We start from the raw sequence: 144,179 nt of genomic DNA, 5'->3' as shown, positions 1-144,179 counted from the left end.
CAACACCACCACCAACAACATCTACAACGACAACAAAAACAACAGCATCACCGCGCCCTCCAACAACAGTAAAACCAACAACCACACTTAAAAGAGTTAACACGACTGGTACTGTTACTACAACTGCTGTTACAAAGACATCGTTGCCATCATCAGCTCCCACACCACAGCCACATGCCCCAAGCACTGGGATACCACCAGTACGGCCTGCTACCATAACTGTTGCTGCCACCAGTACCAGCACTCCTGACACAAACCTCAACAAGCCGGTTGTAGAAGTAGCCGGGGCTGCTCTGACCAGGCAGCTGGTGGATACTGCATCTTTACTGGCAGTCCTGCTCTTCGGCCTGCTCTTCTTCCTGGTCACAGTCGCTGTGTTTGCCACACAGGCCTATGAGAGCTACAGGAGGAAGGACTACACTCAGGTGGACTACCTGATCAACGGCATGTACACAGACTCAGGGGTCTGATGGAGGAAGGGGCTAAGCACAACACACAAAGAGTGTTTTGGCCCTTGGAGTCAGAGATTGTAGAATGGAAGATGGACTGGATGTTAACACGGCAGTTCTGTGATGTCACAAGGTGATACCAGTGCTGCTGTTAGATGGTTTAGGGGGAAGCAGGAATGAGCGGACTAAACTGACCAACAGTTCACTGAAATGACTCTAAAATAGACACTGATCTGCTTCTGTCATTACTTAACATTTGGTTCTTTCCTGCTTCTCTTTCTCTGACGGTTTGAATATGAGGAGGTCAGCTTGTCCCAATTTTTTCCCCAAATGTTAAACAACATAAATAGAAGTTACTCGGATGTAACTCCAGTTCTTCAAATACGTGTGTTGCCTTCTGATGGGCAGATTCTCCACTGTATTGCTGGTCAGTCCAGCTGTCGTTGGTTCCAGGGTGGATGGAACAATCAGGATTCTCCCAAGGTGATATAAGCAGGCGTGGTCAACTGAGGCTTTATTTCCCGAAGAGCCTTTTTTTTTCTTATGACTTTTTTTGGTTGAAAAGTTTAAAAATCTGTTTTTCCTGTGTTATAGTCCCTTTGCAGATGAATGTAGTCACACAGAAGTCCAGTGCTTATTAAGGACCAAAGTATATTTCTGAATAGTATATCCAAGATGTGACTTCAATAGACTATAAAATGACTGATTCACAAAAAAATTAAGAACATAAAAAAACAACTAATTCAGTGGCAATTTCTTAGTCAAGCAGCACCCTAACAACTGATTAGTTGACTTTTAAGTAATAGCTCTAACTATCACATTGGACACACATTAGAAAATGAACTTAAGATGACCACATTTGTGTAAAACAGCACACTGTCCTTTTTAGACATGTCTCCATTTCAAGCAGAGTCAAATATTTCAGATATTTTCAGTCCCAGCGCACATCATCGATCGTAATGAATGATTGATTCAGTTGTTGATGTCGTTCAAATTAGGCTAGTTCATTTTGTTGTAGTGCACAATAACCAACCCAGACTCCAAACTGTCCAACTGTCTTGATATTCACTCACTGCGCAGAAAGGATAGTCAAAAGTAAAAAAATAAGACGTAAGTTGTAATAAATGCATTACAGTGGAATTATCCTTCAAACATAGCTGTCGGATAACATGCCAGTCCAATCAGTAGCAGTAGTGCGGTATGAAAAATATCTGACTCAAGTAACTTTACAGCAGAGGGAGCTGGACTTGAACCAGCCGCTTTCATACTTTAATCAAAAGTAAATAACCACGCGGAAAAACTTCACATGGTTCCACAGAAGTACAAGAGTTTTCTCAGAAAGACATTTGAGCTTTACACAGGTACTCTTACCAGCTGAATACAGTGGATATGTCTTTCCATCTCTCTGCATTAAGCTTCCCCAGATGTGGCCTGGTGTGTTGAAGCCTGATGCCGGTGTGTCAGGGCCAAAGTATATACAGTCTGGTGTCTGGTTTAGTTAGTAGGCCAGAGAAAGAGAAAGAGAGAGAGAGAGACCACTGTGTCATCTCAGTCAAGTCATCAAATTGATGATTTTTTTCATCGTCTGTCTGTTAATGTTGGCTCTAAGTGCTTTTGTGCCTCGTGCACGTCATGGGCAGTAGAGGCTCTGTTCACTCAGTCTGTTTGTTTGGATGGCAACTGCTTAGCTTGGTGATGACGTTAAAGAAGAAGGTCCAACAGACATATAAAAACAAACTGCCTCAGTCAATTCAGTGAGAATTAATCAAATCCAGCCCGGTGACATTGATTACACTGCTTTCAGGGACATGATCAACGATTTCAAAGATTTCACATTAGGTAGAATAGCAGTAAGGTCTGATTCCTGCACATTACAAAAGCAGCTGTGCATCCCCACCCTTATTCTGCTGTTGCGCACACATAACATATTTCAGCTTGGATTGGGACCGATGGAAATAAATATACGTCACTTTTTCACTGGAGCTTTCTACAAAAAATCTTGCAGGATGTTCCAAATGGAGAGGAAAGGTCCAACCTCTGATCTGGAGATATCCTAGGAGAGGACTGTTCTAGACTATAGGCTGTTGTTTAATTAACCTTTGTGTACCCACAGTGGGTTTGCTGAGTTGTCAGAGTTGCTAAAACACTGCATGAAATATGACTGAAGGTGATGGTATGTGCAGACCTTTTTTGTGTGGGGAAAAAACAACCTTTTATGTGGTGTTAACTGTGTTTTCTTTTTTTTCCCCTTTTCATTTCCTTTTCATTACTTTAAACACACAGTCAGACATTTTGGGAAGTGGTTTTGTTTGCCTTAACACTCACAATTACATGAGAAAGTTGCTACTAAGTTCATTGTTTACATGGTCCAGGGCATAGCCCTGGCACAAAACGGGGAAAAAGAGACAGCAGTACACTCAAATACTCAATTCCAAAGCTGTCTTACTGTGTTGTCTTGCTAATGTATCTTGCGTGCAGTCAATAGATAACTTAACGTCGCCTGAGTTTTGTTGAAAATTACGATTATTTAAAACCAGGCAACCCTGACTATGAACAGGATGTTTGACATGCAGCATTCCAGCTGGTGTTGGTCAACAAATGCTATTGATTCAAAGCTAAGTACGAAAACCACAGGGGCTGTTGCCATGCCACTTAGCATCTGACTAGCTTAGCTTCAATTTAGAGTGGATTCAACTAAAACGGAACTTGTAGGCTTAGGTTAAACCTCATATACGTGACTTCTGGTGGTATTTAGGGGATTTCTACAGAACATAGCTAATGAGTTTACGGCAATCTCTGAGGACATACAAACATAAAACCACACCTAAGCTAGTTACAGAGCTATAGCAACAAAATGTCTTAACATTTAAACAATTTTTACATGTGTCAAACAAGATGCAAAAAGGTGTGCATGTGATTATAACCTAGCTTAGCACAAATACAAGAAGCAGGGGAAATAGGTAGCTCACTCTATCAATTTCAATGTTTTTTGTTGTTGTTGTTTTTTACATTTGATAGAGCTCAGCTAACAGTTTCCCCAGCCCACTGTCTTTTGCTAAGCTTAACACATCCTGGGCCTATCTCTGTACCAGAGTTATCTGTACAATTTCAGATGAAACTGATTTTCTCATCTTATTGTGGTTAACAGCAAAAAACCATTTCCTAATGCAACAGTGTTTCTTAAAAGGTTCAATTCATTTCAAAGTCTTACGATTTCACTTTAATAACATTCCATTAGCTTTCATTGATGCAGATAACATTTCAGCTGTTTTTCAGTGTTTAATGTTTCTATGCACATATGTTCTGTGGTGCATCTTGGGAATAAGGCCATACTAGATTGTTTATTTGAATATAACTGAACATATTTTTATATTTTTGCTCACAGTGAATGTAATTGAATTTGAATGCTATTAAGCTATTTTGGATACATTGGGTCATATGTCTTCTGTATTAATCCACTGTCTATACCTGTTCATGACCAACTTATAGTTTACATGTATTTTGCTTGTTTAGGTGTGTGAACATGAAAACCATTCTACTTATTTCATAATACATTTTGGGGACACCTTATCATTCCTGGACACATGCTCATTGCATTCAACAAAAAGTTTTCTTAAAATCATGATTTCCATATAATATGTTGGAACTTGGTTCTGATAATTATTACATTTCTTAAAATGAGATGAAGTTCTCATTATAAATGTGAATGTAGAGATGTGAGTAAGTCTTGTGCGTGTCAGATGTTGCAGTAACATTGAAGATGAGGGGTGTTCCCAAAGCTCTTAATATATTAATGAGGATGTCTGCAGTCTAAAGACTATCTAAAGGTTTGATTTACATAACATGACAAAGCAGTGAACACATACAGTACATACACAGTATGTGTTACATTTATGAACAATATATGACATTGGGGATTATGGACAAATGGCCTTCTAGCCTATGACAGATTTTTCTCTAGTTCTGGTGCAAAATTGTTCTCAAAGCTTTTTCAGTGTGTTAAGAAGAACAAATATGAGACAAATCCCAGAAATCAGTATCCATGCTACAAACTGAATTACTGTTGCCTTTTCTTTTCTTTACCAGCTCGTATCACTTTACTTTGTCCATGGGTTTCATGGTTGATAAAAAATTGCCAAATAATAACTGAAGCACATTATTGTATGATAAAGCCAAGGGAAATGTAAAGCCATTATCAATATGAAAGTAAAAGAAAGGTTGATATGAACTGTGTTCCACCACATGAGAGGAAAGTATACGTGTGGATCTGAAAGCTCACACTGCAGGTGACCTCTATGTAGGTTGACCCTGATCTTTTTTGTATTGGATGTGCCAATTTTGTATTAATTTGATGCCATGCCATAATCGGTTTATTTTCTCTGGGGTTTTTTTTTTTATTTATTTGTGAGTAAAAGATTCTCTAAAACATTATGTGAAATAACATGAACATTAAAATTTGTTTGGAAGAATGTAGAGGTCATAGGTACGGAGCCCGAGAAAAAAAGATAAACTTGCAATCTTGAGATAATTTAATTCGAAAAAAAAATTGAGTTATGGCTGCTCTCGGCTTCCGTACATGGGTGTAAATATTTTTATGTTTTGTTTTTCTTATGATCATTGACTAGTTTTGATAATCTAAGCATAACAGTGTTTGGTTTCCTTATCATCACAAAATAATTATTTCATTATTACAGCATAACCCAAACAATCTTCTGATCATTAGGAAAAAAGATGCTAAAATCAGACGTTAAGTAAGCTGCTGTAGCTGTTGTCACTGTCTGGTGATTTAAGAGGATTACAGTTGTAGACTCTGATGCATTGTTAGCTGATGATCATGAGAAAATCATTTGGGTTTCGTTGTGACTACAAAATAATGTCATGATCATGGGGAAACCTCTAAAGCTACTTCCACCCATGGCCTCTAATGTTTTCTGTAAGATTGATATGATATCTACGGTGAAATAGCTCCTCTGACAGCTGTAATGTAGAAAAAATACTGTATGTCCTGGATGATGTCACTGTGTCTATACAGTCAGTGGAGCATTTTCAAGATTTGATGATTTTCTATAATTCGATGTTTTCTGATGTCAGTCATTGTAAACTGAGCTGTTCAAGATCCTTGAACAACAGCAATGGATTGTGTTCAGGGTGGATTTGTGTTTGTGACTTTTGTGCAGAATGTGAGGAAATGACAAAGGGAGGACACCTGTCGTGTGCCAATTCAACATTGTACTAATGCACTTTGAAAAGATATTTTTACTTGCAGAGAATAAATAATAAAAAAGAACCAAATTGATCTTGTTGGTGTCTGAGTCAGTCAATGTAGTATAATCCTCTGTTTAATTCATAGCTGCCAGGTGTAGTGCAGTTACAGTATAATACCATCATTCCACATGAAGAGAGCACTCATTGATCAAAGCTGCTGTGCAGAGCAGTGCCAGAGGTTCAGTTTGTGTGGATGGGTCCCTCAGAGAGCCAGGTGTTCAGCACATCGATCTGCATCAGATTTCTCACAGCTCCACCTTGGTTTTGGGGATACGTAAAAGAACAAGTTTGACTTGGCTTGGGCAATGTGTATTTGTAGAAGGTGAAATATTTTTATTGATGTGGTTTTCTAAGCCGGTCTTGTTAATCAGATTGCAAAATGCAGGCTAATAAAGTTCACATGCATGTTTAACAGTGGTTACTGCAGGAGGTTTGGCAGGAGACAGAGTTTTGTTTCTGGGATCTTTTTTTCCCAAACATATAATAGTTTCATTATCTGTTGTGGATTAAAATTGCTCTGAAAATGCTCCTAGCTTGATTCTTAAAGGGTGATTCCTGTATTGTTTTGTGTAGATTTAAGCTTAATTACATATTAACTGCTTCCCTTTTTTCCCACAACATGCTGCAGTATTTTAACCATCGGTTTCAGAACACTTTAGCTTTGTCCCACATTCACAGTACACACTTGTGAGCAGGTTTTTCTGTTGATAGACACTGTTCTCCCACAGTGCAATGCACAAAAGAAATAGAGGAGCTACTACAGCTGGACAAAACTAAAGCTTTACTACAGTTCCAGGAACACCAGGAGAAAAAAGTTTATATATAATAATAAAACATTTTGTTGTCTTTTTTTTTAGCTTTAACTGACGGCAGCATTGCAATTTAATTGCCTTTGCAAAGCACACATATTGCGTCATTTATAGAATAAATTTGCTAGTATAAGACCATGCAGTATATTGACTTCTTGTATGCTAACTGCAAAAAACAGCAAACTATGAAGATCAGTTTGTCGTGTACTATGTATCATCCATCACAGTTGGACCTCATGTCTACATTTTACATTATTCAGAGACCATATGACCAGTGTGTTTTTCTGTTTCTGTTCAGTATTATTTCTATCACAGCACAGTCTCAGTCAAGACTACAGTAAGGAAATGGTAACGCTGCAGCACGCTTTGTGGCAACAGTTTGCTGAAGGGCCTTTCTTGTTTCAACATGATGCCCCATCCCCAGCACCTGATAGAACATTGATATATTCTTCAAAACTTTGGATCACATTCAATGACAGTGTTTATGTAATTATTTTTATCTACAATAATGCACGGCCAATAAAGTATGGTTAATGTTAGGCAACTACATCACTTCAGGTTCAGGTTAGGGACAGAACTTTTTTCCCACATCAGGTGTATTATGACATACAATACATCAGTGCATGCTGGTGGGTAATGAGAATCCACGACAAAAACCCTGATCATAGCAGACAATATTTTTCATGTTATCACACTGGTCAACAACCGATATCCCCTGAAATATTTTCGGTTCAGGTCAGTTGGTGAAATTCAAAGACAAAAGTGCTTTAACCACTAGGGGGCACAGCTAAGCGCCAATGAGAAAGGTTTCCAGCTGGAGCAGGGAGCCTGAGCATGTGTCCAAAACCTTGTGTCTGTGAACCAGACAAATCAGTCCACAGGGTGTGGCATCACACTCCCAGCCATACATCTGAATTTCACAAAATGAATCAGTTTTCATAGTCCCTGAGTCAGGTTTATACAGTAGTTATCTAGATGATAGTAACTGTAACTGCAATAATAACCTTTCTTTACTGGGACACATTAAAACATTGATGCAAAGTGCCTAAACTATTATGAGGCAAAAGTACATAATAATTAAAATTAAAGACATTTTTACCTCATGTCAATTTTATAAATCCAAAGTGGCATGTTCAAGGATGTCCACACATGCCACACATTAGACTTTACCTTAGCTTAGCATAAGTCCAGATATGATCTTGTACAGAGAGCAAATATGAAATTAAAATATCCAGAAATGTATTTAAAAAGAAAATCAAAAAATGATGACATCAGAAAGATGTTTAACAACATGCATATACAATAATGCACATGTAGTATATGTATGTTTTTATATACAAAAATATTGTTTGACATAATGGATGGCGTATGCTAGTGTACAGACACACACATATATACATAAATACAGTAATGAGCAACTGACATACAGCATGCAAATGACATGGAAGAAAGGTTATTGCTCACAAACTGAGGAGCTTGGTCAGCCCGCACTTTAATAGGGTGCTTGAAGGGTTTCAGAGAACAATGGTGGTGCAGTGCAGAGCTGGCTCAGTCATACAGGCAAATGTTAGGGATGCCAAGGTATAACAGGAGTGGGAACCATTAAAAAAATGCAGTGAGACATGCCGATAACAAAAGAAAGCATGGAAACATGCACCCAAAACAGACAAAAACAATGTAAGAGTAAAGAAATGATTGGCCAGATGTGACCTACTCTACACACTGGCTTTTACATTACTGAAGCACTGAATGAATGAGTGAAATATTAATTTGGTGCAAAGCCAACAGCAGCAAAACACATTATTGTTTTCATTATGCATAAAAACCTTTTCTGCACTTGCAAAATTATTTTTCTAGATATGTTTCTCTTTAAATCAAACTTATATTTTTCTGTACATAATAACAAGAGTGAGTGTTTGTAGCCATGTCAGCAGCTCTGTCAGGCTGTACTTAGCATGTTAACATGCTAATATTTGTGTACTAAAACAAAGAACAGCTGCCTGAGGTTGGTCATTAATTTTGTAGGTCATGATTTTCTGCTTTTAGAACACACACGCAGCAAGGTGCAGACGTAAATCACACATAAAATCTTTGAAATGGCATCTCCCTCATTAAAAATTACAGAATATATAAATAGGCAAATATATTTCATCGCAAAAGTTTAATTGCAGGACACAAGATGTTTCCTGCTTCACTGTAAAGTCCATTCTCAGTGTATGAGTACTGGGGGCTTCAAGTTTTCACATCACAAATGATGTTTTCTTTCCTGTAAACTGGAATATTAGGAAAAGCTTACAGTTAACACAATTCAAACTACTTCTAACAGCATTTGCTGTTGTGGCATGATTGTGCAAATGTAAACATACCCAGACATGCTAGGCTGGATTATTGACAATAATAGCCAAGCAAACAACTGCCCTGGGGCCCCTGAACCTATTAGCCCTGAAAGCCCAAAGTGACACCAAGTGTGTCACTTTTGTGGTAAGTTGATTCATTTTGTTTTGGAATGCAGATCTGAAGTACAATAATAACTGAAAGGACAGGGGGCTCAAGGTGACACCTGCATTTTTACCCGATCTTGTGGCCTGTTGTTGAGGAGCCCTGTCTCAAATTGGAAAGTTTTAAAACCTTTATCCCAGTTGATATAATGATCCCAGAGAGCATATTCCTCAATCCATGTATGTTTAATAAAATTACCACAAACTAACTGACACTCAATAAACCTGGGACCAGAGAGTGTTCCAGGACAGGTGTGCCATGTCCAGTTTGTTTTGTAGCTTGCTTTAATGAGCACTTAAAGTACATGGTGAGTGTACCAGAATATTGGGTACACTGGATAGTTACAACTGTCACCTCACAGCATGACTCTTGAATTTGAACCTTCCGGCTGGCTCTGTGTGAAGTTTGCATATTCTTGTGCCTCCCGTCGCGACCCTCCAGTCCATAGACCAAGGGTCATGCAAGTCAGGTTAACTGGTGACCCTAAATTGTCCGTAGATTATCCGAGAATGTGAGCATGAATGTTTGTCTCTATGTGTCAGCCCTATGATGGACTGGTGACTTGTCCACCTGCCTCTCATCTAATGTCACCTGGGATTGGCCCTATGACCCTCTGAAGTTAAAGGATAGTTTCACAAATTTCAAGTGTGTCTTAATCACTTCCATTGTAAGTGCATTATGAAGGGATCTTCTAATGGTCAGTATGAACAGGAGGAATGATTACAGCAAGAAAAACATGTTTTAGTGTTCATTTGGGCTCCTGACTGTTGTTTTAAGACAGACTTGAAAAATTTTGAACCCTTTAAGAATGTACTAGAATATGCATATGTGCCTCTGGTTACTAGAAAATAGCCACATGTTCTGAGCCCCGAGATTGTGACCAGCAGTGTAGAGCTAACACTGTTACAGCAGCATGGCGTCTTTCCTTTGGAGTGTAAACAATAAACTGTAGTAGCAGGGCTTTCACATTGACATTATAAGGGCAGGTGAACCAAACAGATGCTTGAGTCATTTCACTCTTCTCAGTTTCATCTAAATGTGATTAAATGTGAATGTGTTTTAAACCAACATTAACACTATCAGCTCTGAAAATGCATCATTGAATGTAACCCCTTGACACAATTTAAAGATCAAAGTGTCACCTGTTAATAAAACCCAGCCTGTTATTTTCCAATATTCTTCATTAATCAGAGTAAAATCTGAATCATTTGACTCCCTGCACTGGTGCTATTAACTGTGTTTGGGATGGATTTTCACTGTGTTAGAAAGTGTTGTTTCCCAGAGTTTTAGGGGTGTTTTATTGGGTAGTTTATATGAGTCATGTCTAGCAATAATCAAGGAGGTTGAGACACAAACAAAGAGCCATCTGCAGAGGGCTGATTACTTCCTGAAAGCACCGTGCTCGCTCTGCGTGTCCTGTTTGCTGGGAATCAGGCTGGTTTGAAGATCTGAGGGAGTTAATTGGCTGGAGACAATACAAAGGAGGTGTGTGTGTGTGTGTGTGTGTGTGTGTGTGTGTGTGTGTGTGTGTGTGTGTGTGTGTCGTGTGTATTCAGCGTGGAGTCCAAAACCTTTATGATTTACGCATATTAAAATTGAATTATCTTTAATGTTTTAAAAGTGCATTTTGGATTTCTTATGCCTTAGAAATGTTGATGAAATGTCTTGAATGTTCTTGTTATTTGGAATAGGACAGGATGCCTGCTGCCTATGTGACGCACAGCAATGTGTGTTATTTAAAATTATTTATGTAAATTATGTGATTTAATTTTGTATATTATGTATAGTTTTGTATATATTATATATAACATACTTCCTCAAATAAAAGATGGTAGACAATTAAAAGCCGGGCCCTCAGATAATGGCCGGCGGCATGGTCGACACAAACAAATAAAGGCCGGCCCCAAAACAAGCTGGGGATAAAACAAGGGTGGATAAGCCCCTGGTGCCTATTATATAATGTGCATGCCAGTTAAGAATAAATAGTAGTTACCTGGATGTAACTCCAGTTCTATGAGTATATGCATAGCCCTCTAGCTGACTGACACAGAGAGGGGAGGCGGATGGAGGAGGCGCAATACCATTTAAATATGGGGATAACGGTGCATATCTTAATAATAATGATGGCAGCAACACTACATTAGCATGGTAACCAGGGTAACCAAGGTAACCAGGGTAACTTGGCTAAGCCGGCAGGAGTGTGCTGGAAAAACAAGACTGATCCATGGAGGCCCCACTTCACAATTCACAGGACCGAAAGGATCTGCTGCTAACGTCTTGCTGCCAGATACCAGAGGACATCTTCAGAGGTCTTTTGGAGTCCATGCATCAATGGCTGTATATTATGTGTAGTTCCTTGGCACATGGCATCCCTTGCTGTGTGCTGAGAACCTGCATGGAACAGTTAGCTGGAGTGTTCACTCACATCTTCAACCTGTCACTGGCCCAGTCAGCTGTTCTCAAGAGCCCGAAAACTGTTTGAGCTGTAGGCAAACTGAAAGCGGTCCACTGATGGGGGTACAAAGGCTTTTAGATGAGCCAGGACAAAGCACTTGACAATGCGGTTGTGACAATGGGGGTAAGTGCAACAGGCCTGATGTCATTCAGACATGGTGCCACAGAAAGCCTTGGCACAGAAACGAGGTGGTACTGCATCTCCACAGCACTGCACTCTGCTCTGACTCACCTGGACACCTATAACACTCACGTCCATCCACGCTGGTCATCAAACTTCCCAATCTTGGTTTTAACTTCTCCATATGGTGCGACCATGACATGTTAGCAAGTATCTGTATGAATATGGTATCATTCTTATCACCATTTACTTACTGCTGGCTGGCTAACCAAGCTGACCAAGCGGGTAGCTCTGGCCTGAAAAGTGAAGCCAATGTGCAAGTGCCTTAAACCTGCATTTTCTCTAATGACCAGCAGGGGGGCGACTCCACTGGCAGTATAAAGAAGTCTGATTGTATGGAAGTCTATGAGAAAATGACCCTACTTCTCACTTGATTTATTACCTCAGTAAACACTTTCCTAATGAGTTTATGGTCTCAATTGCTAGTTTCAAGTCTTCAATACAGCATGATGTTCATTTCTTAAATTATGGTCCCATTTAGAGTAAAATGGACGATAAAGCAGCGTATGCTTTAGGGAATGGCTATGTTGTGATTGACACGTCACTACCACAGCGACAACGTTGATTATGTAACGTAACCATGGCGTAACCTCAGAATACAGGTATAGCTGCTGCTATTTCAGTGTGTTCATGAAGTTAATTGTAACATTTTTGTCACCTAAAAGTCTTGTTCAGTGTTTGGTTGTGATACAAGATCTTCTAAAGAGTCGGATGATCAGTTTTTCCGGTGAGTACATTTTGTTTTAATGGTTTTACGCCTGTTTTTCGCTAGCGGAAATTAGCATTAGCATCAGCATTATTACTGCTAACCATAGGTTGCAAATGCACTGTGCTAACCAAGCTAGCAGCTAGCGCTATGGTCAACTCGACCCTCTCGTCCAAATATGATCACTTCTGGCTCCAAAAATCAAACACAGCAATGGTCAAATCCAAGATGGCGATGATCAAATCGTTAAATTCCAGGCTGCAAAACAGCAGCTCACAAATCAATGGGTGATGTCACGGTGACGACGTCCATATTTTTTACAGTCTATGGCTAATACTCTTAACAATAGAACACATTTTATTATGTTACAGAACGCTAATGTCAGTTACTTACACTCACAAAACTACTGTATAAAACCAAAGTTCATGGAAAGAACTACTCAGAATGACGTTGCGCGTTAGGGCAATTATCTACAAAACAAAGTTTACTAAACATGACACACATCTAAAAGTCATTTAAAAACTTATTTCTGAGCTGCACATGAGCTGAGCTTGTAGCTACAGTTTTCCTAGTGAATCCACAGCAGCACCACAGCACCATCTACTGACATGAAAGTATATTAAAGACTAAAGAATGTCAGAATAGTTCAATTATTAAGAAAGGGGGTGTCTGTTTAAATAAAAACTAAACAATAGCATTTCCAACCTACTACAGATACATCTTTCTCATTCCCAGTTTAATATGCCCATGTGTTGCTACCTTTGTGGGCTGAAAACAGCATTTCCCTTGTTTGTTCTGATATCAAAATGCAATGGGTAGACTCTAATGGTTTGGAAACAAGTTTGCTTGTCTTAGTTCCTGAAAAGCTGCCATTTGGACAATAGTGCTGATATGTACACATGATTTACTCGTTGCACGCACACACACGACCAGCACACCCACACTGACAGCTAAACCACACACAAACAATCGCACTGTCGCTCCCAGCAGGAGGGCTTTTCAGGTTCAGGGAAAACAAAAGTTTTAAGAGAGAAACATGGGAGCCATTAAGAGTGAAAACTGTGAGAACACAACTTTCTGGCATCAAAGGCCTGTTTCAGGTTGCCTTGTCTCCAGGCCTGGCTTGTGAAACAGATGACATTCAGTAATGTGATTACTGCACTTCACTGAGGCCAATGCTTTTCCAAAGCACCACAGGGCATTTTTTTCACTTGTTTTCAATAGTTGGGTCACAGCAGGTGTGTGTCTCCAATCAATGATTCTGGCACCTCAGCGGGTGCCAAGTTGAACCTGTCTCAACTTTCCACATGCAGAACATTATGTCAATCTGGAAATATCTCTTCAAACAGGCACCGCTCCTCTTGCTCTCTTCTGCACACACCCACAACACACTGTTTGTCACCTGAGCTGCACCGTTACAACTCTGTACCATTTTTTGTGTAAGGGGAAGTGGGGGTGCTAACGGTGCTTCAGCTCCCTCGCTCCCAGGTGGCTGCAGTAGACTATACTTATATTGTTGCAAGATTGAACTGGTCCTCCCTTTTTTTTAAACTCACACCAGAGTGATTGTGTGTGGTTCATTGGCATCAAAGTGGAGTTCAAGGGTGTTGAACTTTTTGTAGACATTTCATTTCGTTTCATTCAACTTTATTCAGCTTCATTAAACATTTGCGCCGTCACTCATCAAACATTTTAAACAAAATTGTCCCTTTAGATTAGGTGGTTTTTTGCCATGCTACCAGCATGACTCCTGGGAAGGCGATGTCGGTCAGTCGATCCACCACTTTGGCCCAGACTGAAATGTCTAACTGTTGGATGGATCGCCATGAACTTCTGTACAGACAGTCCTGGTCCTCTGAGGATTAATCCTACTGACTGGTGATCCTCTGACTTTTACTTCAGTGGCACCATGAGGTTGACGTTTGTGTTTTTAGTGAATGGCCTAACTATTGGATAAATTGACATGAATTTTGATCCATGTCCAATTTGGTGCTCCCCTGACTTTTCATTTAGCATCATCATCAGGTCAAATTTTTAATCTGGTCAATACTTTTGTTTATGACCATCAGCTGCACTTTGTGTTAAGTGCTAATTAGCAAATGTTAGCATGTCACAACGCTAAACTAAGATGGTGAACATGGTAAACTTTATACCAGCAATATCAGAATGTTATGATGCAATTCACAAAGGAAGAGATAATCACAGATGGACAAATTGAAAGTAACAGAGGATGGTGGTGAATAGCTTCAGGAACACCTCAGCAGACAAACTAATAACTATGGAATTTTTGAAAAAAACATTTTCAGTTTTTTTTGTTAGATTTAACTGACGTTGGCAATCACAAGTCACAGTTTAATTGCTTTTGCACAGCACATGTATTGCATTATTTCCTGCTAGTGCAAAACAATGCATTATGTTCATTTCTTGTATACTAACTGCAAAAACCAGTATACTATGAAGATTATTATATAATATACACTGTATACAGTTAGTTTGTAGTATGGTATTGTTGGGACACAATGCCATACTACATTGTGCAAGAAACTAATGTACTTTACCATTTTAGAATATTATGCAAAATGTACACTGCAGTCAGTCTGCATTGCATATACATGCTGTATAAATTCTGCTGCTAGAATAGCCATGTAACAGCTGGACTTTATAAGCAGGAGGCGTCAGGCAGAGGTTAGGTGCAGACTAACCAGGTGTTTATTTTACCTACAATGAACACATACAACAAAGACAGTCAGTCTCCGCCTACCACAGTATAAGGAAATCTGCCCCTCACCTGACATCAAAACTACACAAAAACAACAAATTACATTAAAATACATTTATACTGCACTACTGTCAAATATCCTGCATTATCTTTATTTATGTTACACATACCACAGAACCATAGAAAATCTGAAATGGCCTTCAATTAGTTCCAGCTGAGACATAGCTATGATGTCTAAAAACATATATTGTTAATGCATAAACAATTTCAATAAAATACATTCATCCCCACAAGTTTGTGCCTTATTTCATGTACCAATAATGTATACAAATTGATACAACACATTATTTAGTGCTAATCTGTGCAATGTGCTGCAAAGTATCATCTACCTAGCAGTGAATATAGTAAATGTAGAAGACACAGACCCAGGTCGATTTTAAACCTGGCAGTGGTTTTTCAAAGTTGAACTGACATCCATCAGTGTACACATTGCACAGTTCCCTAAAATTGTAAAGTACATTAATTTCTTGTACATAAAGACAGCCAAAATAATGAATAGTACCTTGTGTACACACTCATGGCTGAAGCCTGTCTGACCTCTGTACAGAGAACAGTGCTGATTTGAGACCAGCTGACAGATGACATGTTGACCCAGTGCTCAGAAAGACTGTCCTAGAACTAGAAAAACACAAGCTCCATCCAGGTTCTCATTAGTAGGTTTCCTTCAAGGTTGACTAGCCCAGATGGTTCAGGCTGATTGATTATTGTTTCTAAATTTAGATTAGAAAACAACATGTAACCCTGCCAGCACCCTGTGAGAATGGCCCAGTACCAGATATGCTTGTTTTATCCCCAGTCCAATCATAGCTGTAATCCAACCAAGCTGTTGACAAAAAAACACAAATGGATGAGAACACAAGACGAAAGAGTGTCACCCTGGAGGCTGCATCATTCATCTCACCCCACAAGACGGAAGTGTTAGACAGAAAGAACAATGTTCTAATATCAAAACTTCAGAATGTTGGCAGTAAAAAGCTGGCCCAGAGAGTGACACACAACAGCAGGCAATTAAAGGCCTCCTGAAATGTTGACTTTCCCGAATCATTTGGGAAAATGGGAAATTACCGCTCTCTTTAAAGCTAACTTTCTTCAATTGATTACTAAATTGCAGAGAAATATTAAACTTTGCAAAACTCTTCCCATCTCACTAATCGGTAGAATAAATGCCATTAAAATGATTTTTCTTCCTCAACTATTATATCTTTTCCAAAGTCTGCCAGTATTTTTGCCAAAATCTTTTTTTAATCATCTCGATTCTATCATCCTCCATTTCTTATGGAACTATAAAGGCCACGGAATTAAAAAAAAAAAACTCCACTTCTGCAAATCTAAACAGGAGGGCAGGTTGGCCTGACCTAACCACTGGTGGTTCAGACCAATCAGTGCTGCGAATTCAGATATCTCACAAGGTAAGACGGTGATCAACAGTGATAGATGGTTCATCCAATCAACCTGCCATGTATTTTTTTGTATTTTTTAGTTTCCATGGACGACTTCTCAGATGGTTCTGTGCAACAAACCATCTGGCATGTCTGGATAGGGTTGGCTGTCCCTGATTTTGGCTTATATTATTGGGTTAGTCATATGAAAATTATTACACGGTGGCTTGATAATATAACAGCTCCCCTGTCTGGCTACAGTCAGAACGAGAACTATGCCATCCTTATAAACTTCTCTCCTATACAGTTAGATAAGTCCATATATAGTAAGATCATTATACATAGCATTGTCAGAATTTGGAGAATTAAGAAATATTGTTCTCTACCAGCTCTGGCACTCTTACTTCTTATAATTGTAAATCCATCCTTTTTACCATCTCGAATGGATAAAGCACAGGAAAATGCAGGAATATATACAATTAGAGATTTATATTCAGATACAGCTACAACAAAAAATTTGGGCTTCCATACAGTCACCTTTTTTTTTATTTTACAACTTTACATATATATATAAACTATATACACTCTCATAATTCTAATTTTGAAAAAGCCTCAGATGCTATTTTAGGAAGGTGTCTGAATCCACTTGCAAACTCCAGCAAGACATTGACTCAATTCTTACATGTTTACAATGTTTTATGTACCCTTCTATGTCTGCATTAAAAAACAAATGGCAAAAAGAGTTAGGAGTCAAAATATCAGAGGAACTTTGGCAACCAAGTATAAAAAAGATAAACTTAGATTTAATTAACTCTAGACATCGCCTGGTTCAGTTTAAATCATGCACAGACTGTACTAATACAATACAAAACTACATGAAATATTTTCTGATGCACCACCTAGCTGTGATAAGTGTACAATAGAACAGGCAGATCTTGCACATAGTTTTGTCAATTGTTCAAAATTACATAATTATTGGACTAATATCTTCAATGTTTCATCTAAATTATTTAAAAGACATATGACAGAGACCCACTCCTAATAGTTCTGGGGACATCTGAATCAATATCAACATTGAATAAATCAACTTCTTTCTTATTGTTTAAGCAGAGCAAAGAAACTGCTTCTTTTGAACTGGAATAAAGAAGTTGTTCTAACAGTTAAGTGGATGAATGAATTTACTGACATACTACACATTTAAAGAATAAGGCATGTTATAAAAGATTAACTTACCATATATCATCAAATTTGTGGGCCTTTCCTTGTTTTTTGGGAGGTAGTTTATCTAAATTTATCTATTTACTCTTATACTTATTTATTGATTTTATGTGGGTATACACACAAGACTGTGTTTGTATATCCACACTAGTTTTACACTTACTCTTACCCTATTGTTTGTAATTGTTTATGATTTAATTATGTAAAAGATTTTCATTATGTTACTCGTCATCCCTAATTCCACTTAACTTATGAAACTTCCACCATAACTTATGAATTATGTAATTGCAAGAGCTGGACCTCCTCTTTGTGTGTTTTGCTCTGGGAAGGGGGCTTGGAGGTGCATGGGTAATTGCACCATTTTGGTGATTTTATGTTGATTGTATATTGCATAAAAACTTATGTAATAAAACATATTTGAAAGAAATGTGGACATTTTGGAAATCTTGAACATCCTGGAAAACTTTGTTTCCACAGTTTTCTACTATGTTGTTTTGCTGGAAATGTATACTTTATAAAATACTTCCATTAAGGATTCAATTGCCAATGTAGATAAAAAGTGCCTCTTTGTGTCCTTGACAGCCTGACCATATTTAACTCATCTGTGCCTTGCCTTGACTACAGACTCAAATGTCAAGGGTTTTGTTCACTCCTTTTTTTTTTACTAGTGGAGGAATATGGCTAAACTCACATGTATTTCTCTCAAACTAAGAGGAGGTGGTCTCACATGCTTTTTATTTATCTTTTTACGTACAAGGTTGTCTCTGGTCATTTACAAATGGTCCACAGAGCTGCTCTGCAAATTATGCAGTTATGTCTTAGTTGAACTTAAAGCTGCACTAACTTCTATTTATATTTTAATGGATCAAATGTCAATAATATGTGAAATAATAATAATGTGAAAAGGTGTTGGTCACAGTAATGAATCCACAGAGAATTATCACCGACTCTGCAGTTCCTCTCAGCCCTTCTGAGCTTTTTATTGTCTTTCAGTTCATTGTTTTGATTTTCTGGCCTGCATTGACTATTTTGGTTCAGTCTCAGACAGTGACCTGGTTTCCAGCAGCAGCACGCAGAAGTTTCCAGTAAAAATCTCAGATAAACCCACTGTACACACTAATCAGAACCTAAAAGCAGATAGACAAATATAGCAACTAGTGATAGTGAAGCATTTAGCAGCTAAAGAGACAGATATTTTTCTCCGGAGTTGCTGGAGACCAAAAAAAAAAGCTAAAATATTGAATTGTGAATATAAGACCTACGTTCATCAGGTGGACACACATGATTCCAAAGGAGTGCTAATGCTGTTCTGTGTCTGCTAAATGGAGAATAGACAGCTCTGTGTTAGCCAGCTCTAAAGGTGATAATATGTCAGTGTTGTGTTTTCAGTTTGTTCTGCTGTCCCCATGCTGCCAAAAGTGAGTCAAAGTAGCTTTAAGACTGCAAGTAAGATGAACTATTCCCACAAAAGTAACCAGGCTGCCTTAAAATATTACAATGGTTCAAAAAGAAGCTTATTTGAACTGTTAGATTACATTTTTGTAACCCTGAGGTATTATTTAAGATTGCTCAAACTGATAAAAATTGTAAAGAACCTGAGATTTGAAGTCAGCCAGGTTACATTCAAATTATACAAGGCTCTGAACTGGTGGATATACTGATGGATCAATTGAGACGGCCACTTCCACACATACATATACACATATAGAGAAACATGTTGTGACCAGAACAATGAAAAACACCTTCTGCACTGTGAGTACTGCTGACAAAGAGAGTTAGATTTGACTCTAAAGCTGTGGTCTTATATCCAATAAAGCAGATGCTGTTAATCAAACTGAGGTCTATATACTTAAACACCTTATCCAATGTCATATTCTATCTTAGCTCCATATTCTACTGTTTTGCAGCAGTAATGCAGGTGTTTCTGAAAGTGATGTGATTATATGACTGACATGGAGCTTTGCAGTGAGTGAAGTATGAGACTGATTACAAACCCCCACATGTAACACAGTTCTGTTTTGAAAAGAGCTCTCCCTACTGAGGCCTCAGACAGTTGGGAGCCTCACCTGTTCCTTGTTACCCACGGAGAAAGAGAAAGGTATTTGTTTCACTCAGCTATATTACTCGTAAGCTTCGGTCTTTATAGAGTGAAGAACGCAGACCAATGCAGAGATCATTTTGATATTTGTGGAGAGCGGTGAGCGGATCAAAGCAAGGCCGGCGGCTGTGGGTTGCAGGTGACTGGGGAAAGAAAATATGTTTCATTACAACATTCCAGGGCCAGACTGGGAGCATAGAAACAGAATGAATAGACAGGAGAGCCTGGTAGAAAGAAATAACCTGACTGAAATATTACTTTAATGTTGATATTACCTCTATGAGAAGGGGTAGCAAACAGCATAATACTGTGAAACAGAATAGAAGAATAATGACATCAAATGAGCAATAATCCAATATGTTTGAACATATTCAAAACAAACCACTTCAGACTTGAACAAACCTTTGTCAAAATGAATGAAAATATGTAGGGTTGCAACTAACAATTATTTTCATTATTAATTAATCTGTTGGTTGTTTTCTCATTCAATTGATGAATCATTTTGTCTATAAAATGTCACAAAATAGTGAAAATGACCGTTATAATTTCCAGAGTTAAAGTTAAAATGTCTAGTTTTGTCCAACTAAACACCACAAAATCAAAAAATATTCAGCTTAATATCATGTATGAAAAGCCTCAAAACATCATATTTGAGAAGCTAAAACCAGCAATTTTATTGGCATATTTGCTTAAAAATGACTAAGATGATTTGATTATCAAAATACTTCATTTTTTGTTGATCCATTGATGGACTAATTATTGCAGCTCTAAAAATATGCAGAGCATGAAAATATAGCCCCACTCCCACAGTACAGTGTAGTTTACAGTATACAGCACATGAAAGAGAATATAAGAACCTGTCAGGAACATGCCTGGCAATTCATTGTTATTTATGATGAAGCCCCAACATTTCATCATGACAAGTACAACAAAATTGTGATGATGTTGATATTGAAGTAAATTAATTTAAATCTTAATCTAACCCAAACCACAAAATAATTTATCCTGAGCAAAAAACTCTGAAACTGAATTGGTTTGAGAAGTTATTATTTGAAGAAAATATAAAGTCATGATACTGTTATGAAAAACATGTTAGACAATATCATAGAAAAAGTAAAATATACTGTATATAACCCAGAAACAATGGCTTTGAGTAAATTACACGATTAAATGATGAGATTGCCATACCTGTAAGATGTCTGATTGGTTCATGTGGTTATAGTCACTGTTCTGCTCTATTATCTGTTCCGTGGGTCAAATGGCATTTTGCACATCAGGCATTCTAAAGGCAGTACGGCTGGATATTGGTACTCAATACCTTTAAGGTATCGACTGAAATAGCCCAGTACCAAGTACTATCAAAACTTCTCCAGTCAAATAATACTTACTATTTGTATCACCTCAAGCGTTCTTTGGTTTAATGCAACATGTGATTGGCCAACTACCACAGCAGCTACAACCCACACAGTCTGTAGTGGTCATATATGGTGTATTTGATGGAGTTGGCAGTTCAGCGTGCCGAGATGCCACAATATTAAATATTTTAATAATCTGAACACTTTCAAAATGTATTTGTGTAAAAATCATTTAAATGGGGAGGAGTGGTGGCATTTTATGCAACTGAATGCTTCCATTCACATGATGGGAAGTAGTAGAAGTAATCCTGTGAACAAAAAGCACCGGCTTCAGACTATTCTGAACGCTAAGTTTCCAGCGGTTCGATGTTGGCTCGTTACAGATTTCTTTATTCACCAGTTCACTGCTCCACTCCGCTAACATTATGGTGTTTTTCCATTGTTTTGGGGGCAGTCACACTGAGTCATGACTCCATTACACAGCACGGCAAAGTAAAATAAGTAGTTTACCTGTTGGAGGTGTGCTGGTCATCTGCAGCTCTTCATCAAACATCATCATCACAGTGGCTGTTTCCGCTTGTACTTTTCCTCCCTGCATTATTTCTTACTGATCCGCTGAATAAACAGCTCCAAATATGTTCATATGTTGTTGTTTTGACCGGTTTTTAGCACTGCTAATAAAGCTCTGCTAAATCAGTGAGGAACATGTTTCACTTCCTGTAAGTTCTTCACAATAAAAGTCTCCCATTATTTAGTCATTTAAAAGTTTTTAATTTGAAGCAGTAAAGCAGGAGTTGTTGGGTTTACATTGGCGGTAACATGACACAACTCTGATATGTAAAGCTGGCTAATCAGAACAGAGTGGGCTCATCAGGAGGGCGGCTTAAAGAGACAGGAGCTAAGGCTGCCTGTTAGAGACTGAGGCTGAACTGAGGGGCTGCATAAAGGGCCAGTATGAGATAAATAAGGAGTTTTTTTTAACTGTGAATCATGCAAAGCTACTTTAGTGGATTCCAAAAATAAAAATTTAGAGCTGGAAATGACCATAATAGATCCTCTTTAATGGTACTGGTATTGGTACTGGTATTGTAATTTTTTTAAATGATACCCAGCCCTAAAAGGAAGTATCATAATTGTGTTAAGAGATGTGAAACACTAGATGATTCCACCATCACTGAATGTGTATCCAGAAGCATTAGTTCATATAACTGCTTAGAAGACGGGTTCAGTTTTTAGAGTCTGTCTTAAAACAACAGTCAGGAGCACAACAGAACATTGAAACATGTTTTTCTTGCTGTAATCATTCCTCCCGTTCATACTGACCATTAGAAGATCACAAGATCATAATGCACTTATGATGTAAGTGATGGTCCTCCTGTGCAAAAATGTATTTAAAATTTTATCTGAAGCTAATATGAAGCTTCAGCATCCAAATGAGTTAAATCAAGTAAATATCTTTCAACGTTACAGTCTTTTTAGTGCCAAAGTCCCTCTTTTTGTTACTATACTTCCACCACAGCTCAACAGGGAAACACTGTCTGAGGAAACACAAAGAGGGAATTTGATGCTAAAAAGACTAAATGTGGCAGATATCCACTTAATATGACTAACTCAGACTGATGAAGCTTGATATAAGGTACAGAAACTTCAAACTTCAAACTGACACACTGTGGATTTTGGCCTCCATCACTTACATTGAAAGCACATTTGAAGAGGATCTTTTAATAGCCAGTATGAACAGGAGGAATGATTACAGCGAGGAAAACCTGTTTCACTGCTCATATGGACACCTGACTGTTGTTTTAAAACACATTTGAAAAATTGTGAACCTATATTTTAATGACAAACACAGAATGATGATCTGTATTTTTCATTTGTATGCAGTTCAATTTAACTAATGACTAATGTTATTACACATGTCCTATTAATATTATTACTATATGTTTACAGTACTGCTATCACTTATTATTACCTCTTTATGACATAAAAGCCACTATTACCATCCATTCACCCATCCATCCATTATCTACACCTACTTATCATGTGCAGGGTCACAGTGGGCACAGTGGAGAGACAACCAGTTACCAAATTCACACCTACAACCACTTTAGAGTTTCACCTAACCTGTATAACTGTCAGAGGAAAGAAGTCAGCTGGCCAAAGTGGAACTGAACCTCGGACCTTGTTGTGAGGCCACAGAGAGAACCACTGGACAGTCTCTTACCTCCCTTTAGCTGGATTTATAGTTGCAGGCTCTGAAGCTACATTTTGCTTCTTGTTCCTTCAATGCGATGTTGTTCTCTTCTCTGTGTAGAATAATGTATGTGCAGAGTTTGTTTTCAGATTAATCTGCTGAGAGTGGAAAGTTTCTCTGTGCTCACCTTAAATCTGAGTTCAACACATGGACATACCAGCATGATTTGTGACATAATTACTCATTTGGAAGCCAGTTGTGGTCCAGTATGCAACTTACACAAGTGTAATGTGGAAACTTGAAGTCCCCAGTGCACATACACTGAGAATGGACTTTACAGTGAAGTAGGAGAAATCTTGTGGCCAGCAGTTCAACTTTTGAAATGAACACTGACCAGCTGATACTACCACCAATCCTCATAAAACTACTACTACTACTACTACTACTACTACTGATACTTCTCTTACCATTGTCATTACTACTACATCTGCTGCTGTTGCTACCACAGTTACTTTTATTGGTACTTTTATTCATACTATTACATTTAAATTAATTTTACAACAAAGTGGAAAAAAAAGAAAATGTCAGTTAACTTCACACATTCACAAATGATACCTTATACATAATAGATAAATCAATTAAATATGAAATGAAGCCTATATATAGTTGTAAGATAAATATTATTTATGTATAGAGTAATTAGCAGGGGGCCTAATATTGATCCTTGAGGGACACCTTTATCAATAATTGGTGGGCTTGATTTGAAACCATCGGCAGCTACAGTTGTTTAACAGCTGTAAGCAGAAGCATCAAAACCCACAGAAAGCAGCTTAAGAAAATGTTTTGATCAACAGCATCCCAAGCCTTGGACAGATCTACGAAGAGTGCAGCACAGTGTCACTTTTGAGTCAATGATGTCATCCATAACAGCAGTTGCAACTATACATATACAGGTATCTTGCAGTTATGTATGGTGGCACCTAAGGACAAAACACATACATGCAAAAGCAAAAGCAAACGCAAAGTGCAAACATTTAGGAAATGAGCTACAAACTGTAAAACACAAAAAAGTGAAAAGACTAAACATTAAAATCAAAAAAATGCTGCAAATGGTAAAACACATACAAAAGTGAGCACACAAACACCGGGGTTGAAGCTCATTTCTCTTAATGTTTGTGCTTTTGCTCTTGTGTGTGTTTTGTTCATAGGGACCACCATACATATGGGCATCTGACAATTGTTTTAAGACATACTTAAAAAACTGTGAGTCTATCCTTTAGTGTATTAATAATTGATAACACAGTAAAAGGGGCATTTCTTCCCAATGAGTACTTTTACTTTTAATAACCTATAGCACATTCTACTGATGATACTTATCTAAGTCTACTTCAGTCAGACGTTAAATGCAGGACTTCACAGTACTTTTGCACTGTGGCTTTGCTACTTTTATTAAGTAAGGAATCTGAATGCTTCTTCCAACTATGAATAGTACTTTTGCTATTGGAGTAATGCTAGTAGTGCTTCTACAGCTGCAGCCACTACTACCACTGCTCCAAATAAAATGGCTTCTACCAAAACAACCATACCTGGTCTGTAGTCTATATTCTATGGTGTGGAATAGCGGCCTGCCTCTCTCACATGTACATGGAGAGTCAGAGGAGAACATGTGCTTTTAGTTTACAGGCCCTTTAGAGTTGAGGCCAGTTGGAGCTGAAAAGCAAGGCATCCAGAGAGGAGGGGAGAAATGCCAGGGTTGGCTTGGCTTTAGGTGTATGTGAAGGCAGAGATCTGAGACTTTTCATCTCTGTTTCCACCAGTGTGTGAGCAGAGGTGTGTATCCATCTTTTGTTTTTAAGACAATAAGTCCCTCCAATCAGGTTCTCTTAAGCCTTGTCTTACTGCCATTGAGTCCAGTAAGAAAGATTGACCAAATAATTCATTGTCTTTATTCAGGATGTTGTATTATGTATTCTTGGAAGATGTTATGGAAGATCTATTGTTATGTACTGCAGTGAAGAATGTTGCAGCCCAGATGCGCAGTCGAGCAATCAAATTTTTTTTTTGGGACAATGTGTGATTGGATGACAAGTTGATACATTAAAGAGCACAGCCCCCAGTCTTCATGCTACAAGGATTCATTTTAAACTGCTTACGTCACAAACAGACACACACACACACACACACACACACACACACACACACACACACACACACATAGTTTGTACAAGTTTTGAATATACACTAAATGGCCAAGAGGTATATTTTGGGATACCAAAACCATGGGCATTAATGTGCTGCTGTAACAGCCTCCACTCTCCTGGTTTCAGGCTTTTCACCAGATGTTGGAGCCTGGCTCCAGGGATTCACTCCCATTCAGCCTCAAGAACATTAGTGAGGTCCAACACTAATGCTGAGTGATAAGGTGTGGCTCACAGTTGACGTTCTGGTTCATCCCATAGGTGTTGCATGGAGCTAAGGTCACGGAACTGTGCAGGTCTTGCAAATTCAGGAAACAGTTCTCCCCAAACTCTGTGGTAAGTACAGAGCTGGGTGGGCTTTCACAAAGATAGATGTTGACCATGGTTTGCATCAAACTGAACTGAGTCAGATTTCAGCTAGACATCTAAATTCATTTGATGCACAAAGCTCCCAGGTTCTCAACTACCTTAAAGCTGGAGTGTGGGACTTTTGTCTCTCCCTTTTGGCAGTGAGAGTAATAACAAAAACACTGAAGATGTACTTATGTCATAGGCTCCGCCATAGCCTATCCCGTTGCTACTGTTGCGACTTTAAAATGGTGAATAAATTGTTGCGTCACACAACCCCCACGAAATGACTCGTTTCACTCTCAGAATTTGATCCATTCAGTCTAACATTTGGAAAGTCTAGAGGAGCCACACGATTAAATTATTTATCCCCATTCAAGTCAGTAGAAAGCTAACTGGAAGTTAGCTGGCTCAGCTGGCAGAAGTCTCTGGGTGTGCATTCAAACAGCAACCATGTAAAACCACTCAGTTCAATCAATCAATCAATTTTTATTTATATATAGCGCCAAATCACAACAAAAGTCATCTCAGGGGCAGGTCAAGACCGTACTCTTTAATTTACAGAGACCCAACAATTCCCCCATGAGCAAGCACTTGGTGACAGCGGTAAGGAAAAACTCCCCTTTAAGGGGTAGAAACCTCAAGCAGAACCCGGCTCTTGGTGGGCGGCCATCTGCTTTGACCAGTTGGGTTGAGAGAGAGAAAGAAGGGGGGGCAGAATAACAACAATCATAACAACGACAACAACAGCAGCAGCAGCAACAGCAAGGGAAGGATGCCAACAGGACTGTGAAGGACCATGAAGGCTTGGCCTTGAACCTAGGAGAGAGGAGCTCAGTGCATCATGGGAAGTCCCCCAGCTGTCTAGGCCTATAGCAGCATAACTAAGGGCTGATCCAAGGTGAGCCTGGTTGGCCCTAACTATAAGCTTTATCAAAAAGGAAAGCTTTAAGCCTACTCTTAAACATAGAGAGGGTGTCTGCCCCCTGGACCGAATCTGGAAGATGGTTCCACAGGAGAGGAGCCTGATAGCTGAAGGCTCTGCCTCCCATTCTACTTTTAAAGACTGTAGGAACCACCAGTAAGCCTGCATTCTGGGAGCACAGTGTTCTAGTGGGATAATACGGTACTATGAGCTCTTCAAAATATGATGGTGCCTGACCAATAAGGGCTTTGTAAGTTAGGAGAAGGATTTTAAATTCTATTCTAGATTTTACAGGAAGCCAATGTAGCGAAGCTAAAATGGGAGAAATGTGATCTCTTTTTCTAGTTTTAGTCAGTACACATACAGCTGCATTCTGGACCAGCTGGAGAGTCTTTAGAGACTTGTTAGGGTGCCTGATAATAAGGAATTGCATTAATCCAGCCTAGAAGTAACAAATGTGTGGACTAGTTTTTCTGCAATTTTTTGGGACAGGATGTGCCTGATTTTTGCGATATTACATAAGTGAAAAAAGGCAGTCTTTGAAATTTGATTTATGTGGGAGTTAAAGGACATATCCTGATCAAAGATAACTCCCAGATTCCTTACAGTGGTGCTGGAGGCCAGGGTAATGCCATGTAGAGTAGCTATATCATTAGATAATGTGTTTCTAAGGTGTTTAGGGCCAAGCACAATAACTTCAGTTCTGTTCATTCCATCAGAAAATGTTTGCCTTTTGGAAGAATTCAGCTGGTAATTTTACTGGGAAAATTCATGATTCAGTAAAGAGTGTAGCGATGCAAAAAACCTCCAGTAGCAGAAAATCTCAATGCAGCGCAAACCTTTAGTAGAGCTCAGAAGCTGTGGGTTCTCAATGTGGTAGGGTGTAGTGCTTCTTTTAACTTGTTGGCTAGTTTCCTTGGGTAAACAAAAATGTCCTCACCACAGTGTATTCCCAACAGGTTACTGCAGACTCTAAAAACTCTTTCTTCTGAACATAGCAAACAATAAATTATGAGCCATGTTTTCCTCTTGTTTGTAATTCAGTGTCATTGCGGTCTTTGGTCTGAGTTAGCATGGGGGTCGGGTGGCTAACTTTTTAGGCTTAAAATAAGTCAGTCTTTATTTTTGTGAAACTGTCCGACTTGCATTAGACCTAAGAGCAAAATTAAGTTAACTTAAGTTAAGTTAATTAAGCTTAACACCACAAACCAGTCTAAAAGCTGTAACTAACTACATTTCTTCAGAAGGTATTTGGCAAAACACATTTCTGACAGAGTTGCCAGGTAACAACAAAGGTACAGATTAGCAAATTACACTACATAGTGTGTTAAACTGTCTTTTAATAGCAAATTTAATCTGTCATATGAAATTAATTTTTGTACTGGTAGAAGCAACATCTAACATGTTGTGATGTTGCTCAGCCAATCCATCCAGAACAATATATGAACAATAACTGGAAATATACAGTATATTGTATCTTTTTGATAAACACTGACAGTACAAGCCACTTGCAGCAAGGATGATTAAATTTAAGGCTGATTGAAGTTTATCACTACATAAAAAGAAAGGCATAACCATAACGGTGTGAGCTGATTGCTGTGTTTTAATACTCAACACATACAAAATAAAACAACCTTCCAATATCTACAAGTGGTTCAAATAAACATGAGTTAGATCATCAAAGCCTTGATCTCCTCTCTGGCATCATCTAACAGGTTGATATTACACTGTTTGGGACTGTATGTTCTGACATCTGAATTCTCTCAGCTAAATATGACCAAAACAGTGAAATACAATGCAAAAATGTGTAGTGAGGATGACTATTCCCACTAAGTAGCATCAAATCTTTTAGCACCAGCTATGCCAGCTAAATCAATGTGATGATTAGAAATAAGAATGTCTGGATCTGTGTCATTCTGTGTCATTCTGTGTCATTCGTTGCCAGTGGGATAAGCAATTTTGATTTTAATGACCTCATTATCTTTCCCGCGGGCCTACCCTCAAAGACAAAGTTGTTAGAGCTGTAACAATTAGTCGAGTAATTGATTAGTTGTCAACACTGAAATTAATCGACAACTATTCTAATATTCAATTAAGTGTTTACAATAATTCCTAAAGACAAAGATGTCCAAATTCTCTGATTCCGGCCTCTCAAATGTGAATATTTTCTGGTTTCTTTAGTCTTCTATGACTATAAACGAAATATCTTTGGGTTGTGGACTGTTGGTCACTACAAAAAAAGACATTTGAGGACGTCATCTTGGGCTTTGGGAAACAGTGATCAATTGGTTTAGGTTCATTCTGTGTCAAGACACACTGAGTAAAAGCAAATGTGCTGATACATGTTAGTGGCAAATATTTATGAAATACTTTTTATTCTTAACCATTCACTTGGAATAGGATTTGGTATGCCATGCCCTAGCATGCATGTAGGCACATTTTACCTCTTAAAATGATTCGCTTCCTCTTATACATCCTCCTTCTCATCCTCTTTCTGTAATACTTAATACTAAGTGTGTCAAGAAAAATGTCTGTAAAGAACATGTTTTAACAACTGGAAGTAAAATACAGTGCATTCATTCAATGCAATTAATGGAAAGGTGAATATGACTTTGGAACAAATTAGGCAAAAGGCCATTCCTTATTACAGCCTAGTTCTATAAATCTATTTGAACAATTTAAACAAATTGTTTCTGGCAGCTTTTAGGCGTATAGAAAATATGACTTTCCTTTGATTGAGACTGTATTCTGACTGTGTTGGAAGTTGTTGCTTACTGATTCCCTTGACAGGACCAGAATAACCCCATCGTAAAACATCTCATATACTGTTATATATAGTTTTAATATGTACTATTAAAATCATAACTCAGGGTCTCTCTACAAGATGGGGCTTTAAGATTAGATAATGCAGGTGTTGCCTTAAGGCCCCTATCATTTCAGTTGATAATGTGCTTTAGTGGTGCACCACCATATTAATAAACAAAATTTCACTTAATTAGATCACTACAGACAAATTGCCACACAGTGAATCAGTCCCAGACAGTTGCTCACTTTGCCCTGTTGGTAATCCAATCTTGTCCTTCTAAAAGGAATAACTAGCCTGTCTACATAAATTATATTAAAAAAATATATATATAAAACTTTGTATTTTAGTTTGTTATTTATTTGTACTTTTTGAAGTCACTATCCTTACTTCTGTCTTAGTTGTGTTTTTGAGAGCAATAAGGAATTATACTGTATTTTAAATTAAACTCCAGAGAGCACAAATTCCACACACCTTTCAGCAACGGAAACTAAATGCACTGAAACTTTAAATATTCATGATTACAGGGTTAATTCTGGGGTTTTTAATTCCCTTACTCCAGTTTTTTTTTTTTTCAAATTTTCAGTTGCAAAACTCTCTTCTCTTTGTGTTTAAGTCAGTCATTACTACACACTCATCAAGTTCATAAAATTGCAGAAACACTGCTTCTTAGCAAAATGACTGAAAATGAAGCCTAATTAATATCTCTTGTTGACTAACAGTGATGGGTGACTTTTGTTTCCTGTGTGTTTATGTACAGTATTTTATTATGTTCAATTGATTTGACATATGTGATTTACTTTTGTGAGATTACTCACGAGTTTTAGAAATATGTAATTTAATATGTGCCTCTTAAACTTCCGAGTTTTGTAAAAGAAGACAAGTAAGATTTCTGAACAAAATATGAATAATTGGCATATACATTTTTTGAAAAACAAGCAATTGTTTAAAACTTACGTTCTTTCTTAAGTTTTGGACTCAAAAAAAGAAGAAGAAAAATTTGGCATACTGAAGTAGGTTGCAGTGTTTATATATATATTTTTGAACTTTTGTTTGTTTTTACAGCATAGTGATATTTTATCTGTAGGTATGCATACTCTATATACCAAGTTATAAACAATTGATAACCAAGTGATTAACGATGTCCTAAATTTTACATATTACTATGTTATGATTATATTAATCTCTCTATATTTTTTTATTTCTAGACCCTTACACACATTTTTGAAAAATGAAAAAAATTGTAAATCAACAGGTGTGTAATTTTCCATATTGTTGTTTTATATAATTCAACTTTTTATAGAAGGCTGTTAAGACCCAATTTCTGTAGAAGAATTTGAAGTTTCTTCTTTTTTTTTTTATAACTTACCACAATATGTTTTTGAATGCAGGTGATGTAGATTCTGATATATGGGATGATGAATCTGATATGTTTATATATAAGATGTATGTTCGATATTTGTGATGTTTTTGGTGTATTGTTTTTGGATGTGTGGCCTTTTTGTATTCCTGCTCTTTTCTATGTACTTTGTTGAATTAATAATTGCTTTAAGATGTTGATCACCATATCATAACATTATATCATTAACCCTATCTGTCATCACAGAGCCTATCGGTGTGCATGATGTATAAATATGGGTGTGTTTTCCATCTTTACAAACATTCTGACCTGTTTTCAGATCCGAGTAGGATCGAAACGTTGTCATCATTAAAATGTTGTTGCTTGGAGTAAGTGTGCAGGTGTTGCCTTTTTTTCAATGATTATATTCATAGCAAATCTCATGAAGCAAATCTTGTAATTGTGCTTCAACTCATTAACAGCAGCTACTTCCACCTGCAGAAAATGCTGCTCTCCAGCTCTGTCCCTTGCGTAACTGCATTGGAAATGTCTTTGTTACAAAACATCAAGCACACATACAACATTAACAGCACAGTCAAATCAGTGAAATAAAAAAAACCTTGCTGCCTCGTGTCGGATGACGTCACACCACGTCCGCCTGCCCTTTCTCTCCGTGCGCGAGCTCGACAGTCCAAAGTATAAAGTAGCGCGAGCGCAGTAACTGGGGGGAAAAAAAGTATAGGACACACATAGGAGGAGCGCACACACACGCATGCAGCCACATATCTAGCTGTACCACGGAATACAGGCCTATATGTGTACATGTACACACGGAAAGTGGACGTCTTTACAACTTAATTAAGGAGTAAATATCCGAAAATGGAGTGGGAGTTATGTATTTAAAGCGCAGAGGACTTGAAATGGGCGGTCTGCTGGTGGTGTTGCTGCTGTGGAGTTGCCTGCTGTCGGCGGTTGACGGTACGTTGACTTTTTGTTCACAACATGGATCCTTAGGGAACAAGGACTGTGGAGCTACCGGGATGGATAATGATAAGAACACTGTAGTTAACATGCGATGCTCCGGTTGTTATCTGTAAGCTTCTGAGCAAAGCTCCCCACAGTGGGAACTGGAACACTAGCTGTGATCCCGTGTCTGAAAGTTGAGGTTTTTATGTCCCAAGGGTACAACAACACAGTAGTTGCAATGAAAGTCTCGAAACTTTGCACTGATGGCCGCGACACACTGCAGGATAAACCCACTGTATCTCCATGGTCCCTCACGCTTTGTGCTGCCGGTTTACTTTATGATTTCATGTGTCGGAGCAGAAAGTAAGTTTGAAGCCAGCCTGGGCTATTTTCTCGGGCCTCGGCAGCTCCAGCCATTCCTGCTCGGTGTCGGGTGTCAGGTAGACTTTCTTCTTTAATAGTGAAAAAGAAGCCGGAGTGTTTATTTGGGAAAGAAAGTGCTACTGGACACGTTATAGATTTTCTGCCTCTGGATCAATCTCTTTGTGAGCCTTACTTTCTCCACTGCCTGATTTGCGGTCTTACTATTTAAGTTAATCGCTGAAACTGCCCAGTCAGAGGCGGAGCTTAGCCTTCTCTCATATGGATGCAAGGCATTATGTTGGGTCTTCAGGCCAGCCTTTATGTGTGTGCTCGCATCTTAAACCTAAAGCTTCATATTCGATGTTCTGCCAGCCCTTGTATTGCTCACCGCAGGCTTCCTCTGCAAGTCCCTGTAAGCTTACTCAACGGTCCATTCAAAGATGCAGGTATTAACCACAAATCTACTGATCAGAATCTATTATTTTCATTAAAGATATAATATGTTTTCCCCTTGAAACTGTATCTCTGCACACAACTATCAATATCAGTTGGATATCAGCTACTATATCGGTGCATACCACTAGTTTGCATAGAAAAAGCACGGGTTACGTTGAGACTGTAGTATCCTTTGTGAATGGAGGTTGATTCGAGCTTGGCATTTCAGTTTGACTGGCTTGCCCTGTCCACTCACATGTATTTTTATCTAGAAGATTTGTCTGTGTCTGCTTCCTCATTACATCTTTTGGTATTGCCAAACCACATAAACATGACTGTTCATAGTCTCAAAGGTCAGAACTCAAATCAGACTTAAGTGCCTTTGTGTCACTTATTAAGAGATAAAACTGTTTTATGATCTCAAAAGGACTCAATGGTAGAAATTGTTGTCGGATAGAATTCCGGTATAGATTGAATGACACAATTAAAGTTAAAAAAAGAGGGAAAAAAAACTCCCATCAATTCAGATATGATGTTATAAAAAATAAATGCATTGTTTACTCTCTGTAGCCCTCAAATACACCACACACAAAAACACGTACAAACAATACACATCACATTTCCAGTCAGGTGTGTAGTAACGTTCATATACCAGGGTGACTGGCCCAGGTTTGAAACAGAAAATATTGGACAGCTGAGTTTTTGTTTGTTCTAAAGCGTCTTGAGTATTATTTTGAGCAGCAACAGATTTATGTCCATACCACTGTATGAGTATGAAAGCTGCTTCATACTGAAAATTAGCACAGAAATCTCAACCAGCATTTACTTGTTCTTTGATCATATATTATCTCATCGTTTTGATCATTGTATAAATTGAATAAGTTATATTAAGTGTGGCCAAACAGTTTGCATAATGTCCTACAAAAAATGACTGTTCCTGTTCTCCTAAGATTATGAGGAATTTGTATTTTTTTTAGTAACAACAAAATTGGTATTGAACTTCCTTTTGTTAACTATTTCTGCTTTTGAGGCTCAGTTAAAATATTTTGGTTAATATCAAGTTCAAAAGTTCAACTTCAGGATTTCAGTGAATTTAAAGTGAAAAAGTGAAGTGAAAAAGAGCCAGATCACACAGACCATTCATCTGCCCCTCAAAGTCTTGTAATTGCTTTAAATTACAATGAAGAAACATTAAATGTGAATGATTTCAGTCCAGATTTATGAGGTATTGTATACAATACATGTAGAATGTAGGTTCACAATGGACAAACTCACTTACAACATTCATTTATTAGAACTCTGTAGGTGTCAAATATGACAGTTCAGTGTCCAACTCATCAGGCTTTTAGTAGAGCTGATGTCATCTATGGGCTCACAACAGTATCATAACTGATAAATAATGCAGTTGAAGTAACTTGAAGTAACTGTTACTTAACTTTTACTCCAGTCAAACTTTGTCACTAATCTTTCTTCTTCAACACCTAGAATGTGAACTATTTACAGTGTACAAAAGCAAATAACACTGGCAACTATTTACAGTCACAGACAGTAGTGAACTCTTTCCAGCCTGTACCTTCGCTTCAGAACAACCGAAAGGCATACACACATTGAACTCACATTGTCATGACAACAGGCAAAGAGAGGTTTCAACAGAAACAGAACTACTGATATGTTGATTGGCAGTAAACTGGTTCATGCTTCAGCCTGACTTCCAGTGCATCAACATACTGCATACTGATTGGTTCTCAGTGGTTCTGAAAGACGAAGAAGAAGAAGAATGATGTGCTAAGTTTGGCATTGAGGTGACCACATGTACACACACTTCACACCTACTGGCCAAAAACACCAAAGTAGTGTGAGTACACTGCGGGGCAAACATCACAGCTGTGTGTGTGTGTGTGTGTGTGTGTGTATGTTGACAGACTGTAAATAGTGGATGTTTTTTTCAGACATCTCTGGTATGAGTTTGATGTAAGCGTTCTGTAAACTCCGATTGGTCTGATAGAGGTGGTAAACTGAAAAAGATCAACATTTGAAGCTTGAAAGAGCTGGTCCAGTTATTTAAAGTTGAAACTTGGATGGAATTATGCATGTCATTGATCATCTAAAGAAAGCCTGTGTCGTTCATGGGGCAGGAATGCTTTATTGAACTCAATGCTAATATTATCTGCACATTTCCCCACTGTAACAGGACCTGGATCAGCTCTCAGGGATACTTCATACACTTGAGCACAGAGATAGAACTGTCGCAGTTACTGAACTTTTGACACACGTGAGGGCCCAGGTTACGCTAGAGAAGCACAAGACGGTACAACGTGTTGCCTGATCACATCGGAAATGAAGGATTTATAACTGTTCAAGGAATGAAAAGCCGTCATAAGAGGGTGGAGACATGATGACTGTTAAATGTGGGGGATAACAGCACACTCCTCTCTCTCCTCTCCTAGTCTCTCCTGGATGACATTCATGGTGTTGCAAGACATGAAAAGTGATAGTTGTGTAAAAAGAATGAAAGTTATGTCAAATTAAAAAAACAGAGCTAGAGAGAGAAGTCACAGAAAGTGATGCCACAAGCTGTTGCTGACACACAAGCCTGTCTACTGTTGTGTGTGTGTGTGTGTGTGTGTGTGTGTAGGAGTGTGTGGTGTAAGGGCATTTCTTCACTGTTCACTGGAAAATGGAAGAAAATGCGAATATTGATATTTTTTATCATAATTATGTACTTGAGTATGATTTGTTCGCTGCTTGAGGAAAAAGCCGACATCTTCGCTGGATGTGACGCAAAACTTTTTGAAAATTTTTCGACTTTCGACATCATCCGATGATCGAAAGTCAAGAGGAAAAGCCCTCAAGCTATGTGCTACCACACATGTTTTGACAGTCGTTGCACAAGATCCATTTACTAGGTGATTCCTGGGCTTTCAACACAATGGGGAAGTCTTTATCAGCAGATAGAGTTTGTGAAATTCTGCAATGTGGTCAACCGGTGAAGGTGGACAAGGGATCCAAGTGGAGATGGTGAAGTGTTTTAGATGATGTGTTCTGAGCTGCGTGACATTTTCGCTATGAGTACTGTGTTAAAAGATCTTCAGCCTGCCCGGTCAATGTATTAAAGGATACAGCTGGTCTTGGTTTATCTTTCTGTTATTATAAACCAGCATAGTTTATTCTGAAACAGCCCCCATTCACAGTCAGAGAGGAGCTGCACGTACTCACTGATGTTCCATCTTCAGCTTTTCATCTGGTTTGGTGAACTGAAGGAGTTGGATATGAGACTTGACAAAGAATTGAAGTATGTTGAAGACAGTCGTTTGGGGGGTTCTACTAGTGCAGGTCAGCTCAGGTCTTAGTAGTGCTGTATTCACAGATACTTTGGCTTCATTTGATCGTGAGATGTTTCTCTCTCTGATCGTAGCCTATATTGTAACTCTCTAGCTGTGCATAGTATGTACCTGAGTCAAACGCTGATTGGTTGAATGGGGATGAATCATCAGTATCAATGCCCAACACAGAATGCTAGACATCAATTCTGTCATAATCACACATCTTGTTCACCCAATCAGACACTGCTAACCACAGGTACAGTATATTATCATTTCATTTAAATCTGCTCATCACGCCTGATTGTAGAAGCGCAGATGAAAAATATACTTGAGGTTTAATGTGTGCACATGGAGATTTACTATATATATATATAACGTGCAAAAAGATGCAACTGTCTTTACATTGTTTATGCTGTGTCAAAATGCCAGTTTGAACCTGCTGCCTCTCCAATCATTTGCTCTTCAAAATCCAAATATTTCAAACAAGGCATTTATGAATCTCAGTGTAAAACTGTATATTCAAACATAGCTGGTCTTTCTTACTTACTGTGCTCACTACTTTACACCTCATCTACTTAGACTACTGACTGTACGTCTGCCTGGTCTCGCTACAAGACAAAAGGCAAAATAATAAAGAGCTAAGTATTGTTTGAGTTTTGGTACTGACACCAAAAAAAACAATAAGATGTAAAATGTAATATTAGCTTAAATAGAATAGTATAAAATGGGCAACATTTTGATTTAAATGAAGAACTATGTGTTCAGATAATAACCAGCGGTCAGTACTTGACAGTTTTTGACACTTAATGACATATTTCAGTCGGTGCCAAAAAGTGTTGAGGTTGAAAATCAAGCTCTACTGACTTATGAATAGAAAAATTCATCTTTTTGGGTGTGGGGTAGTCTATTTGGGTGGGCCATCTAAAAAAAAACAACAAAAAAAAAACCCCTTTGCTTTTACCCTGGGAACCCTGGGTATTTTCTTTTTCGACTGCTCGGAACAGCCAATAGGTGATTTCCACACTCGTCTCCATTAGCCTGCACTATATGGGCCATTGCATTCACTGCATTCAGGCTTCATACACAGTCTGTTCTTTTGTTTGGACGGAGGCACACTCGACACTCAACAAAACAGGGCAAGACCTGACGTAGGCTGACTGAGAACACAGCAGCTCCTAATAGAACAGTGTTAGGAAATGTAATATTTTTTATGAAATGGAAGAAACAAAATACTTATACTAATTTTTATTTCTCTGAATCTTCCCCCTAATAGTCACTACTTTTACTAGCAGTGTTCAATCACTAATACAGTCTCAAAACGACAACATTCTGATTGAACTATCGACACCAAAAAAGCCTTGCAGACGGCGGGTGAATGAAGTGCATCAGAGTATGAGTTGGTAAGCTCTTGGAGGCAGGAAAAGGAAAAGAGTTGGGGGGCTAGAAGAGAAGTCTGAGGGGCTGTGAAGGTAAGGAGAAGAGATTTGGTGACAGTACTGAGGAGGAATGTAAGGAAGAGATTGATATCTTTTCCTGTTTGTGTTGCTCTGGTGTGAAACTCGAGGAGGTTCGGTGCTGTTTGGATTTCATACAAGCCCGGTAGAGGGAGGAGGGAGGGAGAGAAAGAGGAAAAAACGGGGGGAAGACGGGGAGGAAAAAAAAAAAACAGAAAAGAGAAAACTGTAGGGAGAAAGGGAGGAAAGGAGAAAAGAGGAGAGGGGAGAAACGGGGAGGAGACGGACAAGACAAAGAAAGGAGAAGAGGAGGGAGGGAGGGAGGAGAGGGAGAAAGAGGAAAGAAGGAGCAGAGGTGGAGAGAGAAAGAGGAAGTCTGTGGCAGTCTACCTTGATTTCTCTGGGGTCCCCGCACACACACACACACTTACACACACACACATACACACACACACACACACACACACACACACACACACACACACACACACACACACACACACACACACTCACACACACACACACACACACACACACACAAAGGCTGCATAAATATGCTCCCTGCGCTCGTCACACACATTTTTCTTGTCCCAACTGGGAAGGTGTGAAGAAAATCTCTTCCTTCCTTGCAACCCTTCACACACACACGCACACACACACGCACACACACACACACACACATACACGAAGGGTTCTGTTAAGATGGGCTCTGATAAGATGTGAAGCAAGGGAGCCTGTTAGCTTTCCCCAAGCAGAACAAAACAGGAGAACTGAGAGGTAGTGTGTGTGTGTGTGTGTGTGTGTGTGTGTGTGTGTGTGTGTGTGTGTGCAGCAGTGCATTGCCTACGCTTTAGAAACTTCTTTCGGGACACTTCTTTCTTTTCAAGCTGCCACCTCAGTACGACCTCCTCCCCCCAAACACCCACCCACACACACACACACACACACACACACACACACACACACACTCTCAAGCTGCGTCTCCCTCCTCGTACTTTGATTGTTAATCCCATTGACAAACTCAAATGCTGTTTTTTTTGGTCTGTGCACACACACACACACACACACACACACACACACACACACACACACACACTCTCCACTCAGGTATTGCAGTGCCAGGACTGTGATGTTGTGTATGCTGGCTCACTGGTATGAGTTGGGTCTAATGAATGTGTATTTAACCTGCGTTGGACTAAAAATGATGATTACACTGTGCATGTGTGTTGCTATTTTACATAGATCATGATGAATTGTTCCTGTCTTGCAACATCAGCAGACTCATCAGCTAAGGATAAAGGAAGTTCAGCATTTTATTTGTAAAGAGGAAGATGTATGATGAATTAAAATTCGTTGGAAACAGGGCGAGACATCAACAGGAGAAGTCTACTTGACAGATTAGGAGAAGAACTGACACACCCACCTACACTGTATAAAAACTGGTTGTAGGTGCTCCTTGAGGAGCCTTTTTCTTTATAATCTCATCCTGTGTGTTGCACTGTGAAACGCTCCTTCTTGTACAAGAATATAAATCATGTTAAATTTTGATACTTCGGCTCCGGTCTCTATTGTTTAACGGTCATTACGAAGAAATTCTTTTAACAGGACTCATTGATGAGCCTCCAGTCTGCAGCTGTATTTGTGTTAATGATGAATAATATGGAAGGGAGGGTCTAAATGAAAAGCCTTTTTCAGACAGCTGGCTGCTAAAGTAATGACTTTTGGTCATAGTGATTTTATTCAATGTTGAGCAGGAAAATAAAAATAAGGGAAGAAGAGTTCCTGTTTTAAAATGTATTTTGCTGTTGATGTTTAGCCCATCTTCCCAGCCAACAGTACCCAATGACAAGACATTAAGTTGGGACTCCTGTTTGCTCACATACTCTGTTTTCATTACATATCATTCCAGCCAGGCAGTTGACATGGATGAAAATTAGAAATATAGAGATGGAGTGCTGCTCTGATTATCATTGTGATTGAATGTGTTTGGTTTTTTAGCCTTTGCTAGCATCATGGCTTTATGGATGGCAATGTCTGTTGTGTGGGCCATCACTTTGGTCCAGACTGAATTATCTTAACAACTATTGGATGGATTGCCATGAAATTTGGTACACACATTTATGATCCCTTGAGGATGAATCCTACTGACTTTGGTGACCCTCTGACTTTTCTTCTAGCACCATCAGGTCAAAATTTCAATCTTTGGTGTATTGTCAAATACCTGCAAAACTGACATTCCCATCAGCCTCAGCTGTAGTTTGTGTTGAGTGATAATTAGCAAATGCTAGCATGCTAACACTAAGGTGGTGAACACGATAAACATTATACCTCCTAATTACCAGCATGTTAGCATTGTCGTTGTGAGCATGTTAGTATCCTGACAAGCATTTAGCTCAAAACATCACAGAGCTGCTTCTCACTGTCTCCTGGTTCCTTGTTGAACTAGTTTAATTTTCTTTGTGCAAAGGAGATAATTAAGTGATAAACGACATAATACAGTGCTCTAAGAAGGAGGGACAAGACATGCATTTTAATGATTCTCTTGTCTATTTCACCTTATGCTGCTGCTGTCTTTACTATATTGTGACAGCATTCAGTCCAGACTTGTGCTTGTGCTGTGTAAGATTTCTGTCACTTTAATGAAAATGTGACCTGGGTGATGAGACCAGCATCAACCAACACATAAAATGTGTAAAATGTTCCCATTGGCACCTATAAACCAGTGCTGTGTCTGGCTGGTCCAGTCTGTCTGGGGTGCAGTTACTGTTTATGTGTGTGTTCACTATGAAACTTAATGTTTTTAACAATGTTATGCGCTCCATGCGAGGACGTAATGTTCGGTTGCAGTAGTCTGGGCTTGTCCTCTCAGTCACAAGGAAACCCCAGCTGGCCTGGGGAGGTTAGCCAGCGCTAATCCTCACTGGAGCGTCTCTTTTGGGCTAGAGGTGACCTGAAGAGGCTCTCAGTGTGTGGTCTCCCCTTCGCTATGTTTATGTCTCTTTTGATTTTCTGATTTTGATCCGTGTCAGTTCCTATGGACTGTAGTTCTGTTGATAGATGAGGCTGGTGATCAGTGTTTTATGACTGCAGGCCTGTGCGGTTATATTGCTGCTTTTGTGTTATCATTCAGCTTAGGTGCAAGCTTACTTCTGTGTTTATTGTGTGGTAAAATACTTCATCACACTTCATTTATGATGCCAACAAACAGTTTGCTTTTTTTTCCCGCTGGCCATGTAAGGCTGGGTTTTCTGCTATTCATATATAGTATCATATATCCTTCATTGTACCTTTTTAATTAATTCTTAATTAATTCGTTAAATCCAGCTAAACATATTAAAGGCACAATGAAATCATTTTCCATTACATGAAGGCGAGATGTGTCAAGTTTGTTAGGTACAAATAGTATCTCATGTACAGATGGTTTACAAATCAAAGGACAAACACACTTTCTACATGTGTTTTTCAGACTTGCACGCAGACAGCTGTGGACTTCTATATATATTACATACTAGTCTGTTGTTTGCGTACTCAGACATGTTCCACACATGCACACTAGAACATAAGATGGCAACCTCATGACAGAAAGAAGAGTTCTTCTCTTTGTTTTATTTGGCTGAACAACAAGAAAAAGAAAAATGGTGTGTGCGACTGCTTACAAAGAATAGGACCAAGGATGGGGAATACTTTGCATATTGTACACTACACAAGCATCCAGTTTATTTTTCTAGTGTAAGCACAAGTCACATTTTGCTTCTGAAAGACCAAGAAAAGTCACGTCTGTTGTTTCCCCAACTGCTGGAAAAGTGAAGGGGGCTCCAACGTTAGCAACAACGGGTTAGCATAACCTAACGATGCTAAACAGAGAAATAAAGAACAGGAAAATTTGTGACGCTGAGTCTCCCGAGTTTTGCCCAGCGCATCCCACAACCCCCCCGCACCAGCCCAAAGCAGTCAACATGTGGGAAACACTGTGGAGTGTCCAAAAGATATGAGAATATTTAGTTTTAGGTCATATTGCAAGAACTTTCATGAGTTTGCTGCACTAACACTAAAAGCAGTCTTTCCAAGTTCAGTCCTGGCACGAGGTGCCTGAAGAGCCAGACAGTGGGTTAGTGGGTCAGAGTTTGAAGTGGACCAGAGTTCCAGTGCAACAGAGATGTGACATATGCTGATAATTTTCCGGTCAGGGTTTTATAGATACAGATACCAGTGATTTTTGTGTCTCTGAGTCAGAAAAGCCCAAGCAACCTCATAGAAGATAAGGTGGTGAGTATTGGAGTCATCACCAGTAATAAATCTCAGGGCTGAGTGGTAAATTGAGTCTAAAGACCTAAGTGTGAAGGTAGCAGCATTTCTTTAAATTACATCCCATAATCTAAGACTGATAAGATAGGTTATTCAGCAATCCTGTTCCTACAGATTGGGGGGAAGTTGGATTTATTCCTGTATAGAGCAACAAGGTTCTTGACATGGTGATTGTATGTGAATTTGTCGTTGAGCCGGATGCAAAGGTATCTGTATTCTATAACCCATTCAAATTTTATACCACAAATAAAGCTTGTGATAAATGATCCACTGTGTTATTATTAATGTCACGTCTCCAGCAGTGGAGAGCAGCCTCTCTGCTGCTCTGTGTTATTATTAATGTCACGTCTTCAGCAGTGGAGAGCAGCCTCTCTGCTGCTCTGTGTTATTATTAATGTCACGTCTCCAGCAGTGGAGAGCAGCCTCTCTGCTGCTCTGTGTTATTATTAATGTCACGTCTTCAGCAGTGGAGAGCAGCCTCTCTGCTCCTCTGTGTTATTATTAATGTCATGTCTCCAGCAGTGGAGAGCAGCCTCTCTGCTCCACTGTGTTATTATTAATGTCATGTCTCCAGCAGTGGAGAGCAGCCTCTCTGCTCCTCTGTGTTATTATTAATGTCACGTCTCCAGCAGTGAAGAGCAGCCTCTCTGCTGCTCTGTGTTATTATTAATGTCATGTCTCCAGCAGTGAAGAGTAGCCTCTCTGCTGCTCTGTGTTATTATTAATGTCATGTCTCCAGCAGTGAAGGGTAGCCTCTCTGCTGCTCTGTGTTATTATTAATGTCATGTCTCCAGCAGTGAAGAGCAGCCTCTCTGCTGCTCTGTGTTATTATTAATGTCATGTCTCCAGCAGTGAAGGGTAGCCTCTCTGCTGCTCTGTGTTATTATTAATGTCATGTCTCCAGCAGTGGAGAGCAGCCTCTCTGCTGCTCTGTTAGCGTCGGGGAAAACCATCGTTGTCCAACATGCTGAGCAGGCGCAGGGTTTTTGAGGTGAAACAGACTGAGTTATTTTCATCACCTCAGAGTTGGTTGAAGTTGTTTAATGCTGCAGTGTGTGTTGGTCAGCTGGTCTCATTTGTTACTGCTGATTGCTGCTCCGCTAATGTTAGTCTCTGAGTGACGGCGTAGAAAGTTCACAATATACTTCATGTTTGTCTCGCAAAGGTAATTATTTAGTCATTAAATCAAAATATCCTTGCAACAGCTGCCTTTTTTGAAGATGAATTATAAAGTGTGTGCGTGCTGTCTGGGTACTGCACAGTTCTGCTTTTTTCGTTCCGTCAACATTACATGCCGGAATTTTCAATATAGGTGGTGGCCAGTAATACAAAGGTAGCCTGCCTTTGAGTTAGATAGGCAGGGGAAACCATGAATACATTTTCATTTACACATTTGTCAGATCACAAATCTGATTACACTGAGTCTCGGTTTTCCTGGGCTACATGCAAATCAGGAATGACTACTCCAGTGCAGAGTGTGGTGGTTATACACCTGTAAAAAACACCAGAAGAAGAATAACTTTTGCAATTTGCAGTTTAGTTACAACAATAACAGTTTAGCTAGCAAGCTAACAACTATCCATTAATTTCTTCTTCATGGGCTCTCACTCACCATCCTCCCTCATCCATACAGATCATTCAATGGTTGAATTGATCAGGGCTACAGCAGCTCAGTACGCCTTCTGTATGGTCATATGTGTGGAAATCACCAGAGCTGCTTTCCTCCTGTGACTTTAATGAGGCAGGAGAACAAAAGCGAATTTCAGTGTAACTTTAGCTGCCATTGTCACAAAAGACCCCGTGAGTGACTGTTTCAGTTACGATTATGTATGGGTCTTGGTGAGATGGAGGCGTTAACACCTTTTCAACATCTGGCTAGAATGCATCTCATTTACACTTGGCTTATTTGATATCTGATAGCTATCTGATCCGCCCCAGACGCATGAATGACAAATTGTAAATAGAATCTTTGTGTCATCTGTTAGGTTTTATTATCCAGACCAGAAACAAAAGTACTATGAAAAAATAAAAGAATACACTGATAGAAAACAGATCAAGATTCTATAAGTTCTTCAACTTGTCACCAAGAATGGGTCATGGTACTGAATGTACTGAAAAGAGCGAGAAGCTTACTTGTAGTCATAGAAGTATGCTTGTGTAGTCTGATGACTTCTCCGTGACAGCAGTGAAAGCACATTCACTTTGATGTCAGTCACAAAATAGCTTTTTTTATAATTGAATTAGTGATTCATTAATTGAAGTAATTGTCTTTTGAGGACTGGGTGTTGGTATGGGACAGTGTCCATACTGACAGAGTCGGTGTGTCTTAATGCTGAGGGGATTACAGTAGGCAAGGTTGTGCCAAACCACAGCGTAGCAGCTCTGCCACCCTGCCAGGCCAAAACCACAAGTTTCCCCAGAGGCACTGTGGCAGCTGCTGTGACAGCTACTGCCTCCAACAGTGGGAGGACCACATCTCTGAGTTACTGAGCTGCACACACACACACATGCAGTCTGGACTCTGGCATACACATGCAGGCAAAGCGTTGTTAACGTTGTTAAAATCATTTTTTTCTCCTTGCGGTGGTGATTAGTGTATGTGTTTCCTATAAATGTCATCCAACTTGTGTTTTTGTAGATAGTGTATGAAACATTTGAGGACAGAACGATTGATGTAAAACTTATTTGTGGATACAAAAGATCTTTTTTTTCTTTTCGATGGCCTCTGCAGATTGTTGCCAGATGGCAGTAATGTTAGGGGTTTTATGTTTTTGACAGTGCATGGTAGGGCTTTGTGCCAGTGAGTAGCAGTTTTGTCTGGTACAAACAGGTTTTAATTTTGCCAAAGCCTGTTTGGTTTTTTGGTGACTTGCAGTGAACTTGACTGGGGCATGTGCCCCTGGGGAGGGTGTAGAAGTAATGATGATCTGGCAGGATACACCAGGACTTTAGATCTTTTTACCAACAGCATAAGTGATTAATGAAATTAAACTTGGCTTAGACTGGTGCTAGATGACATTCACTGGACAGTGATCTTTCTAAAGGTCAAGCTCAGCTTGATGTATTTCACTCTGATCTTAGAACACATTATGGTTGAGAAGTTCATGATGTTGGTGATTCCAGTCCAAGAGTGGTTCTTGTTTTTTGTTTTATTTGATTCAGTTGTGTGAATTATGATTAAAGAGATACCTCTGATTTTTTTTTGTATTGTGCTTGCATAAAGGTTGGGGATGCTTTGAGGGTCTAGGAATCAAGGGTCATATGCTGTACAGATTGTAAAGCCCCTTGAGACAAATTCGTGATTTATGACATCAGGCTATATAAATAAAATTAACTTGACTTGATTTGACTTATAAGACAAAGATCATAAAAATAATGGTCAGACTCGATACAGCAGAGTCTGAAATATCCTGACTTTTAGTTCCCAGTATGAGTCAAACTCCAAAGATGCTGGCTCCTACATTTCCCATGATGCAACTTGATTATATCTTTTATGAGAGCCTCCCTGATAAATAAATGCCCATGCTTTTGGCTGGAATGGCCATGGACCAGTCCTATAACCCTGAATGTCTGTTACACCATTGGTCGGCCGGCCCAGTGTTGGAGTTTTCCCATTGGCTGTTGCTCTTTCAAAATTAATCAGTGTAAACAGTTTCTATTACGTTTGCAGTGGAGCCCTGAGCACAGCTCACTCTCAGCAGGACTGAGAGTGAGTGCAGTTCGGAAATACATTTTAAAAGCACACATTTACTGACCGAAGTGTCTCACATGGAGGCTCCAACACTGACGGGAGCACCAACCCGCAGATACAAAGAGACATGACGGGTCCATTTTACCAGCCTGCACAGCGGCTAGCAGCTAGTTAGCATGGCTAGAATTGTTAGCAGTGGAGTGCCCCTTTAAATTAATTAATTAGAGCTGCAGCACTGAACTTAGCTACTAGATACTGACTTAAACAGCCCCTCCTGTCAACCAGCAGCAGAGGGGGGAGGACAGGATGAAGATACTGACTGATGTCTGTGTTCTTCATTCTTTCTGAACTTCACTCAGTATTTTAATGTCAGGAATATTATTTATTTTATTGACATTTTTTATTTCTTTCAATTGAGATATTATTGAATTTATATAGTGATGTTGCTGATGGAAACATTACTGTTGCTGCCGTAAGAAACAATATTTTGTCATATATAAATAATATAAATCTATTGTAATCTTGTTCTGAATTTATTGTTTTTTAAAACAATAATTCAAACCTCCCCAATTCTTTAGTAATGAAAAAGAACTGATAAGAGTATTAATAAATACTCTTATTTCTTTCTTCTGGAGTTTTGTTTATTCCACCAGTGCAGTCAACAAAGCAACATAACACATCAGTATAACCACCATCTCTACTGTTCAGATCATTTTAACACCTGCTGACACTAACATGGTGAAAACTGGTTAGATTTTGAAAATAATCTGAATCAAGCTGATGAGCGATGGTGAAATTAATCAGCAGCTTTAACCAGGAAACCAACCAGAAGAAGAACAAACATGTAACTGACAGCAGGAGGTTTTAAGGTCTGTTGGTTCACAGACAGTCTCAACTCTCTGTTTTCATCTTTAACCTGAAGTGTTCTTGAAGGAAATCTGATCACAGAACAGCAGCTCTGAACTTTGGAATGAATAATCTGGAACAAAAGTCAAATATTAACAGACAATATAAATCTTTATCAGTTGGATCAAAAAGGAAATAAAAAGTGAGTAGATGGTATTATTGCTGTCTGCATCTCTGTGATATGTGCGAAGCAGACACATAAATTGCTTGTGAGTAAGATAAAGATAAACTTTGAACCATAGCCACCCCACAGCTGGAAAAGTTCAAACAGTTCAAATCCATTCACTACATGCCAGTTTTACCAATATTTTGTTCACAGTGTGTTTTTTTAATAAAAGTTGTAATGATAACAGTCCAAAATTATGTGAAAATACATAGTTTTTAATCTTGGGGGTGGACCCCCAAACCCATTGACCTGGTTATTTTATTTGCGGCTGTCTGCCAGACTGCTGCAGGTATGACTATTTAAACAAACAGAACCAGATAAAAATGCCACCAGTATTTTATTGAACACCTTAGCTATGGATACATATCCTTCTGCCTTTTTCAAGTAGCCTCAGACTTTTTCCTTGGTAGACTGCTCTTGTTTTCCATTGGAACAATTAATAAGAATGCTGCCAAATTACTGCTTTCTGATTGGCTGCTGTTTGTGATCAAACACGAGACCTAATTAAAGTTTGAATGTAAAGTTTCTAACCGCTGCATTTGTTTAACACTCATTAATAGAATTTCTATTCACATGGATTTTTTGCTCCCTGCATAGGAAACTAATGATAATGATATTCCAACTGTTATTTGGCATCCAATGACATGCTTTTTTAATGATATAACACAAAATAATAATCAACATTAATAATCAGGGGAGACAATTAGCCTACATTTGAATTGATAGATGGTGGTAAGGGACCTGGATAATGGATGGGGGGGTGCTGGCCCAAAAAAGGTTGAGAACCACTGCTCTAGTACTAGTAAGTTTCCAGTATGGTGATCCCCGAAAGAAACTGACATGATAAGCTGTCTTCCAAATGATCAAGGCATCATCAAGTTCTATGTGAAATATTAGATACCCTATATAAATTAGGAACACCACAGTTGCCCAGAAAATAGCAGAAGGTGTGCCAAATTTTCCCGTGTCATTCCTCTCAGCCACTGAGAAATTCCACAGTTTTTTTCCATGAATGAGCTAAAATGCAACGTGACTAGAGTAATATACTGTTTGCTTATCTAATAATACTTTCAAAAGAGTATTCATTATGAGTTTAAGCCAATATATTATGTCTTCACGAAGAGAATCTTGATGACTTCAATTTAAAGCTTTTTTATATCAAATATTGCTGAAGCCAGAGCTGTTTGATTGAATAATTTCTTTTAGTAGGTTGATACAGTTGAATTGGCATAATTTATACTTCACTTCAGATGCTCTCAAACAATCACAGCATTTAAAAATGAGATAGGTGAATTTCTTTAGGAGCCATAGCCATCTGTTCTTATGTGGTACATACTTGTTTGTCTTTTGCTGTTTCTGAAAGAAAGTTTGAAATGTAAGGTATTTATATGATCCTCTCCCGTCCAGGCTCTCCGCTCCTCCTGTTTGCCAACCGGCGTGACGTAAGACTGGTGGATGCAGAAGGCGTGCGGGGTGAGTCGCCCATCGTTGTTAGTGACCTGGAGGATGCGGCAGCGGTGGACTTCCTGTACTCTGAGGGCCTGATATTTTGGACAGATGTCAGCGAGGAGGCCATCAAACAGACACACTGGAATCAGTCATCCAACTGTAAGTCTGCCAACTGTTTGCTGCGTGTTTATTCTCCCATTTAGTGAATTAGTTTTCCCATAAAGAGCAACAGTATCTGTGTTACTGTTTATTACTGGTTTACTGTAACAACAGTATAAACAGTGGGCTGGTGATTACTAGAACACAACACAGCAGTTTAGAAATATTCGGGCAGTGGTTCAGCAGTAGCTTTGTGAGCTGAAAATGTTTGAATGAAGAATATATCCTCTTTCTTGTCATCATCTCACTGTGTGTTTTCTGGTTGCAGCCCTTAAAGAGGCACTGGGAACCGGGCAGACTGTGGTCGTATCAGGGCTAGACAGTCCTGATGGGCTGGCCTGTGACTGGTTGGGCAGGAAACTCTATTGGACCGACTCTGAGACCAATCGGATTGAAGTGGCCAACCTGGACGGCACCTCCAGGAAGGTCCTGTTTTGGATGGACTTGGACCAGCCCAGGGCTATAGCACTCAACCCTGCTCAACGGTAACAAAACAGACAATAGGCACCATACACGAACACACAGGCACTGCAGAGTACTGTTTTTAAGGCTGTTCTCAGTGTTAATGGAAATATCAAATGGAAAAGAGGCAATAGATCAATTGTAAAGGCGTGTTAAGATAGTTGACACAAATAATAATAATATTTTTATTTATCCAGGTTTATCTGTCTCTGCCTCCACCATTACTCAAACTTTGGAAAAATAGAGAAAAAACAAAACTACCTACATGGCTAGGATACCTTAGAAATCTTTGTAATTTGGGTGAACAGACCCTTTAACAGTGTCCCTTGTACTTCCTTTTAAGACTTTTAGAGGACATGTCCGACCAAGTCTTCTCGAAGTGTTGAAATTAAACAATGCACTATAGTGGCAACAAAATAAAATACAAGGAAACACAAGAGAGTTTAAAAAACATGCTGAAGAAGCCTACATATCCTAGCTAGCATAAAATACTCTGGATGTAATGACAATGAGATATTAAAATGAAGTGAATAGAGAAGATGAGATGGAAGAGAAGGCCTGCTCTGCAGTTTCCTCTGTGTGGTTTGAACTTCAGGTTGACCTCCCTCCTTTCTTACACACAACATGTTGGATCAGCAAAGCCTGAGCTCTTCAGATGATAGATTTACTGTTGTGGGTAGATTTAGTTAGAATAGGGTGTAGCAGGAAAGAGCATTTCTGCTAATTACCTTAAATGGTATTTGACCTTGTGATGTGAATTGGCCTATTGTTTTTCAATAGCATGAGCTTTTTGTTTTACTCAAATGATTTATGATTGCATTTTTACTGTTTTTATGATGGTTTGGAGTGCAGAGGTGGGTGTCCCATTTCTTTCTTTACTTTGCCTCTAACCATGACCTCTACAGCATTTTTTAAAACGTGTATAAAGACACTACACTGCAATCAGAGGTTCAATGTGGTCTCCTTAGTTTAGGCTAAATGCATTCAATCCGTTCCTTCAACTGCAATTTTCTTGTATTGCTCAAACATTATGTATCTGTCATACTGTAAACTGTTGTCTTGAACAGCCTCAACACCATGTCAGCTCCAGGAAAAGCCAGATTGCAAATATGTACAGCTAACATTTATATAGATTACAATAAGGACAGGGTGTGTCTGTGTTTGGAGTTGTTGGCATATCTGTTGGTCATACTGTAACTGAACCATGGTGGGTGCAGGGCAGGCAGGAGACAAGAGGAAACACTCACGAAAATACTCTGGCAGTGGGAGAAGATAAGATAGCTGGTGTAGGGGAGATACTGACAAAGTTGACAGACACACAAGAAACTAGGTTATTAAGAGAAATCAGTTGAAAGCAGGAAATTACAGCTGTATATGAAAAGATTTGTCAGATTTGAAATGACAGTGCAGTCATAGAACACAGTTTTCCTTACTGTACAAATTTGTACGATTTTGCAAATAGCCTACTGTTCGGCTGTGAAAACCACAAATACTTTAGATTAAGATATTTTGCAATCTGAGTGTCTCATTTTCATCATAGAGTCCAACATTCCTGTTGTTTCTGATAACATGTTACTCACCACACCTTTAAAAAGGAGTGTGCAAGTCAACAACACAAGCTCTCAGACAGGTTGTAGACACTGCACAGACACTCACTGGGAAGTTAAAACAAAAGTGAACATTTATATTATGACCCAAACTGTTCTTCCATAATATTCGGTTCAAGTTTGGCCTATTACTGTATACTTCCTGTAGTTGTACAATTTGAAGCACATTTTTGGGTGCCTTCAGCAGTAAAACAAAAAATGTTTTAGATAATCTGGTTTTCTGATGTTGCTGTCTTTGTGTGGGGCACTGTTGTAAAGCTGTGTTCAGTGACCACCATGTTACCAATTCTTAGCAAAGTAGCAGGTGAGAAAAATGTGACAACCAATAAATATGAAGGTAAAACATACATAAATAAGATCCAAGTTGTTCTTGTCCTTTAAATCACTATAAAGTATCTGAATTCAAGTCAGTTCAACTCAGGTTGGTCCAGGTCAGATCAAACATGGTCAGTTTAGTTTATTTTGTAAGAAGACAATCACAAATGACTTTCAAAACGCTCGGCTATAATGTTTTAAAATTGAGTCAAGAGGCTTTAAGGTGGAGGGAGAGGCATGCATATATACAATATCACCATAATCAAGTGCAGATGTAATTGTAGATAGTACAAATGTCTTCTGACTAGCAGAAGATAAAAATGATTTGTTTCTGTACAGAAATTCCATTTTAACCTTCAGGTTGTGGGTCAGGTGTTCCACATGGGTCTTTAGTAACATTTGACAATTTAAATTTGAGAGCCCTTAAGGGTTGAGTGACATCAAAAATAGTATACAATTAATTTTGTCAACATTTATTTAAGCTTGTATTTGATAATATATCTGAAATGCATCAAAGGCAGACTAGATTTACTATGGACAGTGGTATAGAAAATGGTATCATCTGCATAGAAAAGTTCATTTTCATGTAGAGTGGCAGAGATTCATTATGTATGTATACAGAAAGGATTTAATCTAACTTAATCTAACTAACAGGTCAAGCCATCACATACTGTATCATCTCAGGTCCATTCAAGTCATTTACCTAAAGTGATTAACTTTCATGACTAAGTCCTTCTGAAACCATTTTAGTCAGACTCTCCTGATTTAGCTCAAGGCCATCCAGTTCAAATCAATTCAGGACAGGGAAGTTGATGTTTAATCACCTTCAGTCAGTTCTATTTAACTCAAATCAGTTTAAGTCAAATGTGGTGTATTCAGGTGAAGTCAAAAAAGTTAATTTCAGTTTAGGCCAAGTCTTTTAGCTATAACATGCATTTCTGGCAAATGCCAGTTGCATTATAAATATTGCCAGTGTGTGTAGATAAACATGAATTAATCACACAAATAAAATCACACCAATGAATTAGAAAGAAAAAGCTCTGCTTCCACTTCATATCCCTTCTTTTTCCATCTCTCCTGTCTCTCTCTTTGGTTTCCTGCTCTGTAATTGTCGTTTCTACATTACCGGCCAAAGGAATGCAGATCTGTCTGTCATTCTTAAACTGTAGGTAGACAACACACACATAACATTGTGTGTGTCTCTATCTCTCACATACACACACTGCCACAGCATTTAATAAGCAGCATTCAAACCAATAACTATTGCTTGTGAGACAGGCTGATTTATTGTGCTTTACTTTATTATACTGTGAACTCAACCAGAGCAGAGTCAGAGTGTTAGTAATTTTATTGTGCATATGATTTATGGTATAGAGAAAACATATTTCTAGTACTATGTACATTTACAGGTATATCCAGTTACAGTTTTTTGTCTTTTTTTCATTAAATGCATAATATCTCATTTTATAAACAAGCAAAAGAAATGACCTCTGAAAGTAAAATTTTAAGTATTGCTTTGTTTTGAGAAGGTACAGGGACGTGTTTAGAATTTTTATTATAGTGATAACACAATGTATTTATACAGGTTTGAATAAATACTGTATATACTCCTCAAACAAAGCCTGGAAATTGAGGCATAATAAAACTGAAAGAAGAGTGACCAAAAAATAGGAAGAATAGAAATATACATGAAAATAGAGAGAGAAAAAGAAATCTCAAACATTTGAGATGGACTGAGTTACAGACATTACAAAAAAGAAGCACAGAATAAGAAAACGCTAAAAATGAAAAACAATTGTGAAATTTCAGCATCACTCAAGCCTGGTGGACTGTTATTGGCATTGAAGTGACACTGACATTAAACAGGTAGAAGATAGCTATGAGGAGCAGAAGAGGAGTGTGTTGGAATGTTAGCAGATGGGGAGTTTTTGTTCTAAAAGAGTATGAGCAGGAGATTGAGCAGCTGTCCAAGTAATCACTGACTCATCATTGAGTCATCAGTACCAACCGACAACCTATGGTGTGCTTGTGGAGCAGTATTTACCTTTAAATTGCAAAATGACCTATTTGTATTATTGACATAGTTCTTTCTTTTTTTTTCAGCTACATGTACTGGACAGACTGGGGAGAGGAGCCTAGGATAGAGCGTGCTGGTATGGACGGCAGCAACAGGTACTGTCACTACATAAGCCTTATACAAAGCACCTCTCTGTATTTAAAGTTTCTGTAGTATCCACAGTGCAACCAGACCTACAGGTGCAGTGACAGTTGTACAAGACTAACAAAACCAAAATCGAATACACATCAATACTGTTTCCATCTCTTCATTTTGTGTGCCTCTGTCCCCAACAGGAAAGTGATTGTGAATGTGGACATATACTGGCCCAATGGTCTGACCATTGACCTGGTGGAGCAGAAGTTGTACTGGGCAGATGCCAAGCTCAGCTTTATTCACAGAGCTAACCTGGACGGATCTGCACGGTAAGGACCTTTGTGTATGTGTGTGTATTAGGGGTGTAACAGTACGTGTATCCATCCTGAATCATTTGGTACAGGATGTTCGGTTCAGTACGCTCCGTGACCCAAACAATTACCCTTAAAGTAGTTTAATAATCCACTTGCTCTGATGTGCGGAACAATAATTCTAGCACTTGAGTTCCACCTGGAACGTTTTGGCAGTGCACCACTTGACTATAGCGTGCTCATGGATGTATTCTAGCCCACTTAGCCAATTTACCCCAGTTACCTTGGTTACCAATGCTCATGTAGTGTCGCTGCTTTCATTATTTTTAAAATATGTGCCATTATACCCTTATTTAAACAATGTCTGGTCTCCACATCGCCCTCCCCTCTCTGTAACGGTTGCCTTTGAGTGAAGCTGTTTGGAACAACTATAAACACATTTGATTTCTGACGTGATCAGACAGCACATTGTAAGAAGCACTTCTGAGCGATCATTAATCAGCATAAAACAGCTGGTAGCAGGTGTCCTGACTGCCTGCAGAAACAGAAAGCTTGTTTTCCTTTTACACTGCAGCACTACTAAACTGTGTCAGTAACAGTTTTGTCCAATGAGCCATTGTTGGATGTTAACATTTGTCAAAATAAAAGGACCAAAATATTATTTTCTTTTTTTTCTGCTGTACTGAAAACATACAGAACCATGACCCCAAAACCGTACCATGAATTTTGTGTACTGTTACACCCCTAGTTTGTATGGGAGTGAATGTAGCTGGATTAGTATGCTATCGAACTCTGCTAAGTACCTGAAATGTATGACTCTCAAATGAACTGACATTTGGAGAGTATCTTCACAATTCAGTCAGCCACCTATTGGCTCTGGCCTCATCACTCCCTGCAGCATACGGACAGAGTTTGTGGTGTGCTGAGCCACAACTTTAGAACTCAGGTGGATGCCGAGGTAGAGGTGGAGCTGACTGAAAGGTGGTCGTTGTGTAGGCCATTGAAGCAGTGGCAGCATTGACAGAACAGAAGGAGGGTTCTGTCAGAAGTGCTTGTCAGATTGCTGAACAGCATCGGAAATCCCCCCCCCACACCTTTCTGGCGTTGGATTAGGGGGGGTTGTAACTTTATGAAACAGACGGTCTGACATTCACACCCAATTCACACCTTTATTGTCCAGCTGTGTGGAGGTGAGAAAGGAGCTAGAGTTGTAACCTCTCACTTAAGCTCTCTTGTTTCATTCTTGACACAACTATTTCTGTCACTCTTAATGTGAACAACAGAGTGCAACACCATGAATGTCTTCCAAGAGAGACTTTCTCTATGAGGGCTGACTTTCACTCCGCCTTTGAGTGTGGCTGAATGAACTAGTTCTGATTGACCACAAACCAGCCCTTAGCATTTTTTTTACAGCTTAATCAGGACACAAAATTGTAATGGCTCTTGGATTCATATTTCAGTGAGTGGTGTATGTCACATAGAATCACTCTTCCCATTCATACTGACCATTAAGAGATCCCTTCTTAACGTGCCTCCCATGGAAGAGACGGGGGACAAAATCCATAGTCCTCATTCCGTGCAAAAATATATTCCAAAGCTTTGTCTGAAGGTAATATGAGCTTTCAGCAGTCTGAGTTCATCAAATTAATTTTTCTTCCAAAGTTACAGTCTTTTTAGTACTTTTTGTTTTGTTTTTCTCTCAGTGTTTCTGTGCTGAGCTGTGGTGGAGGGATAGTAGCATAGAGGGGGGATTTTCGGACTGAAAAGACTAACTTTGCAAGATACCCGCTTGATTTGTCTAACTCAGACTGCTGAAGCCTCATCTGTACTAACGTCAGATTAAATTTGGAAAGTATTTTTGCACAGAATGAGGACTGTGGATTTTGTAACTCATCGCTTACATGGAAAGCATGTAGGGGTGGAATATCTTAATGGCCAGTGTGAAAAGAAGAAATGTGATTATAGCAAGCAAAAAAAACAACAAAAAACATTTGAGTGCCTGAGTATTGTTTTAAGACAGACTTGAAAAATTTTTGAGCTATCCTTTAATTCCCCCGTAAACCCGTGAGTGACCTGTCTATTTACTGATTTATCTATAGACTGATAGAGGTACTACGTATGTAGATAAATAGATTTATCAGTATCTTTGCCCCTGTTTTCTTTCAGTCTCAAACTCCTATCGTTCTTATCATTGCTAAGTCTACTGGTGGTCTGGAGATGCAGCCATTGTTAACAGGGGCTTTAACCCCACAGTTTACAGTCAACTCCACCTCTATGCTCTGATGTTCAAATGTGATAGCTGTCTATGGGATTGATTGTGTTTCTTGTGATAATACTATTTATTTGACAGGCTATGTGTAATAGTTGTTATGGAAATGTCAGTCCTCAATTGTTAAATGGTCTCTTTATATTTTGAGAAACACAAAGAGAGGAAGAACTGAAAGTGCAGGGCTGATCTCCTCACACACACACACACACACACACACACACGCACACACACACACACACACACACACACACACACACACACACACACAGCAGACTGGATGAAACAGACTTTTCTTACTTGAGTTGAATACAACTACTCACTTCCGTAAGCGCAACGAAATCTGGCAGTGGAGGAGATGGTACGAGCAATTTATCAAACAAGCATTACATAAACTTAAATATGATGTTTTTGACGTCCAGCAGTCAACTCCCACTCCCATCAGCCAATATATCCATATATATCGTTATGCTAATAGTGAACTGTTATGAACAAGCTCAAAATGGACGTTCACTGTATGTAACGATTGAGTCTAATTAGACTTGAGCCTTATAAGTAGACTTACCAGCTGTACCTACAGCAGCAGCAGCAGAGGGAGGAGGACAGAGGAAAGCAGAAGGCTGTTAACCAGTTCATTGTGAAAGACATGCAGCTTTTCTAAACGAGGGAGTCTGAGGGCTTCAACCATTAATCAGTTGAGCAGGATGAAAGGTTATTGTGAGGGTATGGTCAAGAAGGAGATATGGTCTGATTTTAATTAGTCTACATATTAAAAAGATCATCTGGTTGTTACAAACAAGTTTTCAATAAATAGATAGATTCTTTATTGTAGGGATCGTGAATACTGTAAACCTTTGTGCTATATAAAAAAAAAAACTTGTCAGTCTAAATATATACTGTACATCAATTGCAATCTTCACATTTTTACATTTGTAATACTAAAATTGTCAGTTATTGTATTGTATCAGCCACAAAAAACATCTTGCTTTGAACCATAGGAGCTTAGCCCATCTCTAGAAAATAGTACACATTTTCTTCATTCTTTGGCATTTATTACAATTACAGCCATCTGGGCCTCCAGAGCCCTTCTGGTGTCAAAAGCCCTTGGTAAATTAACATGCACATGACTCTATGTATGTAAGGAACAATTCTATGGTAGTTTTAAGTCATTCCACTGCCAGTGTGCACAAATATGGGTCTCAATGTCGCTGAAAAAAGTCGGAGGCCTAATTTTAAGGATGGTAGTGAGCAGGGTTTTGAGAACAGGGGTGTTTGAGAGTTAAAAGACAAAGTTTGTACTCATTATGTCCTGTATGTTGGGTTCAGTTTATGCTCCTGTGTTCATATTTCTGTAAAGTGGCATTGGAAAAGTATGAGTTAAAGTGCAACAAAGTAAGTGATTTTTTTAATTGAAAAAGCTCAGAATAAAAGTTGTAAATCCAGTGTTATCTATTCATAGTTGTCTCTTTGGAGTGATGCTAAAGATGAGCTTGCATACTAAAAACTTGAGGTAACATAATGCAATTTTATGGCCTGTAAAAAATATTTTTGGCTGGTAAATTTCCTCTGTTTACCTTCATTGGTCAAAGAGTTAATTTTGGACCTTTGTTGTCCAAATGATCAGCTGTAATTACATACAAAGTTATATTGACTGTTTGGTTAAGGTGGGAATACAATACAATCCCAGTACCTGTAAGTGTTACTAAACAAGACACACTATTGCAGGATCTCCTATCGAATCTGTAAAGATCAGCAAAAAAAATTCTTTGAGTTTTCACCATGTTCAACTTCTTTCCAACAAAGAAAAGGAGGAGGGGAAAAGAAAAATAGCTGTTCAGACAGAATGAAAGAAAAATAGAGAGAGAGAGAGAGAGAGTATGAGAGAGTTGTCCAACACAAACAGAGCTGTGGTATGGAGGCCCCAGTCAAAACACACACACGGCTCCACACACACTCCCAGTGCATCTCTCTCACAGCTCAATCTTTCCTTCTTTCCTTTAGTGTAACATCCCTCCAGTCTTATCATACTCCCTCTCTTTAGTCATCCAGCCTTCCTCCATAACTCTTTCAGTGTGTCTCCTACCATGGATGTTTCTAGATAGACAAAAAAATTACATTTCTAAATTAGTCTCATCACTGTACATCAAGATGAATGTGCATAAGGGGTTGTAACACACTAAAGCACACATAACTGACATTAGTCCTTGAAAATCCTTTGGAAAAACATCTGTAAAATAATGTAAATCTGCATTGTGGCATGTGAGAATTAGCTACATTTTCTCTTTGAGACACAAAGTTCTTTTGGATCTCAAGAAAAAAAATGTACATATATACTTGTTTTTACACTAAAGGAACTAAAGAACTCAGATCTTAGAGTCATCAGTGTCATCAGAATCACCTTGAAAGTGACAGCTTACTAGTGCGAAGGAAGAATAAAAAACAGGAACAAAAAGGGGACCAAGAACGGAGCCTTGGGGAACACCATAAATAGATGGATGATAGGAAGAAGAGACGTCACCAGTTAGAAAGAGAGGGTTTGGCTCCAATCATAACCCAGTGTAAGAAAGGATCCCTGAAGCTCTTTCTACTAAGTCCATTATTAGTGTTTTTTGGTACTACCATAAAAGAAGTCTCAAAGTCAGACATTTCAAATCATGTGCACAGTGAATAGATAGACACATCACACAATGTAATTATACAACCTTCAAGACAGAGCACCAGAAAACAACTGCTGCTAGTCTAGCATAATGTTACCTGCAGCTGAGTCCTACAATTGTTACAATATGTTGGATTGAATCCAAACCAAAATTTTGTGGAAATGTTTGATGCTGTTGGAAGAATGGCACAACCTCAGGCAGTGTCTTCGTTCCCTACGACAGCAGCATAATACTTCTGTACACTAGCTCTCCCCTTTTCTTTGTTATTGCTTGAAGCTGAACAAGGCAGAATTTTCATATTACCACATTACTCATTGTGTAGCCAATTAGGAGTATGTTTAAAGGTGTGTGTGAGCGACAGATACTGTTGGATATCCTGTAATAGAGTTATGGGGGGAGGTTTTAATCTGAATGTACCTGACAGCTTGAGTAATTAAATAATTTGCCTGTTTGCCCCCACCCACCCACATACACACACACACACACACACACACACACACACACACACACACATATACAAACAGAACGGCTTTGAAATCTGGAGTTGGTTAAATTTGTTCCTTCTTTTTTTCCTTAACCACTGCTGGCAGGCACCTCTGCTTTAACAGCACACACACACACACACACACACACACACACACACACACACACACACACACACACACACACACACACAGAGGACTAAAAATTCTGATTGATGAAAGCCAGTTTCTGGTGTGTTGATATTCTAAATACAAGCCTTCTTTGATCCTGTGCCTAAGTGTGTTTGTGTGAGTGCATTTTCCTGTAAGTGATTCTAAAGTGTGTTTTAGAAAAGAACCACTTCTCTCCCGATCAAATCTAACACTTGCTCACACACACACACACACACACTTCTCTAGCTTCCATTGCTTTTTGTAATTGTTTGGCCCTAAGGAAAGAGAGAGTGCATACCTTCACCAGGGCTGCACAATCCTCCAGATGTGTTGTTTTAATAATAAAGTGTTAAGAAACTTGAGTCTGTGTTATTGAGATATAAATACCGATCACATCGCCTTGTGTTTACTGCCTGCCCAGTAAATTCAAGCAGGGCTCAAATAATGAATATTTGTTACTATTGGTTAATTTGCAGATTATTTTCTCGTTTAATTGATCCATCGTTTGCTCTTTAAGATGAGAGAAAATTGTCAAAAATGTCCATCACATTTTCTAAAGCCTGGGTTGACATCTTTAAGCTGCCTACAGTCCAAAACCTGAGGATTCTCACTTTCTTATCACTTTTCCTCTCCTCATTAATCAACAAATTGTTACAAGTTGCAAAAATCATTTGCTCACACCCATGTGTTTAAATCACAAGCATGCCTTGCAATAAAAATCATGCTTGTTAATACAGTAAGAATGATTATTTAATTATAGTGTGTGTGTATTTACTTTCTTTTTACAATCTTACTCATTCTGTCTTGCAGTGAAACAGTGGTGGAAGGCACCCTGACCCATCCGTTTGCACTAACATTGTCTGAGGAGACTTTATACTGGACTGACTGGCAGACCCGCTCCATCCACGCCTGTAACAAACACAGCGGAGACAAAACCCGAGAGATCCTCAATGGGATTTACTCTCCTATGGACATTCAGGTCCTGGAGCCATATCGACAACCTTACAGTAAGTGCACTGTGTTTCATTTATATATACATACAGTATATATACCCTATTTCCTCAGATCAGACATGGTAGTCAGTTAAAATGATAGAAAACAGTATCAACATAAGTATTTGAAAATCTCACTGAATATGATTCTGCAACTCAGTTTAACAGCACAAAGTTATTGTTTTCTATAGCCATGTCATTTTCTATTAGGTAAAATCTTATTCATATCTTACTTGTTAATCATTTTTTTCTTCTTCTTTGCCTCTCTTCAGTCCAGACTCCGTGTAGTGAGAATAATGGAGGCTGTAGTCATCTCTGCCTACTCTCTCCAGTCCAGCCTTTCTACAGCTGTGCCTGCCCCACTGGAGTCCAGCTTAAACCAGATCAAAAGACATGCAAACCAGGTATGGATCCTATTTACACAAGTATGACCACAAACTAAACAGCCACTACACTAATGGATCACCACACTACAGACCCATTTCTAATACAAATGAGAATGTCATACATTGATAGTAGAAGAAAGGGTTAGATTCTGTTAGTCAGCTCCTTTTGGATGCAGTTCTAGGTTGAAATACCTGGATTGGCCAACAGATGCCGACGGGTCTTTTATCTCTCCTCACTTATTTTCTCAAGTAAGGAGCAAAAATTCATTCAAGTATGAGGTTTCTACTTTTGAACAAACATCAAAAGTATCTAACTAACCTTGATTTTTGAAGTAACCTGCTCTAAGGCCAAGTTGAAACCTTCATATCATCAATAATTGAATAGCTTAATGATTCTGAACCAGTACCTCTGGTATTTAGAGCAACAAAAACTGATTACAAATGTAAATTGAATCTTTGAGTTTACTTATATCTTCAACCTGTGACCTAAGAAACATAAATAAATTGACTTTTTCAAAGCTTTCAACCAATACAATCTCAAATATCAAGATCCATACTTCAGTCAAATGATAACAACTCTTCATGACAACTGAGCACATTTCATCCGCTATAGACACACACAAGGCGGGGTTGAAAGCTCCGGAGAAAGCCAGTAAGTGGACCGTGAATTAGATTTTTTTTTTTTGTCAAACTAGTGCCAAGTTACAAATGTCGAAAACCTCGAATGGATTTGATGAAGGATTTGAAGGGATTTGATAAGTACTGATTGAGTTTGGATGCGTTCTACTGAAGCCCGACTCTTGCGGTGGATACACAGAGTGATTCGCCGTCGCTGACCTCCATTACCATTGTTGGTGTTGGTAATGTAGTGATGCAGCATGGAGTATCAGCCTGAAAACAAGTTAAATGACCTCTCTCTGCTAGCGGAGCGGGACACCAACTGACCAGCCGCCATGTTGATTCCCACGATACTAAAACAATAGAGCCTTATTCTGCTAAAACACAACACTGTGTTAGAGCGCGTCTGCGTCTGTGTCTGTTAGGCTGTTATGTGAATGTATTAAATTTGAATGAAGCATGCCAACCAATCACTTAGCCACTGTTGACAATAAAAACAACAATGCTCTATTGTGTCAGCCCACAGTTTGTGTGTGTGTGTATGTGTGTGTGTGTGTGTGTGTCTTTGTGTCTGTGCTTCTAATTTGTTTTGCTTGGCTGGTTAAATTGAAGGCGTTTGTTATTACGCTGGCAGCAGAGCGTGCGTGTCAGTGTGTGTGTGTGTGTGTGTGTGTGTGTGTGTGTGAGTGTGTGACTGTTTGTCAGGGGTCTTTAAGTGTCTCAGAATGAAGTCAAGCGAAAAGAAGAGTGGAATCACAGATGCTTTCCCTCCTTCCTTTTCATTCTTTCCCTTCATTTATCCCCCCCTCGCTTCAGTCATTTAGGTAAGATGGAACAACTCTAAATGTCAGATCTGATTGGTGCCAAGGCTGCGAGATGCCAGATTCTGATTGGTTGTGAAAGTGCAGCTGGAAAGAGAGAGGGAGAAAGATTTACATGATTTGCAGAGCTATGTGCTTTTGATTGTTGAACTATTTGGCATTATTTTAGATATTGGGAGTATGTAAATAAGTGACAATTTCTCATCTTTGTTTGGTTTATAAAATGTAGATTTCCCGTAGACTTACTGAAATGATCAATATCATTCCTGCTAGTCAGCCTGCCTTGTCTTAATTTCAAGTGAAGTGATTTGAAATGTGGGACAAAGACTAAGAAAGAAAGGCTGGGGATATAGAAAGAAATACACATTGAACTGCTTTAAATTTGAGCTCCTCAGAGTCAGAGGTGTGAGAGACAAAGGAAAACAGTTAATTGTCTCCCATGAGGTGAGTTTGGCTCCTGTTAAATCTGAACCAACAGCTTAACACAGTGGAGGATCCCTCAGGACAACAGAGCCCTTTGTTTTCCAGACTGGTTGGAGCAAGAAAGTGATAATAGTAGAGCTTGGCTCTGGCTTGAAATCTTTTTTCACCACAGATAGATTGATATTGGACTGTGGGGTTTGGCTCTAATCCAGATACCAAGTACTTATATTTGGATCTGCTGGATGGTGCCTTGATATCTATACTTAATTGACACAAGCTTTGGAGAAATGTACAATTTTCCCAATGAGAGGAAAGATGTCTGCTTTTTGTCAAATTTAGAAGAGTGCTGACTGAACAGCGGAGAAAATGTACAGGGTGTATGCCACTTAGTTTCAAGCCCAGACTACTTCATCTGTTATGATTGTCTGAGTAACTGTATCTGTACGTTCATCTTCAATTCTCTTATTGGCTAGCAGGGCTTTCTTTAAAGAACAATAGTGTTACACCTCACTATATCACCATCATTGAAAATATGATGTTACATGCATGACTTTTGACGAATAAAAACGGAACAAATAGGAAGTAAATGTGTCTTGATTTTGTCTTACTGTACATGATATTATTTCATCATCCTGTTGTTAAGCTTCATTAGATTGAGTGTCATGTTCATAGATGTTTGTGCTGGATCATCTGTATACAGTATGTGGTATTTATGTTGGTTGTGAAAGATCGATTCTCCTCAAATTTTCCTACAGACTGACCCAAAACCCAAACCGCTTTTCTCAACCGCAGTGTACACCCAAGGGGTTTTGTAGCTTATCTGATTCCAGACCTAACTATTATTTAACTTTTCAAACTGTAAGACATTTTATCAGGTTGGATTTACAAATGTCTTGCCCTGGATAATCAATTGTTCGTTGTAAGTGCAGCCAAATACTCTTACAGAATGGTGCAGTTGTACCTTTGTGAGGCTTATGTTTGGTTGTTGCTGAAACGGTGTCAGATAGGTATTGATTCAACTCCATGGTATGGGCTGTAGTTTGTGGTGGTGTTGTATCGTTTCTCAATTGAAGGTCTGCGGACCCCTAGTGTAATTGCAAGCGGTCCATGAAATAATAAAATATATATTTGAAAAAGATCCTATAGCCTATTATCTGTGTGGTTTTTTAGGAGCAGAGCAGGTTTTGCTGCTGGCTCGACGAACTGACCTGAGGAGAATCTCTCTGGACCTGCCAGACTTCACCGACATCGTACTGCAGGTAACACACATGCAAACACACTCATCTGTCCTGACCTGACTTTTCGTCCTCTCGTATATTCATCATTTTAATGTTTGCAAATGCAGGTCGACGACATCCGCCATGCCATAGCCATAGACTATGACCCGGTGGAAGGTTACGTCTACTGGACAGATGATGAAGTCCGGGCCATTCGACGATCCCACATCGATGGCAGCAATGCCATGGTGCTGGTTACCACGGAGATCAACCACCCAGATGGCATTGCTGTAGACTGGGTGGCCAGAAACCTGTACTGGACTGACACTGGAACTGATCGGATTGAGGTACATCTGACTCTTACATTACAAGTTGATTTTTTTGTAGAATGATTGTATAAAGCTTGTTGCCATGGTAATCAATGCTCAAGTCATGATTCAGAAGCTGTGCGGTGGAAATCTTGTAGCCATGAGTGATTTGTGTGGTAATTGGATGAGTGTAAACAATGTTGTACTGTAAGTTTTCAGTATTTTAACAGTGAATTGTGTTTGCAGGTTACCAGGCTGAATGGAACCTCTCGGAAAATTTTGATTTCTGAGAACCTGGATGAACCCAGAGCCATCGTCCTAGACCCTGTTAATGGGTAGGTGTTAGTGTGTGTGTATGTCAAATGATGCAGCTATCATAGGAGGGTTTTTATCATTTAAAAACCAATAGTTAGTGGATATTTTATTGGCTGTTTGGAATTTTTTAGACTTGATATATTTGGTTTTGAATAAATATACCAACCAAAGTTTTGACTACTTTTTGGCCCCGAAAAAAGGTAGTGTGAAGAAGACTTTTCTGTAGCATTGAGATGATCATCTTGGGAAATAAAAGACCAATAAATATTAACATTTACAGTGTTGAATAGATTTTAGAGACTAGCTATGACCCTGCATCCCAGCACTAGATAGAATCTATGCTACTCATCAGTTAGGAAATGTATGAAATGGTGATTTGCCCTCTGACTGGGATAAAGCTCCAACCTGTATCTTTGCCTCCGTCTTTGTCAGCTACATGTACTGGACAGACTGGGGTGAGCATCCGAAGATTGAGCGGGCCAACCTGGATGGAACGGAGCGGCTGGTCCTGCTCAACAGCTCTCTGGGCTGGCCCAACGGACTGGCCATCGATTACGCTGCGGGAAAACTATACTGGGGAGACGCCAAAACTGACAAGATAGAGGTACGTCCAACAGCAGTCTGTACAACATCAATGTATGGTTTCAGCAGCTCCTCAGCAGGGAGGGAGAGACAGACAGAGGGGGAAAAGGCAGAAATCAGAAAAAGATGAGATGGAATGAGGCGGAGTTGGATGTGCATGTGCGTTTTAATAGTGATCCAAGCAGGGGAATGTGGAGTTATGCAATAGCTGGATAGACTTACGCACCATTGTGTTAGATTGTTGTCATCTGGTCTAGTCTGGTCATTCTGGGCTGTACTAGTCTGATGGGATCTGGTCTGTCTCATTCTTGTCTGGTCTGGTTGTGTATGGTTTGACCTCTTGTGCTCATTTGTATTTTTTCTACAGACACAAGATTTTTTTTAACCTCTGCACACACTGCCAAGTGGCCAATTGCTAAACATTGAACTTTTTGTGTTTTTGTTCAATCTGACATGATGAATATGTTACTTGATGAAAGAAGTCTTTTTCAAAATTAACACTTCAGTGTGATTCAGTGCTTTCAGTCCCATGCAGATAAGCATACATATGTCAACTGGAGCAATATCTGGATGGAACCTGTCATTCAAATCCATATGACAATAACATCCACTGTAGGACCAGCAGAAGAGTCTTTGTCTGTATTCTGATTGTTTTTGAACAGGAGGAGCTGCACCGTGCTCACACACATCCTCGTGTCACCTGTTTTCACTTTGCTGCATCTGACCAAATCAATTGTCTCAAAACTAGTTGAAAGGCTCCAAATGCTTTAGATTTTTTTATGATCTATTGTTAAGAGTCTGTTTCATTTCTTCTCTGGTTGAAGGTGTGCTAATCACTGACACTTATGTATTATGTGGTATGTAGTGTGTTATGTTATTGGTGTGGTGCAAAAGAGAAAGCTATGGGCAAATATATTGTATGTGTATGTGAGAAACATTGGTTGATAAAATGACTTGCTTTGTCTGGCCAATGTATTATGACGTAAGACAAAGAAAAGCAGCAATTCCTCACATTCACAAAGCTGGAGTCAGGGAATGAACGATGGATCAATGATGGAAACAGTTTCTCTTTATTGACTAATTGCTTTCCTGTTGTTCTCTCGTTGGATTCTCCTCATCTCACACTTGTCTTTGAGGTGCTCTCACTACAAGTGCATCTGGTTTTTGGCTATGATGAAATGAAAGATGTTGCTTTGGTGTTTATGACAACTCACAACAAGATGAAAACATGAACTGGACGACAGTTATTACAAGCACAAGCGCGTGTGTGTGTGACAGGCAAATTGTAAACATCACAGGGCATGGTGGGCTGGCTGTTGGTGATGTAGGTCAATTGGTCACACTATGTGACAGTAGAGGCCACAGTAGAGTAGAGTTTCTGGCCTCAGAAGTCAGGTTATGCCGGAATCAGACTAGACAAATACAGCCAGATTTTGACATGATTTTGTTGTCACCGACAAATTTCCAGCATCGGGCCCGAATATGAACATAGGGAGTGACAAACGGGCGTCTTTACCCTTTGTAGTATGACATAATCAAAGAGCAGTGATGTGGTGTCTGGGACGCCCCACAACACCCCAACAAACAGTCCAGTATGTCAAAAATGTTTGTATTTTCCTGCCTGGTTTGACAATTCCCATGACGTGTTCCTTGATGTTGACCAATAGGATGACAGAGTGATCTCTGGTGCACATATGTAAACATGGTGAAGAGAAAGAGGGATGCTGCATACTGACAAGCTGATTGCCATAACATACACAATGTCTGCACAGTAGTGAAGTAGCTCTGTAGCAGCAGCTTCAGTCTTCCATCTGCATCTAAACAGATTCATGGACATGTCTACACTGGGAACACAAGACCGTCAGCATCACACGTAGAGCCTCTGTAGCCGTGCTTGACAAGTTCTTGACCCTCCTCCCCAACGACCTCACACAAGGTTGTGAAAGGCAGCATATGATGATTGGTCAGGGTCATACTTGTAGTGTTGCCAGTCTTCCGACCAAGACATGGCAAGATCATATGGCACTATGATTGCCTAATCTGACACGGTGACCGTTGTGAAAGACAAAAATATTGTGTAGTCTCAGTTTTTTGCCAAAAACTGAGAATGTTCAGTTTACTGAAGTGTCACTGGATGACAAGATCAAGATTTTCCCTTTTTCCAACCTAAAAAGCAGTCCAATTTGTACTGAAGGTAGGCTGTGTACTAGCATTACAACTCTTTATCGTGACAATTCCTCCATGTTATACACTCTCTGTACATATTTTCTACATTTTGCTCATGTATTGCCCTGTTGAGAATAAAGAAATAGTCACATTCACTTATGTGATTTGGAGTCCACACCCCAGTCTGAGAAGCTGAGAGAGGTGAGGCAGGGCTGGGGGGGGGGGGGGGTTGTTGTTCTTGCTGCCCTTCCCCCCTCTCTCACCAAGACATCTACAGCTCTTTATAAAGCCTTCTCCCTCATTCTGTTAATATCATGTGCTATGTCTCTCTTTTTTTTTAAGTTAATAAGCACATTTCCCTCCTCTACTCTTTTCTTTTCCTTGTTTTTATTTTCTCCTCTTTTTGTTTTGTCGCCTCTCTTCGATTGGTTGTGTTTTTCTTTTTGTTTCATTTCCCTTGCTCCTCAACATTAAGTCTCTGATTCTGCCTGGTTGTTGTCCTCAGAGTAATGTTGTGGTTGTTGTGGTGTCAGCAGAGTTGGACCAGTTTACTAGTGTTAACATATTTTCATAGCAGCAGAGAGAGGAAGAGAAGGAGAGAGAAGACTAGAACAAAACAGTGAATGCCTGAGCTTTCTGGCTGAATGCTTACCAATTGAAAAGGGGTGGCTGCTCTCTCTCTCTCTCTCTCTCTCTCTCTCTCTCTCTGTCTCTCTCTCTCTCTCTCTCTCTCTCTCTGTTAGGGTGAAAGGACCCACCTCAAAGGGCTTTTTTTTCACGTTTCAGCCTTGTTTTCTCCTGTTGAAAAGAAAAAGCTGCTGGGTGTGAAGACATTTCCATTGTACATCTGCCTGTGTGTCTCTCTCCTATGTATGTGTGTGTTGTCTGATTTTGCTCATTGTTTGTTATTACACACATGCTCACAGGCTAAGGCTGAACACCTGATGTCGGAATCTGAAGCCACATTTCCACCTTTTCCACAAGAGCAGTAGATTTACTGGAAGTAGAGTTAAAGGATAAATCTGGTATATTACAACTTGAGTCTAGTTTTTGTAGTTTTTTCCATCCTTTCTATCAGTAATAATGACATTGGACTCACCAAAATATTTGTAGAGATCAGGGAACAGAGTGACATCACTACAATGGATGTCTGAAGGGGCAAGAAACACAAGCACTCAGACAATCAGAGTTAATTTGGTGCAGGTGATGTTAAATATCAGGTCAACAAGGTGTCTGATGTATGTTGTTTGATGGGACTCACTTCAGTTGCAGTCGCAACACTCACGCCTGGATCCCTCGGGGCGTGTCCGCGTCATGTTGCATCTCTGACGCGGGGTTGTTCCGTCCTCCACATTCCACGTCCTCCACATTTCAGAAGTGGAGCATTTTGACTGCGGTCAAGCCATCCGCCTTTTAAATTCAGTTGCACTGCTACTACAGTAATTAGAGCAGCCTAGTCAAAGCGGAATGAGCACCTTTAAGCTACTGTAATTACTGCAGTAGCAGCACAACTGAACTGCCCAAATTTTCTTGACTTGCTCAGATATTGTTGATTTGGTGGCAATAGGTTATGTAGTTAAATGGTTTCTTATTGTTGATATATGATCGGGAGTCTGCACAGGGTGATTTCATTTGAAAATTGACCAGATGGTCTATGCTGTTTGACTTCTTTCCCAGCTCGACCTGCTCTGTGCAGCTTCATGTGGCTTTGACATAGACTAGGCGTGTATGTTTAGTGGAGCGGAGCTGAGAGCTGCTTCTGGGAAGCTTCTGAAATGTGCTGTGGTGTGTCTGGTTGGATCACTAGCATTGACTAGAGAGGCAGCGATCAGCTCTGGAAGGTGACGCAGACTCGCCTGGTGGAATGAACCCTTTAGAAACAGCAGGGGCCCACCTGAACCTGAGTTTAGTAAATCCTCGGGTTGTACCAGAATCAAAATTTTTCAACTTGACTACTGAGTCACCAGGTTAAGCTAGGTCACAATATGTATAATATATTTTTCACTCCTCTGCCCAGTTATGGAACAGTCTAGTGCTCGTGCAGAGTGGCCGCCCCACGCTGAACTTAGCCTACAGATGATCATTTCCATACAGTCAGAGAAATAAAAAGTGTTCATCCTGGTCATAGTTCAGCTATAGAATGCTAACGCAGCAAGGAGCATCTCTCCTGCTGGCTGCTGACAGCTGAAGAGTCATCACACTGGATGGTAGAGATGCTGGTACATGACTGTGACTCAACAGTAGATTAGCTGATTTTGCTGCATTTAACCCCTGAAAAGTCAGTCACACTGGACAGCAGTAGAGGAGGTTGTACCAGAGGCAGGTTCAAAAGTAGTTAAGCAGACTTTACTAATATTCAGCACCCAACCGAAGAGCGTTGAGGCAGTGAACAGAAACAAGTTACACTGCTGTCAATGGAAAAAATAAATCACTCTACAGATGAAGAAATGACGCTCTCAGTGGATAAAAGAGTAAAAAGTATTTTAGATAGTAAATCAAGTCCTAATCCCCCACAGCAGGATTAAGAAAGAGGAAACAAACAAACAAACAAACAAAAAAACCTGTTAACATAACTAAACTATTTAGGAATATGAGACTAAAAAACAAACAAGAGTATATACAGTGATTGACAATAAAGATAATGAATGGAGACTAAGGGACATTAAACATCATGGTATATCTAAAAAGCTTATATAGAGTACAGTAAAGTATGATGAATTCATAACCAAATATAAAGCAAATATGTTGTAAAATCATGGGGTAAGAGTGTCAATTCTTGATTAAAAGCTCTGTTTTCGCTGTCTACTTTTCTCTTTGAGCACTTTTCTCTGACTCGTGTCACGCTTCATGCTGGAGTCAGAGCCCTGAAGCTCCGCCCTGCCCCTGCACAGAGCAGAGCGGCTCACTGATCGCTGGTTTATTCAAAGTTTATTAATATTACATGTATCGTGTCTCCAAATTGCACCAAATTTGACACCGCACTCCCTTTGTTTCCCAGACATACACCCGCCAAGTGTGGAGTCAATCAGATGAATGGTTGAAGAGATACACAAAGGACATACATACATACATGTAATATGTATGTATGTATGTTTATATGTCTATATTATAGACATACATACATACGTACATACATACATATAATATGTATGTATGTATGTCTTTATTATAGACATGTAGACATACATACATACAGACAGAGATTCCTTCCTCTAGTAGACAGATGAGTGGATATTTGGACTGTATAGAATAACCAATGTCAATGATCAAACTCTACTTCAAACAATGTTGTGTGTGTATGAGTGTGTGTGTGTGTGTGTGTGTGTGTGTGAGTGAGTGAGAAGTGAGCCTGCCAAACAGCTGAAAACTGAACAGCACCCAGCATTTCACCTTCGGAAAGAGAGAAGACAGAGAATGATAAATGACTGAGCCAGACTGAAGACTTTCTCCAAAAAACACTGGAGGAATGCTCTCTCTCTCTCTTTCTCTCTCTCTCTCTGTCTTTCTCTCTCTCTCTCTCTGTCTTTCTCTCTCTCTCTCTCTGTCTTTCTCTCTCTGTCTCTCTCTCTCTCTCTCTCCATCTCTCGCTCTCTCTCTCTCGCTCTCTCTGTGTTTTCAAGTCTTTTTTTAAAGAAATCTGACTCCCCCTCTGCAACCTCCCACCCTACCCCCTTGTCTGTGGAAAAAAAAACCCTCTGAAGTTACCGCACAGGCCCCCTCCTTTTGAAAAGGAGTGTGTGTGTGTGTGTGTGTGTGTGTGTGTGTGTGTGTGTGTGTGTGTGTGAGAGTGTGTGTGTGTGTGAGAGTGTTGGCTGCTTTGACTGATGTGTTGCTTTCTCTGCACACACACACAAAACGGCTGCTTTGTTGTGATTATGCAGATTGACTATGTGCAATGCCATTCAATCACACTGTGGAGCCATATGGTAACTCTGCTTGTGTGTGTGTGTGTGTGTTTTAATGTGTGTGTGTGTGTGTGTGTATGTGTGTGTGTGTGTGTGAGGTGGAATTCACAGAGCAGGGAGGTGTATATGGTGGAATTTCCCCTGCTTAAGGCCCTGCACCTTGTTTCAATAGCCAGTCTCCTTGCCTGTCTTGTTTCTATAACCATCCAGCTAAACAGGCTCAAGTCTCTACAACACCAACTGGGACATAAGTGTTAATGTCAGTGCTGGAATGTTAGTACATTTACTTCACTGCTGCACTCATTTTACACTATATTCTATGATATATTTTACTGCACTACACTTATTGGATAGCTGTACTCACTGTTTTTTTTTGAACAATGAGATTTTACTTATAAAATATATGATCCTTTTCTACAAATGTGATGCTTTGTTATAGATTAAACTACCCAGAATACAGTATAAAGTAGTTCAACCATTCATATGTATAATTCTATATTAATAAGTCAAGTCTATTTTTCTGTTAATACTTCAGTAAGAATTTGAACGCAGGATTTTTTTATTTGGAGGATCTGTGAGCTTGATGCACTGCAAGTAAAGAAAACATACTAATAGACAAAAAAAAACTATCAAATGAAGAAATCATCACCAATGTAGTAAGATATATGCATAACACAAAGCCAAATACAGCTAAAGCCTAAACACAGGCTTTGTCTCAATAAGCAGATAATTAAAAAGTTATTGGGCTGGATTTGGATAGCCAGTCCAGTGCTAAGCTCCGATGCTAACTACTCTCTTATCAAACCTTTTATCTCTCCTCACTCTTTTTCATTAGCAAAGAAACGCTCATTCATATCATGGCATTCATACAATTTTAATCTAATCTTCAGTATTTGGGTTAAGTCAGATAGAAGAATATAGATATGGGTCAGATACATGTAATGAATATTTCACATATTATGCAGCTCTTCTCGGTTGTAGCTATAAGTAGTGAACATGAATTAGGCTGCCAACAGAAGGTGATTAGATACTGGCATCACTCCTTACTTTTTACTCATCACAGGTAAACATAATATTTGATAAGTGACTTTAAAAAGATTTGGGTTTCGATCCGTCAATACTTGTTTTGGATTGAATGAAATGCGATTGAACAACTGTGAAGAGCGGTGTTTTGGCTCAGGTCTTGCTCTGCCTTCTGATAACTGCCTGGCAAATGGTGCATAGCTGAATGGATCAATTAGATAAAAGATTGAAATGAAGTTTTGTGTGGATGTTGGCCTCTGAGTGGCTCTATGCTGCCCTGATGCTTTGTCCCCTGAGAGGCCCGTGAAAGACGATTTGAGATGGTTTTGTGAAACGGTGGAGCCTCCCTTTAAAACACTGTCAATGGTAATAATGGAGCAGGCAGCCAAGGACAGGCAAACACACACACACACACATAGAAGCTCCGCTTCCCTGACAGGCAGCAAGTAAACTAAGTTGTTCAGTGGTTTGACCGACTAGCTGGAGGTAGACACATACGTTTTCACATCACTAACGATGAACAGCAGCGTTAAAACACGAGTGTTGCAGGTAAAACACGCGACTCATGTTGCTGTTATATCAGGTCAGTGTGGGGCGGCTGCTCTGCAGGTGCGCTTGATTTGACTGTAACCGGGCGGAGATAAGCCTCCTGAATTTGCACCCAAAATGCTGTCAAAACTTTCATTTACCATTTCCACCGAAGCCTCCATGATCATCGATCAGGAAAGAGGCAGGAAAAAGGTGCGTGGAGGCATGAGAGAGAGCATCCCAAATAACTCATCACACAGATGAAAGAGCAGGAGGAGTTAACACATCAAACATCCCAAGATAGGAGGATAACAATAACTGTAATAATAACAACAATAGTCAAAATAAAAGCAGCAACAAGAACAAATTGAGGATAATATTTGGTCCTCATCATTATATGGTTTTACTACTCTTATTGAGGCGGGAAAAATAAGAATCAATCAAAAGCAAAGACAGATATTACTACCAGTAACATGTGGACTGTGAAAACAAAATAGATCTGAACAAAATAAACAAACAAACATAAATAATAATTACAGTAATAACAATCAAATCAAAAGCTGGGCAAGGTAATATGACTACTATCATTGCTATTACTAGCTATAATAGTAACAGTAGTAATAGTGATAATAATGTTAATGGTAATGATAATGATAACAGATGATTGTGTGTGTGCATATGTAATTACTGTGACATGATTTATGTTAATAGAATAGAAAGGCAGACAGGAGAAATATTATATAAACAAATGGTAAAGCAAAAGCAAAGTAAGGTGACACTACTAATAAATAAATACTGATGTGTTGTACCTACATGAAGAAAGAAAATCAATCAATAAATAAGATAGATATGCATGTAGGCATGGTTGGGTGTATTGTGATGGTTTTTGGGTGAGTTTCAGACTTCTTTAAAGACTGATAGATTGTTGTTTTGTGTAAACTGTTATTCTCTCTATTGAAATGTGTTCATGCAGTGAGTCATATGACGAAAGATGAAAGATTATTTGCGATAGAGTGTATGAGTAATGGGTGCAGGGTAACTTAATAAATATCTCCCAGCAGGCAGAGTGATGGGAACAATGGGATTATGCAGCTCATGATAGTGGAGAGCTTCTCAGTTACTGCTGGTCAAAGAGACTGTAACTGGTTGGCAGGCCCAAGTGGCATGAAAATAATCATCTGTGCTACCTATAGTAACCTATTGTATCAGTGTTAGTGGTCATAGAGAAGATGAAGTCAGGGTGTTATGGAGGGATCTGAAATGGATATAAGTGTTGAGATTTTTTTTTTTTTCTTGCCATTTTCATGATCTCATAACTTAACTTGTTGTATTGTGTTGTTAGTTTTGTTCATTTGGATTCAATGATGGATTTTAGTTGTGGGTAGTGGAGGAACTGGTCTTTCTCAATCCTGTACTTCTGGATGAATGTATTGAATAATATGAATTGTTTGTTTTGGAATGATGATAGAGATGACTTATTCCCTTTTGTAACCATGATGGAAAATGGACAGGGGTGTTGCTGGGGTGTATCTACATGCTGCTGGTGATAACTTAGTGATTTGATTGTTTTTTTTCAGTTTCTTGATTGATTTTGAACAGAAGGTCTGCAGCTGAGGTGGTTTTACATTGATTTTGTTCTAATTCTGCTTTTGGGTTCATTTGGATAACGATTGTAGTTGATTGGACAAGAAGTAGTGGAGAAAGTTTTGTGCTTCTAGGCCACATTATGATTTTTAATTTTGTGATAGTGAAAGTGAGATTCTTAGATTTTTGTTTTTCCAGTAAAGTTGATTAGTTAATGAGTGGAGTGTTTTCAACCATTTGTCAGGGGGGGTGGAAACAAATAATTAATCTGAGGTACGATTTTCATTTTAATTGTAGCAATTTGGGGGTGTAATTGTAGGGATGAGTTTAAAAAATCAATTTTCTGATTCAAGTCAATCTTCATTTAAAGTTTCTGATATTGATTGATAAAATCCTACATGGATTTGATGCCTTTTCCTGTGGATTTGAAATGTGAAATGAATCCAGACATTTGTCTTTAGGCTTGGCGATGCCTTCAGTAGAGCAGCTCCCGCCGTGTTCAACCAGATTTGGCCACGAGATCTCACTGTGCACGAGATCTTACATGATATTTCGTTGTGTGAGATCTTGTGGCCAAATCTTGTGCATTTTTGCACTAAATGACTGTGTGGACACACTGTGGATTTTGGCCTCCATCACTTACATTGAAAGCACATTTGTAGGAGATCTTTTAATATCCAGTATGAACAGGAGGAATGATTACAGTGAGGAAAACCTCTTTCACTGTTCATATGGACACCTGACTGTTGTTTTAAGACACTTGAAAAATTGTGAAGCTATCCTTTAATATACTAAAGGTTCTTCCTACTTGTTGGAATAAAGATCATGTTAATTCTGAGGTTGAACCTGATAAGGTTTTTCTAGGCTCTAAGCCAGATCCAAGACCTTTTCATTGTGAGTATCTGCCAGCACTGAATCCTGTACTTCATAATACAGGTTCACAGTGTTCACACTCTAAAACATCACAACTAGTAGCTGCAGTACAGCTTTCCTGGTGTTGAGTATTATTTTTGATATTGTCCTGTAGTCACTCATCTCATCTTCAGATCAATCCTGTTAATAAATGACATCCTGAACAATCGATTGACTAACTGTAATGTCTTTACTGTGTGAAATAACACATCCGCTCCTGTTTTTTTTTATTGGATATTGTTTTTTTATGATGTTAGCTGAGAAGCTCTTTGTTTCAGGCAAGGTGGCCCACTTCCACTGTAAAACACTGAGTGGAAAACTCTGGTGTTAACCTTTCCTGTGGTGTGGAGGTCTGGGAAGGATTTTGGACAGTTTGTCTTTATTTGTTGCACAAAACAAAAACAAACAGAGCTGAAATAGAGTTTTGAACCAAAAGCAACACTTGTGTGAGGTGTGAGTACGACTCAGAATGTTTCAAATCCAAAGCAGCTCTGCTCACACACACACTGTCAGTGTTTCCACTGCTGAACCGTGCTTCGCTTGGCTGCTGTGCTTGTGGTTGCAGTGTTTTTATATGGCACAATAAACAATCAGGAATGGGTTGACAAAACCAAAACCAATCCATAAAAAAGGTCAGGTCTGATAGCAGATTGTAGAGCTGGACATCCTTCATAACTTCTCTGCTTTGCTACCAGCAGCAGACCTTTGTCGCATGTTCCCATCTCTCTCTCTCTCTCTCTCTCCTTTCTTGTCATCTCTTTACTATTGCTGTCAATTAAAGGCTCAAAATTCATGAAAACAAAACAAAGCTTTCCTATGAAGAGCACATTGTCCCAAAATATCAATCTGTGACCTCAACACTCTGTACGTTAGTCCATCATGCTGTCATACAAGCTTCCATACCTCCATGGGCTTCTCCTACTGCTGTCACAGCTAACACAGGACAGGAAGAGCAGAGTGGATTAGTGTAGTTTGTGGAAATGTTGGATTTAACCCCCAGCCAGACAGTTTATTATGCCAGACAGACAGTAGCTAGTAGAGATGCAACCTGCTGCTGGATAACAAAGTTGTGTTTTGGATAAAAAGATGAAAAAACATTTGCACAGGGAACGCCATGTGACCGAATCCACCGAACGTCACAGACGGGACCAGGACGTGACAAGACTCTGTATTGTACATTATACTAACATAAGCTTCATGTTCTACATATGATCCAGTATGCAGTATGACATGCATAGAACATGTTACAGCACTGACATAGAAAGTATCCTGACAGGTGAAATGTTGCTGCATGTCACATCAAGTCCAGTCAGGTTTGTCCATTGTTACAAGCAGTCTCAGAGATTTAGAGGGGTGGGGGTGCAGGTGCAGGCTAACATAATCAACACAGAATAGAGTCAACACCTTTCTGATGCACTGTCAAAAATAAAAGCCTCACAGACGTAATAATATCTCCCAGGTATGGCATCGAAGCGTGCAGTATGATAGAAGTTTCACTGATGGTGTAACATATCAAATCATCAGCCTGAAAGTTCAGACATTTGGGAGCCCTGGCTGGCCCCCCGATATGATGACCGATTGCACCTCTGACACCACTTTGCCATATTCCCATAAATCCTCACTGTGTGTGTAACTCTCAGGTTAGAGAAATAACAGAAACACCTGCTGTTGCTCAGAGTTTCCACAGCGTCCTGCCAGCTCTCGTCTCCTCCCTGCTTCTTCCATCCTGTTTGCCTCTCTCTCTCTCTCGTCTCACTGCCGCATGTGTGCTCGTCCATCCCCTGTTACCACAAAGTGACAGTAGCTACATGTCTCATTTCCTCTGGGAGCTCAGCCTCTGGCCCACATCTGTGTGTGTGCGAGTGTCTGTTGTGGCTGATCTTATGTATCCTATTAGAATGGTGATATTGTGGTCTGATGTAAGCAGTGTTGTGGTGAGCGAGCAGTAGCCCACAGCTGTGTGTGTTTGTATCCACTGTATCCCATGTGGATGAGACACACAATACAAGTAGCTGCTCCACTCAACTTATTATCCAAACAGGCCCCCTTTACTACACTTTGATTCACACTTTTTTCACTTACATTTTCAGTGTTTATCAATAGCTCGGACACATTACCATATGTGCAAGCATTAAAAAAAATGGATGTAAAAATGATCAAACAAAAATAAGTCATTCCATCCTCATCTTTAAGTACAGCAGGCCAGCGAAACTTCATCAAAGTCCGCAAAAAAGATTTATAAATACCTTCTGTTTTTGGTGACCACAATAATGTTGTTGAATCAATGGAATTATTCGGGGGGATTTCTCTGCTCCACATACGCACAATCATGTAAGCAGCCAGACTTTTGCTTTTCTGGCCTCATTTGCAGAAGTAACATTATCGAGCATGTGTAAACAAGCCCGGATTTAGCTGAATAAAAAAAACTGTGATCACTTAATAAACACAAGGCAACACACAGTGACACAGTGGAAACGCACTTCATCGTCCTGTGATGAAGTTGTTGGTAGTGCTATTCAGTGAATTGAGTTTTATTCATTTGGGTATTTCAATGGTTTTCAAAGGAAAATGTTGCGGACAAGCTCGCTTACTGCAGAGGCCAAAATATATCATTTCAAAATTCCAGTTTTTAGGGTAATTGACAGCTGTGAAATATGTTTTAAAGTTTCAAGAAAGTAGGTCAAATGTGCTTTGGGTAGGGGCGTCCAGACAAAAGAAGAAAAAGAAGCCAAATGTCTGGATCAATTGTATAAAGCTTTATATAAATGTCTCATTTAGAAGTCAAACATAGGTCTTGTGTGCCTGTCTGTGCAGAAAGTAATTGAGTTTTCAAGTAGAATTTGTGCTGTAGCATAAGTTGTTGTAAAACCCTGGTTGTATCATTGTACTTGTGACTTTTGTCATTGTCTTTAAAAGTGAAAATGCTCCAGATATTGTAGACACTTGTTTTGGTATCAACCAGGTGTTTTGATTACAGAGGTGGCTTTAGTTGTTTCCACATATCATGGTTAACTCACATCTTCATCATTCTGTTGATTCACCTTCCACTGACTATTTTCTCCATTCATTGATTAGTTTATTTGGTTTTTGTTTCTCAAAGCTCAAGGTGACTGAAATGTCTTGATTTGTCCACAACAGTCCACGACCCAAAGATGTAAAGTTTACTGTCATAGAAGACTACATTTGAGAAATCACAATCAGAGAATTTTCTTCTTAAAAAATGACTCAAAAAATGATGATCAAAATCAGGGCAGCAGCCACCAGACACATGCTGGTGAAATATGCAGGTTGTAGATGTGCTTCACTCACCAGGCAAAATAACAATAGTAATCTATTGAGTGGCTGGTAACATTTGAACATTCATTAATCATTTGGCTGGTGGACAAAAAAGTGAATGCTGCACCCTGATTAAAATAGTTGGCAATTGATTTAATAGTTGGTCATTTAATCACGTAACGGTTGCAGCTCTAGTCTGCTTGTTGCTTCATGTTGCATGTTTATATTTGTATCACTGTTTCAGGAAGCTCCTTTGGTTTTTAATCCAAGGGACGGATAGTTGAAATCTGTTTGAGAAATGAGTTGAGGTTGATAAACTGTGCGGTATTACTTGTACACAGCTAAAAGCTCAGTTTGATCAGTTAGACTTGTGTTGTGTTTTTGCTGTTATGGCATAATTTCCCTTTCTCATTTATAAGAATACTTCACATAACAAGGACTAGCTGTTGTTTCACCTGTGCACAACAGCAGTTTAAACAGCCGTCAAACAACATGACATGACATACCTAATCAGTGTGGGAATATAAAATAAATATTCAGTTTGATAAGCAAGTTGAACACGCCCCGTTCACATATTCAAAAACTGCATTCAAATCCAGAGAGTGTAAACCAACTACTGTCAATCACTCTGATCTCTATTCAAAAGATACAATAGTCAGGCAGGTACAGCAACTACATTGCTATTTTAGGATGACCTACAGAAACCAGCTAGTAGTTAGTAGCTGGTTTCTGAGAGTGAAAATTACATCACATTTTTTTTTGTTCTAGAAGACAGAAATACTTGATTTAATCTCTAAAAGAAGAAATGTCATTGCAACCAACACTGCAGACTGGAACCAGAATCAATTGATAGGTTAATAAAGTGACTGAACATATACTGTCATAACTTGAAGAGGTAAATCACTCTTAAACTAGTGTATAAATAGTATTTGTATAGAAATAGAAATATGTAGGAACCTGTATGATAAGTGGCTGAGAGATTCCAGCTATCAGTGTTTAAAGGTGACTGCTGGAGTTACCTTCCACAGCCAAAAGCAACTGGAATTCAGTGGTGGCTGCTATTATTATCAGCCAGCTTTCTTCTTGGATGGCTTGAGTGTAATTCCTGTCACACATTAGTTAGTCTCAGGCTGCACATTCCGGAGAAATGCTCCCATTATGAAACACCCACACACACACACACACACACACACACAAGTAAACACTCCCAGGATGTCTTTATGTTCTCTGTTTGCTTATGTATGAAACAGATAGCACTGTGTGTTTATGAATGTGTGTGTTCTGACCACAGACTAGTTCAACTAGTTCAGGATGAAGGGTCAGATCTTAATATGTTAACAATAGAGTGGCCAAATATGTTTGGATCTCTGTGGAGTAATGTTTTAATATGCCTTGTTGATGATATAGCAAATAGGCAAGTTCATTCACAAAAGTCACTTTGAAATGATCAAATGGATTAAAAATGAGTTTAAGATGTAGTTTATACTGTATGTAATACAGGCTGCACATTTTCAGGCAGTGGCGACAGAGTTGAAAAGTCATGTTGGAGAATCCCCAGAAGTTCACAGCAAAGTAAAAACATGAGCGTTATGTCAGCAGGTACAATATGGTGTTACTGTGTCCACTCACTGTTCAACAGCGTGTTCCATGTCTACTCAAACTCATGTCAGACATGGAATATGTAACATCGCTGGCGTCATGACGCTGTTAAGTGTGTTAAAAATGTTACAATAGTGAGGATGCATCCACTGATCTATTCTCACATCAGTTTCATCATTGAACACAATTAGAGAGTTAATTCTACTTCCTGTTTTATTAATCCAACATGACAGGATGTTAAGTTGCTACTCTCATTCAACATTAATCTTATGAACTCAATTGATATATATAAATATATATATAAATATATTCTCATAACAGTCATAATATCATACACACTCTGGATTGATAAATAAAATACACTGGAAAGATAAATACACTTCCTATGACTTGAGAGTTTGCCTTATAATCATCAGGTTCAGACATTTCCTTCAGTATCAAATTGATCCGGTGTTAGTTCTGTTTCCATGGTTACAGTGCAAACAGGAATCACTAGCAGCTAATGTAGCATTCCTTTTCATGGTGCATATTGGCCAAAATGTCAAGAAATAAAAGACAGCTTGAGAAACAGCCAGTAGGTGGACTTTGAGTTTAGATTGTTTTGTCAAACAAAAGAAAATCAGGCTGAAAAAACAGCAGAAATCCAACTGTGATTGTCTAAAATACATTCATTCCATGAGAAAAAAATCCATGTGAAAAATGTCAGAGGAGGAAATGCATTACTTAACTGCCTTTAGGTGAAAGTCATCTGTGCATTGTGATTGAAGCAGAATCTGCGTTCATGTTCTACAAATAGCAGTGATGAAATATTTAGGCAATATTAAATGATTAGTTCATATTAATTGATTAGTAGATTGTTAGGAAATAAAATAACAGCAACTTTTAAGTAATCAATTAATCATGTGCTTGATTTATTGAGCAAAAATGCAAAACACTTTAAAGTTCCAGCTTCTTAAATGTGATGATTTCCTATCTTTCCCTTTGTGATGTCATTGCAGACTGAATATCTTTGGGTTTCTCACACAACAAGACATTTGAAGACCTTGTATCGGGCTCTGGCTAACTGTTATGGCCATATTTGACTATTTTCTTACATTTTATAGACTAAACAATGAATCAGTGAATCTAAAAAGAAGTCCACAGATCAGCGGATAATGAAAATGATCTTAGATTGCAGCCCTACATAAGGCTCCCTGCAGCTTTGGCCTGATTGTTGGGTTCAGCTGAACTAAGGGAACCTCTCCAGAGCTTGAAGTGAAGTCGTTTATCACCGCTGCAGTCAGTCAGGTGACTCTGTACTTTTAGAATGGAAACAATGCAGATGGGAGTTGTGCATATGGACAAGGAGTAAGCAGTAAGTGAATGCCTGGTAGGTACTGGGTTTTAGTGTGCTGGGTGAAACACCGTGTGACCCTCCTGTGTTTTCCACAGGATCCCATTCATCCTCTGTGTGTGTGTGTGTGTGTCATTATGTTTATCAGAGTATGCCTGTGTGCGCAAACGTATGTGAACTGTCCTGCGATGCTCTGACTTCTCCCTGCGTGTCCGATGAGACCTTTGTTACTTTTCTGTTTGCTCTCTTTCTGTCTTTTTTGTCCTTTATTTCTCCACCGTGTCCATCAAGAAATGAGACGTTCTCACACCCAAAATGAAAAAAGACTTGGGGGCGGAAGGGAGGGGGAAAAAAATCACATCCCAGTGCATAATTCTTCCTGAAAAAGCTAGCGGAGAGAAAGAGCAAGCAAGAGGAGGAGAGGGCAGAGAAAGGGAGTCTCTCTGCCATCTTTTCACTGGGATGGCCATGTCTAATTGTGTCACAGTGATAAATGAATGGGTTTTTTGTGGAGGGGTCAGGAACCTCCCTTGGATCAGAGGCCCATCAAAGTGAATGGTTTATTTTTTTTTTCTGTTTGCTCACCCCCACCCTCTGAATGGAAATTTAAATGAGTATTCACTAAACAGATAGCTGGGTACACGGCTGCTCATCACAGCAACCCAAAATCTCATTCAGCATTTAGTGTTTTTGAGATTTTTATATGGTCAGTTTATCCATGCATTCTCATGAGATTATGCTCACTAAAATGATTCATGCATTCAAGCATCTCTCTTTACTTTGCCCTGTTTTTTCTTACCAAACGCATTCTTCTTTACATGGGAGAGTATTTTCAGTTGTGTTTGGCTCAGGTTTGATGATTTAAATGGGTTGTGTAGTAGTTCCCTCAAAGTGGAGACTCTTGGAGTTTCAACCCCCGATTGACCATTTCCTCTGTGTGTGTGTGTGTGTGTGTGTGTGTGTGTGTGTCAGTGTGTGTTGGCGACCCTGTTACTGTGACTTTCTCTCTTTGTTTTTGTCCTTCTAGTTCCCTGTTCTCCTTTTAAACTCCTGGATTTGGTATTTAGTGTGAATGCTGACAAGAATTCACACTTTTGTTCTTCTAAACTTTATGTATTCTTAGCGTGAATGCTCGTTTTCAAAGCTTTATTTATTTTTCTTCCATACATTTTTCAGTCGCTAACTACTTCTCCATACTTTCAGCTACAGGAACCAGGAATATCAAAGCTCAGCATGCTATTAATTTTCTTCTTTCTAGCATTCTTCATTTCCTCTTTCTGTTCCAGTGATTTTATATCATTTTTAAAAGATTCAAATTTATAATGGAAAGTCAATGGGAGGAATGTTTGAAAGTTGATATCTCAAAAACTAAAAGTGCTGAAGTATTCATACTTTATGGTCTGGTGTCCTGAGTGGAAACGCTTAACACATAAAAACATGGTATGATTAGCGCCACCATGTGGTCAGTTATTACATGCTTTACATTTTCTTCTAATAACTCATGAACTATGAGGCCTATCAAAACAATATTTGCACAGTGTGTTCCTTGGATGAAGCTGATTTGACTGATATAGGCCACGCCCATTTGCGCTTGGAAAAATTTTCCATCATTTTTGGATTTTTGGTAAACACCTTTTTGCTTCTGTTGGCACATATTTCATCCAATCTGCACCAAACTTGGTACATACCATATTTAAATGCCCCTGAAAAAAATGTGTTCATTTTTGGGTATCACTCACTGTTTGTCTGTAATTATGATTATGATTACAAGTCTGTAGCATTTCATAAAATTTCACCAGTGGGTGGCGCTACAAGATTTCTGCAGCAGCAGTAGCAGCTAACAGCTTGCAGCTCTCATACGCATTTTCTTCAGAAAATACAAATATTCTTTTTTCAATAAATGTTCAAATGATCCAATATTTCACCAAAAATCAAAGATTGGAGAAAAGTCCAAAAACTGAAAACAGATTTGTGTATCAGAACTTTGTTTTTTCTTCTTTCCTCTCCCATTAATCATCTCACCACCCCTCAGATTTATCTGCTGACCCTTTAGAGGGGCCCGACCCCTAGGTTGGGAACCACTGGACTAAACTAGCTAACTGTATATAAAGTAGTGTAAACTAGCTCCACCTCCAGCAGCTACAACAGTAACATGCTGCTCTAACACTGATGCTTCACTATTAATAATCTAATGATGTCATATATAATAATATATCAGCCACTACTTTTACTGCAATACTTGAACTACATCAAGCTCATAATACTTTTTACTTTAACTTTATTTACTATACGTTGTATTTATTTTTCATACAGGACTTCAACTTGTAATGGAGTATTTTTATATTGCTGTATAGGTACTTCTACTTAAGTAAAGGATCTGAATACTTCTTCCACCATTGTGCAGGGTGAAGTTCTCATGCACTGCAGAAAAGATACATGGTTTGTTTCCCAGCAGTGGAACCTCCAGCTATTTGCAGACAGAAGGAATGCCTGCTAATTGAAGTCTAGCCTTGGTATTTAGGAGAGACAGCTTGGAATCCTCAATACATTTTACCTTCCTGATAGATGAACTGTGATGGATGAAGTTTCCCTATGACTTCATAAGGATAGGTAGGTAGATGAAATCAATAGAAATTTGGAAAACATCAGCACAGCGGAGCCTACAGCAATGTACCGACAGATCATCACAATGTCACAGTCTGGGGATTGCTCTAACATAGTGATGTTATCTCCACTGTTCCCAAAACAAAAGTAAAAAAGAATCACAAACTTTAAGCCTGCTCAGTCACCTACTCTGTCCAGTTCTACAACTTTTCTGTCAGTTTTCAAGGTCACCGCTACCTTACAGGACATCCACTAGAGTCACATAGACATGAAGACACTATCCTGACATCAAAACACACTGTTGGTGGCTGCAAAAGAAGAAGACACTCATAGCTGATAGACACAGGCCTCGATGTTGCATTGTACTGTGGCAAATGTTGAGCCAGAACTTTTTTTTTTGCCAGCCTTATACCCTCCAGCACTCACACTGCATGACCCAGACCACAGTAACAAAAACACAGAACTGCACAGTTACATTTCAAAAGTTGGCCTGCAATTTCACCATGTGTGGGAATCAGTGCTTCAAAAATGGAAAATAGCCTGTTAGCATCTTTATCTTTCTTTATTCCACTGAAAGCATTTCCAACGACTCACCTTTAATGTGTCTTGTTTGTTGTGAACATACTGTAGTATAGTGCAGCAATCTGCTCAACAGAATTCCTCCCATTTGAGGCAGCGTGTGTCTCACATTCTGACAGACACACACACACACACACACACACACACAAAAACACACCATCACACACAGGCTGCAGATAGATGACTGTAGTGTGTCTAAAATAAAAGCGTGTGTCTATTTCAGTCGACTCCAGTCCAGTAATAGCACAGGCGGTGAGGAGAAGGGTTGGACACAAGTTCTAATTGCAGCCTTGTCAATTGTAGCTCTCACTTTCCGCTGGTAGAAACATGCGCACAGACACACACACACACAACCACACACACACAACCACACACACACACACACACACAACCACACACACACACAGCAGGGGGTTTGTTGGCAGGGGTGTCTGTATCAGTTTTCAGCAGCTTAGTAATAGATGCCTTGTGACTGATATGTTACACACGCTTACACACACACACACATTGTGTATTACTGTTATGTGATTCTGTGTCTTGTGTGTGATTTTATAATGTGTGTGTGTCAGTGTGGAAATTCCTGGCTGACTGTCCATCTGTTGCAGACACTCTTCATTGCCATTTAATCAGAATATCCATAAACAACATTTTTATGAGTTCCTCAATGAAATTACACAAGAAGCAGAAAACCGAGGCAACATACAGACGAGTGACAAACTAAAGGACAAACTGGTCCAGGTCTGTATGTTTGACCCCTACAGTGAGGGGATGTGCTGGATCGATTATGCTTTGGGGGGCATTTTGCTGGCATGGTTTGGGTCCACTTGTCCCCTTAGAGGGAGGAGTCACTGCAAATCAATACAAAGTTGTTGTGAGTCATCAGCTTTATCCTATGATGAATCATTTCTATCCTGATAGGAGTGGTCTCTTCCAGGATGACAATGCCCCAATTCACAGGATACGATGTGAATCATATGCTATGACTCTCACAGTCACCAGATCTCAACCTAATTGAACACCTATGGGAGATTTTGGACTGACATGTTAGACAGCGCTCTCCAACACCATCATCAAAACACCAAATGAGGGAATATCTTTATGAAGAATGGTGTTCCTCAGCCTTGACATTGATTCTTATTTAACTTTCTTATGTTTTATTTATTTGCACCATTTTTTTTCTAAATGTGATGTCAAATCGGTGAAGGAGTTTTATGCGTTCTCTTGTTTTTGGTCCATTTCTTGTGTTTTTTCGTAAGTTGCAGCACTTTGAGCTCTACTCAGTCGGAGACACTAAACCTAGCTCTCGCTTTGCTTTCACAGAAGAAGGCTCTGGTCTGAGATTCCAATTTTTGAAATGGGTGGAAAACCCCTTTCCATTACTTTGTCCTCCTCTGTAGATGTCAGTTATTTTTGGACACATTTGGACACATAACATCCTTTGGACATCCCCGTTTTCTGGCTTCTGCCTCCATCAGTCAGTACATCCCTCCATCCTGTTTCCTCCAGCTCTCCTCTTCCCTTTCTAACACTTTCCCAGCCTCTTTACACACAGCCTCTGTATCATGTGTGCTCTTTTTCTATTGCTCACTGGATGGAAACGGACCCCTCCTCTGGGAGGTCAAAGGTCAGGGTCAGCTACAGAATAGCAAACATGGAGCTGGTAGTTTCAATATTATGCTCAAGGACATTCCAGTAAAGACATTACCTCGTGATTTGGGACAATAGAAGAGGCCTTGTACCTTGTTCATTTTTATGCTCCATTCAGCTGTAAAATATGACTATCAAGTATTACATTCTGCCACAGCAAGCAGTTTTTCTGACTATGAAGAGACTGTAAAGCTGTAAGAATGAGTTTTTAATGTGCATCGTAGCCTTGGAAAAGCTCTAAAAGTTTCCTTGTCTCGTCTTTCTTTTCTCGTCTCAGGTGATCAACGTGGATGGCAGTAACAGACAGACTCTGCTGGAAGACAAGCTGCCTCATATCTTTGGTTTTACTCTACTGGGTGATTACATCTACTGGACCGACTGGCAGAGACGCAGCATCGAGAGGGTCCACAAATCCACGGCTGTACGAGAGATCATCATCGATCAGCTGCCGGATTTAATGGGGCTGAAGGCCACTAAAGTGACGGAGACTAATGGTAAGGAACATGCTCAGCAAAAATGAAAATAAGCACAAAAAAAAAAACTGAAACGTGGAATGAAATACATATTAATATTACCCCGTCTGTGTGTCCAGGTACAAACGGCTGTGCGGTGGATAATGGTGGATGCAGCCATCTGTGTTTCTGGCGTCGGCAGGCTGTCAGCTGTGCCTGTCCAATGGGGATGGAGCTCCTGTCAGACCTGCAGACCTGCGTGGTGCCTGAGGCCTTCTTGCTCTTCACCAACAGGTATGCCTACCTGTCAACATGCAATAGACCTGAAAAAAAAAACTGCTCATTTTATACTTTCAGGACATATTTCTTTCTTGAGGACAGTTAGCCACATCTCCATAAGACTGAGTGTTAATAAAAGGCTTGTTCACTGAGAAATAGAAAGTGTTTGGATGTGTATATATTTGTATTTGTGTGCATATACACCTGACACATAGATGGTCAAAACAATCATTTCCATATTATGTGTTGGAACAGGCAGGAAGAAATGATGGTGAACTATCAGGCATCTGCTTGTCCCATAGAAAAGTTTGAAGAAAGATCACTGTGTGTAAATAAGATTCTCTCATGTTATTTTCCTGCCAGGGACAACATCAGGAGCATCTCTCTGGGAACCAACAGCAATGACGTGCCCATTCCTCTGACAGGAGTCAAAGAGGCCTCGGCTCTGGACTTTGATGTGTCTGAAAGGATGATATACTGGACAGATATACAGGCCAAGGTCAGCTGGGCTTTACAGTTTTACTGGAGGTTGAGTTTGATTTGAAGTTGCATCAGAGTTGTCATTTTAAGACAACTCTGATGCAACTCTGCAAGTTAGTTAGCCAGTATTTATTCTTGACTTAGGTTTTTGATCATTTGATTACTTTAAATCGAACCACAGTGGGGAAAGCTGGGATTTGTGATAAGTGATTATTGGTTGTATTCATTTGTAGTTTTAGCCTGTTTCCTGTTTTCCATCTGTCTTTTTTCCCCTCACTCACACACTCCTTTCTCTTTCTAGACAATCAGCAGAGCCTATATGAATGGTAGCTCTGTAGAGCATGTGATTGAGTTTGGACTGGACTACCCAGAAGGCATGGCGGTTGACTGGATGGGTCGTAACATATACTGGGCCGACACAGGCACCAACCGTATTGAGGTGGCCCGGCTGGACGGCCAGTACAGACAGGTCCTGGTCTGTAAGGATTTGGACAACCCACGCTCCCTGGACAACCCAAGATCACTAGCACTGGACCCAGCCAATGGGTATGTATTCTATTATCCTTATTCCCAGCCAGTCTGAACACTTGATGTGTTTCCAAACTGAAGCCCTTTCATGTGATAGCTGTGCTTTCATACAGCCACTAACAGAACAAGGTAAGTAATGAAATATCTCCCATTGGGACTGAGCAGTAGTTTGGTTCTCCTAACTAATGATCCATACACTGAGTTTTCTGTCAACACCAAAATGTACCAGCACTGCTATGCAAGTGTTAGACTAGGACCAGTTCCTAAACATAGCTGTGGAAAAGCTACCCCGAACCCAAATGGAAAACTAGAGACCCAATCCAAAACAGACCAGTGAGATCCAATTGTAGACAGACCTGAGGATAATTAGACCTGACACACCTTTTCTTTTTTTAATCCCACTTATTGGAGGACCAATGTCTCTATTCTTATTACATATTTGTTTAAAAATTTACAGTATATCTTTTCCGCATTGTGCTACTTTGATTCAACTTTGATTCACTCGTGAATGTGTGAATGTCATTGTCCTTGCTCTTAACAGTCCATGCTCTCCAACTGCCTCAAGTTTTTCTCAAATCCGCTTGGATCTCTTTAGTTATTAAACCTGAGACTCACAGCAACAGCCAACTCTTCTTACAGGCAGCAACAACAACTTCACACAATTACAGCCATGTCCCAACTACGACAACTAACAAAAAAAAAAAAACCTGGAGTCTAGCAGTAGTGCAATTAATGAAGGACGCAGTAGTGATCCTACTGTAACAGTCCTGCATGAGTCATACACATGCAGTCATTCAATACTGTGCATGGTGTGACAGAGCCGTGGCTACGAACAGCTGAACAGTTAATAAGAACAAACGGCTTCAGAAACACTGCTGCTCTCTGTGAAGCAGCTCTTGTGGAAGTGACTCACTGTCAGACACCTGTATTATGCTTGAGGTCCACATCTTTCAAGGATTCGGGCTGGTGCCAATGACTTCATGTAGCGTGTCTCCTCACTCTGTCTGAGGTAGTGAGAGTGTAGCCGTGTCATTGTGTTGGTATGTAGGTACAACAGCCAGCGTCCCGCCTCTTTTTCCCCCGCAGTCTCCAGCTGAGAGAGAGATGATGCTATTAAACCTGTTTGTTCACAAGATCATCACCCAGAGACACTGCCATCTGCCTGGGTGTGTGTGTGTGTGTAGTGTGTATGCATGAATGTTAAGTACCTGTGCCAGCATGCCAGATTCCCTAATACTTGGTGATGTCTTGATGATGTCATGGCCCAGAGCTGTCAACACGCTTGCTTTAAGGCATCTGATGTCATTTTATGATCACATATCCATGCTCACACATTAATAAAGATACAGTGATGACAACAATGTCGACAAAACAGAAGTTACAAAGTGGAAATAGGATCCCCTTCAGGAGTTGATTCTTTGATTCTTTTACATACCCAGTTGGATGTCTTGCTGGTGTGTGTCCCAGGCTGACACAGTGTTTGTCTTCACAGCTACATGTACTGGACAGAGTGGGGCGGTCGACCACGTATAGCCAGAGCTTATATGGACGGCAGCACCATTATGACCCTGGTGGATAAAGTGGGCCGGGCCAATGGACTAACCATCGACTACGTAGACCATCGACTCTACTGGACCGACCTGGACACATGCATGATTGAGAGCACTAACATGCAAGGTTTGGACACACACACACACACACACACACACACACACACACACACACACACACACACACACACACACACACACACACACACACACTAACAATCTTATCAACCAGGAGTTTATCATGCACAAGCAACAACAGGGCAAAAAATTCAGTCTTTGCAGAAAAGACATTGTCCATTAATAAGGCATATGGCTGAGGCAGGCTTAATTAACATGTTGAATCAACATAAACAAAACATTGTTGACAGAATGTATTCAGAACACCTGCAGATCCTTAAAAAATGGATTTTATTTTAAAGTTTGACATCAGAAAAAGTCTTGGAACACCTTATTTTAAATGACCAGGTCTTAAATCTTGATATTTAGGCTACACCCCTTGATAAAATCATTAAATATAATCTGCACCTAACATGCTCCAAATATACCCAACAAAATCTCGTTTAGTTGTGTCTTTAAACTTGTGGCAGGCAAAGATTTGTTTGTGACCAGAAATAAACACAACATTTGGCTTCAGTTTTACAATTTATAATTTCATTTAGCAGACGCTTTTATCCAAAGCCACGTACATCTGAGGACTGATACAACACAAGCAGGTGCCTTTGGTTGGCAGAGCGTAGTGAGTGAGGGATTGTAGACCTGAATGAGGGAGTTCAGGTGGGCAGCAGCTGTTTTAGATACTGATTCAGTTACAGTAGACGCAGGCTGGCAACGCTGTTCAGACTCTTACAGGCGTTTATCACCTATAGCCCAGTACAGCGTTGACTTGCAGTTATCATGTGAGTGGTTGCATGTTTTTGTTGTTAGGGGTTGTTTGTGTTTACACACCTCATCTGCTTCCAACCATGTGTTGTTTAAAGCCCACATGCTGTACAAGTTTCTGTCTTAACAGCACTAAATTCCTCTCCTCCTCTTCTTCACCCCCCTTGTTATTTTAACTGACATTTTTTTCTTTTGCAGGAAGTCAAGCACAGGGAAAACACATTACCAGACTGAGGCTATATAGATTATAGTTTACAAAGAGTAACAAGACAAAGACCAGCAAATACTTACAATTATTCAAATACTAAATTAAACTTAGCTTAGTGCACCTTTTTAACCAAACCATGGTCAGGTCCTCTTTCAAACCCAGCTTTACACTCTACAGCATGGATCAAACTGACATGCATAGCTAATGGCTTCCACCATGATGTGATGGTTAAGTCAGAAATCACTAGTTGGGCCTTTAATTACAATATTAAATAACATTTAAAGTCTGGCTGGTTCTTTCTAATGACATGGTGAAAGTATATTCTCCACCTCGTAAATGGTAGTTTGACAAAATAATCTTAATTCAAGGTCTGCTAACGTGGGGCAGCATGTATCAGAGTCATGTTAAATAAAGGGAAACTTGGGGATTTTTCAACCTTACTGTATTTTCACACCATTTTGTGTATAAGTGACTAATGGGGACAAGAATTTTAGAAATAGGTCCAGTATTGACCGAGAGCGTCCACTTGACAGAGTACGTCCACTACAAGTGCTTGTCTTTGCCAGTGACAGGCTCAGATTGTTATTATAAGTGTCTGACAATGAAAGTAACATTAAACACAGGAAGTAGCCACCTTTAGCAGCATTATGGCTATCTGCAAAGGGATCTATATCTAGGGCAGTTTACCAGTTAAACTAACCTTGCTGTGCATATTCATCCGTGCATGCCGGTTTGAACGAGGCTCACTTTCACCATGGTTAGACTGTAAGGAAACTGAAAAAACCAAGTGCAATGACAGATTATCCCTTGGACTAGCTGCCTGTAGCAGCATTATGGCTAACTGCAAAGGGATCCATATATATGGCAGCCTGCACATTGGCTTTTTTTCTCATCTAAACCAAAGAGTGCAGGTGATTTCCTCACTCTCTTTATTTGTTTGTCTTTGCTATTCCCATTCTTCCTCCAAAAGAGAGGGAAGAGTTATGACCTTTCCTCCAGTGCCACCATCAGGCTGCCACCAACAGTCAATTGTCATTTGAATAAATCTCCTGACTATCAGTACCAGTTCTTATGAATGTTTTTTGACAGCCATGAGTTCATTGCAGGCTTCAGTTATGATGATGTAAACACACCTAATCTATATTGATGATAGTGTATGATGATACTGTAGTTGTAGTTGACCAGATGAAGAGCCCTTGAGCAGGTGTGTGGGTGTTGTCATGTCTTTGCAGGCCTTCAGAGGGAGATCATAGTAGACGACCTACCGCATCCCTTCGGTCTGACTCAGTACCGTGACTTCATCTACTGGACGGATTTTAACCTGCATAGTATTGAAAGGGCTGATAAACGCAGCGGACTCAACCGCACTGTTGTGCTGCAGGTATGCAACTATTAAAGAAAGTTTTAGAACCAAAATGTTTGCTGCTCCTAATTTCTTCTTTGAGAGACGTCATTAAAATCTGGGACAGACTCCAAATGAATTTCTAAAGTATTTAATTTTGGGAAGAATTTGTTGGCATGAAAACGATCACTAAACATCAGCACAAAATATCATTCATCATCACTGTCCTCAGGGCCAGCTGGAGCTGATGCTGGACATCCTGGTGTTCCACTCCTCCCGCCAGGACGGCACCAACGAATGTTCTCATAACAACGGCAACTGCGCCCACCTCTGCCTGGCTACACCTGCTGGAGCCCAGTGCCGCTGTGCCTCCCACTACACACTGAACCCAGATGGAAGAAACTGTAGCTGTGAGTACAATGCAAAGGAACGAAGAGGCTGCTGGTTTAAATCCCACGACCAGCTGTAAAAAGGAATGAGAAACATTTTTTCTTACTACAAAACTACAAGAGGAAAAAACATGTAATTTAGCCACAGATTTAGCCTTCAAAGCTTTTCTTAGAACAAGAAACATTTCCACCAATATAATGAAAGAGGTTTTTAGAAATTAGTGCACGTTTTTTTTGAAACAAGACACAACAAGGCAGACAGATGGCTGCATTAGTATCAATAAAACAAAAAGATTCTCCATGAAATAGGCGGGTTTGTACTGGATATACATGATTTTTCAGGGATTTTTTTTTTTTTGGTTGCTTTAATGGTTTAGGTGCTTAAATCAGTTCACAGTTGAGTTGCAAAACATCAACCGTGAGATAGGTGCAATTGTGTAAGTGTGTGTTTGCGCTGTGATGGACCTGGCCCCTGTTTAAGGGGTTTCCCTGTTTTTCTGCTGCCGTGCAGCTTGAGTTGGAAGTCAAGAACAAATAAAACAGAAATGACTGAAGTTCAAGGTAAAAGGATTAACCTCAGTTGCTTCTTGCTCAACAGCCAGCACACAGACAATGTGAAAATCTGTACAGACACATGAAAACACACACACACACACACATACAGTGAAACCCTGCATACTTTTGTTGTTTGCAGAGAGTGCAGGCCTCCATACTTCCCCAGCTCTTGGGACTATGACTGGGAGCAGTTTCAGCTGTTTCTGATGGAATAATGTGTGTGTGTTTAGGCTTGGTGTTCTGGATTGTGACCCTGCATGTTTGTCTTTGTATTTCACAATCTGCATTGAGCAAACTTTCAGTTTTCCAGAAAGAGCGCTGTGTCCACTCAGCATTCTCACTCTTTCTCTCTCTACTCCTATATCCATCTCTCTCCATCCCCTCTCATCCTTTGCTCTCTGCCTCTCTCTGTCTGCAGCTCCCTCTAGTTTCCTGCTCTTCAGTCAGAAGGCTAGTATAAGCAGGATGGTTTTAGGAGAGCAGAGTCCTGACATCATCCTGCCCATCCACGTCCTGAGGAACGTCCGAGCTGTCAGCTACGACCCTCTGGACCGGCTGGTCTACTGGCTGGATGGACGACAGAACATTCGCAGGGCCAGAGATGATGGAGCCATGGTAACACTGACACTGACAGTAGATCTGACCCATGCAGCTGCTGATAGGTTATAATAGATGACAACATTTTATATTTTCTCACATTTGAATTCAGTTCTTGCCAGTTTGGTATACTATAACTCTCTACTGAAACAAATCAAACCAACAGTACCATCTTTAATAATAGGGTTCTCCTGTAGTGACTTATGCAGATTGTTGTGTCCCAATGCCTACAAAAGAATGCCTCTCGGAGGATTCAACACTAGCAGACATATAAATGGAACAGTCTACAGAGGATTCACTTCACACAGACCAAAACTAACGGTGTAATCAGTACATCAGTTTGTTAACCTGGAAATTTCCAGATTTATTGTCAAGTTGCCTTTGATCAACTGAAATGACACCCCAGTTTACAGGTTGTAATTATTAACATTATCAAGATAGACAATCTCCAAACAGTGTATCAGACTAATGGTAAATATATACATCACAGCACATCTCTTCACCAAGACCTAAAATGTTTTTTAATCCAAATCTGGATCCCTATCAAGATTCACAAAGTGATACCTGTCAATCAAACAGATTTTTAGACAATAACTAAATCTTGGGGATAATCAGAAGGATGAATTGTGCAAAACAATCATGGAAAATTGACTTTTTTGTTGTTGTTGCTGTAGCACCATCTATATTTGAAATGCCCTTAGATTTTATTGGTTCCCATGGTGGTGCACATGTCCTCTAGATTTGAAGTGATAGAACAATGGTAGAGAATTAAAAAAAAAACAATGCATTGTCTTTGGTGTCATCCAAATACTTTGCAGTATTGCAATACTTTGCAAAAAATGAAAGGCGGAGGTTTACATGGATATATGTACATGTGGGGTATGACCTTAAAGAGGCACTGCACCCGTTCTACATATGAAGACCAGTTAACTAGTCATGAGGAGCACTACGCAGTCTGTGAAAACTGTTGCACAATGTCTCTTGTGTCTCTGGACTGGAGGAGCTTTTTCAAGTGTGAGAAAATAATCTCGATGATGTCATCCAGGTTACTGTATGAATATTGTAGAGGGCGTATTTTTTTTACAGAAAGCCTTTGTTATGAACTGGGAGCGTGAAGTTTGAAAAACATGCGTGTTTACAAGGCAGGGAGGTCCTAAGACAACTTACTAATGAGTTGCGTTATGGGAAATAGAGCTTGACCTATACCATGGATTACTTCATGTGAAAGTCAGGATATCTCGGCCTGTTCTGTTTCAGTTTCAACTATTTTTGAAAGATATGTCTCCTGTGAGTCCCTAAACTTCATGGGAGTGCAATGAAGCAATACAACACCCCTTAGCTGTGATGTAATCACAATATACCACCGCCAGGAGAAAAGTTACCAAATATTACAATATAGAAAATTATAGACACCAACCAATAAAAACAGTTTTATAAATAACAATTACATTACAAGAGTCATTTACAAGAAAGTAGGTTTTGGCTGCCTGTGGTTGCTATGCAACATTAGTAAATTGCTAAACTAATGTTCAAGCTAGTCAGTGATCTAACCAGACTTTATTTATTCACATTCATTTGATTGTTCTCATTAATTGTACAGCCACGGAAAAACTGACCAACATCACTGGAGTCATGTTACAAAGTGTTTGCAGTAACATTACTAACTGTGTTAGGAGATGCATTGCTTGGTGTGAGTGAGGATGCTGCTCCACCTTCTCTGGACATAGAGCTTCAGTTGCCAGTAGTTCTGGAGAGAGTCTCACATTTGTGCCTGCTTACAGACATTATCTCTCTTGGCTCAAGGCATCCAAAAGCTTTTGCACCATAGTGCTGCATAGACAGACACCAGAATAACAACAATCATAACAATAACAATAACAGCAGCAACAGCAGTAGCAACAGCCAGGGAAGGATTCCAACAGGACTGTGAAGGACTGCGAAGGCTCAGCCTGCGACCCAGGGTTTCTTGCGAGATGAGATAGCACAAAAAACTCCGGAGAAGAAGCAAAGTTAGTCACATGCATTGATGTTACATGAATGCATACAGATGGAGAGGAGGAGGAGGAGAGAGGAGCTCAGTGCATCATGGGAAGTCCCCCAGCAGTCTAGGCCTATAGCAGCAAAACTAAGGGCACACACATTAACAGATGGAGACACCAATAACAGTGAGATAGCTCTTATAGTTTGTATAGAGTGTTTAGGAAAGCCCTCCTGCATCACTCTAATAGACCCATAAATACTAGAAATAGATCTGGATTGATAGATCAGCCTGTACATGTCAGAATGAGTCAGACGTTGAGCTGATGACCTCTCTGTGTTTGCCTCCAGTCTACCATGATAGCAAGCAGCAGTGGTCAGCCAGTGGAGAACCAGCTTCATGACCTGAGCCTGGACCCCTACAGCCGCCACATCTACTGGACCTGTGAGACAACCAATACCATCAACGTCCAGAGGATGGATGGACACACCGTGGGTGTGGTCCTGAAGGACGACACCGACAAGCCTCGGGCCCTCGTGGTCAACGCAGAGAAAGGGTGTGCTCACTTTGTATTTGGTGGCTGCGGTTGATTCCACAAAATAAATGTTTGGTTACACAAGGAGAGGCTGTGCTCTGAATATGGGAAAAATAGTGTAAATGTATGATCTTACTGACTCGCAGGCCGCTGAGACATTAGTCGTATTGGATTCTGTGTCCACTGTAGTGTAATTTGACATCCATCATACTGCTTGTACGTACTGTATGTAAACGTGTCAGTGTCTCTGCCTCTCTGCAGGTACATGTATTTCACCACAGTGCAGGAGCGCTCAGCTAAGATAGAAGGAGCCAGTCTGGATGGGACAGAGAGAGAGTCCCTGTTCACCACTGGTCTAATCAGACCTGTAGCTCTGGCTCTGGACAATAAACTGGGAAAACTGTTCTGGGTGGACGCTGACCTCAAACGCATCGAAAGCAGTGACCTGACAGGTGAGTCACCATAAATAGAAATCAAAAGCATCACTATTTACTAAGCCAAAGAGGAGCCGTATTAGACATATCTATACACTATTAAAAGAAATGATAGCTGACTGGTGTCTAATGTGACACAGAAACAGAAATGATTCTATAGCAATAAGTAAAACTGAACAGACAGACTTGATTACAGTAGTTATATGTAAATGAACAGCATTTGTTGAATCAAGTCAATCACTCACCTCACCAGAGAAATATATTTTTGGCAAACCAAAGTTCTATGAGTATACATGTAGCTTTCCCAAACAACAAAACAATCTATTACACCTGGTGTGCCAGCAAGTTCAATTAAAATCAAATATGATGCTGAATGTGGACATGATTGATATTATTCAGTGTGCTCTGGTAGCTATCTATCTGACCATAACATCTTCTACAATAAATGATTTACAAACTAATGATTTGCTTTTGGTCTGATGATGACAGTTTGTAAGTGTTGAACAGTGTGTGTCAGCTGTCTTGACAGTTTAGTAGTAACATCATGCAGACTGCTTGTATCTCCAGAAACTATCATCAGATTGAGGTGCAGGTATGAGTGGAATCAAGAAAGACCAGACTCACATGGCTTATTTATAGCCACATGCAGCCACATTGAAAACATGACCAAAAACAGACATTTACTGAAACTGTTCCACAGATTGAAATTATTTGTTGAACTGAGACCAAAGAACACAGACAGATACTGCAAGGACGCTCAGCTGCAGCACAGCTCTTGTCTGTGTTTTCAGTCAGACGGGTGGAGTTAATGAACTTAACAGCCATTTTTCACATGCAGATGAGCTACCGGGGATGAGACTGACAGGTGAAGGTTGCCTGTTGCATTTGAACTGCTGAGATGTGCAGTGCATGGGCTCATGCAAGCACAGACATCACAAAGCAAACACTGGGACTGATGCTCCAGCAGAATACAATCATTTATTTTGTCTGTCATAAATATAAAATCAAGTACCTTGGTTGCATTTAGTCACATTCTGTCACAATACATTCCTACTGTATATACATTAAAATATAATATAGAAATATCATTGAAAATAAATAATAATAAATGAAAACATTTAGAATCATCTAATCCAGAACTGGCGGAGGAAAAAATGATTGAACAGTTCTGTTTCATTATTGTAGCATTAGAGGACATTTTTACTCATTTGTCTTCATGTTTGGTGAAACCAGTGGAAAAAAACACAACATTATCTGATCTGCATTCTGAATTTTGCATGAATGTAAAAGAAACCAAATAAATATATTTTCCTGATTTGTTGGCTGATCCCTGCAGCTACTTTCATCATGTCATGCAACAGGACATTTACTATGTAGTGCACCATATTTACCCTCCGTAGTATACAGTGCTCTCAAAAATGGAATGCACACTACTTTCTGCAATCCCACAATGCAATGCACTACATTTTACAGTTGCAAAATTACTGTTGTGTGACTCTACAGCTGTCAGTGATGATGCAAAATGGTGTTGATTAGTAAGTTTCCAAAATATCAATTTACCACTCACCACTAAATGTTATAAAGGACGTAGTGAAGCTATAGCTTGCAGTTATATTGATATATGTCCATAACAAGATGTCAAAGAGAAGGTTAGAATGACTGTTTTCATTACAGAGTTTGTCCACTAGAGAGCACTGGCACCTTTATATGTTTTTGCTGTAAAATGTCCTGTTTAGTACATATCTTGTCACAGCTCCAAAAGTCAAGATATACCAATTTCACATTCTGTGACATCATTCATCATCATCATCATCATCTCCCCCAGGAGCCAATCGTATAGTCCTCCAGGACTCCAACATCCTCCAGCCAATGGGGCTGACAGTTCTGGGAGATCATCTGTACTGGATCGACCGGCAGCAGCAGATGATAGAGAGGGTGGACAAACTGACCGGAGACGGACGCACACGGATACAGGGCCGGATATCATACCTGACCTCCATCCATGCTGTGGAAGAGATGGACCCACAGGAGTTTGGTATGGACATCTGTCTCTCAGCAGCAGTGAATGTGGAGTAGTTCAGTATTATTAGAATAATAAACTAGTGGTTTTGCAAGAAAGACTTTTTTGGTATCAGTCATCCCTTCATGGTTCTTCCTGTCTCTGCCTTCTCTCCAGCATCCCACCCTTGTTCCCGTGACAACGGAGGGTGTTCTCACATCTGCATCGCTAAGGGTGACGGCACACCACGATGCTCCTGTCCCATGCACCTGGTGTTACTGCAGGACCTGCTGCACTGTGGAGGTGAGCGCTAAACCACACCCACAGGAAGACTCACACACACTGGAAGCTCTGGGTTCTCAAATTCTCCTCCTCTCATCTCACCTCTCCACACTCTGAACACATGTTTCCTCCTCTCTCTCTCTCTCTCTCTCTCAGAGCCTCCCACCTGCTCCACAGAGCAGTTCACCTGCTCCACAGGTGAGATCGACTGTATTCCTATGGCGTGGCGTTGTGACAGCTTTCCTGAATGTGACGACAGCAGTGATGAGGAGAACTGCCCCGTCTGCTCAGACTTCCAGTTCCAGTGTGACAAAGGAGGCTGCATTGATGCTCAGAGGCGCTGCAACGGAGAGCCTGACTGTGCCGATCACTCCGATGAGCAGGACTGTGAAAGTAGGTTCTGTTGACATGCAGCTGTTAGCAGCTACACTAGCCACTCTGCAGCTCTGTGACTAGAATGTGGATATAAGGTTAAAAAAAAAAAGGTTCACTACTATTACAGTAGTGTCAGAGCCCAGCCATGGCCACAGTAAGAGAGCAGAGTGAAGGACCTGACACACAAAATCTCTCCTTATATGCAAATTGTTTCCGTCATTTTATAATTACAGGTGCACAATATACAGATTATTGCTCTGGATTTTGTCTTCCAACATACTGCCATGCAAGACCTTATCATTACTAATGAAACCGTGCCTGATCTCCCTCTGTCTCCTGTTCTCCCAGACATCTGCCCTCCAAACCAGTTCCGCTGTGGTGACAACCAGTGTATCACTAAGAAACAACAGTGTGACAACTACCCTGACTGTCCTGATGGATCAGATGAGCTGGCCTGTGGTAAAAACATTTAAATACACGCAAACATTTTGTGCACCACTTACAGGTATTACATGCATTTGTGTAGATTCATCTGACATCATCACAGTCTTTAACATCTGCTAAACTTGTTGCTTTCTTCTCTTTATCTTCTCCATGTGCAGAGTACGTGTCTCCTCCCTCCAGCGGCATCCCAAACACAGGAACCAACACCATCGGTCCCGTCATCGCCATCATCCTGCTTGTCTTTGTGATCGGGGGAGCTTACTTTGTCTGCCAGCGTGTGGTGTGTCGACGCTACAAAGGCCCCAGTGGGACTTTCCCTCATGAGTACATCAGTGGTACGCCCCATGTGCCTCTCAACTTCATTGCCCCAAGCAGCTCCCAGCATGGCACCTTCCAAGGTACAATCAGACACACGGCAGCTGTCCTTACAACAGTACTCATATGTGATGGTGTTAGTAAAATGTGAATGTGTGTGTGCAGGTATTTCCTGTGGGAAGTCCATGATGAGTTCAGTCAGCCTGATGGGCAGCAGCAGCAGTGGAGCTCCTCTCTACGACAGGAACCATGTGACTGGAGCCTCGTCCAGCAGCTCATCATCTACCAAGGGGGCCTTCTACCCTCAGGTCTGCGCACACACACACACACACACACACACTTTCTGCTGTTTCCTCTCCACAGTTCACATAACACATGGATATTTCTGTTTCAGATCCTGAACCCTCCTCCGTCCCCGGCTACTGACCGCTCCCTCTACAACACAGAGATCTTCTACTCCTCCAACAGTCCATCCACCACCAGATCATACAGGTAACACTCTTACACACTCATACACACTCATACTAAAGCCTGACTCACGTGGACCTAGAGTTGTTCTTTACAAATGAAGTAAACACATCTGACACCAGCAGATTTTTGACAGAGCTGCTGCATCAAATGTTGTTTCTATTCTTGGTTTGCTTAGCTGCTGTTTACTCCTTCTGCTGCGTCTTCAACCTCACTAGTTGGTCAGTCACCACAAACTCAGCTCAAATTCACTCCACTTTAAATTCAAGTGGAGATCCCAAATTTTATGAAGACACCAAATATGTCAATACAGAATATAGGATACTGTGTGACAGTAAGATGATTGCAACAACCTTAAAGCTACTTAAAGGGAAACAAAAGGAGAAAACAAAATGTGAAGGGCTTAAACTAAATATCTCTCTTTGCTTGTAAGAGTGTTCCAAGTCAGATCCACTGTACTAAACTAACACTGTCTCCTCCCTGTCAGGCCCTACCACCCAGTCCGCGGTGCTGCCCCGCCCACCACGCCCTGCAGCACTGACGTGTGCGACAGCGACTACACCCCCCACCACCCGCCGGCAGGGCTGGCGTCGTCAGCGGGCCGCTGGAAGGCTGCGGGACACGGCAGCCACGGCAAACACAACAAGTACTACATGGACCTGAACTCAGACTCTGATCCCTACCCTCCACCCCCCACCCCCCGCTCCCAGTACCTGTCAGCCGAGGAAAGCTGCCCCCCGTCCCCCTCCACCGAGCGTTCCTACTTCCACCTGTGCCCCCCTCCCCCCTCGCCCTGCACCGACTCCTCATGACCCTCCAATAAGCCCCAGGAGCCCTGTGAGGAAGGGAGAGATGCAAACCACAAGAACTGGTCTGGTCTGGTCTCATTTAGCAGAGGAGAGAACTCATGTGCCAACCTCCAGCTGTGACCAGCTCACACCTGCTGCTCTACATCAGCTGCTCAGGCTCCAGTGCCTTGCTCAAGCTCCCACACTGGTCGTTTCATCATTCCAGTCATCCTGAAGCTCTCAGGGTGACCGTCAACTTATCTGCAGTCAGCTACACCTCTTGTCTCCCACCTGTCCTGTACATTCTCTCACTCACGGCAGGTTGACGGTTTGACGCCCTCGCCGCCTCGCTTTGCAGGCCACAGAGAAGAGACGATGAGGGACTACAGCAAAAAAAAAAAAAAAAAAGATTTCCATTCCGTCAGTAAGAGAAAGCTTCCTTCGCTGGGCTACTTTGCTGTAATATCAAGACTTTCATCAGCCCAGATATGAGCTGAAATCCTCACTCACAGTGCTACTGCCTCCACCAGTTACCAGTAGGCGCTGCTGCTGCGTGATGGGAAAACATGATGAGTCAATTTATTAAGACTGAAGCCAAGGCATGGACCACCACCTCACTGACCCCCTCCAGCCTCAACGTTATTTGTCCCTTCCTTCCTCACAGCGTCCTTGTTGGCAGACCAGCGGCAGGACTGTATATAGTGTTAAAATAATATGAACAAAAGTAAATCACAGAAGAATTATTTTACTATTTTATCCACGCTGGCTGATCCACCGCTCCACAGAGAAAAAAAGAACAGATAGATGAGAGAATGTATGCATGAGTGAGTGATGGATGGATGATTGTACCGCATGAGTGGATGTGAATGTTTCGCTGGATGTTGGAAAAATTGATAAATTTGTTGATGACTGAATGAATATGTAGAATTATGGATGGATGGATGGATGGATGGATGGATGGATGGATGGATGGATGGATGGATGGATGGAGTAGGGCCAAGATCAAAGTGTGAAATCTTTTGTACATTGTTTTGAAATTGTGTCCCTCACATTTCAAATTGGGAATTCTTTGTAGTTGAACTCGGGGGCCTTTTTTTATGTGGTGGACGCAAAGACAAATCCACCAGCAGTCCGGCTTGAGCACAACCCATCACTATCCCATGAGCTCACCACCTGAGAACGACATACCAAATGAATATCAACGTGTAAAGCTATTGTACAGAAGTGTAATGAAGTCAGTGATTGAGTTGTGAGAAGTGAATGCTTCTCATTGTGAACCTGAACCTCTTCCTCCACTTTTTCTTTACTCTTGTCATCCCGTTTACCAAAAGTATGTTTGCTGCTATTGTGTACATACTATACCAATTACTATGATTTATAATGACACAGAAATCCCCAGATTACCACTCTCATACTGACAGTAGATCATGAAGCTATTTTACAGTTAATAACAAATTATTCTTATAGCGACTTTTGTTATTCGCATTTCTGTTTGTGTGTAGATCATTTATGTATGTTTTTACGTTGGCCGCCATGTTTAGTTTGAAGGAGTCTTTTTGGAAATAGACAACTGAAAGGCTGAAAGAGTTCCGGCTGAGACGTTTTATTCAGAGCTGCTCCAGAAATCTACTGAAGGTCTCGGTGTGCTTCAGACCGATCTCTCTCCAGCAACTTCTGTGTCTTTACATCATACAAGTCACGATAACAGCGCACATTTTCCAACAGTCATTTGAATGGGTCGTACACTTGAAAAGTGACACAAGTAGTCGTGTGAAAAGTGAAAAAAAAAGAAAGCTTGAGACAGAAGTTGAAACCCCGCCTTCTTTCATACCTGACCAATCATTGGCTGAGGGGTGTGTGGAAAAAGCCTCTCAGACGTTGTTAGATGATTGGACAAGCACTTATTTTGAAGCACACTGAGGCCTTGAGTAGAGCCGTTGCTCACCTCCAGTACAGTGAAACCTCACAACTGCAAAACCAAAGTCAAAGGTTTGACTCACAAGATTTGTACTCTTTGCCCTGCCCTCCATCTTGACAATATGTCGGTCCAGAGCAAATATCTGAAAGACTGCTCAGATTTCTAGATATGCTACACATAGTCATTGTCCCCAGTGGATGAATCCTAATGATTAGCTTAAGATACATGCACCTCATCATCTACTAGATGACCATGAAATTTAGAGGCGCTTTGATGTTCCCAAAGGGATGAATATTTGGACTTTTGATTTGAAAGAGCACCTTAACGTGCTGCCTTCACATTCAAAAATGCATTCAAATCCAGCACCCATGTGTATGTGACTATGCTTCTGTGAATTATGGATGGCCATCAGAGACAGGATGTGAAACCTGGATTTCAAGTGTCTGATGGCAGCCAGAATGGAGAGTCCAAGACAACATCACAGATTTATTTTTGTTCTAGTATATAGAGGATACATTTATTCAATTTTCACTAGAAACAGGCAGGGATTACCAGAACCTATTGACAGTATAGTAAAATTGCAGTACATACAACTGACAGTTGGATTTAATATTTTTCAATAGTAGTACAGTATGTTTCCATTTTTTTCCACCTCAGGTGAGGCCTGCTCAGATAAAGGTTTCGTTGTAAATTTCATCTTTTTTAGCTTTGGGTTTGGACCTTTATATACTCAGCCTGTTATCTGGAGACAAACTGTTTTCAGTGTCAGTCAAGCACTTAATAAATGTGTAACATTATCAACACAAGACACATGCAACCAAAAATGGGAGGACAAATGCATTGAGAAAAGGCATATTCCCTACATAAAAGTAATCAGTAATATGAATGTTGCAAGCGCCAGTCTTTAGTCAGTGAATATTTTATGCCAGAACATTTTCTTAGTGTGTTTGAAGAAAAAGAAGAATGTTTTAGCTTTCAGCTGGGCTGTCAGGATAAAGCAGTATAAATCTACATTTAGTTTCTTTCCCAGAAACTGAAAACTGTTTTAGGGTCAGAGAGTTCTACTAAAGACTGTTATGTCATCCACTTGAACAGTTTTTGAACAAAAGAGAAGCTTCATCTTCTAAGCTTCAGTGTATTATAGTAGTGCATAGGCCCAAAGACAGAGAAGTGTACAAACACTTTTGGAGGTGGGGAACTATTGGAACCTGCAGTAATCCAGTTGCTGTTGCCTGGTTCATTCATGTCCTGCCAGCTACGTCTGCTGGCTGGCTGGAGATGGATCTCCAGGTTAACATAGCTGCAGAGAGGTCTGTATGGATCAGTGGGAACTCTCAGCAGCACAACTCATTTATATAAAGGGCTGTAGGCCCAGCCTCAAACCACTGTGTCAGTAAAACTCCTTAAAACAAACCCTGTATTTGTTGTCTCAGCTAAAAATGCTTCGTGTAATTTACACTTGTGACATTTTTTGTATCAAAAGCATTTTTATATAATAAAGGTTCTATTTTAAGGAATTGTTTTGTGTTTGTGTCAGCTTTGTTTTCCATTTATGAACTGGACTTGAGTCACCTGCACCTTGTTTCCCAGTGGACATTTTTCCCTTGTTATAGCAGGAAACAGAAACAGAAATGGAACTTATAACATTGTTACATTAGTTGTACCAGTTAATCATGTCAGCAAAACCAGCAGACACAACTGGAACATCATCATGCTGCTGTATGTAGTTAATCTCATTGATAACACTTGTGCTTCCTGACCAAAATGAAGCTTGTCATCACGTATCAGACGTATCAAAATTAATGATCTTTCAACGATGTTGCATGTCTTTTAAAGGCAAAGAAGCTGTTACTGGAATTTCAGGGGGAAATGAAGTAACGGCTCACTGTTCTTGAAAAAAGGCACGTAGTAAGTTCTTTCATCTTCAGAGATAAACTAAAATGATTTAAACGCATGTGTTGGACCTTGAGGCATAGTTTGCAGAAATTATTTTTTAAAAAGTAGTACGTAGTGCTAAAATGATTCTAAACGTGTATTCATTACAGAACAAGATTGTTGTTAAATATCGTGTTAACATGTCAGTCTGAAAATGTGACTTCGTGCTCAAATAAGACAGCAATAACAGAGATCATTTATACGAGATACGTCTTTACAGTGACGTCATTAATTTGGCACGGTCCCGAGTTATTAGTTTTAGGGTCAGAGATTACAGTGTTTAAAACAGCGTTAATTCAAAGTGACAACTTTTGTTAATGCTTGAGACGGTCAGACGGCAAGTCCAAAAGCCAAGGGTTGAAAACGCCAGAGAGCTGGTCTTTCGATATACCTGTACTGATATGCAAAGGCGTTTTTCTTTGTTTAGCCACATAATACATGTAAAGAAATAACTACTAAAAAAATCTGGGCTCGTCCGGGATTTGAACCCGGGACCTCTCGCACCCAAAGCGAGAATCATACCCCTAGACCAACGAGCCACCGTGTGTGTGGAGAGATCTGAGAGGTATTTAATCATGTTTACACGGCACTGTGTATGTGTGATGTAAGGTTGACATCTACTGGTGAAGTGAAGTAATTGCAGTATATTAGATTTTTAATTCCTATGAGTTTTGTCAATAGATGCTCATTTCTGCTAGTAGACAGTTTTGCCATGGCAGAGAAAGCACAGGAGATAACAGTAATGATGGATCAGTTCCATTCAGTCAGCTTGTTGTACTACATATCACAACCCCTTTACTCAGTATTTAAGTTATTTGAGAAATGAACAATATTACAGAGGTCAAGGTTGTGATATGTAGCACAACAAGCTTTTGAAGCTCTGTAAACAGACCATGTTCCTGCACATGCTCAGTGGTGTCTGCCTCACACAGAACTACTCTCTAGAGACTGAAAACATGATTGCTGTTATCAGTCTTAGGAGCCATGTCTAAACAAATTACTGTGAGCATAATCGTAGGGCCAAAGCAACATGACATCCAGTGCAACGGTGTGGCTCACTGACGTGTTTTTAATAGTTTTTAGGACAACGGAGCAGAGGAGTAAAATATATCAGATTTTGGATAAACACGCATTTTTCTTTCTTTCTAACCATTCTGCCATGGCAACAGTTAAAAGAGGTTTTCCTCACTATAATCATTCCTCCTGTTCATACTGGCTATTAAAAGATCTCCTTCAAATGTGCTTTCAATGTAAGTGATGGAGGCCAAAATCCACAGTGTGTCCACACAGTCATTTAAAAGTTGATGTGAAGCTTATATGAGGCTTCATCAGTCTGAGTTAGTCATATCAAGTGGATATCTGTCATATTTAGTCTTTTTAGCATCAAAGTCCCTCTTTGTGTTTCCTCACAGTGTTTCCCTGTTGAGCTGTGGTGGAAGTATAGTAACAAAAAGAGGGACTTTGGCACTAAAAAGACTGTAATGTTGAAAGATATTTACTAAATTTGACTCAATGGGACAACTTAAGCTTCATATTAGCTTCAGATAAAATTTTAAATACATTTTTGCACAGGAGGACTGTGGATTTTGTCCCCCATCACTTCCATTGCAAGTGCATTATGAAGGGATCTTCTAATGGTCAGTATGAACAGGAGGAATGATTACAGCAAGAAAAACATGTTTCAGTGTTCATTTGGGTTCCTTACTGTTGTTTTAAGACAAACTTTGTCTGACTTTGACAAAAATCGTGAACCCATCCTTTAAACTGTAAGCAGATGCAGCAACGGTGAGGCTTAGCTAAACAGCTTGGTGCTGGTGTTTTATGTGTAACAACCAGAAAAGATAAATCGCCTCTCATTGAGAACCATGCACATGTAATTTCAAATGTGATATTTGCATGAAATCCCCTAATGGTCAGAGGAAGAAAGAAAGGAACTCTGCTTTAACATTAAAACTCTGAGATGAGCTCATGTTTTACAGTAAATCTCATGCTCATATTATTCCAGCTTCACTATTTTAAAAAGATGCATCATCCATCATTTAAAGCTAAATTCACACTGACCGTCATGTCTTCAATTTCATTTCATACTGTAGCCTTCCAGGAAACTGTCATAAGAATGGTTTGTAAGAAGTGAACAGGTCAGAGATGTATTCAGGAGCTAGACCATTAAAGGACCAGTGTGTAGGATTTTGGGGCATCTAGCAGTGAGGTTGAAGATTGCAACCAGCTGAAAACACCTCCCCTCCCCTTCCAGGCATGTAGGAGAACCTACGGTGGCCACGAAACTTGCACTAGTATTTGGTTTGTCTGTTCTGGGCTACTGTAGAAACATGGTGATGCAACATGGTGGGCTCCATGGAAGAGGATGCACCCTTTCGATAGATATAAAGGACTCATTCTAAGGTAACGACGCAACACAACAGTTCTTATTTTCAGGTGATTATACACTAATTAAAACATACTTATGAATATTACATTCAATTTCTGCCAGATCCGTTCTGCTAGATGCCACTAAATTCTACATACTGCATCTTCAAGTGATTTGTAAACAGTGAGTAATATTTTGACAGCCATTCTGTATTTTATCGGAAGCCAGTGAAGTGATCTAAGTATAGGAGTAATGAGTTCAGTTTTTCTTGCCCCAGTGAGTACTCTGACTGAAGCAAATTTGGTCAAATCCTATTAATGAGGTTAAAGGGTGTTGTTTGGAGCTTGTGCAGTGAATCTACCTCTCACCGTTAACAAACATCATATTAAAGTCACCAGTGTCAAATTTGCATGGGATGTAAGATTTTAAATGATTCTGAATACTGTCTGACAACGATTTTTTTTTTTTTTGTAATGCCACGAGGGGCAACAAAGTCATACATAGTGGCTCTAACCTGTGGAAATGTATTCAAAGTTTAGTGTATATTGTAGTATCATCAAACAGGACTGTTTCCTCTGGCTACTATCTCTGAGTTGATCTCAATCTTCTCCAGACCTGTTATGGGTCTTGACTTGATTGACAGTTGTCACAGCCTATTACAAACCCTGTTTCCATTGCAGAATATGTTCACATTTTATTAGTTATTATTGGTCACTGTAGTTGTTCCTGTTGTCCATGCTGCCTGTGAAGATCCCTTCATAAAGCGATTCCAATTAACATAAACCACAGCACTCATTATGTGTTTCAATTTCATTTCAAAGCTGAAGCTAATATGAGGCTTCAGCACTCTGACTTACAGTCATGAAGTGGATTCAAAGCTGCTGTCTTTTTAATTCAAAATTCCCTGTTTGTGTTTCCCCAGACAGTGTTTCCTTGCTGTGTTATGGTGGAGGGACAGTAACCAAAAAGATGGAATATTCCACTAAAAACACAGTAACTTTGAAAGATACCTACTTGATTTGACTGAGTCACACTGTGTTCACCAGCTAGTCTCTAACTTTGTCTGTTAGCTGTTTGATGGTGGGCAGGTAGTGTATAGTGGGTTTATCATCAATTAGCAGAGTCTTGTTGAAGCTGTGTGAAGCACACTCCAGGCAGAGAGGAAAAATAACACCAGCCAATGTCTGTGGAGTCCTTAAACAGAGCTGCCATTGTTCAGGGTAGGGGTGCACACACTGTTGTAGCATGGATGCCCACATATGTTAGTTTGAGAAGGGAAGGCAAGATTTAGGTTTCAAAACACGGGAGGTTTTTTCGGGGTGGGCAGGGTGAGGTGGGCAGGTGGGGGACAGAAGAGGAGGTGGGGAGTGGGGGGGTGGATGAAGTGAAAGCTAGTGTTTTACTCAAGTTTACAACAACTATGCTCGTTACTGTAAGTGCAACAAAACTGTCGTGAGTAAAAAGCCAATAAGTACTTTATCAAACCTCCTGCTCAACAAGCATAAACATATTGAAAAGTGATACTTTCAACTGCTTTACCCGCAATGTCCCATCCACTGCCAGTATGTTTTAAACAAGTACAGCGCACTGGTTAAACTAACAACACGAAAGCTGTCTGTATGTAGCCTAACTGTTTATCTGGGTTTGCCATGAATCTTAAAATTTGGCAAAATCTTGTAAACTTAGCTGCTGGCTGAGACAAACCAGCCTCTCCTCTCATTTTCAGCCGCAAACTGAGTGGAGCAGAGGGCTTGAGCGAGCGCAGTGACGAGTGATGCACGTCAGGTAGGGTCTCACCTCTGCCTCTGGTTTGGGTTGCCAGGTACCACAACACATATCCCACACAGAAATTGAGAAACACTCACTCAATTGGTATCACTGTGAAATCGGGAAATGGGAAAAATTACCAATCAGGAGCAAAAATTACCAATCTTATTAACGGAGCAGTAGTTTCCAAAATGACCACCAACTCACTTATTAGAGGGTCTGAATTTAGCGATTAAGACAACAATGACTCTTTGAAAAAATGACTGATTTAGTATTTCTAGAGAGAAGTTGAGGTTTTTTGAATGGGAGTCAGTTGGAGTATCTAGTGGCCATCGGTGGCACTTTCAGGCTTCAGCTTCATGCCATGGTACTGACCTGAACTGACTGACCAACCAACATTTGCACCCCGCTGCTACTGAGGCTTAAAAAAAACGCCCTAAGCAAAATTTGGTTAAAAGACAACATTAAAATGCTGTACTCAAACATACAGTATATAACAAAACTGAATACAGCCCTGGTTAATATCACTAAAATGGTAAGTAATTACAAATCTTGTCCATTTAAAACAATTTTATTTGTTTTTAGACAAAACCCATTTAATTAAAAAAACAAAAAAACAAACAAGTAGTTGACTACTTAAACTGTAATGAAAGGTACATATTTAAGAATGAACTGCAACAAAAGTCAGCTCAACCTTCATTAGTGACTCTCCATTCTTTTATTTCTCTCTCTCTCTCTCTCTCTCTCTCTCTCTCTCTCTCTCTCTCTCTCTCTCTCTCTCTCTCTATATATATATATATATATATATATATATATATATATATATGTATGTATGTATGTAAATGTATGTGTGTGTGTGTGTGTGTGTGTGTGTATATATATATATATATATATATATATATATATATATATATATATATATATATATATATATATATATATACATAATATATATTTATTTTTAATGACAGATTGGATCCTCCTGGCCAGGGTTGATATGAGTCTACAACAGATCTGTAGAGGGATGTTCTCTCTTTCTTCACTGATGATTCTTTTCAGCTGTTCTTTGCTGGAGGGATTGTGTTGCTCTACCTTCCTCTTTAAAATACTCCAGTGGTTTTCTATTGGATTCAGGTCAGGGGACATACTTGGCCAGGTGATAGTTTTCACTATTTTCTTCTTTAAAAACTCTTGTGTGATTTTTGCAATGTGTTTGGATCATTGTCATGTTGGAAAATTCCTCTCCTGACAAGCTTCTTGAGACAAGGACTCATCTTTTCATTCAGTGTTTGGGTATACAAACTTGCACTCATAGTGCCATCTATAAATGTCATCTCCCCTACACCTTTTGCACTCATGCAGCCCCATATCAACACATTCACACCTCCATGTTTCACAGTCGGCACTATGCAGTCACTGTGTTAGTCCTGGCCACGTCCACGCCAAACATGCTGGACCCCATCTGATCCAAACACATTTATTTTAGTCTCATCTGACCAAAGAATGTGCTGCCAGTATTCATCAGACTTCTTTTCATGTTCATTGGCAAAGTTTAATCTTGCACTTTTGTGACATTTTGTGAGCAATGGTTTTCTTTTTGGACGTCGTCCATGGAGGTTCACTTCATGCAGTGTCCTTCACACTGTCTGAGCAGTCAGTGAAACATCAATTTCCACATATAATCCTTGTGCCAAGTCAGAAGCACCTGGCTGTCTGTCATACTGATCTCAGACGTTTCCAGTTTGATTGGTCATGTTGAGGTGATCATAGGAATAAACAGGTGGTTAACTCACCGTGTTCAGTTTGTTTTTACTTTAGAATCAGCTCCTCTTCACTTAGATTCTACAAAACATTATACACTACAAATGCCAATAAGTACTTTATCAAACCACCTGCTCAACAAGCATAAACATATAGAAAAGTGATACTTTCAACTGCTTTACCTGCAATGTCCCATCCACTGCCAGATGCCAATGCTAAGAGAAAAAGTACTGTAGAAACAACTCCTCATTCAGCCTTTGAGGACAATTAATAGGTGAAAATCAACATTGATAATAGTATCTCCCATAAACACATCATCAACCCATATATCCAGGATGTTTTAAAAACAATCCTAGTAATGAATAGCTACTACATAAATGAGGGAGAATAATGGGAGACTTGTGACTAGAGTGATGTAGCTACCAACACTGTCAAGTGTTTTGAAGCCTAATGTCTGTCCTTACTGAGAGTCCAGAGGAGAATGCCCCCCCCCCCCCTTCACTTCCTGCATGAAGGCTTTCCCAGGCATTTGAAGCAGCAGCCCTGCTGCTTCCACTCACTCCTCTCACCTCCAGGCAACTGACAGCTCAGTGCCTGCTTTCTTCCTCCGTCAGGTGGGAGGGAATTTCCCTGTGACATTGTGAATCCATCCTGTTGTCCAGCAGTAGTAATGTGCCTCTCTAATGATCCCCTCAGGCCACTGCTGTGTGTGTGTGTGAACAGCTTCACAACACCTAGAAAGACACACAGAGGCCTATTAGTTTTCTATGCTTCCTCTGTTCAGTCTATTGTGTGTTTGGAATACTGAAGCTAAAAGCCAGTTCCACTTTCTGCTAAAATCACCCAAACTGTTGCTGCCATTGTCATCACATTTGATGCTGTTACAGGATCTGGGTATCTCCTACACAGACAAACTAAGGGGATCTAGGGTGGTATAATCTGGATATACAACATATTGTATTGTAGGTCTGCAACAAAATGCATGGCATCCTGTTGTGTGTGAGTCCCTGCCTGGGGCAACAGCGAGTTTTATGAGGAAGAAAGTTGAATTGGGTCTTGAGCGTCACACTGTAGTAATGTTATAAAGGAAGCGGAAATTATGGTAGACCATGCCATCCATCAAATCAAGATTTATTTAAAGAGCATCATCACAAGAAAATGTATCAAGTCTTATATGGTGATATATGGTCTGAGGGATGACCAGGTGCTAGCTCATGTAGTGCAGGGTGATTTTTACTGGTATTGAAATCAGGTCTGTATGGGTAGTCATTTAAGAAAGATCAGGCTAGGTGTCATCCATGCTGTTCCTGTTTTTGCCAGAGTAGCTTGTATGGAATTTACTTGTGTATAATGCCTGTAGTCATTGACAATTCATATGAATTAACAGTGCTTTTTAATTTGTTTTTGACTTTGTCTGTATATAAATATAGCAGTTTTTAATGTTTATGTGATATTTCCCGGGGAATCTGTCAGGCAGGAGAATGAATGCTGCTATTTCCTTTTGCTAATATACACTTCCCTTCCAGTGGCACGACAAGAATGCAATGCAGGCACATCCAGTGGACATGAGGAGGGTATCTTAATGAGTCATCTTAATGATGTTTTATCCCAAAATTTGCACATACATAACAAGGCTGCAGTGGTTTGGAGAAGAAGCTACTGCCTCTTCACTGGCAACTTTGTGAGACCTCATGACTGACCCTGGGTTTGTTACCAAAGTTATGGCACAGTTGGAACGGATGATTTATAGCATACAACAAACGTGTGTCATGACAGTTAAAAGAACCCACAAGGTAGATAATGAAACCTATCACTTCCACATCCTTTATCATTTGCATCTGGATACATACAAAAGCACGGCTCCTTGCCTGCTCACACGCATACTGTATGCAGTGGGGAACATATGGTAAGCTTTCAAAATACTTTCTTTATAATAGTATAGGACATTTTACTCCTGGGATCAATCTTTTAATATATGCCTTTTCCCATGGATGCGTGAAGCTCTAAACTTGTTAGTCTTGCATGGCCAGCCTTGGTAAGATCAACTAATTTATCTTTATTTAACAATAATTTACAGCATGCTGCTCACACTGCTGTCAGCCTGTTTGTTCCAGCAGTTTAAGCTACTGACAGCCACCATGTGGACACCACAACACGGCTAACGTGCTTTAGCTGTTGGAAATACACCATGCATTCATTAAATCAAAAAGTACATTAATGTAACCACTTTGGGGCCAATTCTTAATGTAAACATTAATATTTTTAATAATGCACCAGGTTGGAGGGTTCCTTATACAATTTACAGCATTACCTCTCTGAGAATCTCTTTCATATCCAAGCAAAATTGGTATTGTAACTGAAATATCCCTAAGTGAATCAAATCAAATCAAATCAAATCAAATCAAATTGAATCGGAAATCAAATCGGACTGGGACATTGGGTTGTGGGTTGAATGAGAGAATGAAAATAATTACTGTCAATATAATTAACTTGGTGTCAAAGCTCAGGTAAGCCATGCAGTACTGAGGACATCAGTACTACAGGGACAACACTGATGGGTCAGGGAAGGATCCTGAAACAAATGAAGCATAATAAAACAGGTATTAAATTCATTGTGCTTCCACATTTCTCTTGCAAGTTCAAATTAGTAACATACAATATGTTCATGAGTACAGAGTAGCCAACAGTGTGACAGCACAATAATAATGACCATCACCATGTGTATGCTTGATAGAGCGTTGATTTACATACGCTCCTGGCAGATAACTTTGGTTTCTTCACCACCAAGTCCTGAATAGGCTCTGCACAGATCCCCTGAGAATGATACGAACAAATAGCCATGATTGTAGTAATGTCTTGCTTTAATATATCATCAGCTATTGTCACAGGGTTTTACACAAAATTGCACAAAGTTACCTGTGTCCTTGGCCGATGCCATGTTTGCAGAGTGCTTGTGCAGGCCATAGTTGGTGGTACCACCTTCACTCGCATCAGAGAACAGAGAAGCAGAGCAACAATTGGATTTAGTCAATTTAGACTTTACACGTACAGATAATTTTATGTTAAGTAATTAAGTAAGAGATATCGTGGTGGAAACTGCCTTCCCATGATCAAATGAATGTGCCAGTGAGTGTGCAAAGATAATCATTATGCCAATAAGACACGGTTCCCAGGGAGTTAGCAGGAAGGCTAATCTGTGGGGTAGCAATTTGGTTTTCTGTGTGAGATGATTAAAGGCCGCCAGGTCTGTTTTTAGTGTGAGAAAAAGGCGAAAGATGCTGAGGCAGTAATTTCTAAGATAAGCCACACTTGTATTATCACCAAAGCGTCAAGATCACTCATGAACTCAGAAATAATGACCAGATGGTTGAACATAATTAAAAAATGAGGTGGAGTCTAGAAAATAAGCTCCACAATAGGAGGGGTTATGAAAAGTATATAATATATGAGGTTTCATGATTTTACATTAGGTTTTTCTTTTTCCCGGGACAAAGGCTTCGGTTTGCTCTGTATTGCTTTTATGCACAGTAAACCTATTCACATTGAACTCTACCAGCTTCCAGTGTATTTTTTGAGTCTTTCTCTTATAGTTTAATACTAAGTTGGGGGTGACCTGAAGATTTATTGGTCCATTTGAAGATTTTTCCATGACAATACTGTACAGCGAGCGGGTCATTATTGTGAAATGAACCCTGACAGGGTTATGCAGGACCCCAAGGTGATGCATCCTGCATCACCCTGTACATTATCCTGCTTATAAACGGCTATTTACTAAAGAAATCACCCTTCTCGGAAACAAATAATTTTTAAAATATTTGTACGAAATAAATGTTTGTAAAAAACCAACTATTTGTGCTTTGCCGAATAACATATTTGGATTCGGCCACTGTGACAGAAAACAAAAAGTATGTTCCCAAATATATCTCACTTAATGTGTAGAATTTTAATGTGATTACGGCATCTTAGTGGGTATTCTGATGGTGTAAGTTGTTGTAAAAAAATAAGACAATCCTGCCTGAAATCACTGCAGTCTTTGTTGCTTTCAGCAACCACTGCAGTGTCTTTTTTGATTCTACCACTAGGAGTTATCATAGTCAAGTCAAGACAAATTCTATGCACACAGGGATTTAAACTTGGCTGCCAAGGTTAAAATAAAGCACACTGGTCCAGGTGTAGAGGGAAACTTTCCAGGGAAGGTTGTCCAGCTGGCGACAGGTGCTGAGGGCTGAACAGAGGCAGGGAAGAGGTGGAGACGAGCAGTACAACTTCTACAACTTTTGTTTTTTTTCCCCCTTTATTCTCTCTCTGTGCTTGCCGCTCTGTAATTACACCAGCTGCCTGGAACCTGGGGGTCTTTTTTCTCTTTCTCTCTCTCTGCCTCCCCTGCCACCTCTGTTTTATCTCTTTCTTTTCTCCTGAAATTCTTTTAATGTTCCCTCTCCTCCCTCACCGCTGTCTTGCTGCACCTGCCAAGTGACCACACCTATGGGCCTACATGGAGTTCGATTGCAGTGTCAATACTGTGTGTGATCGCTTTACTGTCTGTATATCAGTATCAGTATTTGCTGTCAAAAACCCAGTCAAACAGGATTTTTAAAGTCCATGGCTGGATTATGCTTTTACCCCCTTCTCAGATTTCTTCTCTGTCCCTCCTTTTACTGAATTGCATTAGCACTGTTTTCATATAGTGAGTTTCAAATGGGACCACACTGGGGACCAGTTGCTAGTGTATTTTTATTCCTATATTGAAAAAATTCAATGAAGACCTAGTACAGTTATGGTGCCTCACTACACATACTTGATGTACATGAGTCACCCAAAGGAATCATTTGACATTTTGAAAAATACATGTATTTACTTTCTTGCAGAGTCCATTCAGTATGGAGCTGGAGCCAGGAGGCTATTAGCTTATCTTAGCATAAAGACTGGAGCTGTGGGTAACAGCTAGCCTGGCTCTGTTCAAAATTGACTTAGAGGCTATAACCATTTTTTGGCCAACAGCAGCTGTGCACAGTGATCTCCAGACTAAACCTGGCTGCTGTTAAACAAAGAAATTATTACAGCACACTCCATAAACTCCATGTGAAATCATAACTTGTCATTTTAACATTTCTATTTGTGTATGGATTGAACAAAAGAGATATAATATGTGAGCTTTAGAGGTGTTAGTAGGCACATCTGGGCTTATTTTACCTTAACTGAATGATGTCATTTTCAGTTGACACAGAGGTGATTAGCAGTTGCTTTGAGCTCTTTGTCATGTTGATTGAATAAATATGCCGATTTAACATTTCTGTCACTCAGCTTACAATAAACTAAAGCTGTCTGTATCAATCATGTCCTTAATTGGCACTTTTTTGACCATTTTTCTGGCTCAGGCACAGACAGATGATATCCCATTCATGTGACAGTGATTCAGAACAGGTAGTTAAAATCTTGCAATCGGATTGGTTGATAGCTGTGGTATAATGTGCGTACACTATGGCTATGACATTTAATGTCCTCTTTACAGTTCTATTTTTAATTATCACTCCGTGGCTACTGTTAAAATGTTGCAAGCAGGGACAATGCAGGGCTCCACCAGCCACTGTCTCCACAGCACTATGGTGCAAAAGCTTTCGGATGCGAGCCTTGAAGCAAGAGAGATAATGTCTGTAAGCAGGCACAAATGTAAGACTCTCTCCAGAACTACTGGCAACTGAAGCTCTATGTCCAGAGAAGGTGGAGCAGCATCCTCACTCACACCAAGCAATGCATCTCCTAATTAATGGGAACACTCAAATTAATGTGAATAAATAAGTCTGGTTAGATCACTGACTAGCTTGAACATTAGTTACTAGCAGTTTGCAAATGTTTCATAGCAACCGCAGGCAGCCAGGAGCTACCTTCTTGTAAATGAGTCATGTTATGTAATTGTTATTTCATAAAACTGTTTTTATTGGTTGGTGTCTATAATTTTCTATATTGTAATATTTGGTTACCATTTTATAAAAGCAATATCTCACTCCTGGTGGTGGTACATTGTGATTATATCACAGCTAAGATGGTTGTCAGAACAACACCCCTTAGCTGTGATATAATGCATAAAACTTCCCTATACTAGACTGTGTAAGACTGACCTAGATAGACGACAACATCATTGATCTGAGGGTGATACACACTAGTCTGAATTGACTTGACACCCAATAATCCGTACAGTTGCCATAGTGTGTGTGACATAAATGAGGTGCCCTGGTCAGTTAGGATCTCTTTTGGGATCCCGACTCGGGAGATGACCTGAAACAGTGATTGTGCAACACTCTTTGTACAGATAGTGCACGGGGCACTGCTTTGGGATATTGTGTTGTGTAATCCACCAGGACTAACACAAAGCGATATCCACATGCTCTCCGGTGATATGGCCCGATGAGGTCCATGCCAATATGCTCAAATGGAACCTCCATGAGTTGCAATGGGCGCGAAGGTGCTCTCAGGATGACTAGTTGGTTGACCAATTGGCATTCAGGGCAAGATGCACACCAGCAGCATATATCTCCCCAAATGCCGGGCTAATAGAATCAGGCCATTATCCGGTCTAGTGTTTTGTCATACCACATGTGCCAAGCCACTGGGTTTTAAAGAGCCACCTGGAAAACCATTTCCCGGTTGCTTTTTGGTACCAACAACTGGGTAATTTCCTCTCATGTCTGAGTGTCACTACTCACTCTGTACAACAGTCCCGAACCAATGAGAAGTGTGGATATGTCTGCACTGCGTCAGGGTGTACCAAATGACCATCAGTTTTTATCACTTAGTCAATGGCAAAACGTAGAGTATTGTCATGAGACTGCTCGAGTGGAAAATCTTCCATGGAGTGCAACATGGGAACCTATGGAGCCTCCTGTGAAGGCATCGCCTTCTCCCTCCCTTTCTGCAGCGTCAGACAACTTCATGTCACAACTGAGCATAGCACACATATCCCATGTCCCTATCGGTCAAGAACACATCCCCACACATTGCCCCACTAACCTATTAAACCCTAGCCAATCCATGCCCAAAATCAGGGGGTGCATCAAGTGGGAGCTAACTGCAGCCTTACACTATGCTTTTTACTCTTATGTCTAATATCCACTGGTACCATAGGGTATCTGTGAACACCCCCATGCACACACCTAATATCCACCCAAAATGCTTCCACCAAAGCCCCAGGTCAAACTAGGTTCTGGTGTATTATATACTGTGTACAGCCCGAATCCACCATTCCCTGATGTATACTCCCTTGAATCCTTGCCGGAATGCTGTATGTCCCTCCTGGACTGGGGGAGGTTGTTGGTGGGCCAGCAACCTGAATCTGGCTGACCTCCATGTGTGGGCACTCACTTGAAGTGTCCAGGCTGCCCATACCTCCAGCAGTCCTGCCCCGACTTGACCACAGAAGCCCCCTGTGAGCAAGTCTCCCTGCCACCATGAGTTCCCTCAGCACACAACACAGACACAACAGTCCAATCACAGACAACATCCTTTTATTCATAACTGCTTACACACACTTAACATAAACAAGCAACACTTCCAACAAGGGCTTGTGGTTGCCTGGCTTCTTGTTGCTCACATGGTCCACTCACTTTGAGTCACTCAGTCCCACAAATAATATTACAGGCTTCCGCCAAACAATATCTGATGGCTAGTGAGGTGTGCAGCAGTCATCTGAGGTCCAGCACACTACTGCCTTTAAAGGGAGAGTGTTATTAGCCAACAAGCACCAACTGTGCCAATCAACTCACCTAGCACTGCTCTCATGAGCCATCTCCACACCTCTCTCTCCTGCAGCTGAACGCCAACCACACTCACCCCCACAGTATCTTTTATGTACCTTTTTTGGTAGACCTAATGCAGTACGTCCTGTTCCCAGTTAATGGAAGGTTGTTGTTTGCAACACTCTTTCTGTTTGCACACCAGGTTTACACCAACAAAGGCAGATATGTATTTTTCTGCCTGCAACTGTACAGTACTGTAGCTCCATAGCTCTTTGTGAAACCAGGCAAGTTAGGTTTTGCTTGAGCTGCAGCCACATCAAGTGGCAGTGATACAATACTAAACTATTTTTCAAATCATCATTGCATTTATATTTCATTCAATCCAGGTTTACCCATGTTGGCCCTGCAAAGGGACAGAATAGCCCTCTTACATTGCTATAACAGGTGTTGAATTACCTGTTTCACAATGATATTAATACTCAGATACCAGAAACACATAATCCAAACATCCGAACACTGCGCTGACTTTGATTTAGGGTTCCTCACCGGTATCTGTCAACCACAGATTTCCCCTTCAGCCTGTAAGCTGCTGGTGACAGTGTGAGGACGCATTAGTGAAGCAGGTCATGCCAAGATGTTTTAAAATTCTCTCTTCAATGTACATTACTAAGTTATAGTATTTATAACAAAACGAAAGAGTATGGGACTATATGCACATTTCTAACATATACTGTGTACTGTATATACTGTAGGGATAGGTTCTGATAGCTGGTTCTATTTCGGATATGGTTCCCAGTCGGTAAAACACCCAGAATTGTTGAGCTCAGATGCTAACAAATCTCTTATCAAACCTCTGATCTTTCCTCACTCTTTCTCATTAGCAAATAGCAATATACTGTAGGAAGGAGCTTCTCATGTTTAGCTGAACATCACTATCTCTGGTTAAAATGACAGACACCACTGATGGTAGATCAGCTGTTGCTAATTAACATTAATTCTGTAACAGCTAAAATAAAAAGTTAATCTGTTCTCTGGATAAGTTGTCTCTGCAGCTACTGTCTGTATTCAGACAAAGACTGTGAGTGAAAAGACACATCACTCTGTAACACCACTGTACAACCACCAGTGTACTGTATGTTTTTGTTGTTCAACAAAGTGGAGATTCTTCTCTGGAGAAATGATCAGCTGATCACCTCATGATACTTTAAGAATCTCCCAATTAATCTTTGATCCATATCACATTTTGATCTGATCAGTTTATGGGTCTGAATCAGGACCTTTGGTATTTGGCGTAAGTAGCTCTTGAAGCACATGATACATTTTATATATTATGCTGCTCATCTCATTTTGCCACTAAAAACCATTGTGCTTCTGCCTTCTCAGCCAACAGCGAGGTGATTAGACATCTCTGATTTGTAGTTATTTTGGCCTTTCATTGCTGTAAATGATGAAAGGTAAACCTAATAAGATTTAATAAGTAATTCAGTATTGGATCTTAATTCATTGTGCTATCTAACCCCATCCCTATCTGGATAATTGGTTGTGCAAAATGTGTGTTGCACTCTATTAACCCTAAATGGTAAATGGACTGTACTTGTATAGCGCTTTTCTAGTCTTCCGACCACTCAAAGCGCTTTTACACTACGAATCACATTCATCCATTCACACACATTCATACGCTGAATGGTACAGGGGCTACCATGCAAGGTCCCAACTTGCCCATCAGAGGAGATCTAGTCATTCATACACATTCACACACTGATGGCACAGCCATCAGAAGCAATCGGGGTTAAGTATCTTGCCCAAGGACACGTCGACATACAGAATGGAGGAGCAGGGAATCGAACCGCCGATCTTCCGATTAGTGGACGACCTGCTCTACCACCTGACCCACAGCTGGTGAAAGCTCATCCACATCCTCCTCATGTCGTGCATGGAGGACACTTTAACCTGCTGTGTGTGACAGTGGTCCTCCTTTACACTGTGTGTGGACAGCAGTCAGATATCAGTCAGGCTGTCCAGCCCACTTCAGTGTTTGAGCTGTAGAGGGGGGAGGGAGAAGAAAGGTCTGGCTAGCATGGTATTACCTACACAGGACAAATGCAGTGACAATGAAGAGATATCATGGGACCCCTTTACACCTTGCGTTAAAATGCGTTTTGGGTGATTGGATTGCAATCGGATCGTGCTTGACCACATGACAGTACGCATTGAGGACGGATTGTGATCCGATTGGCCAAACCACCTCTGGAGGTGGTCAGGGTTGAATTGTTACCACATTGAACACAAGTGTAAATGCAATTGCGTTCTCAATCCATATGCAACAACTACGTGAGCGGAAATGTGTAATCGTGCATGACTGTTCCAAACCAGCAAGGCAGTAGCCATTAGCCAGTTAGCAAGCTAAGCTACTAGCAAGAAAGCAGCAAGAGAGCTATGGATATAAGACACTTGTGGATGGAGTCAAGACAAGACCACGCGTCTGCTTTCAATTTGATCTGACAAAAGCATACAAGTGAAACTTTCAACAATTCATATCGCATTTACGAAGAAATGGCTAAGCAAATGGTGGACAACGGGAACAACTAGTCCTGGCTCCAATGTCAACAAAAAATTACACACATGAAACTGGCATACAGTTTGTTTTTGTTTTTTGTGGTTGTTGTTTTTTTGGACCGGCAAAAATGAGAGGAGGATGTGACGTTAGGTGGTTTGAGCTGGACAGAGCAACTGGATCTCAAATGTGGACATTGGAGACACATATTAATACCAGGTGTAAATGTAATCAGGTTAAATCATAACTAGATACAGTCTGGATACGAGATGCATTTCAACACAAGGTGTAAAGGTACTAGAGGAAACTGCAGCAGGTCATTTGATACAAGCTGCCTTGCTTTTAAGACAAAATGTGAGTGAAACAGGTGACAAAAGAGAAGAGCAGTCTCTTATCCAGAAACATATCTACAGGTGTGTCAGTCAACACAAGTAATACTAATGCTAATGCTACTTACCACCTCTATACTTACCTACTCAGCTCTATTCTTTCATGTCAATACAGTATGTTTAAAAGGCATTAAGATGAACAGCGTCCTATCAGGTGTAGATCTACAGGGGTGCACAGTAGGGCTTGCCCTCCCAGCTGCCCAAAGCACTGAAATAACCAAGAAATAGAAAAAAAATCCATCATTCATAATGTCCAAATATGAAAAGTGTACATATGGCACTGTGTCAAATGTGCACAGCTGCACACACAGTGACTGAGAGCAGCTGCTGCATCTGAAGGTGAAGTCACAGCTTCTCTGTTTGATGTTTTACTTAAATCAGGTCTTGTATTGAATGTAACTCCTATATGACAGACTAGATTCAATAACCAGATCATGTTCTAATGTTAGCCAAAAGTTAAGTTGTGTGCTACGAGGGAGCTAGTGCATTCTTCCCTAATTTTTTTTTGTTTGTTTTTGAGTTACTTCAGTTTATCACTTGTTTGAATTGAAACAGCCTGTGCAGTTAACTGAGTCCTGATCTAAACCAATATAAAAGAGCTACAGGTGCTTCATTGCAGTGTTAAATAAATAATGTAACATTGTGTTTAAATCAGTAATGTTTAGGGAATGTGGACCGGGCAGTTCATAGGATACAGTGATGGTCTGGTGAGGACTTAAGCCCTGAGACTGCAGTGCCAGAGGACTGATGATCATAATTTGATTATATATTAAATATATACATATATTTAAAACTGTCCCTTCTCCATAGGTTAATGTGAGCACATGAGTCTGTACATAAACGGGCTGCATCCTTAAATGTCAGACTGGAAATATATTTTAGCCATGATCCAAATATCACTCACTGTTTGTTGATTATTTGATTGTAGTTTACTGTATTAATCACATGCTCCTACAGTATAAAACACTGATTTCAACCAAGAGATCCTTTCATCTTGACTACTGTAGGTCAATACAATACAATACAATATCATACTTTGGCTACTTTCCATTGCAATTTACCTGCAGATGTAGTATATTTTTTTGCAGGGACCTCTAACCACAGCTCTCCTGTGCCACCCTGCCAAAACCTCTTGCCACCCTGTTAACCCATGTTAAATTTTCTATATTCACCACTGCATGCAGTGCTTATAGTTAGGCTGTTTTGTACTGAGCTGAACATGACAGCTTGGACTAGCAAGAGATTGAATGTGCTACTGAAATGAAGACAGTCTGAATCAGTGCTGGACTTACAGTAGGTGATGCGACTGAACCAAAATAAAGGACATAGCCAGTGACTACGAATCATTGAACTGAACTGAATGAGGTGGTTTGAATTAGCAAAGTGATTCATGATTTACATTTCCCAAACTGTTGAGGTGTTCCTTTAATTACAAATCCACTTTCATTTGTGAACAAGGTTCTCTGCTGGCCTGTTGTTTCTGACAGGTGGGAGCATAAGAGGTTTACCCTGTGTGCATGTGTGTGTGTGCTGTATATGTCATTTGGGAGTGTGTCCTTAACTATCCAGCTGATCTGCTAGTGCGCCATCTTTATCTGTCGGAGGATGAAAGGCTTAACATACACACCCAGCAGGAGTGTGTCAGTGATAGTGTAACACACTGAGTCAAAGGGAGAGAGAGACACACAGAGATACTTCTGTTATTCAACAGGGCTTTCAGTCTTTCAGTGATATTTATGGCCAACACTTGCCTTTGACTTCACTGGTATTTAGAGAGCCTTTGACCTGAACTGAATGACATGTTTTAATCGGATATGAATGAATTCATTTTTCATTTTCAGTGTGACAGTTCATTCTTGACTTTGGAAATAGTAGTTTGAGAAAAGTAAAGATTTAACTCAACGTCTATTTACTAGCTTTTTCTTGAGATTGTAACTAAATCTTGTAGTCTTCATTTGTGGCCAATGAAAGCTTTGTTAAAAGTGGATTTTTAGTGGAGACTGAGTTCATTTGTGTGTGTGTGTATGTGTGAGTGAATGGTTGAATAACATTTCACTTTCTTGGTATATATATTGTGATGACTGAATATGGAACCCTTGTTTTGTGACATTAAGATTCTGATTATTTATTTCATTAGTACAAAAATGTAATATACTGTGGTCTCCTGTTGGAAAAACACAATCACTATCAGCACTGCTACTGACCTTAAAAGAGACAATACTGCCAACATTTCTACCTTTCACCGGCCCATCTGAATAATCTTCAAACCCTGCGGAAGTAATATATGCTTTTATGGCCTTTAATCATCTTCAAAGAGCAAAGTGAAACATTTACTGTCTTTAAAATGGACCAGGGTACTGTGATTACAGTATTTTCAAGCCTTACCATAAAAGCAGATGGGCAAATAGTATGAGATAGATCTCTATTGAGATGTAAAACAGGAAAAGATTTCAGCAATACATCCCACAATGAGCTGTCCTGGTTTAGTGAATGGAGCAGATGTCCATATGGTGCACACAGAGCAGCAGGTGCATCACTGACACTGGTAGTGGAAGCACGTCATCTTACTGTAGCTGAAATAAATAAAATTCTGTTTCTTCTTCCTCTGTGTACAGTAGTTTAGCTAGAAGCACAAACAGTAATCAGGAAGCAGGGACACAACACAAAAGAGTTGGACAGAAGAAACAACATACTGATGTTATCACTATGCATACAGCCTTACCAGTACCAGTGGTAGTAAGTGTAAAGTTTGTCCTGAGGGTGGCACCAGAGGAAACATCATGGGGTCATTAAAATCAGGGGGACATTTATCTCCTTGGTAGCATGAATGTATTAGTATTTTATATTTCTTGTCTACATGGGGACATTTTGGTTTGATGGTGAAGAGGAAAGGTGAGGTGCTCAAAGTCATCACCAGTTTCCCTCTGCTTTTGTTGAAATTACAAACAGTAATTTGTGCATGCATTGATAGATGTTTGGCCAGTAGACCCAGCAGACCAAGTTGAAAATCAACCTGTCTCTTAGACCCCATCCCAACTAGGCTGCTTAAGGAAGTCTTACCCTCAGTTAGCACCTCCTTACTAGATATGATCAGTCTTTAGTAACAGGCTATGTACCACAGTCCTTTAAAGTAGCTGTAATTAAACCTCTTCTTAAGAAGCCTACTCTTGATTCAGGCATTTTAGCCAACTATAGACCTATAGCTAACCTTCCCTTTCTCTCTAAGATCCTTTAGAAAGCAGTCTCTAATCAGTTATGTGACTTTCTACATAACAATAGTTTATTTGAGGATTTTCAGTCAGGATTTAGAGTGCATCATAGCACAGAGACAACACTGGTGAAAGTCACAAACGACCTCCTAACTGCATCGGCCAAAGGACTTCTCTCTGCACATCCTGTCCCAAACAGATGCGGAAAAACTATAGCTATAGCTAACCTTCCCTTTCCCTCTAAGATCCTTTAGAAAGCAGTCTCTAATCAGTTATGTGACTTTCTACATAACAATAGTTTATTTGAGGATTTTCAGTCAGGATTTAGAGTGCATCATAGCACAGAGACAACACTGGTGAAAGTCACAAACGACCTCCTAACTGCATCGGCCAAAGGACTTCTCTCTGCACATCCTGTCCCAAACAGATGCGGAAAAACTAGTCTATGCATTTGTTACTTCTAGGCTGGATTATTGCAATTCCTTATTATCAGGCTGCCCTAACAAGTCTCTAAAGACTCTTCAGCTGGTCCAGAATGCAGCTGCACATGTACTAACAAAAACTCGAACAAGATCATATTTTGCAGCTTCGCTGCACTAAAATCTAGAATAGAATTTAAAATCCTGTGTCAGTAAATGCTCTTTTACACATCCAACAGATCATCACTAATTTAGAGTCACGTTTGTGTCCACGTGATGAATGTAAGGCCAATATTCACCAACCAATATATTCCACCAACCCCTGAGAAAAATATCTGGCTCTTTAGTTGCTAAATGATCCACTATGTTCACCAGCTAGTCTCTAATTGTGTCTGTGCTGTTTGGTGCTGAGCAGGTAGTGTACAGTGGGTTTGTCAAAGCTTTTTCTCTGAAAACAGCGGTCTGCTGCTGCTGGGATCCAGGTTGATGAGAGCGTTGAGACTGAACAGTAAAGTTCAGTGAAGCACGCAACAGGCTATCTCAGCCTGTAATGTTGATGTTGTTGATGTGGCAATCATAACTCTTCATTAGGCACTGTCATCTTCCCTTAAGACAGCCAAATGCCCTCTCCATGGTCATCTGTGCTTTACTGAGCCGGTTGTTAAAGGTGCTCGGTGGATCTGGGTTGTTTGTTAGTTTTCAGGGTATGGTTTAACCAACCATGGCAGTAGTGGATATGCTGCATCCCCCAACATCACCACTGCCATATCTACTCCTGTAAATCTCTCTGTGATATTAGGGAACAGTGTACCACTCTGACCCCTCTCGTACAAGGATGAATTGCAGGACACTCTGGCATCATAGACTTTGCCTGGCCAACCCCCATTGATGTCCCAGAACCAAAGTCGATGGTCTGCCATACCTTTACGGTTATAGTAGTCTGCAGGGCTGTCAGGTGGAGCTAAAATCCCAATATGAGTCCCATCAATAGCCCCTCCACATTGCGGGAAACCCAATGGTCTCGGAAACCTTGAATAATAACCTTGATTTCATTTTCAGAGGGTGTTCTGATGTAAAGGGAAAGCAAATTCTTCACAATTACAGAGGCTACATGATTGGCTATAGTGACTGCAGTAGACTGGCCAATCCCAAATAAATGTGAGATGCTTCTGAACTCCACACTTGTGGCCTGTCTCCAGACACATATCGCCACACGTTGCTCCACAGGCTGGTTTCCTGAATGTGGTTGTCTCTCTTTGAAGGTGTGGCTGGAGGATGTTTTAGAACTGCAAGAATGTTGTCTTTCTCATTCTAAAATTCTTCCATTCATAATCTGTCCAGCTGGTGACAACATGCTCCCACCACACACAACATCTCTGCCAAATCCAGATGCTCCTGAGGCAAAATGTTAATTGTAAGTTAAATGATATATATGCATAGACTATTATCTTGCCGCATTTTTAAGTATAATAAAATAAACAGAGTAGACTGAGTTTCACTCATTATGCTAAGGCACAGACCAATATTTTGTGTCAGATTTGTGTCAGATCACAGTAGCCTAATCACAATAATGTTAGCCTGTGGTAAAATGATCTGTTTGGTCAGAAGAGACGTGATGAGGCTGTATTAGTTTGATAGCTAGCTAGTTATTAGTAATATGACAGTCGGGCAAAGTGCGTGAAAGCCAAATTAGCTAGCAAGATGTCTAGCTTTCTACGTTCTTTTTTTTTTTTTTTTTTGTAGCTAGCTATGTTTGTGTTTGTTTGCAAGGTGATATTTGTCAGCGAAATGTGATTGTAGCTAGCTACTTATGTTTATTGTTTTGTTTGCTAGCTAGCTAGCTAACAAACCAATACAGCTTTGTCTTGTCTCTTCTGAACAAATCATTTTAACATTCAAACTGCATCCAAAATAGGCAAACAAGCGATTTATGAGTAACTTCAACATATAAATAAAATAAAGATAAAAGAACATTAGCTAATGTTAACCAGTAAGGGCTACTACTTGTGTGTTCGCTACTGTCATCATTACAACAACAAACATCTTCTATTACTTGGATAGTACACTTTTCAATTCATTCGAGAATATTTGGGTTAATAATGGGCCTGGTTCTCATTTTATTGTTGAATGTGAATTGTAGTCAGTGAGTAAAGCTGCAAATTCCTCCCTCAACATCAGCTGCCCCCATAAAAATGCATGCACATACACTGACTGGTAGTTAGAGCCAACAGAGACATCACTATTCCTAACTGTGTTCTTATTCTTGTGCTCTGTGGTCTTGTACAGATTGATGAATGTCACTCTGCATTGTGTTGTTCTCTGTGGAGCATCCATTGATGATAACAAGGACGTGTTGAGAATAGATGGCAGCTGGTTAGTTGGGCATTATAACATCACAGACCAATGTATAATACCAATGTATTGTTATTGGCTTGTTCTACCCATTGAGCTGCACAGAAAAACACACCTGAGACATTAAGGTAAAAAGATGAAGGCCAGTCAGTGAGAGACAGATATTGGATTTTCAATTGAAGTTTCAATTGTCATATATACACTATGAATCAGCAACATAACCACAACGGACAAAGTGGTCTTAAAGCAGCACCAATCAATATTTTTATATAAGCAATAGACCAAGTGATTATGACTAGATAATTCCCCTCAGCTCTAGGGAGCTTTTTATCCTCTTTGAACTCATGGTTTTGGTTTTCTTGTCCACACTACATTCTCATCAACCTGGTTTCCAGCAGCAGATGTTTTCAGTGACAAGCTCTAATAAACTCACTGTACCACTACCTGCCCAGCACCAAACAGCAAACAGGCACAGTTAGAGTCTAGCTGGTGAACATAGTGGAGAATTTAGCAGCTAAGGAGACAGATATTTTTCTCAGGAGTTGGTGGAGACCAAAACAGAGCTAAAAGATGAGTGGGTATTGGACTTACATTCACCGGATGGATACAAACACAACTGACAGCCAATACTAATGTTGCTCTTTGTTGGATGTGCTTATGCCTCCTCTGGTTATGTTTTCAGACTTCAAAGTTGGTATGAGTATCATTAAGTAGCTGAAATGCCAGTCAGTAGGTGGGAGGCTGGCAGAGTACTGTGGGAACTTCCCCTCTAAAATAGAATCCAGAGCCTTGCATATTACAGCAACTGCTTCTTCAACTATTACAACAACTGCAAAAGTGTATATTGTATAAGAAATGAACATACTATAACACAACAATCCATGATGATGGGATTTCACTGCAGTGAGCTGAGGCCACCACAGTACTTCTGCCCACACCATTTGATCGTAATGTAGCCTGGTGAAGTTAACTGTCTTGTTCTTGGTATACCTTTTGACATTTAACGATGTACAATAAACTTTACCCATGTGGACTTGTGGGACATATTTTTTTATACAGAAACTGAATGGGGTTTCACATCATCATTCCTGTCACAATCTGTGATTTCAGCTTATGTTTTGAACTGAACAGACCCAACCTCAATAACTGCATCCCAAATCAGGGGTCTGATATGAAGTAACACCTCTGCCCCAAATGATATCTTCTATAGGGATGTGCAGAGAGCCCAGTATTTGTATTTGTATCTGTATTTGTTGAGGCAACAAACATATTTGTATTTGTATTCAAATAAAAGTGGAACTATAGCCATTATAGCCATATAGTTTCCATTTATCTGTAAGCTGTGATTAACAACCTAACCAGGCTGCTTACAAGAAAAGAACGGTGGAATATATGCCTGCTGCTGTGGCTTTTTCATCGGTGTGTTTACCAGCTTTAGATGAGCACCTGAATGTATAAATGTGGTAAATAGAACATGGTTATGGGATGTTTCCCATCTTTAAGACTTGGATGAGGTCCACCTGAATGCACCATTTAACATTTGACCACCATGCAATAGACTGTGACACTGAGGGCCACAAAGGTACCTGAATTCAGACAAAAGAGGGTTCAATACCATCCCTGGGCTTCTGAAACTGAACAGGCCTCATCGACTTGCAGATTTCAAAGGATCCTGCCCCTGACCTGATAATATTGACCTTATGCCTGAACTATCAAACCGCAACAGACTTGGGGTAGCCTGTAAGAGAACACTCAAACAGTAATGTCATCATGAGGAGGTTTTTGGCTAAGCCTTGATGTAGAACCAGTCAGTATTAATTACATAAATCCAAAATAGCTGGCAGTTACTGGCAGCCATTTGGCTGGCAGCAGCTCTTTCTCCTCCTAAGTGCCATATTTATTTACCTAAACAATGTAATTAATTATGTAAGTGTGAAAGTTCAATCTTGACCTTGGAAATATAGTAGTAGCTTGACCAAATAATCTCAACTCAAAGTCGACTTACTAACTTTTCCCAAGCTTTCAACTGCATCTCACAGTGGATAGAGTTTGCTCAGTTCTCATTGTGATGGATTTATCATCAACAACAGACCAAAACCACTCACAACATCCACTGGAAAGAGGTTAAATGTCATCAACCAGGAGTCAGAGGCTGGCCAACAGCCGGACATTCACATCTGACACCAGAAACCATCTTCTAACGCACAGAGAGGTTACCATCTCCATCCATTTCCAACCACCTATCATCATGTAACCAAACCTCCACATTTAATGTGTTGGCAACTGAGCTGTCTCCATGACATCTTAGAAAGCTCAATATTCTTTAAAGAAAGTCGGATGAGTTTTTAAAGCTCTGGAAAAAGCTTGTAAATGGACCTTAAATTAGGATTATTTTGTCAAACACAATGGCTAGTCTCAGTGGACACAGAGGTGGCTGGTTGACATGCAACCAAGGGTTTCTCGCTGACGTAATGTCACACTCAGATCCTCTGGCAATTGGCAAGATGTCGGATGCTGCTCCTCTCAGCAGATGAGGATCTTCCATTGTGATGTAATCCTGCACAATCCTTTGTGCCTTCTGTTTGTAGTAGTAATCCAAGGATATTATACAAATCTGAGGTGTGGTAATATACAATATACTCACTGTAGGAATTGGCCCAGTGGTGGAAAAAGGATACATGGACTCAAAAATCTTAATCTGGTGCCATATTTTATTGCTGTCACCAGTCATGTGCAAATTGCATTTGTGCACATGTGAAATGTAATAAATAATATAATACAAAAAAAACCCAAAATAACCCTGAATACTTTTCAAATGATCATAAGGAAACATATGTCAAACAAACAAAAGAAAAACAGCCAACACTAGGCTAGGGCTAGGGCTCTATCACTTGCTGCCTTTCCAGGCCCAAGGTGCATTCTCTCGAGAGGAGCCAATTTTTCCCAGAGATCACTCATGGTATTTGACCGAAAAATTCCACTGCAGCCCAAAAGACACTTTCCCCGTATATCACCATTGTAAAAGAGATGTCTGTAAAACTGTTGACAGGACACCTCCAACTGCAAACAAGTCAAGTCAACAAGTCAATGATGACTTTTTCTATTATGAATTTTTGATCCATGCAGGTTTTATATTTGTAAACTTTCCTCAAGCCGAGAAAAGCTATTTAAAAATCATCACAATGTAAAGTCTATGGGCCGGGAACTCGTGGGCAGGGCCAACACCACTGCACATATTCAATGAGCCACACAACACAGAAATAAACCTGGAAGCTAGAAACTTTTTTTGGTGTATGTGCAAACCAAGCAATTCCCCAGTGAATGAATGGGCGCCATTTTTGGTCCGGTATCAAGCTCTTATAATACATCCAGTTAACAGATAGATGAAAACAGACCTAACACTTAGTTCTAAGTGGTGCTTCCTCTGCAGGCTCCACTTCACTCAAGCTGCCCGTCAGACCCACTGCTTCTTCCTACTTTAACCTGAATAACAGCTCGGTGCTCCGGTTGGATCCACATGGAGAGCCGGGGGTAACGTTAGCTGAGAGGCTAGCGGAGCGTTAGCTTCAGCATGACTGGAGGGAAGCACAGCCAGCTAGCCTCCGCTAGCCTCCAAGCCTCCTTCTTCTTTATATTACAATAAATGACCTTGGAGTGTGATTGTGTGATTCTTGATGGTAGTCCTGATTTAGTAATTCAGTACTGATTGTGATTACTGTTAATATGCATAGCACAACAAGCTGACATGATTTAACTGTCGGCTAACACTTGCTTACCATGCTAATGTGATTGCTAATGCAAACGCTAGCCTTAAAGACTGCCAGTGATAACTGAACACTGGGGAAGTAGTGCAACAATGGTGTTAGCATAGCACAACACAAGTAGCAACAATCCTATCAGCTGGTAAGATGGAATTAAAAGTAAAATTGTGTCCCTTGGCTGCTTGTAAGAGCTGTGTACAACCTACTTATTAGAAGTCGTGTTGTAACCCCGTGATACTCAGAATAATAACTCAGTGCTCTGATATGACAACATTGATTAAAATGGCTTACAGTTGAACTATCTGTTTCATCATCTAAGAAAGAGAATAAAGCAAAAACAAACAGAAGTTTCTTTAACAAGCAAAAACAAACAGAAGTTTCTTTAACAAGCAAAAACAAACAGAAGTTTCTTTAACTTCATGGTATGTAATATCTAACAATGTTTTTATCCATTCATTAACAGCCAACTACACGGTGTGTCAGACAAGTTTTGCTTGATATTCCACCAAACACATATTTACAAAGCTTCATCCAACTGTCTATTGAAACTCTGGAATTGCAAGTAAATCCAAAAGTAACAAAATGTCGAACTTATTATTTTAAGGATACATTTTAAAACCTTTTCAGAATTTCAACTTTGAAATCAATTATTAGAACCATAATGTGTGAAATGCAAATAACCATAATCTGATGAACAAAGCATCACTTGGCCTACTTCATCACAGAGCCTGTGGGATATGTTCTGTGTATACTTTCTGTGTTTCTATTCCACACTAGTTGTGTGTGTGTGTGTGTGTGTGTGTGTGTGTGTGTGTGTATGTCAGTGAGAGAGAGGGAGAGTGCGCACGCGTGCATGTACATACATGTGTGTGGTTGTCAGAGTGATTAGGAGAGGGGATGTGGTTAAACAATACGGAGAATTTAGTAAACGATAGAGGAGGGAGGGTCCCTGGGCAACCTGCTGGGCATACTGCTAACACACACACACACACACACACACACACACACACACACACACACACACACTGCAGCATACACCATTGTTCAGTGAAATCTGTCTGGCCTGTATTGTCCTTATGTGATGGTATTGTTGCTGGTATTGTTTAAGCCAGTCAGTTTGTACTGAGTTCCTGTGTGTTTTGATGGCCATTATGCTGCTGGAGGCCAGGCCATGTCAGATCGATCGAAGCGTAGGGGAAACAAAGAGACAGCACAGCTTGGCTTGAGCCATGGGGTAATGGGCTGAGAAAAAAGAAAGATGATGGGTATGAGAAAACCAGAATGCTTGAGCTGGATGGGTAGAGGCATCATATGGGCGAGAAGTGAAAGAGAAAGAGTGTGCTGTGACAGGCTGAGAAATACAAAGATAGGATATCTGCATGATAAAGTCCATATTTAAGGACTTTTAATATACATTAAACACATTAAACATGACAATTTGGACTGTAGTGAAAGAGGGAAGTTTTAAGGATGTGCTGATGTAAAAGCAAGTTCACAAGTCCTCATACATACATGATCATTTGTCAGTGCAGAAAATGATCCATAAGCATGTGGGAAAAAAAAGTTTGGTTAATGTTGGTTAAACAAACAAATAAAGCAATTTTGACTGTGAGTTGAATGAACGCAGTCAAAGTTTATTCATTGTTTATGTCCAAACCTACTACTCCGACCTCCTCTGTAACACTTATTCTGGCAGTTTTAAGGTCTGGTCGTATTAGAAAGTGGCAAACTGTAACAAAATTCATCCTCACTTCTGAAATATAGTGTCAGAGGCTTGGTGACATAGTACTACTGTAGCTGAGGAGCTAACTGTCAGCCAGGTGGGAACATGTTGGCACCAAGCAGCAACTACCACAACTTGAGGTTGAAGCCAATGCAAAAGTATGGTACCTGTCAAAAGTTTGGACACTCTTTCCTATTCACTTGATAAGAAAGTGTGTTCAAACTTTTGTCTGGTGCTGTATCCGTCTACCGACTGATGCTCCAACTGATTCCCATCCAAACAGCATGAACTTCTCTCTAGAAATACTTTGTCAATCATTTTTTTGAACAAGTCATTATGGTCTCAATCTCTAAATTCCCTCTAATAAGTGTGCTGGTGGTCATTTTGGAAATTATTGCTCCATTAATAAGATTTGAAGACTTATAGTAGCTTTGATGTCTGCTGTGTGGGTGTTGATTGACAGCTGTGATTGACAGTTGGCTCACCTGCTGCTCTCCCCAGCTCCAGGACTCACACTGAGTCTGACTGTTGTCACAATATTTTACTAATTTTAATGTTACTTGATTACGATACCTGCCCTGTTAGCACAAAGCTAAAGTAGTTAATGTTAGCCCAAGTGTGCAGTGCTCGGTGTTCCCAGTAAGCTAGTGTTAGCTTGGGTCCGAGGTAACAGGGCGTGTTTCTAGAGATTGAAAGGCAACCTTCAAACCAGCTCCAATGCAAACCAATGTGTGACGTCACACCTCGCTACATCCATCTTTAAATACAGGATGTGGTCGGCACTAGTATGCTAGACAATAGTTACAGAAGTAAGAAAACCTCATTCAAAACCCATTGACAGGCAGGCATCGTAGTCAAGTAACATTAAACTTATGTAACAGTGTAACAAATCCACACAACACCATACTTAGGACCCATGCATGAGCATGCAAAAGTACTGCAGGATTTGCAAATTCATCTGCAATTTTGCCACTGAATGTAAACAAATTGTTTTAATCTGTTTGAAGAAATGACCATTGCATTTGTCTTTCTGAGTGATGTAATGACTGTGATGATGATGGTGGAGGTGGGTGTGATACTGGCACTTTTAGTGAGAGAAAACCAGAAAACATGTTTGTTTTCAGTTATATAATTTTTACTCATGATGAGGAGGATGGCAGTAATTTGCCTGAAACTCTTTACCTCATTACACCTAATTAGAAGATGGGACAGTCATTAATATTTACATTTGACAACCAATCACGAAGATGATAATAATGACGATGGTTACAAGAACAAAAGAAAAACCCGACAAAAAAAAAGATGTTGGGTGGTTAGTTTTATGTGGATATAGACAATAATGATGATGATGATGGTGATGGTGACAGAAGAGGGTGGTGGCCTCATCAGTAAGAGAAGTGTCTGTGAGAAGGAGAAGGGAGCGCTTGGCGTCTGAGGATGCTGCTGCTTGTTGAGCCTCAGCGGGTGGCATGGCCTGCTTCACAATCAGCTGAAAAATGTCATATAAAATTAATGTGTCTTATCAAGCATGTCCTCTAGCATTGTGATTTTTTCCCATGCCTTTCCTCCACTGCCCCACCCCACCCCACCCTACACACACACACACCCACACACCCACACACACCCACACACACACACACACACACACACACACACACACACACACACACACACACACACACAAAGAAAGTCCTCCACTGTACAAAAAACACAGAATTTGATGCTACTTAGGTAGCGTCTTCACCTAGTTAGATAGTTAGATGCTAGTTTGATACATCTTCAGTGCTCACCCACGTTCGATTGCTTTCAGCAGTCTGTAATAATTAGACCATCATTAGACACCAACATTGTCAACTGACAAAACATTTTTAAAACTGTGTTCTACAGTTTTTGGTGAGTTTCATCTCTTGGTTAACTATGTTGTTTAGTGTTGTGTTTTCTTATACCAGTCCATAAAAAGGTGATGATTTATTTATTTGTTTATTTGTTGGTTTATTTAACAGGGACAGTTTACATTAATAAGCATTGCTGTAAATGCGCTAGAGTTAGCCAAGAGCCTATTTTTCATCTGTAGTCCCTGGACAGATGTTATATGAATATGATATGATGATATGACATGTTTACAAAGTTAGTAAAAAAAGTTGAAATATTAAGATATTTTGATGATTTAATTTTAACAGAGAGCTCAAAAACCTTGCTTACACTTTGACCAGAGGAGCCTTTTGTTCAACTTTCTGTCCCTTGTTATAGTTTTCGTCCTGGGGCTGCTATTATGTCACTTTATTAAGGTTTTATTATTTTTTTAGGTGAGAAATTAGCCATTTGTTGTATGATATGATTCCTTTTGGAAGATTAATTTTGGTCTCACAGATGAAATCTAAGATTTGTTGCTGCTAGATTAATTTGTCTGTCTGATGGTTAAATGAAGCTTCATGTTTTTAGCGGACATAGGGACTTAGGGCACCTTATATGTACAGATATCAACACATTTCAATACAAATTTAATTATATATATACATGTAAATGAACAGGGAGTCTTTATTAAATGTATTTTTTAAAATATTCATAACATATTGGATTTTTAACATTCAACATTACATTACAGATCAGATAACATCATTGACTGCATCTCACTGTCAGTTAGTTAGTAAACAGAGCTTTGAGTTGAGATGATTTAGTCACAGTACAGTCAGGTAATCACCAGAGCTGAGCTGAGCTGGTGATGGCAAGAATGCTGCTGTCCTAACTCCAAATGATTTTACTGCTTTAAACTTGTCAAATTCAAACTCCAAAATATGTACAAGTCTGAACTTTCTTTCCTGTAGAGCCTGAAGTAGTGTCGGGAGAGTTGAATGGTTCCAGTGAATGCAGACTGTCCCTCAGAACAGTGAGTGTGAGGATCTGACCCTGTAGAGTTCAGCATATGGATCAACTTAAATGAGCAGTACATCATTATACAGAGACAGGCAGAACATAATTGAAGAGACGGCCATAGACTTATATTCATAGATACATCCGTGGACAAACACACACACACACACAGTGAGGGTGATGAGGCCATGGGCTCTACTGTATGGGATCTTTGGTGCAGAAACAAAAGCAGCACCTGCTGCAGGACAGCACTGACTGGACACCCGCTTTGTTTGCATCAAGAACAAACACCTTTCTCTTTTTCAGCCCGATGACAAGTTAGCCCTCTGTGTTCCTCTGTGTACTTGTATCAGTGCTTTGTAATAACCAGAGGTGGACATCATGCCTTTTCTGTCACTGACACTTGTTTGTATGGAATTTTATATGTATTGTTCTACAGTTACCTAAATGATAGTTAAAGGAATAATTTAACATTTTGGGAACTTACACCTGTTCTCTTCTGAGAATGAGATGTTCAGATATCATTCTCATGTCTGTGTGTTAAGTACGGAACTGGAGTCGGGACAACATTAGTAGGCAGGGGGAAACAGCAAGCCTGGTTCAGTCCAAGGTTCAAACATTATGTCTCGCTTGTTTAATCCTGTACACAAACACAAATGTAAAAACAACAATTTGTGGTTTTAGGGAGAGTACAGCTATATCTTGGCGAACAAGGGCTGGGTGCAGTGACTGTGTGCAGCTTCCTGAAGTCTTGTCATCACAGTGAGGTTGGCAGGTTTGGTACCACTGTGCTCATTTACTGTATCTTGCAACTCATGCTATAGCTGGGCGGAGGGATAAACTGTTGTTAGTCAAAGTGAGATAGTTCCAGCACCCCCTAAAACCACAAAGTTAATGCTATGTTAATTAAAGCTTGTTAATTAATACGCCTTTGAGGTATTTGCAGGTGTATTTTTGAATTTTGGACAGAACCAGGCTAGCTGTTTCCCCCTGCTTCCAGCCTTTATGCTAAGCTAGGCTAACAACATCCTGACTCCAGTTCTTTACTCTACACACAGACGTGAGATTGACTGATGTGGTCTTCTCTTCAATCTCAGAGAGGAGCTAGATAACTGAAAAGAAATATAAACATAAATGAATAGAAACCTAAGACATATTCAGTTTTGGGCAAGTTAAAGTTAAGTAAAGGCAAATTGTAATCAAGCCTCCTGTCAGCTGACTGTATTACACTGTATGTTGTATTTTAAATAGCATACAAAGGTTCCATTTTGTTCTCCTCCAATCTGTTGATTCTGTTTTAATATCATCTGTCAGGAGCTTATTAATCCAACCAGACAGGTTGTTCAGAACACCAAAATAGACTGCAGATACAACATTCGCCACACAGCATACACACATTATTTAACAGGCAGTGAGTCTCCTGTTCAGCTGGGCAAACCCAGCTATGGTTCAGTGGACAACTATAAAACGTCTCCTCCTCCAAATTACATGCCACAAGCCAGGCTGGTTGCCAGGCAGGCAGCTGGCATCAGCTGGCATCATTGTCTGTGATCGTGGTGAGAGGAGAAGGCTTCATAGGCTCTTTCTTCTCTGTCCACTCAGTGTTCAGCTGCTCCACGAGCCCACACGTCTGTGTTAACACAACAAAGAGGCCAGCGCGGGGCACACACAGGGGGACAGTGAGGCTCAAGAAAAAAACACTACATTCATTAGCTACTGAGCTGCTCCACAAGAGAGACAACCAAGCGCCTTGCATAAAGGACAATTACGGTTAATTACAATTTGGATCTATCATACAGTAGAATTGTATCATATATGTGTGTCCTGTATGAAAGGAGTATTAGTGATCAGGATCAGAGGCAACAAGTTGCCAAAACCTTACTGCCACACAGCCTCTGACCAGGCTTATACAGTATATGTCCTTACTTTTCCAAAACCTCAGTTTTCTTTGTCCACACTAAAACTTTTTCACATGAATCCAATCTAAAAATGAATACACTAAAAAAGTCAAGGCAATCAAAATCAACAGTGATTTGTAGAACCTGATGGACCGTTAGTTGTCCGTTAGTTGTTGAGTATGAAAAAGGTTGAAAAAGTTCATTGCAACTTATGTTTGAGCTTCACTGTGCAGAATGATTTCACATTTGTGGGTGGGAGGGGGACTTTAAATCAGGTTTTATCATCCTGATTAAAATCACAAGCACGTCAAATGATGTCAGAGTTGTCACCAGACAAGTTTGTAAAGGTAAAGGCTTCTGTTTATGTAAAATCAATCAAAACATACATCATCTTGAATAGACATCGGTCATTGAAAAGTTAGCATGGACATAACATGATGTTCCTGTATGCTTAAAAACCCCATAACCACCCCAGCATCCACCTGTGTTCCCCATCGTCACTCCCCACTCCCTGCTGTGCTGAGCTGGGTGTTTCCTTGTGAGGAGTGATGAGGTCCTGAGCATAGATGTCAAATATTAATGTTCATACATATTCTACATTTACAAAAAAATCATTTCCATGCGAGTTGGCTGACTGAAATGTAAAAACAAGTGATGCTGCCTCTGATTTATCATAGCTCTTATGTGTATACAGAATGCACAATAAGTACATTATTTAAGTGTTTAAAGCTGAGTGTTTATAACCTAATCTGCTGGATAAAAATCCAACATGCAGTGTGTTAGTAATGTGTTGTTCCACCACAAGCCTCTTATCATAGATTCTCCATGTGTGTGGAACTGTACTGGATGGATGAACAGCATTTTTCCAAAACATGATGGTTATGGAGAGCACTTGTTCCAAAATCTCTCATAGGTGTTCAGCTGAGTAAGACCACAGCATATGATTCACATCATTTTCATACTCATCAAACCATTCAGTGAGACCTGTGAGCTGTATGGAAGCATCTGCATTCTTTATGTTTCCTTACTCAACAAGTAATCATCACTGACATGCCAAAGCTGGTTCATGATGCTGTCAGTGCTGTCAGCAGCTAGATGATTACATGACATATGACATGACATACAGTACATAACTTAAATCAGATATGTTAGCAATCAGAGTATGCTTTTACTGCATTGATTATATAGCCTAACATTTACTGTACAAACTTGAGTCAAGGCAGGTTACCGGACTGGCTGGCCTTTGTAACCTTGAGGCTGCAGGTGAGGCCCACTTCTTCTGAACAGATAATTCTACACCCACACACTTCTCACATGTTCCCTCCCTCCATCCTGAAATACACACCCCTGTCATTCTGTGTGTGTGTTTGTGTGTGTGTGTGTGTGTGTGTGTGTGTAACGTGTTAGCATATCTGTGTTCCTGATTGTGTACACAGATAAAAACTCCTACACTCCTGGAAGTCCTTTTATGTGTGTGTGCTGTGTGCTGTGTGCTGTGTGTGTGTGTGTGTATACCTAATTCAAGGAAATGATCCAGCAAAAGAGGAAAAACTGTTTTCAAGGGTTGCTGTGTAGTTTAGGGGTTAATGCCTGGGACGTACAGGATGCGTGAGCAGCATGTGTGCATCGTGGAACCTCTTGCTTTTCATTTCAGCACCCATGTTAACAGGTTAGAGCAGCCACACAGCCTGTGTGAGAAGAGCGTCTCACGCGTGGCTGCTGCATCGCATCATCTAGAGATTCGAAGTCTAGCCTATTTTCTCCATGTGACGCGCGTGGTCCTCAGCAGAAATAGACAGGGAAAACGATAGAAAGATGGGGCTGCGAGTAGCAGCGCAGCAGAAGCCCCGCATCAGACACGCTGCCTGTGTGGACGCTGCAAGCATGCAAGATGCAGCAGTTCAGCATGTTGTATGTATGTTGTGGTATCAAAATGCCATTTTCCCAAGCCCTTCTAAAAATTAGGTTTCTGCCTGATGACGTTGCTACATATAAACCGATAACCCCCTAGCCCACCTAGCCAGTAGCCACAGAGACAGACTCAGCATTCAATTGACTACAATTCATCCTCTGGTGACCATGACTGTCTATACAGAATTTCATGGCAATCCATGAGATAAATGTAAAGATATTTTAGGTTGGACCCACCAGTCGACATTCCCATCCATAGAACCACACTGCTAGTGTGGCTAAAAAAAGTGGCTGTCTGGGAGGTAACATCATGAACATATCATGAAAAATCAAAATGTGATAAAACAAAATACAATTTTGATGTTATTTCTTGTGAGTTGCATATTAACACCATTTTCAAATCATGTACAAGTACAGTGAGATATTTCCACAAAAAATTCTCCAGTAGGAAAAAATAAAGTTCCTCTTAGAACATGGCATATTTTTAAGCAGCACTAACAGTGTGAAACGCAGTATTTACACACAAGGAAAAAATAACACAGATTTGTCCTGCTGTTCTTTGTATTTACTGCAGCTTTAGTTAATGAATGAATGGAAAGGAGAAATGGTGACCACGATAAACATTTCCTTCTAAACATCAGCATATTAGCCTTGGCATTGTGAGCATGTTAGCATGCTAACTTTAGCATTTAAGTCAAAGCATGACTGTGCATATGTAATTGTGGTATTGTGTAGCCAGACCTATCTCCACAGTGCTGTGCCAGTGCTGGAGAAAGGTCTGGCTGTACCCAATTCTGCTATAGGGAAAAAAATGCTCGTGGTGGAAAACTGCCTTCCTATGACAAATGCAATGGTGTCTTTGCAAAATAGTAACGGGGGGAACTTGTTTGAGCCCTGGCATTAAAATGGCAAGATCCCTGCAAAAGAAAACGCCACATAAAACAGTAAAAGACATACTGTATATTGACTATGTGATACGACTTTCACTGACAAAAAAGACAAACATAAGTTGCCATTTTCAGTGTGTAGGTTGCTAGCTCAGAGGTTGTTGTTGTTGTTTCACATAGTGACAGGAATTTTGAAAACGTTAACACGCAGATAGCGGAAGTAGAGGAGTAGAATGCTGCCTGAAATCGTCGGCCAGTGGCAGACTTGTACCCATAGTCTATGTCTGGTGAGTCAGACTAATGTAAGTGCAGCCTCAAAGGGCTGATGTGGTGGTTGAGACTCTTTGATGTGTTTGAAGAATGATGGTGTTGATTGAACCAACAGTCACATTATAAGGTGTAATGAACATCAAAACTTTTCCAGACTCCAAGTGACTGTATATATTGTTTGATAGTGAAATGAATCATTTTGAAACTGTATTACAGATAACACAGTCAAGTATTCCACATGTCCAGAACATTTTTAAATCATTCAGCCTTTGGGTTAATAATGTTTCATCCCTGTCTTTGATAAGGTTACTGAATACATAACCAAGAATTAATGATTTGTGTGTATTAAAGTCCAGAAGAAAGTGATAAAGTGTCCCACGAAAAGGAACTCCATATATGGGCTTCCTGCTTGGCCTGACAAAAAGCAAAAAAAAAGAAGTGTGTTTGCCTTTTAAACTCCAGTCTGTTTATCACACACACACACACCAACACACCCCATGTAAAACTGATGTTTTATGAATAGAGCTTATTTACAGTGGACTGATAGGAGGTGATAACAAGGGTTCAGAGGACATGTCGACAGTTTCCTTGTGTGATGCACACTCATTTTCTCTGCCACTCGGCAGACCATTCTCACACTTTCTTCAATTGCTGTTTATGGACTCACCTTTGAGCAAGTATCATGTACTTGTATTACACAGGAAGCCTGTAACTTTAAAGTCCCCCTCCACTAAATATGTTTTTTACTAATTGTTCCTTCACCAGGGTGCAGAATGGTGTATGAGCAGATTTTGTTTTCACATTGGGGGAAAGTTTCTGTGCTCCTTTAAATTTCAGTTTAACATGTGGACGTACTGGCGGGATTTAGTGACATCACAACGAACTATTTTGGAAGTCATTCAAGGCCCAATATTCAGCTTGACACCTCCAGTGCACATACACTGAGAATGGACTTTTCAGATGTAATTTTATGAATTTTTAAGTAGGTGTTTGAACTTGTTGTGGAAAAAATATATCAAACATGTCTTTAAGACAGTGTTGAATAGATATTTTTCACTGAAGATATTTAGACATGGCAGAATTCCATTTAGCTGCTTCAGTTTCAGGGACCATGTATTATGTAAAATGTCTGCTGTAAAAAAGGCCTATTATGGGCTGTTGTAGCCTTACAGCCATCACCTGTACTATAACAGTAGCCACAATGGTCACAAGTGGCAATTACAGGATAATAGATAAAGCATTCTTTTAGTCAGCTGCTTTTTCATCATTTAATACGCTAAGTTTGTTTTCATTGCACTTTGTTCTATTTGACACAACAGAACAACTTTGTAACTTTTCCACCTCAGCCAAGCATTAAAAACTTTTTTTGTGGGGCATATTTAAATGTAATGTAATGTAAATGGACTGTACTTGTATAGCACCTTTCTAGTCTTCTGACCACTCAAAGCGCTTTTTACACTACAAATCACATTCACCCATTCACACACATTCATACACTGAATGGGTACAGGGGCTACCATGCAAGGTCCCAACCTGCCCATGAGAGGAAGCTAACCATTCACACACATTCATACACTGATGGCACAGCCATCAGGAGCAATTTGGGGTTAAGTATCTTGCCCAAGGACACATCGGCATGTGGACTGGAGGAGCCGGGAATTGAACCGCCGATCTTCTGATTAGTAGAAGACCCGCTCTACCTCCTGAGCCACAGCCGCCCAAATTTCCGTTTTTAACGTGGAAATTGAGAATGCACATAAAAAAACATGGATGATAATGCACTTATGGTGTCACTTTAAAGAAGTAATCCAAACATTCCAAGAGCAATCCAGGTTCACTGCGAAAAATGTATAAAAATATCCAAAGAAACCTCTCAAATCTCCATTGAAGCATAATCCATTTCTCCATCCAAGTATTTGAAACATATTGAGCGTACAGATGGACACAGATTATGTATGTGTTGGGAAATCCTTTTAACAATTTATTGTGTGTGCCTTTAAGGGTCCATCCTGTCAACTTCAGATAGCCACATGTTAATCTGCAAATGGATGTCTCCTTGTCATTTCCACCTGATGTCTATCTGCAGAGCCATGTGATGACTGCTCTCATTTATTTTTCTTCCTAAACTACCTAGTTCCCTTCTTCTTACTGCTTACTGCTTCTCTGCCCTCTATACAGTCACTTCTGTCTACATCCATTCTGCTGCAGTAAAAAGAATATTACACATAATTAAAGATCCTCTCCAGACATGTATTAAGATGTATAAAGATACTCTGCTTGGAACAATAATGTGTCACTTGTATCACTTTGAAATGACTACTACTACTACTACTCCTTCTCCCTCATTAACAATGCCAGAATCTATGAATATGCAAATCTACTTCATTCCAAAAGTTTCTGGACACAATATGTCTCCTACTTCACTTTAAAGTCCATTTTCAGTGTATGTGCACTGGAGGCTTCAAGTTTCCACACATAGTCTCCTCACACTTGTGTATGTTGCATACTGGACCATGAATGGCTTCCAACTACTTGTGATGTCACAAATCATTCTCATAGGCCTGTCCCTTAAAATCAGATTTTCAATGAGCACAGAGAAACTTTCTACTTTCAGCAGATGAATGTTAAAACATCCTTCCAGTATCAAACTTGGCACATACATAATTCTGAATTCTGATTTGCAGCACTGATTGGTCTGAACCACTGGTGGTTTGGACACAAGCGCATCACTTGAAGCCTGACGTGATGGGTTCTCGAGTGATCTCATGATCTTGTGATGTTGTGACCTTGCGAATCTAGCTGCCGTGCAAGGTAAGGGATCACCCTCTGAGGACCATGAATATCGATACAATTTCATGACTGATGTCCTCATCTTCATTGTTTCCACCCCCCTCTAAGCTCCCAAATCCACCCCCCATCTCTGCCTGTCTTCTACCTCCCCACACCCTGCCTCCCCTTCATCCATCCCTCCATCCTCCGCCCTCCCTGTATCCTCCACTCTTCCCACAGTCTTGTATATGTGACCTTTAGTCTGTCTATTGTTCTGTAAGTGGGCCAAGAGGAACCAGTCATCTGCTTATTGAACCAGTGTTTAGGAAAATGAGGCCGTGCGTAACGCCAGTAATGGACTCTGTGTGTGTGTGTGTGTGCGTGTGTGTGTGCATGTGCAGGATATGAACCATATGTTGTTCAGTGTTAATCCCATAAGGATATCCTGTTTATTTAAGGATTATGGATAAGAAGCATATGCATATGGACTGTTACATAATCAAATGTAATGACATAACTACACAATAATCTCTTGTCTGATAAAATGATGATTTTAATGCACTGAAACGCATTGAGGCCCTGTGTTGTCACTCCAGCGACGTTTACATTTTAGAACATTAATCATCTTGAATAAGTGTCAGTAGTTACTGTCAGCGCTCATCATCATCCATTTGGGACAGATATTGAAAATATGAACCTACTGAGGGCAGTTTCACATTGATGTCAAGTGCAAAGAGCTGCAACGCTGCTTGGAAGATGTAACTGTGCTATATTATTATTACAAAAATATGACTTACACTGATTAAATGTTGGTAAAATCTATGTTGTGCCCAGTGTGATAACCGTGACCTCCTACAACACTGGCAGTGTATTTTTTTAATCATACAAAAAAATTAATCAATCTAAAAATTTCAGCGTTCCATTTGGTGAACAAGGAGGAAATGGGACTACAAGAGGGAAAAAAAAAACAGAATTCAGTATGCTGAGTGATGATCAACTACAAGAGTGCCCTGTACAACATCAGGAAGATCAGACCCTACCTGTCTGAGCATGCAGCACAACTCCTGGTACAGGCTCTCGTAATATCACGCATCGACTACTCCCTGCATGTACATTCAAACCTCTGCAGATGATCCAGAACACGACGGCATGGCTGGTCTTCAACCAGCCCAAAACAGCACATCTCACTACGCTGTTCAAATCCTTCCACTGGCTCCCAGTTGCTGCCTGCATCAAATTCAAAACACCAACACTCACTTACAAAACAGTAACTAAAACAGCTCCCGCCTACCTGAACTCTCACTCACTCTCTCACTGCGCTCTGCCAATGAAAAGCATCTGGTACCACCCTAAGTCGCTAGCTAGACT

At 40.0% G+C, this 144,179-nt stretch overlaps 2 protein-coding genes, 1 long non-coding RNA gene and 1 other non-coding gene across 4 annotated transcripts in view; 2 read left to right on the top strand and 2 right to left on the bottom strand.

Moving 5' to 3' along the window:
- Positions 1-470, top strand: part of wu:fa25f02 (uncharacterized protein C11orf24) — a 6,554-nt gene extending 6,084 nt beyond the window's left edge. Inside the window, exon 4 of the mRNA XM_044356406.1 lies at positions 138-470. Coding sequence (XP_044212341.1) covers positions 138-470 — 333 coding nt within the window. The remainder of the gene's footprint in view (positions 1-137) is intronic.
- Positions 471-31,698: 31,228 nt separating this feature from the next.
- Positions 31,699-103,751, top strand: lrp5 (low density lipoprotein receptor-related protein 5). Its single transcript, XM_044356483.1, has 29 exons — positions 31,699-31,977; positions 48,016-48,216; positions 48,485-48,701; positions 52,704-52,772; positions 52,953-53,081; positions 59,432-59,628; positions 59,886-60,017; positions 63,032-63,120; positions 63,207-63,425; positions 63,633-63,721; positions 64,134-64,305; positions 85,717-85,933; positions 86,032-86,185; positions 86,534-86,669; positions 86,952-87,196; positions 88,671-88,855; positions 91,048-91,196; positions 91,390-91,567; positions 92,520-92,716; positions 95,027-95,232; positions 95,473-95,663; positions 97,471-97,680; positions 97,822-97,947; positions 98,083-98,319; positions 98,650-98,760; positions 98,904-99,143; positions 99,226-99,368; positions 99,455-99,552; positions 100,016-103,751. Exons 1-29 carry the CDS (start codon positions 31,893-31,895, stop codon positions 100,338-100,340), a joined length of 4,947 nt encoding a protein of 1,648 aa, XP_044212418.1. The 5' UTR covers positions 31,699-31,892; the 3' UTR covers positions 100,341-103,751.
- Positions 103,752-104,636: 885 nt separating this feature from the next.
- trnap-ugg lies at positions 104,637-104,708 on the bottom strand. The gene has a single exon. It is a non-coding gene; the product is annotated as a tRNA-Pro (tRNA).
- A 7,898-nt stretch (positions 104,709-112,606) lies between these two features.
- On the bottom strand, positions 112,607-113,728 carry LOC122986321. The gene is made up of 3 exons (XR_006404287.1): positions 112,982-113,728; positions 112,817-112,879; positions 112,607-112,637 (listed from the first exon to the last, which is right to left on the bottom strand). It is a non-coding gene; the product is annotated as an uncharacterized LOC122986321 (long non-coding RNA).
- Positions 113,729-144,179: the final 30,451 nt, after the last annotated feature.

The sequence above is a fragment of the Thunnus albacares genome, chromosome 7, assembly GCF_914725855.1.
Source record: "Thunnus albacares chromosome 7, fThuAlb1.1, whole genome shotgun sequence".
NCBI lineage: Eukaryota > Metazoa > Chordata > Actinopteri > Scombriformes > Scombridae > Thunnus > Thunnus albacares.
Note: the sequence above shows the minus strand (reverse complement) of the source record. Positions and strands in the feature narration are given on the sequence as shown.

Excerpts from the sequence above, each read along its gene's own strand:
- lrp5 (XM_044356483.1), top strand. The coding sequence starts at position 31,893 with ATGTATTTAAAGCGCAGAGGACTTGAAATGGGCGGTCTGCTGGTGGTG. Across the intron at positions 95,233-95,472 it reads GTGGTCAACGCAGAGAAAGG|GTACATGTATTTCACCACAG; the intron begins GTGTGCTCACTT and ends GCCTCTCTGCAG. Across the intron at positions 99,369-99,454 it reads AGGGGGCCTTCTACCCTCAG|ATCCTGAACCCTCCTCCGTC; the intron begins GTCTGCGCACAC and ends TTTCTGTTTCAG.